The 141563-nt window shown below is 33.6% G+C and overlaps 12 protein-coding genes and 2 non-coding genes across 17 annotated transcripts; 8 read left to right on the forward strand and 6 right to left on the reverse strand.

The window, feature by feature from the left end:
* Window positions 1–5482: 5482 nt before the first annotated feature.
* Window positions 5483–6803, forward strand: LOC132030874 (ethylene-responsive transcription factor ERF017). The gene has a single exon (XM_059420640.1). The coding sequence runs from the start codon at window positions 5875–5877 to the stop codon at window positions 6520–6522; it is 648 nt and encodes a 215-aa protein (XP_059276623.1). The 5' UTR covers window positions 5483–5874; the 3' UTR covers window positions 6523–6803.
* A 16596-nt stretch (window positions 6804–23399) lies between these two features.
* On the forward strand, window positions 23400–33482 carry LOC132030875 (oligouridylate-binding protein 1). Its single transcript, XM_059420641.1, has 12 exons — window positions 23400–23730; window positions 26994–27055; window positions 27296–27398; window positions 29300–29376; window positions 29455–29516; window positions 29607–29694; window positions 29803–29878; window positions 30026–30056; window positions 31072–31191; window positions 31544–31629; window positions 32132–32305; window positions 33017–33482. The coding sequence occupies exons 1-12, from the start codon at window positions 23641–23643 to the stop codon at window positions 33266–33268; spliced, it is 1221 nt and encodes a 406-aa protein (XP_059276624.1). The 5' UTR covers window positions 23400–23640; the 3' UTR covers window positions 33269–33482.
* A 4184-nt stretch (window positions 33483–37666) lies between these two features.
* Window positions 37667–39645, reverse strand: LOC132030876 (protein TIFY 10A). Its single transcript, XM_059420642.1, has 2 exons — window positions 39378–39645; window positions 37667–38428 (listed from the first exon to the last, which is right to left on the reverse strand). The coding sequence occupies exons 1-2, from the start codon at window positions 39529–39531 to the stop codon at window positions 37881–37883; spliced, it is 702 nt and encodes a 233-aa protein (XP_059276625.1). The 5' UTR covers window positions 39532–39645; the 3' UTR covers window positions 37667–37880.
* An 8876-nt stretch (window positions 39646–48521) lies between these two features.
* Window positions 48522–61172, reverse strand: LOC132030878 (probable polygalacturonase). Of its 2 annotated transcripts, XM_059420644.1 has the most exons (6): window positions 60838–61172; window positions 60042–60721; window positions 52711–52831; window positions 51220–51468; window positions 50092–50245; window positions 48522–49165 (listed from the first exon to the last, which is right to left on the reverse strand). In XM_059420644.1, exons 2-6 carry the CDS (start codon window positions 60474–60476, stop codon window positions 48640–48642), a joined length of 1485 nt encoding a protein of 494 aa, XP_059276627.1. In that variant the 5' UTR covers window positions 60477–60721; window positions 60838–61172; the 3' UTR covers window positions 48522–48639. The 2 variants fall into 2 exon arrangements, with proteins under 2 accessions (XP_059276627.1, XP_059276626.1); XM_059420643.1 differs by lacking the exon at window positions 60838–61172 and having other exon boundaries at window positions 60042–60813.
* A 2530-nt stretch (window positions 61173–63702) lies between these two features.
* Window positions 63703–66682, forward strand: LOC132030879 (photosystem I chlorophyll a/b-binding protein 6, chloroplastic). The gene is made up of 5 exons (XM_059420645.1): window positions 63703–63896; window positions 64815–64979; window positions 65076–65113; window positions 65869–66383; window positions 66484–66682. The coding sequence occupies exons 1-5, from the start codon at window positions 63850–63852 to the stop codon at window positions 66499–66501; spliced, it is 783 nt and encodes a 260-aa protein (XP_059276628.1). The 5' UTR covers window positions 63703–63849; the 3' UTR covers window positions 66502–66682.
* Window positions 66683–75643: 8961 nt separating this feature from the next.
* On the forward strand, window positions 75644–79030 carry LOC132030880 (pollen receptor-like kinase 3). Its single transcript, XM_059420647.1, has 2 exons — window positions 75644–77251; window positions 77985–79030. The coding sequence occupies exons 1-2, from the start codon at window positions 75907–75909 to the stop codon at window positions 78554–78556; spliced, it is 1917 nt and encodes a 638-aa protein (XP_059276630.1). The 5' UTR covers window positions 75644–75906; the 3' UTR covers window positions 78557–79030.
* LOC132032225 (U6 spliceosomal RNA) lies at window positions 77537–77635 on the forward strand. The gene has a single exon (XR_009408373.1). It is a non-coding gene; the product is annotated as a U6 spliceosomal RNA (small nuclear RNA).
* Window positions 79031–82122: 3092 nt separating the features above from the next.
* LOC132030881 (uncharacterized) lies at window positions 82123–90461 on the forward strand. The gene is made up of 4 exons (XM_059420648.1): window positions 82123–82345; window positions 85738–85768; window positions 88573–88659; window positions 89908–90461. Exons 1-4 carry the CDS (start codon window positions 82200–82202, stop codon window positions 90229–90231), a joined length of 588 nt encoding a protein of 195 aa, XP_059276631.1. The 5' UTR covers window positions 82123–82199; the 3' UTR covers window positions 90232–90461.
* Window positions 90462–91935: 1474 nt separating this feature from the next.
* LOC132030882 (sm-like protein LSM1B) lies at window positions 91936–95439 on the reverse strand. 2 transcript variants are annotated; one of them, XM_059420649.1, is made up of 5 exons: window positions 95101–95435; window positions 94639–94707; window positions 94405–94520; window positions 92966–93028; window positions 91944–92211 (listed from the first exon to the last, which is right to left on the reverse strand). In XM_059420649.1, exons 1-5 carry the CDS (start codon window positions 95162–95164, stop codon window positions 92152–92154), a joined length of 372 nt encoding a protein of 123 aa, XP_059276632.1. In that variant the 5' UTR covers window positions 95165–95435; the 3' UTR covers window positions 91944–92151. The 2 variants fall into 2 exon arrangements, with proteins under 2 accessions (XP_059276633.1, XP_059276632.1); XM_059420650.1 differs by lacking the exon at window positions 92966–93028 and having other exon boundaries at window positions 91936–92211; window positions 95101–95439.
* A 2559-nt stretch (window positions 95440–97998) lies between these two features.
* LOC132069523 (uncharacterized) lies at window positions 97999–105447 on the reverse strand. Its single transcript, XM_059462859.1, has 13 exons — window positions 104796–105447; window positions 103832–103984; window positions 103510–103722; window positions 103337–103426; window positions 103000–103116; window positions 102249–102518; window positions 101291–101447; window positions 100821–100898; window positions 100385–100485; window positions 100013–100183; window positions 99426–99500; window positions 99169–99273; window positions 97999–98516 (listed from the first exon to the last, which is right to left on the reverse strand). Exons 1-13 carry the CDS (start codon window positions 105192–105194, stop codon window positions 98178–98180), a joined length of 2268 nt encoding a protein of 755 aa, XP_059318842.1. The 5' UTR covers window positions 105195–105447; the 3' UTR covers window positions 97999–98177.
* Window positions 105448–106033: 586 nt separating this feature from the next.
* LOC132030883 (protein trichome birefringence-like 16) lies at window positions 106034–112194 on the reverse strand. Of its 2 annotated transcripts, XM_059420653.1 has the most exons (7): window positions 112025–112194; window positions 110808–110887; window positions 109433–109651; window positions 108588–108746; window positions 108124–108273; window positions 107672–107867; window positions 106034–107235 (listed from the first exon to the last, which is right to left on the reverse strand). In XM_059420653.1, exons 3-7 carry the CDS (start codon window positions 109575–109577, stop codon window positions 106407–106409), a joined length of 1479 nt encoding a protein of 492 aa, XP_059276636.1. In that variant the 5' UTR covers window positions 109578–109651; window positions 110808–110887; window positions 112025–112194; the 3' UTR covers window positions 106034–106406. The 2 variants fall into 2 exon arrangements, with proteins under 2 accessions (XP_059276636.1, XP_059276635.1); XM_059420652.1 differs by lacking the exon at window positions 110808–110887.
* A 3329-nt stretch (window positions 112195–115523) lies between these two features.
* LOC132030884 (proteasome subunit alpha type-6) lies at window positions 115524–121073 on the forward strand. The gene is made up of 9 exons (XM_059420654.1): window positions 115524–115707; window positions 116279–116373; window positions 117663–117744; window positions 118201–118297; window positions 118675–118733; window positions 118885–118967; window positions 119731–119826; window positions 120305–120364; window positions 120799–121073. Exons 1-9 carry the CDS (start codon window positions 115632–115634, stop codon window positions 120889–120891), a joined length of 741 nt encoding a protein of 246 aa, XP_059276637.1. The 5' UTR covers window positions 115524–115631; the 3' UTR covers window positions 120892–121073.
* A 7818-nt stretch (window positions 121074–128891) lies between these two features.
* Window positions 128892–131078, reverse strand: LOC132030885 (protein LURP-one-related 6-like). The gene is made up of 3 exons (XM_059420655.1): window positions 130687–131078; window positions 130131–130376; window positions 128892–129260 (listed from the first exon to the last, which is right to left on the reverse strand). Exons 1-3 carry the CDS (start codon window positions 130903–130905, stop codon window positions 129117–129119), a joined length of 609 nt encoding a protein of 202 aa, XP_059276638.1. The 5' UTR covers window positions 130906–131078; the 3' UTR covers window positions 128892–129116.
* A 3324-nt stretch (window positions 131079–134402) lies between these two features.
* Window positions 134403–134484, forward strand: TRNAS-GCU (transfer RNA serine (anticodon GCU)). The gene has a single exon. It is a non-coding gene; the product is annotated as a tRNA-Ser (tRNA).
* The last annotated feature ends 7079 nt before the right edge of the window (window positions 134485–141563 follow it).

Here is a 141563-nt window from a genome sequence, read left to right on the forward strand (position 1 = left end):
TCTTTGAATAATATGGCTGATTGCAACAAAAATATTTATTCACATTCGCACTAAATTATATGCACCAAGTAGTGGCGGAGCTAAAACATTTCACTCAGAGAAGTTAAAATATGAAGATATATACATGTGAAGAAACCAAAAGATTCAACATATAATTTGTGTGTGTATATATAAGTTTCTGATGCCCCTTAGGCACAGATAGCAATTCGCCATCGATAATAACAAAGTAATAAATGCATGAGATTATGCTTAAGATATATCACTTAATTAAACGGATGATATAGGTTAGTATTTTCATTTATCATTTAACCATAATATATTAACATATTAATGAATGCATTAGTTCTAGATAATTAAGTTCTTTTGTGTGAATACAATTTCATAACATGTTATTATCGTATACTTTTGTATCCCGTAATATAATAAAATCCTTCTAATTAAATAACTATTCTATTCGTACTTATGGTCTCAAAGGCGAAGCGAATTAGCACACTATTAAAAATGTGAATTTGCTTGTGTCATTAATGTTGCAATTTGGACTTACGTTAAGTGGTTATAGCCTGAAAATAAATTATAGTAATGTGGTTTAAGTGGTGGATATAAATAAAAAACCTTAGAATATTAATTTATTTTGTATGTGTCTATGATGGGTAGACGCTCTCTACAAATAGAGGTTAACCCCCTTTTTCCTTTCTATAGGAAAACCCGTAGAGTATTCTGTTCTACAATAATGTGGTAACGGTTGACTTCCTATCAATTGAGTTCTCCGAACCGAAAGAGTGTGATAGTAATAGTTGGTCTCAAGCTTATAAATCGTAGATTGTTATTCCTGTATCAATGGAGTTTATAACAGTACGCTTCATTCATTCTAACTCGAGATTATGATTTTATATGACTATAAGCGTGTCTTAGTTTCTGATATGATATTACGTAAATTTCTTAGAGTTGCAAAGACGAGAAGATAAATTAGGGGATATTTGCAAGCTGACGCAAAGTGTGGTCCACTTATAAAATGCTTTTAGTTTTATAATTTTTTAATATGAATTTTTCATTTTTACACATAAGATATCTGAAAAGGTCATTTTTTTCCTATTCAGATTGTAAGAGGACAATAAATCTCATTTCCTCGACGCAAAGTGCAGGAGGTCATGAAGCAATTCACTACAAAAAAAAAGGTAATTTGTGGAGGTTGAAAATTACAATTCGCGGAGGTTTTAAACTATGCTAGCAAATAGTGGAGGTTAAAACCTCCGCGAATTACAACTTTCAACCACCACAAATTATCCTTTTTTGTAGTCCGCAAGAAAAAGTCTCATATAGAGTATATGTTTAGCCGAAAGGAGCATTTTTTTTTTTTTTTTTTTTTTTTGCTCTTTTCAAAGATTGAAATGAATTTCTTTCTGCCTAAAATATTACTTATTTAATTTCTAATCATAACAAGAAAATCAAAGAGGTAATTAGAGTAACACGCGTAAGAAGCAACACAGTCTCACTATGCATGCTTAGCTACTTTTTTCTGCGAATACTAGGAATGTAATCATATACTCCATTAAAGACTTTCGGAAAGTACAAAAAATCATCGCAATATTAATCTAGGACTAATATCCCCTACATTATGTTTGTTGACTCGATTAATTAAGATTTCCTCCCTACTCCAATTTTTTATGTTCAATGTCTGTAGATTATTAGTTCCTTTTGGACTCCCATTTTCGTGTTCACCTATCATCTTTTACTGCTAATTAGTAAAATAATATTACCCCCCCCCCCAACCCCAAGCCCTGCCAAGCAGTAGTGACTTAAGCTAAAAAAATTGCTAATGGTGTTCAAGTTTTAATATATATCAATGAAAACTAAATTTTAACCCATATTGTAGGATGATTTTTTATGTACACGGTATAACTTCTCAACAGAGAGTGTTCACTAACACGGCTATCAAGCTTGTCGTCCTCCAACCAAGAAAAAATATATTATGTGTTTCACAAGACTTCTTTTGTCTCACAGAAAAGTGGACCCCAATCAACATGAACGGTCCATTTACTTAAATTAAAATACATATTTGGATTATACTGAGTATATTTGACAGTTCTTTTCCATAAGAAAGAAGTAATAGTCCTACTCGAACGGTGCATTTGACTCTGTTTGTTCACGTAAAGTTTTGCTTTTGATCTATTACGTACTTATCTCCGATGTCCGAACTATTGCATGGTCTTAATCCCCACAATTATAATTTTCTAGACTTTGATGGAGTTATATATAGAGTACCAAATAGGAAAAATGCATAAGTACTCCTTGAACTTTAATATATATTGTCTCACATAATCAATTACAGACCTATTGTTATTTTATACTTGTTCGAAGTGAATGCATTACCTCCCCGGATGATGACGAGGCGGAGAAAAAGTATAGTTACTTACTTGGAGTCGCATGAAAAACTTAAAAAGATAAAAGAAAAGTTATTTCTCGTCAGAAAATGAAAACTTTCATTATCGATAAATTAATTCACCTTCTATCGTTCTTCACCTGAAAGTTAAAATCACTCTATAATCTTCTCTCACACACACTCTCTCTTTCTCTTTCAACACGAACCAAGACATATAAATTATAATCACATGACAAGATTCACATAATCGGAATCAAATTTCCTTCCAAGTCTGACACATTAAAATTATATGTTATTTTCTTGGAGTCATGTGAGAATCTTAAAAAGAGGGTAAAAGGAAATTTAATTCTCGTAAAAAGAAAACCTTCTTTGTCGCTGAAAAACACCATTACGTATTGATGAATCCCAACGTTTTCCACCTAAAAATCAAAATCAATTTATAATTCTCTCTTGTGCATGCGCTCTCTCTCTCTTTTTCTCAACACGAACCAAGAGATATAATCACATGACAAGATTCAAATAAAAGGAATCAAGTTTCCAAATTTGACACATTAAAATTATTAATGCATCTACATTAAAACAAGTAGTAGTAGAGGATATCGCGTATAATAGTTCAACTGGTTCTAATATATATATAGTGTTAACACGGATTATAGATGTTGATATACATACATATTTATATATATATAAGAATTATTAATAATATAAATATATAATTTCGAAAAGGTGATGAATCTAATAAACCTAAAATGGAGCTCGTTAAATTTAATTGTTGAATCAACCTCTTTATTATATAAGAAATACTTAGAATTGTGAATATGCGACCATGGAGAAGAAACAAACGTTTGATAAGTTCGACCAATTATTGGTACTTATCAAAAAAAGACATACCGGAAGCAACAGAAATAGACAAAAGTCAAAGTAGGTCCCACAAAAAGAGTAAAAAATGCTGACATGTCAATTTCAGTATTAAACTACAAGGTACCCCAAAAGCACATGTCTAATGGACTTATAGTCTCCCAGCTTCCACGACACAACAAAGGTCAAAATGGGTCCCCACAAAAGATTAACAAAAATGCTGACATCAGGGGCGGATTCACATCATTAGCTGTGAGTTCGTGAGAACCCATAATTTTTATCTGAATTTTGTATTTATAATGTGAAACCCTTCAAATATATAAGAAATTTGAGCTGAGAATCCGGTAACAACAGCCACTGCTAGCTGACAACCCACAAGCTTCAAATCCTGAATCTGCCTCTATTGACATGTCAATTTCATTACAAACTACGTGGCACTCCAAAAGTACATATCTAATGAACATTAAGGGTGTGTTTGGTATGGAGGAATTTTTTTCGTAAAATATTTTTCAATTTTTCATGTTTGGTTGGTCAAAATATTTTGTATAAAATATTTTTGTCAAGAGAACAAATTCCTTGATGATGAAAAATTAGCTTCCCTAATTGAAGTAAGGAAACAAGTTCCATATATGATATTCTAAGTTCATTGTCTCCTTTTCACCCACCCAACTCCCCCAACCCCCACCCTCGAACCCACACCCTCGAACTCATATGCGAATCCATGATTTAAACTCTATGGATTTAATCGTAAGATTTCTGACATTGAACTCATTATATTTTTAAAGTAATGAGTTCATGTCTACTATTATTTATTATCATTTTAGTAATTCTTTACACATAAATTTATACTACACGTTGAAAGTTAAGAGTTCGATTGAACCTCTACCTATAAGGCTAGATGCGCCACTGCCCAAACACCCACTCCCCACCCCATAGTGTTTTACTAGATTAATAGCATGTTTGACCAAGCTTCTAAAATCATATTATTTTGAAAAGTACTTTTCTCAAAAGTGTTTTTAAAAAAAGTACTTTTGGCAAAAAACAGTTTGTGTTTGGCCAATTAAAATCACTTTTAAGCAGCAATTAGTGTTTGGCCAAAGTGTTTTTGGGCAAAAGCTATTTTTTTAGTTTTGCTACTCCCAGAAGCACTTATTGAAAAAAAATAAGCACTTTTAGGGAAAAATAAGCTTTGATCAAACAAGCTATAAACTGAAATGCTTCTGTAATATTTTCTTCTTACTTACTTACCAAACACTAGAAAATAGGGATAAGACACTATTGCCCCTTGAACTTTGGCCGTAGTTACTACGACACTCCTTACCTTTTCAGGGATCCTATTACCCCCTGAAATTTTTTAAAATGGAATAGTTACCACCCTAAAACTGGATATCTACTCCCTAATGGAAGGGTGACATACACTCTACTTGCCACATGTATATTTATTTGTTTTCTATTTTTTTAATTCTTTCGCTTACGTGGCAATTTTTTAAAAAAATTGAAAAACTGAATTTTCTTTAAAAAGGAAATGAAAAAAGGATATTTAAAAAAAAAAACTAAAAATTTTGATTTTTTTAAAATCCGTTTTTCTTTAAAAAAAATAATAATCTAAAACATGGATATTTTCTTAAATATGGAAACTGTTTTTTTTTTTAAATGTATTAAAAAATCTAGATTTTCCTGATTTCATTTTTTTAGGACACTTTTATTTTTCAAATAAAATCTGGATTATTTAAAACAAATGGAATTTTTTTTCTTGTCAAAATGTAAAAAATTGAATTTTTATAATAATTTAGAAAACTAATTATTTTTTAAAATGTGGAAAACTCGTTTTTAAAACTAAATCTGGAAAGCTAGATTTTTTTTCATATATAGAAAAAAATAATCAGTTTTCCACATTAAAAAAAAATCAGTTTAGCAAAAAAACTTTAAGCTTCAATGATAATTAATTAGGTAAAATTAAATGTGAACTACCCAATTAAAAAATGATACATATAAGATTTTATGCTTCTCACTCTTTCTAAAATACACTCTCCTTATCATCTTCCTTAAATACTTTGCCATCTTCCACGACACAACCAAGTATTATTATCCACACGAGTAATTTAAATCACACGTGGTCCTCCATTCTTCTTTCTTCTTTCTCTTGTTCTAAAATACCTCCACCGCGTAGTCTACAACACGGCCCGTTGACCCACAGTCTCACTCTCCACTCTACCATACATATATATAGAGCCGCCAATTCCATTTTTTAACAACAACCCACATTCCAATTCATCACTCACAACACAATTGCACAAAAATCTTGAATCTCTTCACAAAAACAAAAATCACTAAAATCTTGAATTTATTCATCCCAAAAAAAAAAAACACTATAGAGCTTCCAATTCCAAATTCTAGCAACTACCCAGATTCCAATTCATCAACCCCAATACAATTTCACAAGAATCTTGAATTTTTTCGCCAAAAAAAAATTTCACTAAAATCTTGAATTTTTTCACCCAAAAAAAAAAAAGACACGATAGAGCTGCCAACTCCAATTTCTAAGAACAACCCAGATTCTAATTCTTCAATCACAATTCAATTCCACAAAAATCTTGAATTTTTCACCCAAAAATAAAATATATTTTTAATAAACAATGGTGAAACCCAATAAAAAAGATATGTCTGAATGTTCACCTTCGTCGTCGTCGTCGTCATCGTATAGAGGAGTAAGAAAGAGGAAATGGGGAAAATGGGTTTCAGAAGTTAGATTACCAAACAGTAGAGAAAGAATTTGGTTGGGTTCTTATGATACACCAGAAAAAGCTGCAAGGGCATTTGATGCAGCACTTTTTTGTTTAAGGGGTAAAAGTGCAAATTTTAATTTTCCAGAAAATCCGCCAGAAATAGTCAACGGACAGTCAATGACACGTTCGGAGATACAAGCTGCGGCGGCCCGGTTCGCGAATATGGATTCGGATCCACGTGTCAACCCGAGAGAGCATTCGGATCATTCATCGTCGTCCTCTGAAATGTTTCGAGCAGAGTCGCCATCTGTTTCTGTTTCTGACAGGATGGAAAGTGAAAAGACTGAAATGACCCTGGATAATGGATTTATGGACATGTTTAATTCGATGGGGACAGCTAATGACATGTCCAATTTTGGAATTTTTCCGGGTTTTGATGATTTATCTAGTGAATTTTGTGTACCACCACCAATGCCTAATTTGGAATCAGAAGAAGAGAACTATCTCAACTATGATGGTTTTCAATCACAAGGGTCTTCATTTCTTTGGAATTTTTGAAGATAGAAGTGTTGACTATATTCACAGGGATTAATATAAAATTAGGAAAGGTTCAGATACAATAATAACATACTCAGTATAATCTCACAAGGAAAGGTTGAGATGGTAACAATAATTATTGAGTAGCATTTAAGGGAGCTTAAATTTGAATTGTAAACTTTAGTTGTTGATTTGTAGACAATTCTAGACATTTTTTTGGTTGCTAGAATTGCTACCACATGTGATTCTATACTTAGGAGGATATACTCTTCTTCTGCCACTGAAAATTTTGTTCCCTATAAGACCCATGTGTTGTTTTTGGTTCAATTTACTCTACTGCAAATTAAGCAACGTGTTCAAGATTTTCCTTTCCGCCCTTCCCTATATAAGGTTAACTATAATAAACTTATAATCTGTTTAGCCAAGCTTTCAAAATTTATTTAAATGTGATCCGATCCTTATTCATATACAGTACGGCTATCTATAATAACTTTAACGTCATTCGATCCTTATTCAGACTCGATAGCAAGAACTTAATACACCAGACTATCTGTTTTTTTTTTTTTGTTTTGTTTTGTTTTAGTAATACTTGTCAAGGATGATTTCTTTTCTCTCTTTCGAGGATGTTGAAAATCATGCAGTTACTTCTTATGTCATTTCCACTGTCCTTGACATCACTGAAGTGTTAGAAGATAAAATTATGTTTAATTAAAACCTCACAAATTGTTGCATCTAATAAATTGTAAAGTTTTACAAAGTCAAAGTATATTTGTGGTCGTTTTCTTAGAAATTAGTCACTTTTTAACTTTTATTTTTTAAATCTGAATCAAATACTTAGATCTTGTTCTCAATTACAGGACAAATAATTAGGGATGTAAGAGATTTTTTTGAAAACCAATCTATGAAATATTGTGTGGTCTGAATCCACAATTATAATTCTGTAGACTTTTATCGAGTTATATACAGAGAACAACAGGGGTTAACTCGCTATTTACAAGGAAAAATGCATGCATAAGAACTCCTGGAACTTAATATTGTTTCACATTATCAATTACACATCAAAAATTTGGGTCCACTTTTTTTGTGAGACAAAAGAATCTTGTGAAAAACATAATAATTTTTTTTTTCTTTGGTTGGAGACCGACAAGCTTGATAGCCGCGTCGTAGTGAACACTCTCAGTTGAGAAGTTATACCGTGTATATAAAAAATCATCCTACAATATGGGTTAAATTCATTTTTCATTGATATTACTATTATATATAAGAGGGAATGTGAGGACTTTTGTAGTCCTCACAATAATTTCCCAAATTTTTAAAAACTTTTTCATTAATTACTTTTATGTCCTAATTTTATTTATTTAAGTCAATTTTTTTGTTTTTTGTTTTTAAAGTCTACTTTTCAAAAGCTATCGAGCTCCGGGGACTTTTGTAGTCCTCACAATAATTTTCAAATTTTTTTAAAACTTTTTAATTAATTACTTTTAGGTCCTAATTTTATTTATTTATGTCAATTTTTTTGTTTTTGTTTTTAAAGTCTACTTTTCAAAAGCTATCGAACCTCCTACCTCATTTTTCACGTTCTTTGATTTTCTGATTAGTGCTCGATATCCGCATTTGAGCCCAATTAATCCAGATAATTCGCACTGCATCGCGCCTATTCGGGGGGAGCGCTTCCTCCAAAGATTTTTTTCCATATCCATGTTCGAACCCCTAATCCCTAATTAAGAGAGGGAGCCTATCCGTCGCACAAGTTCAATTATGTATTTGTCTTAAAAGTTCATTAACTATGTATAGATTATTTATTTAGAACTAAATAACTTCAACCTCACAATAATTTCCCAAATTTTTAAAAACTTTTTCATTAATTACTTTTATGTCCTAATTTTATTTATTTAAGTCAATTTTTTTGTTTTTTGTTTTTAAAGTCTACTTTTCAAAAGCTATCGAGCTTGGGGACTTTTGTAGTCCTTACAATAATTTTCAAATTTTTTTAAAACTTTTTAATTAATTACTTTTAGGTCCTAATCTTATTTATTTATGTCATTTTTTTTTGTTTTTGTTTTTAAAGTCTACTTTTCAAAAGCTATCGAACCTCCTACCTCATTTTTCACGTTCTTTGATTTTCTGATTGGTGCTCGATATCCGCATTTGAGCCCAATTAATCCAGATAATTCGCACTGCATCGCGCCTATTCGGGGGGAGCGCTTCCTCCAAAGATTTTTTTCCATATCCATGTTCAAACCCCTAATCCCTAATTAAGAGAGGAGCAACTCCATCTGCTGCACAAGTTAAATTATGTATTTATCTTAAAAGTTCATTAACTATGTATAGATTATTTATTTAGAACTAAATAACTTTAAAATTAGGATACATAAGTTATAATGTCAAATTCGGTTCCAAATTTGATTTGAATTAAATAATTTCATTAAAATGGAAGTTAAAATATTAAAGGAGTGGAATGAAAATTTTGCTTTTATATAACTACCCACTTGTGGGACTACAATGGGTATATGGTATTGTTGTTGTTGTTGTTGTACACTTGTACTAACACAAATTATATTTCTTTAGTTAAAATATCCGCTTTATATTCAGTTTGTACCGGACTTAGCACGGACCTCACATAACTAGTATATATATATATATTAAAACTTGAACACCATTAGCGAAATATTGAATTAAGTCACTACTGCTTGGCAGGGGTGGAGGGATAATATTATTTTACTAATTAGCAGTAAAAGATGATAGGTCAACACGAAAATGGGAGTCCAAAAGGAACTAACAATCTACAATTCGTACGTAGTACGTTCTAAAAGCAGACATTGAACATAAAAAATTGGAGTAGGGAAGAAATCTTAATTAATCGAGTCAACAAACATAATGTAGGGATTTTAGTGCTAGAATAAAATATTGTGACTTTTGTACTTTCCGAGAGTCTTCAATACATTCCTAATACTCGCAGAAAAAATGAGCTAAGCATGCATAGTGAGACTGTGTTACATCTCACGCGTGTTACTTTAATTACCACTTTGATTTTCTTGCTATGACTAGAAAATAAAGTTTACTAATCAAAGTGATACTACTTTCAGCTAGACATGACGAGGTTGCTCACACGGTAAGCGTCCTTCACCTCTAACCGAAGGTTGGGTTCAACTTACTAAGGGAGCAAAAAGGGAGAGCTCCCAGGGGAGGGGCAAAAAAATAATAAATAAAAAGAATTACTTTCTGCGCTCCTTTCTACTAACACATATATGATATATCATATATATATTGACGGTAAATTAATTTTTTTTACACTATCATATCACTTATGAGTTAATTGTAAGCAATCCATCAATAATTAATACTAATTGATAATCTAGTAAAATTGACACAACCTGCTATCGCACATTAAAATTCATTGCTTAATCTAGTAAAAATGACACAACCTCAAGGTGCTATCGCATATTAAAATTCATTGCTAATCTAAGAATATAATTTTTATATTATTAGTGTATATAATTTGAATTTAAAATTTTAGTTTGATGTTCCCCGCATTTCCAAAAACCAAAGTGCGAGGATTAGGCATAAGTACACCGTTAATTTGGTCAGCAGTCAGCACCAATCAACCTCTCCATAAACTCGTTTTCTTGTATTACATAGTAGTCAATACTCGAGTTCTTTTATTGTTTAGCCTATCACATTTTGTTATCTCTATCATAACACTCCAGAAATTTTCACTAATTGCGATGAGTCAAATTAAAAGAAACGTGTGTTACCTTAAAAGTGAAGTAAGAACGGGTGTTACCTAAAAAGTGAAGTATTATTTATTTCCAAACGTCTAGACGTATCGGAGCTAGAGTATGTGTAGCTTACGGGTTCGGTTCAATCCAATTCAATAATTTTGGTCCAAATATTATATATATATAAGACCCAATAATTTAAAAGAACTAAAATGCTGAATTCATAATTTCAATTTGTCTCTGTCGTGAACGTCAGTTCAAATGTCATTAAAATGTGAAAGCAATAAATGGTGTCATCGAAGTAGCTCAAGGTGACTAAATTCTTTAAGGAAACGTGATTTTCTGTTGAGCTTGGAACTATTTATTCTAACATTTTTTTCTATTTTCAGTTGCTAACTTTTGTAAACAAGGATCACTTATAGCATATCAAACACTAACACATTATCTTCATCGAGCACATTGTGGAGAAATAAAGTTGATTTTTTGGAGGTACAAAAAATCCTAGATATTTAGTAAGGGATCTACAATAGTCTAGTGTAGGATCTTGGATAATTATCTTAAAGAAAAATCTAAATATTCTAGAGTAATGTTAGAAGATAAGGCTAACTAGATATTTTGTAGATGTATCTAGATAATTCTATCTAGAACCATTCCTGGACAAGTATAAATAGGGGTGGCCTTAAACATTTGTAATCAAGCCAAGTTAAGCCAAGTCAACCCCAATTGTAAGCTAATACTACCAATACAAGCCAATTCAAGTAAACTTTTCCTTTCCATAGCTTCCTTCTTCTTTAGTTGAATCTTCCGATCTTATTAACGATCTTGGACTAGCAGAAGATCTTCCCGATTTACCTTTCTTCTGCTATATTTCTCTACATGGTATCAGAGCCATAGTCATAGTTGGCTTTTGGATTTTATTTCAAGATCGGGTTAGTGGTAGATTCAACTGGTTTCTCTAAATGGATTTGAGTGGCCGTGTTAATGGACCGGGGATGGAGTTGTTGAATCACCCAATTACAAGGTATGGAAGACATGTACGGAGTCATACCTTGTGGCAGAGGATTTGTGGGATGTTGTTAATGGTAGTTACACAAGTCCTCCTATTGACGGACCGGAAAATAGCAGCTCATACAAGAAGTGGAAGCAAATTAATGCGAAGGCGGAGTTCATCCTGAAGAGGTCCATCTCTCACAACTTGTTTGATCATATTATAAGGTGCAAATCACCATGAAATTTGAGGACCTTGATCGTTTGTTCAATAAGATTGACGAAGCGCGGCTACAGATTCGAGAATGAATTGGCTAACACCATTCAAGGTAATCTTTCTATTACCTAGTATTTTTTAAAGATTAAGAACTTATGTTCAGAGATCTCATTATTAAATACGGATGAGGCTATCTCTGAAGCACGAATAAGAAGAATTATCATTCGTGGTTTGAAGAAAGAACATATTCCTTTTGTTACATCAGTTCAAGGATGGGCTCAATAACCATCTTTGGAGGAGTTTGAGAATCTTTTATCATCACAGGAGCTACTAGCCAAACAGATGGCTAGTGTGTCTATCAAAGAAGGGGAAGGAAATGCTTTTGTTGCTAACAAGAGGAATTTTAAAGAAAGACAAGTGGCATGTTGGCTCAAGAGATATGACACATTCTCAATTCCATGAGGTTCAAGCTCATCAATACAAGGAGGATTCTTCTCAATCATTACGGGTAAGAATTCTATTAAATGTTACCGATGTGGTGAAGTAGGACACATAAAAAGATTTTGCCGAGCCAAAGAAAGCAACATGGCTCAAACCGAGAAAGTTGCTGAAGAAGAAGAAGAAGACTGGGGAAAGTGCTTCGTAGCTGAGACTTGAGTAGTAGATGCCTTAGCCTCCCTCAATTTCGAAAAAGACTAGATCGTGGATTCAGGAGATAATACAATCCATCACGTGGAGAAAGAACGCATTGGTGTCATCAACAAAAAGCAAGAAGATTCTGAAGACGTTCAGACTGGTGACGTGGAAGCTGCCATCGAGGAAATCAACGAAGTAGATCCTGAAATTGGTAATAAAAGTCTGAACGTGGAGCATGTTGAAGTAGATCCTGAGCATGAAGTTTCTGAAACTATATATGACAATGGTGACCATTCTGGAGAAAGCATTGAGGGAGTTGTAGTGGAAGTAGAAGTCTCTAGTCAATCATCTGCCATATCAGAATCAATCACTAGCTCAGATCAAATACTTGAAGCAGATGGAGAAACCGACGGTCAAATAAATGAAGAGGTTGACCTTGAAGGCTCAATTTCATATGGAGAGACAAATAATATGGTTCTCGGATGCTCTGAAGCTGACAAACAAGCTCATTGAGGAGCCGAAAAGGGAATCGGTGGTGGATCCTACGGTGGTGCCGAGTCCGCCAGAAATTAATGGTCGCATCATCACCGACTGTGTGCTTCTCCAAATAACACAATTGTCAAGGACCTAAGAGAAAGGGGGAGTCTGGAAACTCAAGAATGTGAAACTCAGCATGAAGATGATTCACGTGGTTCGCAAAGGCCAAAGAGAAATATTGTCAAGTCTGGCCGTAACAAAGATGAAAATTTTATCAAGACGTATTCATGCTTCTTTGCAGGCCCAAAAGCAAGAGAAGATAGGAAAGTATGTCTGAGATCTTCACCAAGGCACACCCAAAAGCTTCGTCTGAGTTCTTCTGCAACAAGCTCGGGGTAGTTTCCAAAAAATCACTTTAAGGGGGAGTGTGGAGAAATAAAGTTGATTTTTTTGAGGTATAAAAAATCCTAGATATTTAGTAAGGGATCTAGAATAGTCTAGTGTAGGATCTTGGATAATTATCTTAAAGAAAAGTCTAAATATTCAAGAGTAGTTTTAGAAGATAAGGCTAACTAGATATTTTGTAGATGTATCTAGATAATTCTATCTAGAACCATTCCTAGACAAGTATAAATAGGGGTGGCCTTAAACATTTGTAATCAAGCCAAGTTAACCCAACACAACCCCAATTGTAAGCTAATACTACCAAAACTTTTCCTTTCCATAGCTTCCTCTTCTTTAGTTGAATCTTCCGATCTTAGTTAACGATCTTGGGCTAGCAGAAGGTCTCCCCGATTTACTTTTCTTCTGCTATATTTCTCTACACACATTTGATTCCGTTTAAGGTTGTCTTAACATTTTCATTTCATATTCAATGTTAATTAGCTAAACATTAAGAGATAACTAAATTTTAGGAACTGATAATATATAAATTAACATATAAAAATATTACCAGTTTAAGTTTGGGTAAAGCCATTCAACCAATTTTGCGTAGTAACAAGTATTTGGACATCTTCATGATGGATAAAACTATATAATAACCATTTGACATTCATGTGATTTTTAGTTCCTTACTGCTCTTAAAATTTTCTTTTTTATTTGACCCATGGACCGACTCGACCCAGTCGATCTCGATCAAGACTCAAGGGCCTGCAAACTAACTTGGATTGAGTTAAAACTCTTCGATCCTAAATGGTTCGAAAAATTTTAACCAAAATCTTATTAAATAAAGGCAAAGTTGGGTCCAGCCAAGTCCATATTGATAGCTCTACTCACAACTAAATAATGTCGAGTATCTAAATAAACTCTGATAACGCCCCTTTATGATATTCTTTTTTTAAAGGAAAAATGATGATTTTAGTCCCTCTATTATTGCTTAATTCCAGTTTTAGTTCCTATATTATTTAACTATGCACGTTTAACTTTTAATTAATTGCAAAGTGTGATTTTGATCCTTGAAGTTAATGGGAGTTAAATGTATAACAGAATGGTATTTCAAAAATATATTAAAGAGAAAAAAAGAAGATGAAGGATTAGTAATTCTAAAGGCTTAAAGTTACGCCAATGACGTATATCGACAGGCGAAGAGATAAAGCATAAATTAGACTATGAAGGGTAATTAAGTCTTTTCCTCTCAAAAGATGTTAACTAACTAATTAGTTATTTAGTTATTTATATTGAGGAAATTAGTTATGAGGTTAGTAGTTAACTAACTCTCTGTATAACAGCATATGTATCAAGTTTACAATTAGATTATTGAATCAAAGATATTCTCTCAATTACGTCTTTCTTCTTCTTCAATGAGTTCTTCATAGATTCAATCATAAATCTTAGAATATTTCATTTGTCAATGGCGTCTCAACCTTTAATTTAGAATCCCCTAAGCTTTACTTTTGAAATTTTGATAACTTTTTAATATTTTAAATAATGATTATGTTAAATATTCAACTTCCGTTAACTTCAAGGATCAAACACACACATTTAAGTTAATTAAAAGTTAAATATGCTTAGTCAAATAATACAAGGACTAAAATCGGAATTAAGTAATAACAGAGAAACTAAAACTGCTATTTTTCCTTTGTTAAATTAGTTTTGAAGGTTCTGTATTTAAAGAGCTTCAATCCTAATATTTTCATTTTATTTTTTGTTGGCACTTTTTCATACCCTCGTGATATAAAAGTTCATTATTAGTATTATATATAAGAGCAGTATTATACATAAGAGCTAATCTCAATCTTTTGTCGTCCTCACATTGTAAAACAAAACTTTTGATTGGTTGCTATTTACACATGGCTGCTGCTGCCTTTTCCATTTTAAGTTTATATATAAGAGCTTTCTTTTCTTTTTTTTGGTAGGGCCTGTCCCACTTTTAAGTTTTAACATTCAATTATTTTTTTGGCCCATTTGACGTGGACCCAGCAATATTTTGTCAATTTGTTTTAGCTCCTTACTCTCTTTAATTCATATTATGATATTCTTAATTCTTAATTTATATATTTAGTTCAAAACACAAAAGATATTAAGGGAGTAATTCATATTATGATATTCTTAATTTATATATTTAGCTCAAAACACAGAAGATATTAATGGAGTAGCTTTTTTTTTCTTCTTTTAAAATTATCCTTATTTAAATTAGATAAATGCATGTTTACATAACTAACAAATTATATTAAATTGGTACTTTATAGTTAAGGATAATTTAGAAAAACACTTTCCATCTTTCTAGGATAAGTAATTACTTAAGGGGTGTGTCCGAACTAAAAATACCATATTATATGAACCGAATGGAGTATTAGATTAACATTTTGAATATATGATATATTAATTGTGCTAAAGATTTTCAATATATTTTCGCTAAGTAAGTCCAATAGATTTAAAAATTATTTTTTTCTAAATCAATTACGAAATATTTTTCTAAAATGCCCAATATCTGCTTTATATTTTCGCTACCTTTACATTATTTGTCATTATACATTTCGGTAAAATTTAGGCAACCGTGGAGCTAAATTTTTGTTTCTAACGGGAATATTATTAGATCTAATATATGAGGGACTTTCCATTTTCCCAGAGTTACTTTGACTAAACTTTAAAACTAAATTAAATTAGATTAATTAAAAATTTTAAATCAAAATCAAGATATTTAAAAACTATACAAAAAGTACTATAAATTATAATTTTAACTGATGACTGATATTTTTAAGCAGAAAATATATATGAAGAATTAAATTCATTCTTGAGGTTCATTTAACAAATTTAGTTTTTTCCTTAATTTATTCTAAAACTAAATTTAAATCACCATATTTAACTAACATAAACTCTGGCAAAGATGAAATATCACGAGTGAAACTAAAACTTAATAAATACGAAAAAAATCTATTTTTATCTATAAATAAGGAAATCATATACTCATAAATTCATAAAAATGTCAAAAAATTTCAATTTATGATTTTCACCAAGTCGTAATTATTTAATAGAATTTAGATCATGTTACTTTACAAAATGTCGAGTCGCTTGCATCTCTTTGATATTTCATAATTCTCCGCCAAACTTTCTTCCTCATAAATAATTTTTTGTTTAAAAATTATCTAATTAAGTGATTGAGAAACTTTAATACTTGAGAAGACTTATCAACAATACATATTTAACATGCCACTGAATTCTATTAATTATGCAAAAGAAAAAAATATGATACAAATTAAACCTTTTTAATTAAAATATTACTACTTTTATATCTTGACTAAGCCCGGGCGTCATATAACTAGTTACTATTATATATAAGAGACTACATGTTATATCCCGTATTTTGTACATTGGAATATTTTTAAAGCTAATCGAGATAAGTTTAAGGATAAGATTATTTTGGGATATGAGATAGAGACTTTTAATCCCCGATTTTAATTAGTACACGAATTGCTAATAAATTTTAATTGGTATAGAAATATTGGTGGAGATTAGGGATTAATTAACCATGATTAGATTATTAAGTGGGGATTAGGGATTATATTAATATTAAATCATGTCATTAGTGTGCCAAGTGGACCCCACTATGGCATGGCCAAATCTGATTGGCCCATGCCATAAGTGGGGCACGTGTAAACTCCTTGGACAGCATATATATAATATAAGATGACTAATTGAATAAGTCATCAACTTCATTTATTCATCTTCAACATTTGTTGAATTAGAGAGCTAGAGAGAGAAGCTTCAGCCATGGCAGCTCACGGCATTGGCTGAGCAAATTTGAGCTCACAATACTTGATCCAAGAATTAATTTTCCAAGGTATTTCAACCATTTGAAGGGTCTATAGCAATGTGAATTAGTCATTGGGGCAGCAAGAATATTTACCATTTCAACCACCTAATTTCAAGCAATTAAGGAGTCAAGCTTGTTAAGGTAAGATTTAATCTTCTTCTACATGTTTTAGAGGTGGTTTGAGCTTGGATAACTTGGTAGATATGAATTGAATCTAAAGAATTATGTATGTTGATGTTGAGGTGTTGTTTGAGCCGTGTAGGGGGGCTGTTCTAATTAGAAATGGCGAATTAATTTTAATTAGCATTGTGGTTGTTGTTGTCATGGATTATATGATGAGAGTGAAGGAATTAAATGGTTAAAGTTGAAGTTGTATTTGTTTTGGGGTTGTAAGGACTTATTGTGATATTAAGGTAGTTTTCTTGTATATGAATGAATGATGTTGTTGTCGTGTGTTTGCTGGTATGATTCATGAATTGAGATGAAAGGAGTGTATGAGATAACGTATAAGAAGTGTATATGGTTTGCTTGGTGTATTCGTAAGATTATCGGACATCTTTTTATGTTGTGATTAGGGGCTGTTTTGGGCATGTTGTTATTCTTGTTGAATTGGAAGATTAAGTATAGTTAAGATTATACATTGTATGGTTATAATGGTTGGGCTGTTATAAGATCGTTTCGATGAAGTGTTATGGCTATAGATTGTTAAGAATAATATGAATATGTCGGAATGTCGTAATCGTATGTAGATTATTATTGAATGTTGTAATGTGTGGGCTGGTTGAAATGTTATGCGGGCTGTTCGGAGTATCCTTGAATCTTGTCTTGGTTAGTCTCAATATAGTACTTGAACGTGTGGTTGTTGATGTTGACTTGGTTGTTATGTAGTTGGTTTGAATATAAGGGAAACGCCGCCTAATTTTCTAGAAATGAGCTACTAACATTGGAATACGTTTTGAACCTTCCCGTAGCTTAACCATAGTTCTTGACGTCTTAATATAGGTTGAGACACTTCGGGCAGCGTATACGTATTGTGTTATGGATAAGCGTTAAAGGTATGTAAAGCTATCCTTTCTTCCTTTTGGCATGATTTATACGAAACGAACAAATGACGAATGTATAAGCTCCTATTCTTAAAGACACTAGGATGGCTAATGTCCTTGACTTCCATAAGCTATTTCATGTTATCTTGATGCGTGTCTATGATTCCTGAGGCTCTATTTGATATAATCCATAGTGACGTTCAGAGGGTACTTAACACGACTATCGTCTTTGATACTCGAGTGTTAGTTCATTTTACATATTCCATTAAGTCTCAGATGATGATTTAGTTGCATATGGTTGCTCACTACTCTGCTCGTGCATGTTGTCATGATATCTTTCACCGAGTCCCGGGCCGGGTATGTATTCGTGCACAGTTTCACTGCATTGTTCACCGAGTCCCTCACTAGAGGGCCGGGTACGGTATATATATATATATATATGATGATATGATGACGTGATGATGGCACCGAGTCCCATGACGGGCCGGGCATGGTATAAATGTATATGACTTATTCACCGAGTCCGTAATAGGCCGGATATGGTATATGATATAGCTATGCATGATTTTATTTCATAAGGCACGGCACAAGTGATTTCTTGATTATCATACTTGTCTCCGGAATCTCTACTTTGCTATGATCTTCCTTATTGTATTTCATGTTTATATACTCGACATATCTCGTACCGACCCCCTTCTTCTGGGGTCCGCGTTTCATGCCCGTAGGTGCGTATACTCGCTTGGTGATCCTCCACTTAGGATTTCTACTCAAATTACCTTGGGAGTGCTCCATTGTTCCGAGCCTAGACTTTTGGTACGCATCTTTTGATGTATATATATGTTTATCCAGGGGTACGGCGGGGCCCTGTCCCGTCATATTTCACTACTGATATTCTTAGAGGTCTGTGGACATATGTGTGGGTTGTGTATAGATGTTGTTCAGCTGTGTTAGCATGACTTATATTTGGGACGCTATAATCAACCCGAAACTAAACACAATGTGGAAGCTTGCAAAGACAATACGTTATCTTAGAACGTCACATATACAAATATCAAGGTAACCTGTCTCCTGAGGAGTCACAACCAATCAAGCATGACATAATACGCAAGCCGACAAGGCTGCCACTACATACGGGAACATCCCAAAATATATACGCAAGCCGACAAGGCTGCCACTACATACAACATCCCAAAATATATATATACGCAAGCCGACAAGGCTGCCACTACGTATGGGAAACATGTACGTATACGAGTGTCCAGCTCGGGCACTAGTCACGGCCTACGGGGTTGGGTCGTGACACTACAAAACTTTCTTTTAGGTCAAACTTTTCCCAAAAATGTCAAACTTTCCCAAAAAATGTCAAACTTTTCAGGTAATTACTTTTAGGTCCTGATCTTATTTGTTAAAGTCAAATTTATTTTTTGTTCTTATGGTTTACTATTTAAAAGTTATCGAACATTATGCCTTATTTATTTGTTTTCTATCCGGTATTCGGTACCCGCATTGGAGCTCGCCTAATCCAGATTTGCGTCTCATAGGGCCCAATCGGGAGCGCTCCCTACCAAGCATTTTTTCATACTCATGCTCGAACCCAAGACCCCTGATTAAGGGAGGAACAAGCCCATCCACTGCATTTTATTTTCCCTGTTGCTTTCTTCATTTGATCTTATCTATTAACCAAAAAAAATAGTCATTTCTTCGCTAGATATTCTTGCTTCTTGTTGCTCTTTGTTTTCTTCTTTTTCATTTATTGCTTATTATATATTTTTATATGTAAGCATTTCTTTTACTTTATATTTGTAATATGAAATTTGAGAATTTCTGAAAATTCTTTTACTCATATGTAGGCATTTCTTTTACTTTATATTTATACTTTAATGAGCTCATATGTATTTACCAAGATTAGTACAAAAATGATTTTCAGCTATTTTTAAAAATAATTAAATGATGCCATATAATGTTGAAAATGAAGACAATATTATCAATCAAGATCGGGTTATCTTTAAAATCTCTTGTTTGGTTACCTAAAATTAATCTTTTAAACACAAAATGAGTTTGAAGTAGCGGGGAATGAAAGTGTCAGCTGCCGATTTTGATCAGATTCAGTAGCACTTTGGTTTAAATTCTGTTTTTGTCTTAAAAATTCATTAAATATGTATACATTATTAATTTAGAACTAAATAAACTTAAAAAATTAGGATTCGAAACTCATATATTTCAAATTATGGCTCCGCATTTAATTTGAAGTAAATAATTTCATCGAAATGAAAGTTAAGATATTAAAGGAGTGAAATGAAAGTTTTGCTTTTATATATTGAAAATATACTTATTTGAAGTTTAATTATTACCAACATAAATTATATTTATTTAATTAAAATATTACTTTTTATAGCTGGAGTTGGGCCCGGGCTTAGCACGGGCCTCGTGAGACTAGTTTTTAATTACAGAGGAGGAAGTGTATAGTGTTTACTATCTCTAATCTAATTGTTAGTTGCGAAATGGTTTTTGAGACTTTACTTATGTTTAGCTTAATTATATATCCACTTCTTTCTTTTGGTTCTTAGTTGAACTTTGCACGTTAGATAATATACAACATGTAATCTATTTTATATGATAATATGTTTTATTTGTTTCCTAAATTTAATGATGGCATTTGTTACCAAAACATATTATTGTTTCTGTCAAATGACTTTTAGTTTGTGTGCTGCATCTTTCTCTATCAAACTCTTCTTCTAAAGAGCATGTATTAGCTCTTATATATAATATTAAACTAAACTATAGATGATATCAACTTTTCCCTATCTTCCTTTTTCTTGATCTCTACTTCCTTTTCTTTGTTGGGAGCCACTCATCTTTTTGCCTATGCTACTTTGAGATTTTTTAACTAGTGACGCAATAACTACTTCTGTTTGGCATTTATTTGCCTGAAGCCTTCATCTCACTAGTGCATGTGAGCTATATTTTACTATATTTTTTTTTTATGTTATTTGTGGTAATAAATATTAGCCTACTTATTGCTTATAAGTTGTGACTTATTTAAAGTGAAACGAAGGGAGTAGGTTTTATGAAGTGCAATTTGAACCATCTAACTCGTTACTCCTAGAGATGACGCTGACATGGTGCTGATGCGGCGTGCGAGTGTAAAGCACCACATACTATGAGTGTGGTGTTATATGTGTTAAGGTGATAATAAAACATTTTTGATATGTGTAGGGGCAACTCGATTAGATGGAGTGTGCATTCGATTTATCAGGACGACTTTAAAGTGCAGTTGGCATCTTTTCCCTTTTGAATATCATATGGTAATAAAAAAAGATAGTAATATTGGTATTGAGGAAAAAGTCAAATATACCCCTCTATTTTTATTTATTAGTTAAGTTTGTCCCTCTTTACATTACAGGGCTAATTATACCCCTATTGTTATCAAACTTAACACATTTGTCTCTAATTGGATGGAATCCCTCAAATCAACTTAAAACGCCTGATTTCACTTAAAATTACATGGTCCCCTCTTTTGATCCAACTCACTAAATTAATTTAACTCGTACAGATTAAATTTCAAAACTCATTTTCCAATTTCATTTTCCTTAAAAATGACTTAATCCGCCATTTCCATTAGAGGTTCAAGCAATCAAGCAAAAATTTCGTGACAAATAATAGAATTTGTGAGTCGACTCCATCGGGTTGTGGTCGGGTTAAAGAGGAGATCGGGTAATTTTAAGTGAAATGATATATTTTAGATGGATTTGGGGCGATTCCATCCAAATAAGGACAAACCTGTTAAATTTGATAACGACATGATACACTAGATGCCAAATTCATCTACATTAATGCTTAGATGCCGAATTCATCTACACTAATGCTTATTACATCTTCCAAGATTTAATTGACAACCCCTCAGCATTTGGATTCAGGAGCCTTTTGGACATGATTTCATCTCATGAGATGAAATCATATTTGGATATGCAATTTAAATTTTTTAAGTTACAGTTTTTTTTATAAATATAAAAACTTCATAAGTCGTGAAAATTATCGAATTTTTTTCAATTCTTATACAACTTACCAAATGAGTAAATCATAATTCAAAATAAAATTAATACGCTACTAAAAGGCCTTTCTAAAAAATACAATATTATTTGATCAAATTTTAGTTCAATAAAAAGGAAAATTTAACATGAATAGTAATATAACTACTCTTTAATATTATCCTCCCACATGGTAAACATAATTGGTAAATATATTTTACCAACTTGCAGATTAATATTCAACGCGAATGATTGGTAAACATGATTGGTGAATATATCTACCAACTTATGGATCTTTTTTTTACAAAATATAAATGTACGGATCAAATTTTACATTTATATTTTTTTAAATCATGATTTCAAATCCCAAATTACGTTAGATGATTTGATTTCATCTCGTGAGTGAGATCGAAATCGTGTCCAAACGCTCGATTTGAGATACGAAAATCGACGTCCAAACGCTTATTTTTTTTTGAAGTGACGAATGTGGGATGTTGTGGAGTAGGAAGGCAAATAACATGTCTTCCACTACAAAATCCATGCCCAAAATAGAAATGAATACCTATTTTGGGATGCATTTCATCCAGGTGAAGCTGCAAATATAATCGTTGGGAGGAGACCATACAAAGCTAAAAGGCCATCTGATGGCTTATCCCTATGATATTCAACGCTTAGCTCAATTCTGAAGATAAGAGATGAGGCTAAATATCAATATGAAATATATACATTCTTGTGGAATTTCTATTATTATTGTCCTATAAATATATATTCTGGGTTGCTAGTTAATTTTATTATTTGAGAAATGTTGTAGCTTAAAAAAAATAAAAAATTAGTCATACACTGTAATGACGACAAACTTAACTACTCCCTTACTCTCAATTTATGTGATATAGTTTAACTAAACACAGAGTTTAAGAAAAAAGAAATACTTTTGACACTTATATGGTCTAAAACAATCCATATATATTTGTGCATGATCGTAAACGCAATTTTGTAAGATTGCTCTTCACGGTGGTCTTTAATTTTTACCCTTAAAATAGTGATCTTTAAATTTTATCCTTCTAACATAATTTATAGCACGAGTAGAATTTCCTTCAGACATTTGCAAAATTTTGTGCGAATTATATTATTATATTCTGCCTTGAAGTAGAATTTTGCAAAGTCTGTCTTGCAAAATCCTACCTTATGATTTTTTTTTAACTAAGCTAGAATTCGAACCCACAATCTCGGAGTGTTAGACGAGGGGTAAAACTTAAAGATCACCAATTTGAAGGGCAAAAATTAAAGCCCACCCCAAATGAAGGCCAATCTGCGCAAAAAAAATTATAAATCATTACATCAAGGATAAAACGAAAAGTTTTAAGTAAAATTATTTTTAAATATAAAAATATATCATTATTTTGGAAACAGACTCAAAATAAAAGTGTAACAACACATATGAAGTACTAAATAAAGGGAAGCAGACTGTTACTTTTAACTTTTTCCCATTATTAGTACTACTATTCTATAAAAAGACCTAACCTCAAAACCAGGTGGGGTTACCTAACACCATATCTCTTTCCATCAATCTTTCAGTTTTGCAGCACTTCTCCCTCTTCTTTGAGGGTTTCTTTTCTTTTCTTTTTTTATTTTCCTTTTTTCTTTTTTTTTTCTTTTCACTTTTCTTGATTTTTTCCTCTTCTTTCAATCAAAACCCTAATTACCCCTTCAAATTTCCTTATCTTTTTTTTTTTTTTTTAAATTTAAATTTCCTATCTTTGCATTTGTTATTATTTAGAAAATGATGCAACAGCAAAGATTGAAACAACAACAACAACAAGCATTGATGCAACAATCACTTTATCATCCTGGTCTTTTAGCACCCCCTCAGGTATAAATTCCATTTTTGCCCTTACAAAAGTTTTAATTTTTAATTTACAATTTCATGTTTTGGTTTTTACCTACTTTTGTTCTTGAATATCAGTTGAGCTATACTAGCAGTTTACTTTCATTCCTTTTTTTTAATTTTTTTTTAGGTTTATGATTCTGTGTCCTATTTATTTGCTTATTATTTTGGGTGATTATTTCTCTTTGTTTATTCTCTCAAAGATTTAATTTTTCCATGTTTTCCCTTTGAAAAGTTTCAATTTTTATTTTGAATTTCATGTTTTGGTGTTACCTTTTTGAGTTCTTGAATATCAATAAGCTACCAGTATTGTATTTTCATTTATGGTTTTTTTTTTTTTTTTTAAATCATAATTTTGGTTTCTGGATTGTTGTTTGTTTCAACATTGATTTTGTGATTCTGGGTCCTATTTTTTAGCACCCCCTAAGGTAATTTTCCATGTTTGCCCTTACAAAAGTTTCAATTTTTATATTTTAATTTAATGTTTTGGTTACCTATTTTGAGTTCTTGATATCAATAAGCTACTAGGTACTAGCATTTGTATGTTTATTTTTGGGTTGTTGTTTGTTTCAACATTGAGTTTGTAATTTCTCTCAAAGATTAAATTTTTCCATATTTGCCCTTTCAAAAGTTTCAATTTTTATTTTTGAATTTCATGTTTTGGTGTTACCTATTTGAGTTCTTGAATATCAATAAGCTACTAGTATTGTATTTTCATTTATGTGTTGTTGTTTGTTTCAACATTTAGTTTGTATTTTCCATGTTTGCCCTTTCAAAAGTTTCAATTTTTATTTTCAATTTCTTGTTTTGGTTACCTATTTGACTTCTTCAATATCATTAAGCTACTAGTATTGTATTTTCATTTATGTGTTGTTGTTTGTTTCAACATTTAGTTTGTATTTTCCATGTTTGACCTTTCAAAAGTTTCAATTTTTATTTTCAATTTCTTGTTTTGGTTACCTATTTGAGTTCTTGAATATTAATAAGCTACTAGTATACTATTTCATTTATGTGTTTTTTTTTTTTTTTCAGTATTGTTTGTGAGTTTGGGTTTTATTTGTTTTTTTGTTGTATTTTGTTGTTTGTTTCAACATTGAGTTTGTAATTTCTCTCAAAGATTGAATTATTCCATGTTTGCCCTTTGAAAAGTTTCAATTTTTATTTTCAATTTCGGGTTTTGGTTTACCTATTTGAGTTCTTAATATCCAGTTAGTTTAATAGTCTGAATAATAATGAAGCTATTAGCGACAATCATTTTATTTTCATTTGTGGGTTGTTGGTTTTTTCAATATTGAGTTTGTGATTCTGGTCCTACTTCTTTGTTTCTATGGTAATTTATCTCAAAGATTGGATTTTTCCTATTATTCAAGGAAGTATTTGTCATCTTTATGTTTTGACCTCTTAACATGTATAAGATTTTACACGTCCAGTGAAGCTACAAGCATTGTGTTTATTTCCTACTATTTTTTTCCCCTTCGAATTTCATGTTTTGGTTTGCGTGCTTGAGTTCTTAATCTGTAATGGGTTTACAAGTCTGAATATTAATGAAGCTATTAGCTACTAGCATTTTACTTTCATTTCTGGGTCGTCGTAAGTTTAAATATTGGGTTTGTGGTTCTGAGTGCTATTTGTTTTTTTATCTTTGTATTTTGGTTTCTGGGTTGCTGTTTGTTTCAACATTGAGTTTGTGATTCTGTGTCTTATTTCTTTGTTCTATAGTAACTTCTCTCAAAGATTGGATTTTTCCTGCAATTCAAGGAAGTATTTGTCATCTTTGGTTTTGACCTCTTAATACGTATCCAGTCGCACGCGTCCAATGGAGCTACAAGCATTGTGTTTGCATTTCTGGGTTATAATTTACTTGAACATTAAGTTTTTTAAACTAAAGGAATTTAACTTTTATGCTGGGTTAACAAGTCTGTAGAAGCTACAAATATTGTGCTTTTCATTTCAGAATTATAGTTTGTTTGAGTATTTAGTTGAATCAAGGCCATATCTGTTAGGATTTCTTTTGTTTCATATTTTCGTTACATATTTGACCTCTCAATATGTACTGGGTTTGTTAATTGGACTATCAAAGGAGCTACTAGCATTGTGTTTCATTTCTGGATTGGGTATGTTTGAATTTTATGTTTTTTGGTGTTGGTCACATTTTTTTTTTATTTTTTTTTGGGTTACTTATTTGACTTCTTAATATGTACAGTTTAGTAGCTACAAGCATTGTACTTTCACTTGGATTGTGCTGTGTTTAGTTTTATATTCCGTGTCATATTTGCTTGCATTTTTATTTAATATTTTGGTTACCCATGGGACTTCTTGATGTCTACTGTGTCTAAAAGTCCAAATATGAAGAAAGCTACTAGCATTGTGTTTCCATTTCTGGGTTGTAGTTTGTTTGGTTTTTTTCCTTTTTCTTACAACCGTGGTGTCCGGGCCAGATTGTGAGCCTTATATTTTTCACTTTATATCATATTTCTGTTACCCATTTCTCTTCTTAGTATGTAGTGGATTTACAAGTCTGAATATCAAAGAAGCTACAAGCATGTGAATATCAAAGAAGCTACAAGCATTCTATTTTCACTTCTGACTTCTTCAGTAGTAGTATGTTTGAATGTTGAAAGTTCTGAGTCTAGGTCCTAAATTTTAATGCTTGGGTAAATATTTGGTTTTGAAGAGAAATATGGCATATAGGAGAAAATTTCTGAGTTTATCTTATTCCTTAAAGTTTGTAAATAATTAGAGCAAGTGAAAAGGGGCTGGCCATATAGTGTTCTGTGAAAGATCAATGCTTTGTAGGACTTCACGCAAATTCTGTTCATTTTAAAGGATTTAATAGCATGCAGGAACATTACTGAGTTCTACGCCTTTTGGTTATATTAGTGTATATTTTGTGTATACGGGTTAGGAAAAGTAAACAGTGAATCAGGCTAATTATTTGTGTAAAGACTCCTTTATGATTTTCCTTAAATAAGTTATAAAAAGCAATTTTTTGAAATCCTTGGGGTGGGGCATAGCAACTAACCGGCTCACTCATCTGTCCCTTTCTCTTCCTTCCCCCTTCTTTTCCCCCTCCAAATTTTTATGTAACTCGTATATGCGAGACTGTTTTGTATTTTCACAATGCATAGTCATTCTTTTATTGTCACCCAAATTACTGTTCTGAGATTCTTAGTCCACGATAACTGGGGACTGAGTGTTAGCGTTGAATTCCTTTTCATTTTCACTGGCGTATTGTTATTTATTTACAGATAGAGCCCATCTTGAGTGGAAATCTGCCTCCTGGATTTGATTCAAGTACTTGCAGGAGTGTGTGAGTAACTTACACACAATTTGTATCTGATAATTTGTTTCATGTTCTCAATCCTGTTTACTTTTCTTTTGCTATTGTTGATTGGTGCAAGCACTCACTTACAAGTTAATAATTGCTCTTTTATCTATTTCTTCTATGAATTTTATTTCCCAAGCAAGCTGTTCTGTATACTTAAAAAAGAGGAATAATATGTTATGGAATTCCCTTAACCTCTTTTGCTTTCGACATGATCGAATACAGGTATGTCGGAAACATCCACTCACAAGTCACAGAACCACTTCTTCAAGAGGTTTTCTCAAGCACCGGTCCCCTTGAGGGATGCAAACTCATAAGAAAAGATAAGGTATGGTCTTATTTTACTTAGACAAGCCATGAGAATCAATTTAAAAATCTCACCTAATTACAATAGTACAAATGATTAAGGTCTTTACTTCATTAAACATGTTAAGGTCTTTTTATTTGGCATGTGTTGTTGTTTTATGTATTTGTGCATTGGAGCAAGTCAAATTGTGATGGGAGTTCAAAATTCATGAATCAGTCTTGAGCTCTTGTAGATAAATATATTTCCAATTTGAATCTATTGTCGTTTTTTCTTTTAGTAAGTTATTCATAATGATGTTGTTGGTCTTATTCCTTGATTTTATGTTTCTGAGGGAAATTGTCTGGCAAGAAAAAAGCGGGTTGGGCAAGGATGGGCTGAACAAATCAAAGCTGACCTAGGTCTACTTAGTAGCAGTCTTGTATTTCTTAGTGTCGAATCTAGTTCAGAAATTGTATATCTGTCTTTCTCCGGAATTTCCTATTAATAAATTAGATTTTTGTAAGATGGCATTACTTTTGAGTACATTTATTTTATTACTCCCTCCGTCCCAATTTATGTGACACTCTCTCCTTTCTAGTCAAAAGAATGACACCTTTCTATATTTGTATATCAATTTGACTCTGAAATGTCCAATTTATCCTTAATGAAATGATTTATAGCCACACAAAGATCTCTGACTTATTTTAGACCACAAGTTTTAAAAGTCTTCTTTGCTTTTATTTTTTTTTTAAAACACTGTGCGAGTTAAACACCATCAAATAAATTGGGACGGAGGGAGTATAAGTTTGCAACACTAAGAAGCTATTTGTTTAGTTGTATAAGCTGTGCTAAAGGTCACTGCAGTCTACAAGTTACTGGAGATTTTGGAGTTACTAATAGTTAAACATTTGGAGTGTTTTTCTGATGTTATATACACACACACACACACACGCACACACACATACATACATACTCCCTCTGTCCCAATTTATGTGGCACCATTTCCTTTTTAGTCTGTCTCAAAAAGAATGTCACCTTTCTATAATTAGAAACAATTTAACTTTAAAATTTCCCTTTTACCCTTAATGAAATGATTTATAGCCACACAATTGTCTATGGTGTGTTTAGACCACACATTTCAAAAGTCAACCTTTCTTTTTTAAACTTTGTGCCAAGTCAAATGGTGCCACATAAATTGGGACCGAGGGAGTACTATTCTTTGCATTAACAGTGATCATATCATATTTCCAACTTGTTAATCTTGACAAGTGAGCTATAGCCTAATGATAAGGACCCTCCGCCGCTAACCATAAAGTTGGAGGTTCGAGTCTCCTCGGGAGCACAATGGGGAAAGACAACTATTTGACTTGGGGTATATCACATTTACTATAAATCCAATTTTTAGTCGTATATTACTAATCCACATGTATTTTATTGCAATTCAGACAACCCCATAATATAGATCAGTAGTTCATGTGAAGTCTGAAAATGGTTTGAGATTCTCCCTTTGGTTGTTGTTAGGAGTGGCAAACGGGCGGGTCGAAAACTGGTTAAATGAAAACGGATAAAATATCCGACCCGCCTATATTTAACACGAATAAAAAATGGGTTAACCTACGGATAATATGGCTATCTATATTATCCACGGTTCAGGAATAGATAGATGAGAACACAAGCTCAAAGCCAAAATAAGCTTGGACTCCCAAAAAACAACTCATGAAAAATGACGAGCAGACAAATGGGTATTGATAATATGGATATCCATGTTATCCATTTTTTTTTAGTGGACAACATCGATGATTCATATTTTGATCCATTTTTAAAAAGTCAGTTATCCATCGGATTGGATGGTTACTTGTTTCTTTTAACCATTTTGCCTGCCCTAGTTGTTATGATGACTAGTTAGTAAAAGAGTGATATATGGTGATCCTCTTTCAATGCAGTCATCCTATGGTTTTGTGGATTACTTTGATCGCCGGTCAGCTGCGCTTGCTATCGTGACACTTAATGGGAGGCACTTGTAAGAGCTTAAACAAAAAAAGTTACTTCATAGTTCAATAGTTTGCTGCATGGTTTTGGCCTAACTTGTAAATCACAGGTTTGGGCAGCCTATAAAAGTTAACTGGGCGTATGCCAGTGCTCAAAGAGAGGACACATCAAGTATATATCTTACACATCTCCTTTTTCGATCCTCTTGTTATTTTTTACATTATCTTTTTAAGAACTAAAACTGTTTCTTCTCACTTACAGATCATTTTAACATATTTGTGGGTGATCTTAGTCCGGAGGTTACAGATGCCACATTGTTTGCATGCTTTTCTGTATACCCTGGCTGCTCGTACGTTCCACTCTTTGTTTATTTTGTACTATACACGTTCTCCTGGCATTCGTATTCAGAAAAAATGGCTGGGTATACTCAATGCTACATTAATGTTTTCTCTTGCAGAGATGCAAGAGTGATGTGGGATCAGAAAACAGGCCGTTCAAGGGGGTTTGGGTTTGTTTCCTTTCGTAACCAGCAGGTATTAACCTGGCTAAATGCAATCTTCTGATGCTTTGCTTCTTATGGTTGTATCTTTAGCCCTGCAGAAAGAAAATCCGTCCATAAAAAGCATTTGTTTTGTATCTTTTTAATAGTGCTGTGTACTTGTTTGGTATGTTTTGTGCAGGAAGCGCAAAGTGCAATAAACGATATGAATGGTAAGTTCAAATATTTGGTATACTACTATACATTCTTGTTTCTCCATTATATTTGTATACCCTTAAAACAATCTCATCAAATTAAGGCCATGGTGTTTGTAGAGAAACTTTTTACCATCCATCTACTATTGGAAAAAATGTGGTTCCTTATGTTGGTTCGATGGTAGCCCTAGATGTGTAACCATGATGATGAGTGAACGTGTTAAAAGGGACAGGGTAGACTTAAAATCATTTGGGTGGAAGTTGTCTTGAAGGAACTAAAAGGATCTATATATATGAGATACCTATTAGTTGAGAATATGTTCTATTCATGTTAGTGCTTTTACTTTATGTGCATTGCTTTTCTAGGAGTATTTAGCCCTTCAGAGATTTTATGTTGTAAACATAAAGAACTTCTAGTACTTATTATTATTATTAATTTTATTTTTATAATATTGACATGTTAGTGAAGATTCATATAGCCGACCCCAACTTATAGGGACCGAGGCATAGTAGTAGTTGTTGCTGGTTTGATAGTAGACACGCTTCTCTTGATTTTTGCTGTGGGCCCTTACTTTATCTGTGCACTTTATTATTACATGTTGGTCTTTAATTTTCAGAAGAAATAAGTCGTCATACCTTTCTGCCAGCGTCCATTCCAATCTAGTCCCAGTTAGATTCTCTTTTGATAATCTGAATTTCTACCGCATTTGTGTTCATGAACTGGAAGGTATGATGGGTGTAGGCATGCAAAAAAAACAAAAAATAAATAAATCAAAGATGATGGACGAAAACAATTCAATCTAATTCGTAACAATTAAGGAATACAAAGATTGGCACTATCTTTCCTTTTAGGAATTACTTTCATATGGCTAATAAGTTAGCTTCTTTGTTTCATCAATTTAGAAGAGTGAATTCTATTGAAGGCACCCTGGTTTTCTTTCTTACCTAATTGGAAATTTAGTGAATTTTGTCTAAGGCGTCCCTGGTTTTCCTTTCTTGCCTAATTTGAAAATTCGCTGATTGAAAACAAAAGGGAAGTGGCTTGGAAGCAGACAAATCCGCTGCAACTGGGCAGCAAAAGGTGCTGGAGCCAATGATGATATGCAGAGTTCAGATGCCAAAAGTGTTGTTGAGTTGACAGCTGCAACATCAGGTTGGTTTTGTTGTATGCTTATTGGCCATTCCTTCTGTTTGTATTCTTGGCATACTATTTCAACTTCTGATGGCTGAGAGTCTAATACTCGTATATATTTTAAACATCTGTATTTTTAAGTGCTTTCTATTTTTCAATTAGCTTCAGTGTTCGTTTATGATCTTTGAATATAGACCAGAGCACGTGCATATACTATGGAATTCCGTGCTATATACATAAACTAAAATAAAGTTGTGAACTATAAATATGACATGAAAGTGCGTAGTAGTGCTTGGCGGTTGCCCTACCCTTGTTTATTATGGGAACTTGTATTACGAAGAATCTTCTTTTCATTTATTTTTTCATTATGTAGATGATGGTCAAGAGAAGGCCAACGAAGACGCTCCGGAAAATAATCCCCAGTATACAACTGTTTATGTTGGCAACCTTGCTCAGGAAGTAAGTATCTTTTGAACCCTTTTAAGCTCCATTTTTATGAATTTATTATAAGTTGTAGGGATTATTCACCACTCTCTTTCCGGCCTTGTTTTCAAAGTTTAGCATCTCTGTAGGATGAGCATCAAGATGCATAAAGGATTACATAGAGCTGATGTGATTAAAATTTTATACTCCCTCCGTCCAGATTTATGAGACGATGTTTGGCTGGGCACATAGTTTAAGAGGAAAAGAAAGACTTGGGAAACTTGTGGTCTAAATCATTTCATTAAGCGTAAAAAATGGGAAGTTCGAAGTTAAATTGTTACGAAATATGGTAAGATGTTTGGGACCATCCGAAAAGGATGATGGGATGGAGGGAGAGTGACTATATCAGAAGTGGAAATAATGTTTGGAAGCTTCATAAATTGGGACGGAGGGAGTATCACTTTTAAGCTTATTTGGTAGGAATTTATTTGCAATTATTTAGAATATCTATTTGTTCCAACTTCCAGTTGTGTTTCAGGTCACTTCAGTTGACCTCCATCGTCATTTTCACACTCTTGGGGCTGGTGTTATTGAAGATGTCCGTATTCAACGAGACAAAGGTTTTGGTTTTGTAAGATACAGCAGTCATGCTGAAGCAGCTCGAGCTATTCAGTTGGGAAATGCCCGAATCCTTTTTGGTAAACCTGTTAAGGTACTGTGTGACGCCACGATATGAAAATTTTGGCAGTATAGGTATCCCTAGCGTTTTCTACTTCCCCCCCCCCCCCCCCCCCCACACACACACACACACACACACACACACACAGAAAAAGTGATTAAAAGTATGATTTGAGTTGGCAGAAAATCTGAGAATATTAGTGAACTTGGCTGTGACGTCTATGACATTTTCATAGTCGAAAGGGAAGCGTAAGTTTCTCTAACCAAAAGAAAACAGTCGAGTATTGCGTCATAATCTATCCCTTGTTTATTGAGGGATTTTCAGAACCCAATATAGATGAAATTTAGTTTGTGTACAGTATGGAGGAATGTTTCGGTTGGTCAAAACTTATGTAAAATATTTTCTGTAAGAAAACAAGTTCTTTAAAATGAGAAAAATGACTTCAAGTTTCACAAGTGGCATTCCTTGTTGATTGTGTCCTCCCCACTCTCCTACACACCTCATCTTCAACCCACCCTCGTAGCCTCCATCGCTCTACCCATACCCCTACCCCTACCCCACCTCCCATAGTATACGTCTAACAAATGTTTTTAGGATAATGTTTTTTGCTTATGTACCAGCAAGAAAATAAGCAGGGAACCCGCTTATTTTCGTGAAAAAACATTTTCTTTCATATCGAACACCCTTAAATCAAAGTAAAACTGATTCTGAATTATAATGGCAATTTTCTGTTTCCGTCTGCAGTGCTCGTGGGGAAGCAAGCCTACTCCACCAGGAAGCAGCTCAAACCCTCTACCACCTCCTGCTATCGGACAAGTCCCCGGTTTTTCAGCAATGGATCTCGCAGCATACGAGAGGCAGATTGCTTTGGCTAAGATGGCTAGTGCACAGGCTCTCATGCATCCTCAGGGCCAGCGAATTGGCGCTCCTAGTCAGGCTATGTATGATGGTGGCTATGGAAGCATTGCTTCAGCGCAACCACCAATGTACTACTAGTTGAGATTCAATAAAAGCAACTTTGTAAACACCACCTGTTGTTGCTACTTCACTGCTATTTTAATTTATAGGATCCGTTTGTTTTCCTATTTATTGTTAGTTTTTCAGCTTCCTTTTATAACCACCTTCAGCATGTATGGATATGTAGTTCGTATTCTGTTTGAGAATGAAGGTTATTTTTAGCTAATACTATGTCAGTTCATTGGATGAGCAATTATTTCCTCTTATCTATTTTTTGATTTATTTATTGTTGTCTGTTCAAAGGGGACCTAGATATAGGACCCTTTTCATCCTTTGTTTCCCAACTATTTTGTAAAATCAGAATCAGTTTATTCAAGACAATAAATGTACAGTAGCAACTATCAAATAGAATGAACATTTCTTTTGGCACATTATTAGCTAGTACTCCCTCTGTCCAATTTATGCGATACATTTTTTTTTTTTAATTTGTTTAAAAAAGAATGATACATTTTTCTTTTTAATTTGTTCCAAAAAGGATAATACATTTTATTTTTTGGCAACAATTTAATTTTAAGTTTATTTTTTTATACTTAATGAGATATCTATAATCACACAAAAGATCTTGGCTTATTTTAGATCACAAAATTCAAAAGTTTTTATTTTTTATTTTTTAAACTCTGTGTTTAATTAAATTATATCACATTAATTGAGATGGATAGCGTAATAAACTTCATAGCTCATAGTACTAGCTAGTAGCTACCAGCAGCGCATTAACAGGGGAGTAGCATCTCTCTTTCTTTAAGCTATAAGCTAAAAACTAATGGCTAGTTTGTCTCTTTCTCTCTTTGTTTTGGGAATTTTAAGGTGCATGAGTCCGGAACCAAAATGCCCCCAAAAAAATTACTTTGAACAAAAATATTCAAAAAAAAAAATGTTACAAAACTATCTTTTTTAAAGCATTCATAAGCCATTAACGCTTTAGCGCAATATTTTTTTTATAGAAGGCGTTAAAAAAATAATAATTCTATGACGCGGTAAAATGTAAACGTTATAAAAAAAAAAAAAAAAAAAAAAAAACAAAAAAAAATTGGCCAACTTTATTTTTTGCAACACTTAGTTTTTTTTCCATACTTTGAAATTAGTCGTGTCTACTTCAAAACGTCAATATTTTATATAGAACTTGATATTTTTTTCTCGCGTACAATAATGTAGGCTCAATACATCAAAGATACGTAAACGTTCGAATCGTTTTTAGGGGTTGAAAAGGTGTCAAGAAGTTTTGTTTGTAAACTTTAGGTTTGTTGTTCTCTATACATAGACGTTCATTTTGTTTGAAGACTTGTTGTCATTAGCTTAAGGTTTTTTATTTTTAGGGTTTAGATTTATTGAAAATAAAGCCGTTGCCAAAAGGTTTTTTAGCGCTTTATATCTTTTTTTGTTTGTTTGATAAGTGTGTTTTTTCATACTTTGACCAACGATAGTAAGACTAGCTATTTTATATAGTATTAATCAAGGATATGTATAGATAGTCATTTTAGGGGTTGAAAAAGGTGCCAAGTAAGTTTTCAAAAAATTGAAAGCAAGTCTCTTTATCCCGGATTTTTACGTTGAAATCTATTACGTATCATCATCTTATAAGTAAATAAAACGAAAATTTTAGGCCAATTTGGGAAAATTAAAAAATGGGATACAAGGTGTTTTTTTAAAAAATCGCTCGACCAAACCGCCTTGTCCCCGCATGATCTCGAAAAAATACGCAAGTTCAAAAAAAAAAAAAAAACACGTAGTTTTGTAACATTTTTTTTGTTGGAATATTTAAGGATTTTTTGGGGGCATTTTGGTTCCGGACTCAAGGTGCATTTGGGTTAAAAAGTGAAATAATCTTTCAGGGAGTCAATAAGCATGTATATAACAAAAGAAAGAACCAAAAATAAAATAAAATGTGCATAGTCAGAATTTATGAATAATTTGTTTCTAAGTAACGACTCAATTTGTACTATTTATTGGTGTATTACACTTATAACAAGGCTATCCAGCAAAGTTCATAGTGATCCACCAGGATATTTTGTACTAATTCCTGGTTATCCGACATGATTGTGACAAGACAAGTCTTCTGATAAACTATCAAGATTGAGCTCCAACTTCTTAGGCGAAGCTATATTCACACAACTTTTTAAAATGGAATCAAAAGTTAAATAGCGCCAAGCGCGAAATAATCCTATATGTAAATCTTCCCATTTTACTACTCCGTTTGTGTTGTTTTGTATTTGAGTTAACACGCAGTAATACATTATTCATGTCACGCTGACTATAAAAACATGTGATTAAACGTGAAACATGAATATAACAATTAAGGAGTTCCCATACATATATATGGTGTCAATTTTTCAGAACTATCCAAAAAAGAAAAAGTGATTAAAACAACAATATAAGCTAAAAACTAGAAAAAAACAGTTTCGTTCTCATGACTTGCAAAAAGGAGATGGTATCAACGGTTCAATTTAATTCTTTACATTTCTTTTATTCATAGACTACTGTATAGTATTTATTAGTAGTAAAAGACTTTTAATAAGGTGGGAACAAAACGTGACTATTGTAAAGTCTTTTCTGCTAAGAAATACTAGTTTATTCCATATTTAAATATTACTTTTAAGAAAAGATGCAAGTCCAACCCGACCTAACATTTTTCCTACCCACTTGGCTATCTCTTTCTTGTGACCACGTTTATATTATTGTTAGTTTTATTATTCGTTATCCGGTGTTTATTGATCTGATTAATTTAGATTCGCGCTGAGGGTCCTATTAAACGAGAAGTATTTGTTCAAAGATCTTTTTATTCTTAAAGCTCGAATTCGGAATTGTTAGTTTAGGAGAAGGATCTCATCTGTTCCACCGTTTTTGATTTATTCATTTTTTTCCTTTTAATTTATCTCTCATTTTCACCATTTTTTCAAACCTTTGTCCGTGTTTTATTTTTCAAAACCGCGTGGTGGATAATGACGGTGGATTTTAATCTTGTTTTATCCTTTTTGGCTTTCTATTCTTTTCTTTGGGAGGGGGGCAATAATAATGGACCTTCCAATTATAAAAAAGAAATTTTCAGGTTGGAGATCTTTTTATTTTTCTTATTTTTTAGTGTTTTTTGGGAGGGCGTGGGGTGGGGGAATTGTTGGTTTGTGAATAAGTGATGTTAAGAAGATGTAGGGAAGGATTTGGTCAAATTTGAATCAAATTTGAGGGGAGATATGTCTTAGGTGTATAAATTACAAATGTTCTTTAGTTATATAGTCTTTTTAATAAAAAAACAATAATGTTGGAAATCGATAAATAAAATATGTGATCATTTTCTTTTATTCAAATAGTAATATGAAATCATTTCCTTCCTAAGTTATGCAGAGTGGAATATTCAAGAGCATAGTTAGGTTTGGATGAGGTTCAATTGAATCCTTCGCCGAAAATTGTTTTGAATATAGACATAATGAATTTTTTTGGACATACCAACGAAGGCGACTCGAATTGCTTTAAGTCGTAGCCCCTAAGTTTGAATCCCAAGTATGATATTCACACATTTTCCATATATATGTAAATTGTTGAATTCACTTGCATAAAGTTCTTTTTCCAAATCAAATCAGTACTCCTAATTTGGTCTAAAAAATGCATTAAATGAATGAAGAAAGCCAGACCAAATTCTGAATATAATTAGGTAGTGTAAACATTATGAGAGTTTGGCCAAGAAGAACAAAGCAAAACGTGCGAAATTTTCTTAAATAGTGTTTGGTCAATTATTAGAGGCCAACAAGATACCAAACCAATTATACAATATAACCATATCATGTGAAACACTTACTAAAGTTAAAAAAATATTTCAAGCAGGCATCTTTGACCTTACCCCACTTTAAGCCGTGCCTTGTTGATCGTTTCCATTACCATTTTTAGTTTTTTTGTTTTTTGTTTTGTTTTGTATATGCATTAGTTTATTTATATTTTATAATTATTTCGCGACTTAACTGTTTCATCAAATACCTCTTAGACTTTACGTTTCAGGCAACTTTACAAAATTCGATAACTGGAAAAAAATAACTAACGGTTTTTCATTTCTACTAAAATTTAAATCTCGATCTCCTATAATTTTCACTCTTTTCCTTCATCATTTTCATATCAATGATAGAAACTACATCACTTTGAGCCTATGTTGCTCAAATTCTTCAAAAATGTTATTGCGCCCGTGTCAGATCCTTCAAATATGCACTACTTTTGGAGAATCCGACATGTATGCGAACGACATTTTTGAAGAGTCCAAGCAATACCATTTGAGCCTTCCCTTTGAAGGAATGACTCGTTTCCCAGAGATACCTTCAAATCTTGGAAAAACAATCAATTTATTGCTTTATTTCAAGAAAACCATGGAGCCATACAAGAAAATTACAACACAAATACAATAAAAGCAAAATCAATGAAAGTTGATTAATCAAATAGTAATACATATGAGGTACTGAACAAACATCCCTAGTCTTAGTTACAAAAAATGGTACTTGCAAATATTCATAGTTAGATCAAAATGGCTTCAATCAAGCTTGAAGCCACAAAAAAGAAACTCGGTCATTTAATAGTATTATATCAAAGCAATAGTCCTATATTCATCAAAATATAACTAAAAGTACTGCTCAGTTTTAACAAATTGAGCACCTAATCCCAACCATGCCTTGTTCTCCTCATTCTTAGAATTAGCAATTTTTTTGTTGCTGATTTGGTATGGTGCAGTTGCTGTTATTCTATCTTTTCTTTTCTCCAAGAATCTTGTGAGTGAATTTCTTCTTGCAATTGGTAAATCAGCAACAGATGGCTTTGGAATTGGGACTTGACACTTTGGGAGTTCTTGATTATTCACCATGGTATAAGAAAAATTATTTATGGAGTTCTTGGTGTTTTTCTTGCTGGCTAATTTCATGATTTCATTTGCTTTATCAGCTGGAAAATCATCAAATACAATGACTTGTCCACCATAGAATATGGTCATTTGTGCCTTTTCTGGTTCAGTGTTTTTTGAGATTTGTTCTTTGGCAAAATCAACTTCTTGTGGGAAAAGATTCATTGGTTTTTGAGGAATTTTTTCTGATGATGATGATGATGAAGAATCACCTGATTTTTCAATCATTGGTAACAAATTCATTGTAGTGGTGGTAGTTGTTTGTTGAGATCCTGTTTCAAGAAACATAAAAAATTTTAATCAGTTTTAGTAACCAAAAAAAGGTACAATCTTTGCAACCAGAAAAATGAACAAAATATTTCAAAAACCAAAAAAAGCTTCAATCTTTGCAACCACAAACATGAAAATATACTTTCAAGAACCAAAAAAAAAGCTACAATCTTCACTTTCAAAAAGCAAAAGAAAAGTAGTCAGTACAATTTTTGCAACCAGAAACATGAAAAGAAATACTTTTAGAAACCCAAAATAGCTACAATCATTGAAGAAACATGAAAGAATACTTGCAAAAACCAAAAACAGCTTAAATCTTTGCAACCAGAAACAATATTCTAAGATACCCTTAAACTAGAAACCAAAAAAGCTACATTCTTTCTAACTAGAAACATGAAAAAAAAATACTTTCAAAAACCAAAAAAAGCTTAAATCTTTGCAACCAGAAACATTATTCTGAGATACCCTTAAACTATAAACCAAAAAAGCTACAATCTTTCTAACTAGAAACATGAAAAAAATATTTTCAAAAACCAAAAAAAGCTTAAATCTTTGCAACCAGAAACAATATTCTAAGATGCCCTTAAACTAGAAACCAAAAAAGCTTAAATCTTTGCAACCAGAAACATGAACAAATACTTTCAAAAAACCAAAAAAAGCTTAAATCTTAGCAACCAAAAACATAAATACTTTCAGAAAAGACAAAAAACCACAACCTTTGCAACCAGAAACATGAACAAATTCTTTCAAAAACCCAAAAAAGCTAAGATCTTTGCAACCAGAAACATGAAACTACACTTACAAAATCGAAAAAAGCTCAAATCTTTGCAACCAGAAACATTATACTAAAAACACCCTTAAACTAGAAAATGATTCAAAAAACAGCAATGGAGTCATTAAAAGCCAGTTTTTTTTTTTTTTTTTTTTTTTTGCCAGTTTTAAAGAACATACCAGTTGGTTCAAAGCTTCTGTAGATACCAATATTATTAAGATCTCCAACAGAACCATTTTTCTTCAAGAATTGACTCAAAAGATTACAGGTTTGAGAAAACTGTGATTTCTGACCAGTAACCTTGCTTGAATCTACAATTTCTGATGACCCCATCTTGTTAACAATAATATAACAAGAATCTAATTTAGCTTGTGAGAGATATTTGAATGGTTGAAAAAAAAGAAACAAGAAGTGCTTGTGGAACTGTTTGTTTGATGAAGAATCTTGTTAGAGCATAATGTGTATATATAAGGGGGTAGGCGTGGTGAGGTGGGTTGGTTGGGTAAGGTGGTGGGGTAGGTTGGGTATGTGTTAAGTTTAATATATGAATGTGGAACACATGGGGTTTTTATTTGTGGAAATATTCACTGTTCTTTTGTTTGTTTCAAATACTTTTGTGTTTGATTTGAAAAGGAAATTAAATTATTAGGGTCCTTTAGTTGCTGGTTTGGACATGAGTTATGCTGGTATTAAAGAGTAATATTACGTTTGGTAACTGGTTAGATGATAAGTTACTCATGTATAAAATTGATAAGGTGTTTGGTTTGCAATTTAAAAACACGCATAACTAATACTCCATCTGTTTCAATTTATGCGAACCTTCTCGGAGTACGAGGGTCAAACTTTATAACTTTGATCTTAAATTTTGACGTAGATTGTAGATTTTTCAAGTTTGTAAAAATAAAATTTATATATTTAGAAACTACATAAAAAATACTATAAGTCATGATAATTTATGATTCAAATAATTTAAAAGTGTAAGGAAAACGTGATGAAAGAACCACCTCGAGCACTCCCGAAATAGTAATAGATTCACATAAATTGAAATAAAGGGAGTACATATATGTATAAGTTATGAGAGAATCTTTGCATTATTTTATGTAGAATATAAGGTGAAATAACTAATACTCCTCCGGATCAAAAAGAGTCCACTTACCAAATGAAGAAACAATTAACCTTATTCTTCCAAAATTGCCCTTAATAAATATTAAGTAATCAAATCACAATACCTAATTAGAAGTAGTTTAGTCAAATTACCTATTTTTGCCTAGAAGTTAATATTTTCTCAAGGGAGTGTGATGGCCAAGTGAATACTCTTCTGATCCGGAGGGACTATATGACTAACTAATAAAGTACGTTAAAAAGTAAATTCTATATAACTAATCCCTGCTTAAAATAATATATAAATTCTCTCATAACTAATTCATATATTACTAATACCCGTGTAACTCTAAACAGCTACCAAATGACTCCTTAATTCATGAACAAGGAACACATGGGGTTTTTATTTGTGGAAAAAAACTGAAGTGTCGTGTTGTGTTTGTTTGAAATACTTTTGTGTTTGATTTGGAAAGGAAATGAAATTATTAAAGTATGGACAAATTAAAGGGAAAAAACAAAAGTAGAGCCACCATTCAAACACGTTTTCTTTTATGTCCAAGAAAAAGTCCACACTGTACATTCCGTGTTGCGCGGTGTTAGTTATATCATCTACAATTGCCATCATTTTTCTTTATATTTACGATTTTTACCCTACTACTCTTTTCGTTAACTTTTCCTTTTTTCATGAACTTCTAATAATAATCATAATAACAATAATAATAATAGGAGGTTATGAAGGATGCGCATAAGAGCAGAAGATTAGTAGGTAGTGAAGTGTTGTCTCGCTTATCCTTCCATAGTAGTAGTCGTAGTATTTCCTCTGTAGATTTTGTCCTTCGATTTTTATTACTATTTTGTTGTTTCTTGTATTTCGATTATCATACTAGTTTGTTGTAGTTATTGTCCCTTTTTTTCCGGAATACTCTGTCATGCTTTTTATACTCCCTCCGTCCCAAAATAAGTGTCGCCTTAGCAAAAATCACTCCTATTAAGAAATCAATAAATACAATGCTGAGTTTACTGAACTATCCTATTTATTAGATATTGTTTGAGAATTGAACAATATTAAAGAAGACTACTTCTTTAATGCTAAGGGCATTGTTGGAAACATTTACCAATTTTTATCTTGAATTCCTAAGATGACACTTATTTTGGGTGGGAGGGAGTAGTATTTTATCATGGTTTCTTCATTTTCGTTATTTCTTTGTCCGACCTGCTTTAATATACTTTTTCTTCAAATTTAGTCTATCGTAAACAACCTTTTTATTTTTTAAGATACGGATAAGGTCTGAGTACACTCTACCCTCACTGGACCACACTTATGGGACTACGCTAAATATGTTGTTGTTGTTGATTTAGTTGTTTCTAAATTTAAGCAATAATTTTGTTTAGTTTAAATTAAAATAATATACATCAGTACGTACTTAAACACTATAGGTGTTTGATTCATTTTTAATCTAAGCATTCAAATGTTTTTCTTTTTGAAGTAGCGGCTAAATAAACATCATCAGTATCGGAACCACAATGAGTTACCATCAAAGAATATGATCATGAAATGGTTGAGATTGCTCTATCTTATAATTAGAAACTCGGAATCTTTTTTTTTTTTTTTTTTTTTTTTTAAAGAATGACAAACTTCTTTATAGAAAGTATTTTACACTTAGTGAGCCTATTCGCATAAATTTGAATTAATCAGAACAACAAATTTTGAAAACAAAATGGCTAAGCTAAACCAACAAAGAAAAACACAATGAGTTTGTGATACTATAATTCAGATAGCGATGCCTTAATCCTTTTTTCTTTTGAATCATAGTCATTTAAAAAAAAAAACGATGCCTTAATCCTTTTTTCTTTTGAATCATAGTCATTTTAAAAAAAAAAAAAAGGAGAAGGCATGAAAACAAATTCACGTGCCTCAATAAATTTAAAGTCAACATCCATTAAAGTTGCACCCTTTTACTCGTGACATGTTATTAGAGGACAAGCACTAAATGGGCATTGGATTCTGTCCTTAATTTCACGAAAGAATTTTGTGGTCCAAGTATATATCCAAACGCGTCCTATTTATTTTATTTTTCTTGCTATTTTTTTGTGGGTGAATAATACAGCAAATAATAAAAAAGAGACTACATAAGAATGATAATGTTTGATGAGATTGAAATCTTAAACCTAAATTATCAGTAATGTTATGTCGGAAAAATAAGTGATTATTTTACTTGAACAATTCTTCTTCTTCTTCTTATTTTTTTTTCTTATGAGAAACTTTCCTTCTTCGTATTTACCCGATGAGCATAATTTTTACTCGGAAATTATGAGTGTCTTGATTTGGTTACCAAAATTCATGTCGACCTTAATGTTATTTATTCAATATATTTATTTTAATTTATTTGACTGGAGATGAATTTTAAGAAACAGATAAAAAACTTTTTGGCATTGAAGCGAAATACTATAAAATACCAAAAATACGACATGATATATCAAATTATTTCCTCATCTCCACTTTATATGACATTATTCATATCTGACAAATCAGATATTAGCTTTTATTGTGATCTATATTCTACAGAATATGACCATATTGAACAAGTGACACGAGTATGATAAAAGGTCTAATGGATGAGACAGACCATCTTAACATATTGAAAACTTTGTACATACATATAAATGTATATGACAAAATTATGCTCGAATACATATGCAAGAAACTAAAATTTAAGCAATGTAAACAAACTAGCAATCAAAACGAAAATGATTACCATCAAGAAAACGACGTAAAAGTGTTTTAGAAAATTAAGAGATGATTTGGATCGTTTACTTATTCAACAAAACTGTAAAATTAGAAGATTCAAGTTTTCTAGAATTTTATTAAATCCACTCACGTGTTTGACAATTAACTGGAACTATCAATTAGCTTTGAGTAATTACATTATCTTAATTAATTTGAAATTCCGTCGAATATGACTTATATGAGTTCATGTTCTAAATTAGTTGACTCGAAAACATTTTAAAAATAAAAATTGTTGACTCCATTTCTTTCTTTGCGTGCTTGGATAATAATAATAACGTGTTGTAGATTTGGTCTAATATATTCTCGAACTTTCCTTACATTTTCTACATATGACTTAAATATAAGCCCTTCACCTAATAGCTATAGCCTATTATTGCTTATTAAATGTTTTAAGCATTAAATAGTATTATTGTTTAAATTTTTTCCACGAATTTGTGCTCCTTATGTTATCTTTACTTTACTCTAGCAGTCTATTGTGAATAATAATTATAATATTGTTATTCTTGTTGATTTTATTATTATTAGAAGGACAGATCCCTTTAGGTGCTAGATATGATCAATCGTGAAAAGTCATTAATAAAGGATCTGATTTTATTTAAGGGAATGAGAAAAAACAAGTTAAAGTCTACTATGATTTCATCTAGTCATTTATTTACGCATGATGAAAATCTCAATGACTATATCTGTTTGTATTTTAGGCCGGAATCATTTTAATTATCAAGTGTATTCTTTTATAACAATTTAATGGGTTTGAATAAATTTTGTTAGCATATACTTTTTGATATTTTTTAAGAATCGTGTCTTATGTCAAGTGGACAGATTATACATATTCAGTAGCAAATGTAATATTAGAGAGCATCCCCATGAACAATTAATTGAAAAGGTCCGAATATGAATATATGCAGATCAATTTTTCAACATTGGGAAGCTGTTAGCGGGAGAAGTATATGTAAAACGAAAGATAATGATAAGAACTTTTAACTAATCTATGAAAGATATATAAAAGACAAGTCACAAATGTTTGGCATAAATTAGGACATTTCATATAAAAGACAAGTAACAAATGTTCGGCATAAATTAGGACATTTTTCCTATGAACACTAATGTTATAATTATAAGAAGAATATTGATTGTAGTTAAACTAGAATAAGTATAGCTTGTACGTATTGTCGAATCATAAATATGGTGCCTAACTATAAATAGGATCCCTATAAATAGCTTGGTGTGAGCACATGTTGCACGAGGCATTGGTTACAAACTAATATCGGAGACTCATTCAATATTTGAAATCGTCAAAGAATTATGGCTGGGTAAATATTTATTACTCGATAATTTTTCACTTTATCTGAAGATCAGTGTTTGAGTATGAAAATTGTAAATCCAACTTGAAGTTGTATTTCAAATATGAAGAACAACTTGTAACCTGTTTTCTAGCTCAATTTTCATTGTTGAACTTGTATTTAAGTACATTTAAACACGAATATTATGCCAAATATTCTTTACAAAAAGTATAACCAAATATAACTCAATCTCCATAAAGTCCAAATAAAGTGAAAAATATTTGGAATATATGGCCAAACGCTTATTAAGAGTTCTTCGCTCTTGACCAGACATATCTAGTTTGAGCCATAAGTATGAAAAAGTATCCCAATAATGAATGCTTCCCCATTCCCTATCTAACAAGCTTTATACAACGCAAATTCAAATTAGTCGGGACCTAATATAGACACGGAGTGAAAATAAAATATAAGAATACAACATTTGAATTCTTCTTTGAATTGAATAAATGTAAGTGGTGGAATCTTGATAGTGCTGTACAATTTGTGATGTTTCTAGGAAACTTCTTCAAATAGCGACACCTCAAATAGAAATAGCTCTTTAAACTTCAGCTTATTCCTTTCTACTTCCTATCCACAAATAGAACAAGAATGTGTTAGGAGATTTTCGTTCTATAGTAATTAACAACTGTTATTTTGATTATATAATACTTTTTGTATAGAAGATCAGTCAAAAATAACATAGAAAATTTGTAAAGTAATACATAAAATATTTCCTTATATTCAAATTCTAATTAGGCATATAACATATCGTTTTCTCAGTAGGTAAACAAATTTTTTAATTCACTGACTATACAGTATTATATTTCATTGACTACTGATTGTGTCAATTGATGTAGATCGATTTAATATAAGTAAATATATCGCTAACGAATATTGTAGGATGAATGTGATTCGACCTTCATCTTTAATCAAAGATTTTGAGTTCGAGTCAATAGAATAGATAAATTTCTGATATAATTGTTTTCATCTTTAATAAGTAGGTTTTATTCAATGTGAATTCGAACTAGTTGGAACAGTGAATTTCAATATCTGATTGAAAGAAAATTACATTGTTACAAATAAATGAAAAGTAAATAAGTGTTGCCACGGTAAGGCTTAAACAATCTAGATTGTAGGATAAGAGGTGTTTTTTAATATTTAAATAAACTTTTTTTAATTTTTAATTTTATTTTTAGGGAAGAAGACAATTTTTTAACAAGCCATACTTAATAATTTTTTTATACAATTTCGCTGCACCTTCCTACATCTGAAAATCGTGCATAAGTATAGATAGCTTCCAGGAAAAAGGAAAGGGAAAAAAAATATTGTTTAGAAACTTCTTTTGTACTTGCAATAATAATTACTTTATTAAACTTTGAACGATGTTGTATAAAATTAAAATTTCATATTTATTGACAAGGATCCAACTCATATATGGCCAGATTGTGTTATGGTAGTTATAAAGAGAGAAAATAAGAAAAATGGTTTTTGTTTGGGGTTGATTCAAAGTAGTCCTTTAAATATATTTTCGAATAATTTTATATCTTTAAATTTGTAAAAAATGAACACCTTTTATCTCCGTCAAGTATTTAACAAAATATCTGTTAGATTCGACGAGAGCTTTGATGAGAGTTGTGAAGAAAAGCATTTAGTTATTTGGAAATGTAGCTTTTACAATTGGGATAATAGTCAAAATACCTCCCAACGTTTGACCAAAATCCCAACTACACACGTAACCTTTGTGGGGGTCCTATTACCCCCCTGAACAAATTTTTTCAGTATCAAAATGACCCTTTTTTGCCGATTGTAATTAATACGACAACTCCCAATTCGTTACAAAAAAAAGCGCTTGTATACACGCGCCCGCCCACGTGCCACGTCATCATCGTCTTCATTAGGAGTTGAAAAAAAATCACACCAAATCAACTCAAAAAAAAATCTCTCAATTTTCCATACTCTATTTTTAAGTAAGGATCCAAAACCCATAACCAATTCTCCTTCATCTTCATCAACATTATCATCATCATCATCATCATCTTCATTAGAAGTTGAAAAAAAAAAATCACACCAACTTCCTCAAATCTAATCCAAACAAATCCAAATATGAAAGGAAGCTTCCTAACACCTAATAGAACAAAGTTCATCCATTAATTTGATCAAACAATGAAATTTAAATAAACCCATTTGGTGTTCTTCATAGCTTTCTCCAAATTCCTAGCAATGGAGTTTAATTTTCTCCCAATATCAACTCAAAGAATTAGTGCTTAAACAACTCCAACCAAGCAACAAGTAGCAACTCCAAACAAGCAACTTCCAATCAGATTTTCTTTAACAACATTAGATTTTTCAACTTTTTTTTTTTTTCCAGATTTTTCCTTTTTTTTTTCTTCAGATTTTTCGTTTTTTTTCCTTCAGATTTTCGTTTATGGTGGAAAGTTGTTCTTTAACAAGTTGTTGGGAATCATATGTGGATTTTCTTCAGTTCAGATTTTTGTTTATAATGGATATTATTTTGACAAAAAAAATGGAGATGGATACCAAAACATCCAAATCTTCACTTGGCAACTTACACTTCAAACTCATAGACGATCTTTAATTTCCCTATGCAATCAGTAAGAAACCACAGGATTATTGTGGTACTGTTCTGGTGGTGGTATGAAAGGAAAATGGGTTTTGTGTTTAGGGCTTGTTTGGCTGTGATTGAGAAAAAAATGAGAAGTTGGGCTAAAAAATGAGAGGGAAAAATATATCTATGTGGCATCATATGTGACGATACTAGTTGAGTCAAAACACGTCGGATGCAGATTTTGAAGGCCATCACGCGCCACGGCGGTGTATTCACGTTCTCTCACATCGGCAAAAAGGGCATTTTAATGCGAAAAAATTTGTCCGGGGGTAATAGGACCAAAAAAAGGTTAGGTGTGTAGTTGGCATTTTGGTCAAACATTGGGGGTATTTTGACTATTATCCCTTTACTACAATTTTTGCTACTTTGGTCTATTATACTAAAGGCAGGTGCAACTTTTTGAAAGTGCAAGTTCTGCGATCAATATTCAATGTCAAGTGCAATCTTTTTTGTCATGGTTTCTAGAATTTGATAGATAGTGTTTCTTGTTAAAAAAATTAAAAAAAAATTCACAGTTTCCCTCACATCTAATCGATATAGTTTGTTAAAAAATTTGACGAAAACCAATAGTGCTATAAAGTTAAAAGACCAAATAACTCAAGAATATATTTATCGGCTTAATACATAGTTAGCCCTTTGAACTTGTCAGGATATTTCATTTAAACACTCGAACTAAGCGTTGTTCTAATTGAACACCTCAACTCTTAATAAATGTTCCTATTAGACACTTTCGGTTCAAATTTCAGAAATTTTTTGCGCGTGTTTTCATTCGTTTATTAGGTAAATAAGTTAACCACATAAAATATATCATCTCCTTTAATTATACACATCAACCTCAAGTAGAAAATGCCTGAGTTTTACAGCTTATTGAGGCGAACACGTATAATTAAAGGAGATGATATTACATGTGATTAGCTTAATTACCTAATAGACAAATGAGAACATACGCAAAAAAGAAATTCAAAATTTAAACTGAAAGTGTCTGATTGGAACACTTTATAGGAGTTGAGGTGTTCAATTGAAATAACGTTTAGTTCGAGCGAATGAAATATACGGGCAAGTTTAAGCGGCTGGTTATGTATTAAGCCATATTTAAAACAGTACTTTAGACCAAACCACAACTTTAAGGGATCATTTTTCTCATTTTCTCGTTATAAATGCAAGATAGTGGAGAAACCAATTTAGGCTTAAACTTTTTAAAGATAATGGTGAGAATACCAGAAAAAAAAAAAAAAAAAAATCTAATTTCAACTTTGCCTACATTCAATGATGAGTAGCAAACAAGTGTACCACAAAGAAGTTAAAGACATTAAATTCATGGAACTAACATTCTGTACAAGGAACCAAAGAGTTGATCTTTACATTGGATTTGTGGATTAACACATTAAAGAACTTCCTTCTGTATGCATTAAAAATCTAATTTAATGCAGATGATCAAACAAAGTGTGTTTAAATTCATGGAAAACATTCTGTACAAGGAACCAAAGAGTTGATCTTTACATTGGATTTGTGGATTAACACATTAAAGAACTTCCTTCTGTATGCATTAATGCAGAGATCAACAAAGTGTGTTTATAAAAAGAAAAGATGGCCCTGGAAAATGAATTTCAAATGTCATAATCTATATCTGTCGCGTTTTGTGCATCCGATCGTCTGATCAGATGTCCTTGCTCGTCATATAAATCGAGATTCTTACAAGGGGCGGGGAAGATAGTCCCTATAACACGACCTTGAACGAAAGCACACTGGAATATATGCTTCTTCTTGTACGTTAACCCAACCGACATATCTCTGAAAGTAACGTTCTTCACGGGAATTTCTTTACTACCATGAATTTGAACAGGCACGCGGACTCCCTCACCGTGGATTGTTGTGTAGCTTATGTTCTCCAGTACAGGGACGGCTTTGGGGTCAAATTTCTCATCCGCATGTTCATTGTAATCTGTTTTGATGACGATGCCAACCCTAACATTTTCGAACGTCAAGTTCCTGTATGTTATATCTCGAACGTATCCTCCTCTTCCAGGCGCTGTTTTGATGCGTACAGCACGTCTTGAGTTCCAGATAAAGAGGTTTTCCACAGTAACATTTGATACTCCGCCGGACATCTCACTTCCTATCGATACACCAGCGCTGCAATTTAGCTCGGTCAGAGTTAGTTCCTAGTAAAATATTGAAGGAATAATATGTTACATAACGGGAGTTAAACTAAGTGAGTTTCTACGAGGAAATGACAAAAATGGTCCCTTATGTTTGGGAGTAGGTTCAAAATAGGCCATAAAGTATGCTCTGAACAGTATTGGTCCTCTAAGTTTGTCAAAAGCTGACACTTTGGTCTCCCTCAAAATATTTAATGAATTGTGTGTTTGATTTGAAGGGGAACTGTAAAAAGAAGATTTAATCAAAAACACTAGGAAAGTCCCATCAAATCCTAGAAGAAACTGCAACAAAATAAACTATACTAGACACCAAATAATAGACCAAAAATAGTGGAATTTGCACCAAAAAAACTGCAATAAACTCTAGAAAGAGACGAAATGTTACATTGTACCTCCAAATGTGACTTCCTGCTAATCCTTTTTTTTTTTCCACAGTTCCCGTCAAATCTATCGGACAGAATTCATTAAATGTCTAATGGAGATCAAAAGTGTTAACTTTTGAAAAAACTTAAAAGGACCAAAACTGTTCGGAGCATACTTTAGGAACTATTTTGAACCTACTTCCAAACATAAGGAACCATTTTGTCATTTTCTACCGTGAATTGCTGCCATTTTTTCATTAAAATGGTATCTATCAGTCATTCAATCAGTCAAATAAACTTCCGTCCAAAAATAATTGTGGAACTTTAGTAAAACAATCATTAACCAAAAATAGGTTATGCCTCTTCACCAACAAGCGGCTGAACTGTCAATGCTCAACTAACATTTGCTAAAATGTAAGAAAAAGAAAAAAAGGATTTGATTTCTGGAACATCTATAACACCCCCAGATGCAATTGTTGTCAGAAACATCCAGTCGTGAAAAGAAATGTAAATGCACGTGCCTATATGGAGACCTCACCTGACATTGGAACGAATGACAAGGTTCCGAATGAGTATATTCTTCGAAGGTCGTCCATAAGCAATTCCATACTGATCCCATCCACTCTTTATTGCGATGCCATCATCACCAACGCTGATGTAACAGTTCTCTATCAACACATCTTCACAGGAATCTGTTCACTCCATTAAAACACAATAGAAGCTGATACTGAGTGACTCTGGCAACAGTAAAGAAATAAAAAAGTACAGAGTGGATATCAGAGCCTTTTACAGTGATGCAACATCAGAATCATCCCATTTCAGAAAACCCTGTCCAGAACTTAAATTTTGTTGCTAAAAAGGATCATATATGAACAAAGAAATACAGCAAATTAATATGTCAAAACTTGAGCTGCTTAACCAAAGTTCAAAAACCAGCAGCTCAGCTATCAAGTGACTAGTAATTTTCTGGTATATTTCCTAGCTCATTATTGATTTACTGAATACATCGATAACCTCTTAAACTGTCAGTATATTTCATTAGACACTCGAACTATAGCTTTTCCGATTGAACACCTGAATATTGATAACGTGTTCCTATTAGACACTTCTGATTCAAAATTTTGAAAAAGCTTCTGTGCATGTTCTCAAGCGTCCATTACGTAGATAAGTTAGCCACCTAAAGTATGTCACCTCCTTTAGTTATACGCATTAGCCTCAATAAGATGTAAAATGTCAAGTCTTCCATTGATGTTGATGTGTATAATCAGAGGAGGAGGCATATTTTATGTAATTAACTTATCTTTGTAATGGACACTTGAGAACATGTGCAGAAATTTTTCCAAAATATGAGCCGGAAGTGTCTAATAGGAACACTTTACCATGTGTTTAGGAGCTCAATTGGAACAGGCCGCAGTTCGAGTGTCTAAATGAAATTTAGAGGAAAGTTTAATGAACTGTCAATGTTCAGCCTTATTGGTTTGATTAAAGAACCAGAAATCTTTAAAGCCAAAAGTTTACAAAACTTGAGTCTAAAATGTAATTGTGTTCACAGATGACCCAACCATGTCAGGAAAAGAACAACACTGGTAAACTCAGAAAATTTAGAACGTAAGGCTAGTAGCTCAAGATTCATTTATCAAAAAAACTGAACCTATCAAAGACTTACCTGGATCAATGCCATCAGTATTTGGAGCCCCAGCAATGGGTGCCAGGATTGTAACATTCCTGATTGTTACATTCTTGCAGTCGTACGGATGGAGTGTCCAAAAGGGAGAGTCTTGTAAAGTTATATTTGAGATTAGTATGTCAGTAGACCACATGATCTGCACGAGCGGTCCTCTCGTATGGTTAAGAAGCTTCGACCGGAATTTCTTCCACCATGCTTGACCCTGCCCATTAATGGTACCATTATGCCCTGTTAACGGTATAACAACATGTGCATAATTAGATCCAGCAGTTGTTCCTGTATACTTTCACAAACATTCAGAATACTTCAATCTAGAAAAGGAGCAATTCTCTCAATTATTGATGAATTCTGATTTTGGTCCTTATAATATTTGGTTGAGCACATTTAGCCTTTGATTAACTAGAATGTGTACTTTTGGTCCCTTTATATATGAAATATGTGATATTTAGAGTATTTTTAGACTATAGCACCCTTAAATATGGAGTAACAATATAAATTCAACATAATGTATGTCAATTATATGGTCTAGCACGTAACAATTCGCTATTTATGAACATTCACTGTTTAGGGCTCAAAAGTGCACGTCAATTAATTGAAGGTTAAATGTGCTTAATCAAAAATCACAAGGATCGAAATTAGAATTTCTCAATATTTGAGGGACTAAAAGTACTAATATCCCATCTTGAAAATCTGTTTTATTTTGAGCATGTAGTAGGTTCAAGTTGCCTTTATCATTACTGGACCTTTAAGAAACATGCAGTACATCTTATAAAGAATATTGATGAATGTGTGAAGGAAGAATCAACTAAGCAACCATGAATAAAGTGGTTAAGTTTTGTTTGCCAAATATCTCTGAAATTTTATGAAGATAATATTAATAAGAAAATAACACTTTATATTTTATGGCACCAAGAAAATTTTGGATCATCTCTTTCTCCACTAGGTTCCCTTTATTTAATAGACAATAATTCCCAATCCCACTGCTTATGGAGCATTTATTGACTAAGCACCGTCAAACTATGACAATTGAATCATACATGGATTGACAAATGAACAATCTCAATGATTTGCATTACTTAACTAACTCAAAAACAGATAAATTCAATTTTCAGCAAAAACAACAGTGATAGTAAGAAATCATCAAAGGATACAAATAAACGACATACTCCCTCCGTCCCATTTTGACACTCTTTCCTTTCTAGTCAATCCCACAAAGAACGACATCTTTCTATATTTAATAACAATTTAACTTTAAACTTAATGAGATGATTATTTTAGACCACAAGTTTAAAAATCTTCATTTCATTCTTAAACTTCGTGTCCAGTCAAATACCTAGTCAAATACCTTCACATATACTGGACGGAGGAAGTATAAACCAAGGACTTCAAAATTTTAAAACATTGTGCTGTTTTTGTGAAGCTCATGGTGAGTAGAAGAATTTCAAACTGAGGTCAGAGTCAAAAAAACACCTGTAATTATCACATCTTTGAGTTTTTGGCCATGGATTAAACTTCCATAGCGGGGTCCACGATGCTCTCTTCCATATCCATATGAAGGTAAGGGAGGCATGAGAGGCCAGTACTTCTCATCCTGTTGAATGCCAAAAATACAAATATAAATACAAATACAGAAATAAAATAGCTTCTGTTAGTTCCCTACTAAAAAGAGGAAGAAAAAAAAGGCTTCAATTAAGGGAGGTATACTCATGTTTCAGATGAGACATTATCAAGTTATTTTGATCGTCAAGAAAACAATTGTGAGAGAGCAATATTTCCATGAGGTGGCAGAAAAATGCAAATGTAATGAAAGAATTGTAGTCCACTTTCCTTTTGCAAATTATAACTACCTGTCCAAACTGAACTTTGCAGGCAAAACTGTTTCCGCACAAAAATGTTCCCTACACAACACTGTTCGGAACTGACAAGTGCATGGATAATTCTTAAGTTAAACTAGTGGGCCTAACCAATTTTTTTTTTTTGTAAAGAATTCCTATTGTGTACTTAGGAGAGTCTTCTCAAGGCTCTCACTCCTAGCAGAATGCATGCTACACGAGATGCTCGAGGAATACAAACCAACGTGTTGTGCAATCTAACTTATAAGAAAGAGAGCATAATATAACACCCAGGAATTTAGATATCTAATGTATAACAACCTCCAAGGACAAGGCTATGAGTCTAGAAGGCTTCAAAATTTTAGATCGTAAAGCCATTTTGCTGATAAAAATTGAGAAAGGAAGATAGCTAGGCTCTATGTTCGAGCCTTTTAGGATAACCGTATGATAGAGCAAGACGTAACAAATAATTAAAATAGAATTGTTGAAATGGACGCGTGCTATAGAAGTAGCACGCGATAGGATGATGCCAACAAAAGTGAAAAGCAAGTTCCATAAAACGGCTGTAAAACCGAGACTGTATATTGAATCTCTAAAAAGGGCAGCCCGGTGCACGAAGTATCCCGCGTTCATGCAAGGTCCGGGGAAGGACTGCACCACCCCAAGCCCAAAGGGGGGTGTCAGGGGCTGAATCCATGGCTCGAACACGTGACCTATAAGTCACACGGAGACAAGCTCCCCTTCAGTGTTGAGTCTCTAAGGTGAAAAACATCCACAAAATGAGGGTTGCAAAATTGGATGTGCGGTGTTACAAAGATTAGACAACATAAAAAATGGTTTGATCATGTCCCACATAAGTGTGATGCCATAATGATTTGAGGTGTTAATAAGGGACGAGATAGACCTAAAAATTAATAAACTATAAGGAAGTTAACGCAAGGTGCCTATAAGCTATCTGAATACATACAGATACGGCACAATGAAAGCAAAAGATCCATATGAGTGTATGTACTAGTTTGGCTTAAGGCTTAGTCATGATGCTACTCCTACATTAGGTATAGTATTGCTAGGAAAACCTTTAGTAATGTTCAGAAAATTGTGTGTCAGTAGAAAATGTAGAAACCCTTTTAAGTGTTAGCTGAAAATGTTAAAAGAAAAACTGAAGTACTGGAGTAAAAATAACCGGGGCAACTGGAAACAGAGGAAGGAGGATATTCTAAATCAATTGGCTAATTGGGAGGCTATACAAGAACAAAGAATTCTTACAGATGATGAGGCAGTACAGAAATCAAATTTAGCTTTGGAGTATGAGGAAGTAGCAAGAAACGAAGAAATAGCTTGGAAGCAAAGATCCAGGATACAATGGCTGAAACAGGGAGACAAAAATACAAAATACTTTCACAGGATAGCAACAGCTCACAAAAGGGTTAATTCCATTGATAACCTGACTGTGGGGGGAAATGAGGTGACAAACCCGGAGGACATCAAAGAAGCAATCCAAAACTTCTACAAGACTCTTTACAAAGAAACAGAGGAATGGAGGCCAGATCTGGTGGTACATGAAGTCAGAGGGATTGCTATGGAAGAGCAAGAGTGGCTTCAAAGACAATTTGATGAAGCAGAAGTTCTGGAATGCATAAAAATGTGTGCTATGGAGAAGGCACCTGGGCCTGATGGATTTCCTATGTCATTCTATTTAACTTTCTGGGAGATAATGAAAGATGACATACTGAAAACCATTCAATATTTTCATGAGAATCAGAAGTTTGAGAAAAGCTTTAATGCTACGTTTATAGTATTGATCCCCAAAAAAGCAGGAGCATCAGATTTGAAGGACTTCAGACCTATAAGTCTCATAGGTGGGGTTTATAAAGATAGTAGCAAAGCTACTAGCTGAAAGGCTCAAGAAGGTAGTTGATAAACTGGTGAACAAGCATCAAATGGCTTTTATAAAAGGGAGACAAATCATGGATGCTGCACTTATTGCCAGTGAATGTGTGGACTCCAGAATCAAAGAGGCAGAAGCAGGTGTCATGTGTAAATTGGACATAGAAAAAGCTTATGACCATGTTAATTGGAAATTTTTGTTGAGCATCCTTAGACAAATGGGCTTTGGTGAGAAGTGGCTGAAATGGATAGACTTTTGCATTAAAACTGTCAGGTTCTCTGTTCTTGTGAATGGAGAACCTGTAGGTTTTTTCCCTTCTGAAAGAGGACTTAGGCAGGGTGACCCATTGTCCCCTTTCCTGTTCATAATTGCAATGGAGGGTTTTGATAGCTTGATGAGGATAGCTTTGCAGAATAGGTGGATTAAAGGTTTTGAGATAGGGGATATCGGGGGGCAGAGAAAGAGATATGTCATCTACAGTATGCAGATGACACAGTGATATTTTGCGAGGCCAAGGTCGAACAGATTGGTTACATAAGAATGATCTTGACACTATTTGAAGCATCTTCAGGCCTAAAGGTAAATTGGCGAAAAACCAGTTTGTTTTCAATAAAAGAGGTACCAAACATACAGACTCTTGCTCTCATTTTAGGATGTAGAGTGGATATTCTGCCTACAACTTATCTAGGCATGCCTCTTGGCAGCAAACACAAAGCAGGGGAAATTTGGGATGGAATAGATGAGAAAACAGAAAAAAAATTGGCAAAGTGGAATGCACGATACTTATCTTTAGGAGGAAGACTTATTCTTATCAATTCTGTTCTAGATTCTCTTCCCACATATGTAATGTCATTATTTCCTTTACCCTCCAATGTTCAGAAGAAATTGGATAGACTTAGAAGGGAGTTCTTATGGCATGGCTGCAGAGAGGGCAAAGGTTATAATCTGGTTAAATGGCAGACAACAATGAGAGATAAACAAAGGGGTGGATTGGGCATTAGAAACTTGAAAGCACAGAATAATTGTCTGTTGATGAAGTGGCTATGGAGGTACAACAGTGAGGAGAATGCATTATGGAAAGAGGTGATCAAGTGCAAGTTTGGTGAACTCAATCCTTGGTGTACTAGAGTGAGCACTGGCACATATGGTGTTGGAGCATGGAAAACAATCAGAGCTTTATGGCCCAAGATGGAAAGTAATATGCAGATGACTGTAGGAGATGGAAAAAGAGTGAAATTCTGGAAAGATTCTTGGAAGGAGCAAGTTCCATTGAGGGAAATATTTCCAAACTTGTTTATTCTATGCAATAATCCAGAGAGCACAATAGATGAGATGTGGAGTGCACAGGGCTGGAACTTAAATTTCAGAAGACTGTTGAATGATTGGGAGGTGGAAAGGGTGGCCGACCTGTTAAGCAAAATTGGTGATTTCAGTGGCACCAACAATGAACCAGACACTCTGAGATGGAAGCATAATAGTGATGGGAAATTCTCAGTAAAAAGGGCTTACAAAAGGGAGTGTAATCTACAGAATAGAGAGCAACCAAAGCTTTGGAGAAACTTATGGAAGTGCCCAGCTCCAAACAAGGTGAAATGCTTCACATGGGTGGTGGCAAGGAGGACTTGTTTAACACATGAAGTTCTAAAGAGAAAAGGTTCCATCATAGTTTCCATATGTTTCTTGTGCAAGGAAACATATGAAACCAACAAGCATCTATTTCTACACTGCAAATTCACTGCACAACTGTGGTCCTTATTTCTCAACATAACAGACACACAATGGACTATGCCTGAACACACGACAGATTTACTTGGCTGTTGGATGAAGAGGGGAGGCAGTAAGAGTCAAAAGAAATGGTGGAGGATAATCCCACACTCCATATGGTGGACAGTTTGGAGGGAGAGGAATGATAGGTGTTTTGAAAATAGATCCAGTTCCCTTCAGAAAGTCAAATGGAATTGTATAGTATCTTTCTACTTTTGGTGTAAAGAAATAGGATTAGAAGATATAAATCAGTTTGTCGATTTATTAAAATCTCTGTAAGTATTTCTATTCCCTTTTTATGTTCCTGCTGTAACACTTTTGAAGGTCTCCAGCATGTCCTAAATGCTGATGAATACACAATTACCAGTTTCAAAAAAAAAAAAAAAAAAGAACCTATGGAATATTAGAATGAAACAGGTCTAAATAGAGCAACATAGATAGCGAGGATTCATATGCCATCCAAACTAACTTGGGATTGAGGAGTAGTATTTGACTTATTTGTAGTTTTACATTCACATTGCTAGTTGAATAAAGTGCAACATAATTGCATAATGATACGCAAATGCATATAGAAGCTAGATCACAAACCCTTCATAGCACCGGCATTGCTTGAAAGAGGAGAAACAGCTTGTAATTCAGTTTTCTTTCTTCTTTGAAATGGTAAAGTTTTATTTATAGAAAGTACCAAGATGGTACAGTGAATTAAATAACTATTACAAGAGATGAATATGACTAATAAGCAAATAAAGAGACCCAAAGGGCCATTTCGACAACAACCATAGAGAACGTAAATGAAATGGCAGGGAATAAGGTTGAAACGTGGTTAGAAAAACAGTTAACTTTCACAAGTGAGGCACTATTAAAAGGAAAATTTTCATGCTACTGATCTCTAGTCCGAAGCTGACTTCCTGTATACACTATGCTCCCTAAGCAGTGTCGTCAAAGGCGCGCTTAAAGCGCGCTTAAGCCCTGAAGCGAGGCTCAAAACTCGTTCAGCGCTTCGCCTCGCTTTATGTATGCTTCAGTGTCGTCATAAGGCTCTAAGACATACTTTTCCTTGCCATTGAGCCTCTCTTGAAGAGGTGACACTTGATAATTGATATTTCAATTTATCGTAATGTTTTTACAGTTTCTTTGTCCATATATTTGTTATTCATGCTTAATATTATTAGTCTTGGACTAAACATACATATATTTGTAATTTTGCACCATTGCGCTTTTTTTCACTAAAGCCCACGCCTTATTTGCACTTTGCGCTTAAAGCCCCAGCTAACCTTAGAGCTTTTTTGCGCTTTTCGCTTTTGATAACACTGTCCCTAAGGGATTTAGGAAAATTGATCTAATCTGAATCCTAGTGCCTCTGCTGGTGGGATGTAGTAGGTAACCCATGGAATCAGTCCAGGCGGGCAAGCTGGCCCAGACACCAAGGTTATAACAAAAAAGTAACACTAAGCAATTAGCACTATGTGAAGCTCAAAGGTCTAAGCAAAGTAAACTAAACAATCAAAAAAGCAACCACATACAATTAGCATAAATGGGAACAATGAGGTGAACAGTTAAATCATCAAGAAGTAACTTTCGGAGTTCATTGAGCAAGATCAAAACTTTTAATGCTGACAAATCAAGAAACTTGTTAGTAAAACTTACATCAACACCCAATATAACAGCAACCTCAGCAAGGAAAAGAGTCATATGACTAGTGAGATTAAACGGCGCCGTTAGAAAATAACCTGGTGGCACATTAAGCTGCCCTCCACCTTTTTTCCCAAGTTTAGAGGTTTCCAATATAGCCCTCTCAAATGCCTTTGTATTCACAGTAACACCATCCCCAAACCCACCAAAGTCTGTCAAGTTAAACGCCACCGGCCAGAGCTTCGGCAGCTCCCTCGCCGGAAAATCAAGATTCCAGTAGTATTATTCATGTATTAAAAGTTCAAAACCATAACTAGTACCATGTTTGGTTACATTTAAGTTGCTATGTATAAAATTCAGCATACCAAGTATAGTGTTCGGTCACCAGTTTACAAACTCGCATAACTAAAACATGTAGTAATACATGAATAATTAAACCCTGCATAACTAATACCTGCATAATTCTAACCAGCAACCAAACGACCCCTTAAGTAAGTAACTTTCTGAGTTCATTGAGTAAGATCAAAACTTTTAATTGCTGACACATCAAGAAAACTATTAAAATTTACATCAACACCCAATATAGCAGCTCCCTCAGCAAGGAAAAGAGTCATATGACTAGTAAGATTAAACGGAGCCGTTAGCCAATAACCAGGTGACATATTAAGCTGCCCTCCACCTTTTTTCCCAAGTTTAGAAATTTCCAATACAGCCCTCTCAAATGCCACAGTATTCACAGTAACACCATCCCCAACCCCACCAAAGTCCGTCAAGTTAATAGGTTAAAACCAGCATAACTAGTACCATTTGGTAAACTTTTAGTTGCTATGTACATAAAATTCAGCACCCCAAGTACGGTATTCGGTTACCAGTTTACCACCAATACATGAATAACTAAACCCTACTTAACTGATCTCTGTATTACTAATACCTACATAACTCTAACCAACAACCAAACGACCCCTAAGAAAATAACTTTCTGAGTTCATTGAGCAAGATTAAAACTTTTAATGCTAACATATCAAGAAAACTGTTAATAAAACTTACATCAACGCCCAATATAACAGCTCCCTCAGCAAGGAAAAGAGTCATATGACTAGTAAGATTAAACGGCGCCGTTAACCAATAACCTGGAGACACATTAAGTTGCCCTCCACCTTTTTTCCCAAGTTTAGAAATTTCCAATATAGCACTCTCAAAATGCTGCTGTATTCACCGTAACACCATCACCAACACCAACACCACCAAAGTCTGTCAAGTTAAATGCCACTGGCCGGAGCTTAGGCACCTGCCTCGCCGGAAAATCAAGATTGCACTAGTAGCATCCATTTGCCACCAGAAAAGGGTTACCAAGAAGGCGATCCACAGGGAGGGGATTACAGCCTTGTGGGTGGTGAATACAACAAACCAAACAGTCTATAACTAATCCCAACATAACTAATCTCAGCATTACTAATACACCTATTCAGTACTACTCTTATACATGTTACCAAATGACCCCTAAACAATTAGCACTATGTGAAACTCACAGGTCTAGGCAAAGCCAACCAAACAATCAAAGAAGAAACCACATACAAGTAGCATAAATGGGAACAATGAGGTACACAATTAGTAAAATATCAAGAAAGCAACTTTCACAGTTCATTGAGCAAGATCAAAACTTCTAATGCTTAAGTAAGACTTACATCAACACCCAATATAACAGCACCCTCAGCAAGGAAAAGAGTCATATGACTAGTAAGATTAAACGGCGCCGTTAACCAATAACCAGGTGGCACATTAAGCTGCCCTCCACCTTTCTTCCCAAGTTTGCTAATTTCCAATATAGCCCTCTCAAATGCCTTTGTATTAACAGTAACACCGTCACCAACACCACCAAAGTCTGTCAAGTTAAATGCCACTGGCCTGAACTTAGGCAACTCCCTAACCGGAAAAACTCGCCGAAAAATCAAGATTCCAGTAGTAGCATCCATTTGCCACCAAAAAATGGTTATTAATAAAGTGATCCATAGTGAAGTGATTATAGCTTTGTGGGTTGTAAAAATTGCTGGAATACATCTATGGGGGTGGTGGGGTTGAGCCCAACGCCACCAAAATGATGATGTTACAGTCTCCACCATATGATATATTCTATTTTTTGGATCTTAATAACAACCCCAATTTCTAGAACCAATCAAGATTGGATTTTTTTTCTAATAATACTAAGTGAAATATCAAGAAATGATATTGGTATAGAGAAATACTAATAACAACCCAATTTCTAGAACCAATCAAGATTGGGTTTTTTTGCTAATAATGCTAAGTGTAATATCAAGAAACTAAAAGGGTTAGAAGATAGATAATATAGAGAAATATTAAGAACAATCTAATTTCTAAAACCAATCAAGATTGGATTTTTTTGTGCTAATAATGCTAAGTGGAATATCAAGAAATTAAAAGGGTTTAGAGATGGATATATTTTAGAGAAATACTAATAACAACCCAATTTCTAGAACAAATCAAGATTGGATTTTTTTTTGCTAATAATGCTAAGTGGAATATCAAGAAACTAAAAGGGTTAAGAGATAGATAATATAGAGAAATATTAAGAGATAGATAATCAAGATTCTATTTTTGTCAAATGATGCTGAATGAAATATTAATGGGGTTGAAGAATTGGAAGGTGAAGTGTAATAGTCAGAACCAGTGGGATTGTTGAGGGATTTGGTGATAGGTTTAAGTGGAATGAGTACATTCAAAGGAAAAGAGATGAAGAAGCCAAAGATTTGATTAACACAAAGATTTTGTGTTAATCTAGGTGACACTAGTCTGATCCATTTAGGACTTTGCTTATCATAATATATATAAATAAATAAATAAAGTTAATTAAGATTGGAGGCGAATTTAGAATTTCTAGTTACTAGTTCCTATATGAACCTTAAGTCGTACTCCCTCCGTATCAAAATAAGTGTCATCTTATCAAGCCATTAATAAAATTAATAAATATAATGTGAGTTTTACTAAATTACTTTTATTTATTACTCCTTCCGTTCCAATTTATGTTATACATTTTGCTTTTCGAGAGTCAATTTGACTAAACTTTAAAGCTAAATTAGATTAGATTAACTCAATATTTTAAGATTAAAATTTATATATTTAGAATTATATGAAAAGTATTATAAGTTGCAACTTTTCTCATATCAATTTGGTAAAAAAAATACATCTTAAAATATTAGTCAAAGTTCATGCAGTTTGAATCACTAGAAGAGAAAAATATCACTTAAATTGGGACAGAAGGAGTATATGTTTTTTGACAATTGAGCAATATCAAAGAGAAATACTTCTTTAATGCTAAGGGCATAATTGAAAATAATTGTCAATTTTTATTTTGAATTCCTAAGCTTACATTTATTTTCGGAAAATATTTTTTGCTAAGATAACACTTATTTTAATACAAAAGGAGTACAATAATATTTGTGTCTATAGTTAAATTTATCGACATTTACTAGATTTCATAATACATATAATGAGTTTGCACAAATTTCACGTGACTTGTTAGTTCTCATGTAGATTCGTCCCTGATTAAGATTATTTAAGATATGAGTAAATTAGTGTAATTTCCATAAACATCACTAAACTATAATATCATATTTTATGACTTATCATATATTTTATAATAACTCTATGTTGTACCTTACTTTTTTTTGTAGGTTTGTCCTTCAAATTGTAATGTTTATCATTATGTAACGATGTGAAATGATTCAATCTATCCAAATAATATGTTCATCAAAATAATACAATACAACATAATATGATATATTATAAAACAATACGTAAAAACCATCCAAACAAAGTGTAAGGAAAAAGCCGAATACATAAACGATGGCCCTTCAAAGTTGGCTTTAAATTTTATTTGATACCTCAACTAAAGACAATAACTATTAAACACTTTAACTAAAAGTGTTTATTGAATATAACGAATTTTTATAGGGTCGGGTCTTTATTTTCCAAGTAAGATAAACTTTTCATTACATTAAAGATTCTGCATCCGAAGATTATATTTTTTAGCCTTCGATAATCGAGAGCTTTCGTTTCTATGATAAATTTGTGATTTTTATGTGGCAAAATAAAGTTGTGTGACTTTGATTAAACAATTATAATCTAATTATAATTTATGAAATTTACCCTGAAAAATTAATCATTGTTATTAACGAAATTGAATTACATGTCGAGATCCTAATTAATGGATTGCAATGATAGTTTCATTAAAAAAAATTAAAAAAAAAATAAAGGAGTAAAGTATTTGATCTATTTTAAGATAGAAAATTAAGAAGAGGAATAACTAGACTTGCTAATAACTACTCTAGTATTAAGATAATTTAGGAGTGTATCTATTTGACTGAGTTTACGTCGTTGCCCAAATTCTGGTCAAATTTTTGCTTTACATAAATGATAGAATTAAATTAAATATGTAAATAATCAATTTAACTACCAAATAACGTTGACTTTAAGGCTCAGATAACTACCAATTTACTCTAGGCACATCACTTCAAGCTTCAAAGACTTTAAGGCTCAATTACGTCAGTCAACTTGGGAACCTGATGGCTTTAAGTTTTTTGTTTAATTTTTGGAAAGAAATTTAATTTGTTTCCTCCTTTTAATCCAAGTTATTTTTCTAGTAATGGTAATTTTCGTTAAAAGACCTATTAATGTGATACACAAGTGTGAAATAGAAATATAACCTATCTAATTTATTTCATGTGTAAATGTAAGGCTCAATTACGTCAGTCAACTTGATTTTTAAGTTTTTTGTTTAATTTTGGAAAGAAATTTAATTTGTTTCCTCCTTTTAATCAAGTTATTTTTCTAAAAAGTGTGATACCACCCTATCTAATTTATTTCATGCGTAAATGTAGGGTGTGCATTCGATTTTTCAGTTTTCGGTTTTTAAAAAGTGTCACCCCATCCGAACCAAAATAAGTTAGGTTCGGTTCGAATTTTCTCCCTTCAGTTCAATTTTTTCGTTTTGGTTTTTCGGTTATTTAGTTATGTCATATAACCAAATAACCCAACTTTTTTTTCCTTTAAAACATAGCCAGTGGAACACTCTGTCACCAATTTATAGGAAGAAATAGCGCGCATCGATCACTTTTCAAACCTATAATTGAAAAATAGCCATCACGATGGAGTTCAAACTTCACAAGTGAAATTCAATAATGATATATGAAATCTCACCCGTGCAATTTGAAACTTCATGACAAAAATTATTTTTTAATTATCGGGGCTGAAAAGTGGCCACTTGTAAATTTGTGTAAGCTCAAGCTACATATCCAAACAAAGACAAAAGCGAAGAACTTCTAACTCTGATTGGCCCATTTTGTGTTGCTGTAGTAAGCTTCATCATCCATTTCACATTCTATGTAGATAAGCTTTTTGTCCTAAACAGACTGCCAAAAACATTACCACATTTCTCTTTTAAGAATTACACACTGCCTCTGTTAAGTCCATTTTCCCATGGCTTTAGCCATTCATTCCACTGCATTTTCTAGCATCCCAATAAGGTCAGTAACCGTTTCTTCTTCTTCTTCTTGTTTTTTTTTTGTTTTGTTTTGTTTTGGTTAACTTGGTTGCATGATTTGAACATTAGAGACATACAAATTTTGATCCTGAGTTTATGGTATTCTGTAGTATTATTTCTCCAGAAATTTCGCCAATTTGTTAAATTGCGTAACCAACAACAGCATAGCCAGTGTAGTCAAACAAGGGGATCTAGGGAAGTAGAGTGTAAGCAAACCTTATCTCTACCTGAGGCTATTTCTCAACATGATAAAAGTTTACATTGTTAGAGAGAACACATTAACATGATATGTCTCAACGCAGCGTCTCACTTGTGTCTTATTATTTCTCATAAATCAAATACGTGGAAATGTTTTTTGTTTTTTTGGGTTGCAGTTATATATACCATGTTGAATTGTTGACTGTCTTATCTGAAAGCATACACTATTTGAGAGAGCATGGGTTGCAGTCATATATACCATGTTGAATTGCGCGACTGTCTTATCTGAAAGCATACACTTAGAGAGAGCACACTTTTAGTTATTCAATTAAATCAAGTCTCAACATCCCGCCTCACCTCTGGGTCTGACAAGACTTTTGTGCTATTCGGGTGGCAGTTATATCTAGCATGTTGAGTTTTGTGACCATCTCGTCGAATACTTACACTATCACAAAGAGCACACTTTTAGTTATTCAATTATGCCAAGTCTGAATGCATCGCCTCACCTGTGGGTCCGATTTCTTTTCATGGATCAAACATATGGAAATGCTTTTTGCTTTCTGCGTTGCGCGTTGTAGTTATATATACCATGTTGAATTATGTGATCGTCTCATCCTGATACTTAAACTATTAGACAGAGAATGCACTTTTAATTATTTAATTATATTATGTCTCAGAAGATTCTGGTTTTATCTTGATTCAGGAAGCTATCTACAAAAACATTTTCAGGGAAAGTTACCACATGTGTGTTATCTAGAAAAACTAGATTGAATGCTGGTAAAGAAGTTTCAAGTGTTTGTGAACCACTTCCTCCAGATAGGCCACTATGGTTTCCTGGAAGTTCACCTCCTGAATGGCTTGATGGCAGGTCACATTAAGCTTGTGTGTTTTTAGTACATTTTCCTTTTTCTAAATGGTTCATTTTACAGATTTATGATTTTTTTTTCTTGTTCTTCAATTGCAGTCTTCCTGGAGATTTTGGCTTTGATCCACTTGGATTAGGTACATGACATAAATGTCACAAGGTTTTAATAACACTATAGTTTGTGAATTATGAGAAACGATGAATTTCGATGCAATTGTTGGAGAAAATGTGCGAGGTCACCGTTTCTGATCGAAGTCTTAGTCGGGTCGGAAATTATCCAACAAGGACTTTCACTAACTTAGGACCATTATAGTAATAGTTGGCAATCGATGGCTTTCCTATTATCAGGTCACTAACTTCCTTGATCTTCAGGCACTTTAGGCTGATATTAGGGTCCATACAGTCTTACGAATTTGTTAGACCAGTTGTTTTTGGTAAATAGCAAACCCGGCCAGGTCACTCCTACTTGGTGAGGAGGCACCCCTTCTCGCAAAATTATAGGGCTATGTTGCCGGAGTTTGGAATTGAATGTTAGATCTAGATGGATCGTATGATCGTATCTTGTACTTCCTCCATCTCAATTTATGCGAAGGTGTTTGACTGGGTCGGAGTTTAAATGGAAAAGGAAAACTTTTGAATCTTGTGGTCTAAAATAAGCCTTAGAAATTTAGTAGCTATATATCATTTCATTAAAGGTTAAACGAGAAGTTTGAAGTTAAATTGTTACTAACTATGAAAAGATTTCGTTCTTTTTGAGATTGTCTAAAAAAGAAAGTGTCACATAAATTGGGAGGAGGGAGAAAATTAAAGATTCTTTCTTTTTATCCTTTCCTTCGTATTCTTTAATGACCTACAATTGGATAATTTAACTGAATAATGGTCTCTCTTACAGGGTCTGATCCAGAATCACTGAAATGGTTTGCTCAAGCTGAGCTAATACATAGCAGATGGGCAATGCTGGCAGTAGCTGGAATTCTAATTCCAGAATGGCTAGAAAGTCTCGGATTCATCGACAACTTTTCATGGTTCGATGCTGGTGAAAGAGAGTATTTTGCAGACTCCACAACTTTATTTGTTGTACAACTTGTCTTGATGGGCTGGGCCGAGGGTCGAAGATGGGCTGATATAATCAATCCAGGATGTGTTGACATTGAACTAAAAGTACCTCACAAGAAAAATCCCAAACCAGATGTTGGATATCCTGGTGGAGTATGGTTTGATCCATTTATGTGGGGAAGAGGATCACCCGAACCGGTTATGGTGTTGAGAACTAAGGAGATCAAGAATGGTCGACTCGCTATGTTAGCCTTTGTTGGTTTTTGTTTTCAAGCTGTTTATACTGGACAAGGACCTATTGAGAATTTAATGTCACATCTTGCTGATCCTGGACATAACAACATATTCTCGGTATGAGATTACCATCATCTTGACAATTTTCCAGAAAGTTAAGAACAAATTATATGTGATTAGTTCATCTTTGTAACATTCGTCTTGTTCCTGTTTGCAGGCTTTTGCATCCCGGTGATGGTTTTATATTCAAGATAGAAAAGATTCAGACATGATGATACTTACAACCAAAAATGAAAATGACTACAATGTACCAAGAAATTCTTGTTTATGTTGATGCATTCATGTAAATGGACAGATCTTTGTAATTCATTCTTGACAAATATTACAGTTCTTTATATTATCAGATCTTACACTTATATCTATTATAACATTGAATCCAGAATTCAATGGACAATGAATTGTCGTCCAAGACTCACAGATCCTTTAATTTAGGATGTGAAACTAAACATTACATTTCAAATGAAATGGAGGAATCTTAACAAAGGCAAGAACGCTAGATGATTTTTTCTCATCTACTCAAGCCTCGGTGGGAGGTAACAAATATCTGATGAAATAATTGAGTTGCGCGTAAACTCACCTAGACATTGTACGTTATATAGCCAGGGTCCAATTCTAAAAGATGGGAAAAAAATGTTAGATTGATTTTCCCCATCTGTTCAAGCCTTGATGAATATAGTAACCTAATACTTGTGCACGTGGAAGGTAACAAGAAGTTGGTAAAATAGTCGAGGTGTGCCAAACTAACTTAGACAATGTCCATCATAAAAAGAAAGTCATTCCAAGACATTTGGGGTATACAGTCAGAGTTCAAGTCCCAATGTAGCAATGATTTTTTCTCATTTGCCTAAGCCTCTGGAAGGCACAGTTACCTGATACGTGGAAAGTAGTATCAATGTTTTAAAAGGCAGTTTCAGGACTCGTTCCGAGGTGAGGCACTGGCAAAAAGCCTTGGGGCTCACGTGCGGGGCTTAGTTCCTGTGAGGCTTACGCCTTAAGCGCCTGACTGTACGCCCTAAACACGCCCAATACTCGGGGCTCGCCTAATAGTTCTTACATAAATTATATGTTAAATTCCTTAATTATAATCATTGACCCTCACAATTCCTTAACAAATGAATGATGCTTAATAGTTTTTCATCAATATAAATAAGAAAATTGGGTGTAACTCAAATAACAAGTCGTAGTATTGCATATTTATTATTTGAGAACATCGTGAGGGTGAATATCACTTAATATTTCTTTAAAAATACATAGCCGATTTGTGCATTTTCACTTGTCATTGGTCTTTTGTCCTATGCATCAAAATTATCATATTTTAATCTTTCGCTATTTGAAAGTAATTTCAATTTTATTCATGAAGGAGTTACGTTTTAAATTATAATACTGATAAAGTTTATTGATATAAAATGAATAATATGATAGTAATATTGTTTTAAGAAATTGTGATTTTTTTATTGTTTGAAAGTTAAGATGTTAGAGTTGATTTGTATTCCATAATAACTTTTATTTAATTGTATTGTTTATACTTGTAAAATTATGTTATATATAAGTACAAGTTGTAAGCTGGGGTGGCCAGAGGGTGAGGCTAGTAAGCTTTTGCTTCAGGCTCGCAAAGTTTTGAGGCTCCAAAAACTTTTATCGATGAATTTTACGGTTTAAGTTTCTCTTAGATAATATTGAAGATTGTAAAAAGAAGTACAAAATATATATAACAAAAGAAAGAAAAAACATTATCTATGTTTTAAGAGTAATGTTTTAAAACTTTGAACTAAACTACTCAAAATCTTCATATTATTAAATAAAGTTTTTACAATAACATCCTGGTAGGGGTGTTCAAATGAGACCGAAAAACCGATCCGAACCGGTAAACCGAGTCAAACTGACTTAATAAATCGAAAACTGGCTTGGTTTGACTTGATTTGGTTTTAAATTTTAAAAAACCGATAACATTTGGTTTGGTTTGGTGTTAAACCAAAGAAAACCCGAATCAAAACCAATAGATACATACATATTTAAAATATTATACACACACACACATCTTCAAAAATTAGGGCTCATTCCAAGTCCAATACAAATTCAAATAATTAGAAAGAAAAGTGTAGCCTATTTAAGTTTAAGGTTAAAAAAAATAAATATGCAAAGAGAATTTTCCTCTTATTCAGTTTTGTGGTTCCCTCATTTACATGCCAATTACTACTAATAAGTTAGCATTTTATCCATAACAAATAAGTTAGCATTTTATCCATAACAAATAAGTTAGCATTTTATCCGTAACAAATTAAAGGGAAGAAAATGACAATTGGAATTTAGAAAGATTTGGTAGATGATTTTGTCTTTCTGTTTATCATTTTTACTTTTTAACTTCTGTGCTTTCTTCCCAATGCTTCATAAACACAATGAATCTAGATAACAAAAATTCCAGAAGGGCTGTATAATATCAAAAGACTATATGTAGGGAGGTTACTAGAATCATGAAAAGTAGATGTTATGTTTCTGTAATTCCTATACCCATAGCCATAATCCTATATGTCACGCCCCGAACCATGGCCTGGGCGTAACACGGCACTCGGGCCTTGCTTGCATGTGCCCGAGCGAACCTCATGGCTTGCTTGTCAACATGGGCATCAAAACAATATATCTATATGATGCTATTTAAATAAATCATGCAAATATAATTTGCGGAATAAAGTCTTGAAATTATCTCATAGCATGAAAATTCATGAAACATAATAGTACCGCAAACATGAAAGCATAACCCATTCTGTGAACTAATATCCGTCTATGAAACCTCTAAAACATGTCGACTACCGACTACCAGACATGGCCCGGACTACCATAATCCGCATACTAAATATAGACTCCATGTTGAACCCCGAGAGGAGTGGGGCTCACCAATGTTCGATAACCGAAGAGATCCTACCGCGTATGTATGCTCGAAAATCGGTATCTGCACCGTGAAGTGCAGCCCCGGCAAAAGGGACGTTAGTACATGGTGAATAGTACTAGTATGTAAACCCGCCGAAATGAAGAACATGGCACAACATAGGTATAGAACATGAACTCGAAACCGAATGTAACTTGAACATGAGCATGAAACGTAACATACGAGTACGAAACGTGAGTAAAGCTTTGAAAACATAATTCAATGAAAATACATGTATATAAAACTTCTTGTAACGTGGGGAATGCTATAGTGTAACCGACAACATGATCGGTACTTGCGCCCTACCAGAGAACACTCACCTTGCCGGGGATATGAGATTTAAGTAATAATAGCATGTAAGGATCCAACCGCATAATGAAGGTGTTGCCTACTACGACAACCCTTATCCTACGTAGCAACGTAGTTTTCAGGGCTATCCGAGCCTTCTCGGTTAACTAAGCAATCCCAAAACATGAACATGATATAGTTGGCTAAGAAGCCCATGATTTTCGTGAAATAACTTATAAATAACTTGTAATCATGATTTCACGAAATAACTTGTAACATGGTTTCATAAGATAACTTGTTGTAGTCTTGCAAACATGTTCTTGATTCATGAGTAATAACAATAGTTCATAATTATATAAGTAGTTGTCTTGAAAACATGCATGTGACTTGCTACATAAAATCATAAACTTTCATATGAACATAATGAGAATGCATGAGGAAGAATTCATGATTCATGAATTAAGCTAGGGTTCCTAATAATCATAATGGAAGATTAGGAATACAATGACGAATATAGATACAAAAATTCATACGCATAGATACGTAACTATGGGCTACCAATATGTTGGGTTTAATGCCCTAGGGTTTGATCTTCATGGATATCAAGAAACGGAGCATGGGGAAGAACGTAGAGGTTCCCACTGTTATACCCTATTTTAACCTAAGTCAAAATAGTTTACAACATCCCGATAATTCCGGGGTTATTTAAAGTTAAGAAGTCGCCACCTAATTATTTCGGTGAATTAGGACACCTAAAGTTTATTAAAGTAGTTATCTAAAGTTAACTGTTTGGTTAAAGGTCGAAACTTAAGATTCTAGGTAAGGGTTCAATTAGTCTAAAGGGAAGGTATTAGGCACCCTTTAAGACCCATTAACAATGGTTAACCGACCGGACTTATAATTAATTAGGCTTAAGTGTAAATATAATATTTTAAATATTTAAGAAAATATCTTTAAAGTATTGCTAAAGTTATAAATAAAAATAGAATATTGTTTAAAGTAAAACTTATAAAAAGTAGTGATTGCATAAAAGAGTTTAGTTATAAATAAACTAAAAGAAACGGAATGTGTAATGCCCTATGTATTTAGAATATGAATTACGCCAACTAGCAAATTAAACGTATTTGCAAAGTTATTGTGAATTAATGTTTTAACAAAAGATGTATTTCAAGTGTCGAAAAGGAACTAAAGTGAAAAGTTATCCGTTGAAAACTAATTTGCTTTTATTTCTTAGAATAAGCTAGCGTTAGTGTAAGATTTGTGACGTTTTAAACTTCTAAGGTAGTAAACATAAATTATGATTCTCTTAGCTAAAAGATGTAGTCATGCTATTTTGAAAATCAATTACTTAAATAAATGTTGTAGATACTATAAATAGTTTTAAAAAATAGAAGTGAATGTAATTTGTGGAATTAACTACCCATTACTAAACTAAAACCCTTAATGTTACTAAAGTTTATCTTAATTAATAAGCACAAATGTTAGTCATACAATACATGTTAAATGCACACAGAAATAAAAAAAATAGAGTGGTAGATATAATGTAAATGGGCTTGGCCCATTAAAGATTGCTGCTGTCCGCTACTGTTGCCGTTCACATTTGTGGGCTTTGGCCCAAATTTTATTTCCTTGTTTGGTTGCGGTTTGGCCACTACTATATGGAGGCTGACTTGAGAGGAGTTGTGTTGGGCTCTTGGCCCAACTTCACAATGCGGGAGAAGATGACGAATCACTTGGACTCGTATGCGATGTTCATGCATAGAAACGAAAAGAAAAGGATTAGTACATGATCAGATACCTAGTGATGCAAAATTTCATAACTCAAAGAAGGAAACTTCAAATACCATCACATAAAGGAAATGACATGTTAAACCAGCCAATATGCAAACGCAAGGTCATGGTAATGGTTCAAGATTGAGTAGACCGTATGTATGTGTATGTATTTCTAACTTAATTACATGAGTACTAGGGTGTGCATTTAAAACTAACATGTCCATGAGCACAGTATACAATGATGAAACATAGCAATTGACACCACTAGCAACAGAACAAACCACGATATTTTCTAGTATTGCCCATGAATTCGAAAATAAACAATGGTGTTGAAGTAAAGCTAAATCCAAGAAAGAACTCAGTTACCCAACTCAAACAAACATTAAGATTGAAAGAATCTTGCTGAACTTATTAGAATATCAGAACATGAAGATGACACAGATGAAATGAACAAAGCATTACGAACAAATAATGTGCAAAAAAATCCATACGAGAAATATTCATATCAACGATTCCCTTAAGAGTAAACATCAATTATTTCGAAACCGAATCTCAATCCGAGATATCTCAGAGAATAAAGAAAACCAATTTATCCAAATTCGAATTTAGAAAAATTGAACTGTTTCGAGTTTTGAGAAAAAGATTTAGTGTTTGGGACGAGAAAACAAAAATGGTGAATCTTGGACAAGCATATAGTGTTCAATATCACTTTAACAAATCCAGGAATCTATGCAAGCAGGATCAGATGTCATGTTTTAATAGTTACATACAATGTACCTAAGACAAACAGGCAATTAATCATGCTATACTCAGTCGACAAAGGAAAGAAATTGAACCTAACAAAAATAGCCATGGAGAAACCCCAGGGCCAGGAACAGCATGTCTGAAGGGTATTAAAACAGGTAGGAAATATATGCTTAACTAATCTAACTATCAGTAATCCTTGTTAAAATATTAAGACAAAAACCCAGTAACTCAAACCAAACAAGGCTCACCTTTACTGTTTCAAAGATTACCAAACCAAAAAAAAAGAATGAACTAAACCTAACAATGATCATAGGCAGGGAGATGACAGAAAAGACGAAAGTAGCAATGCATTATTATTACCTAAAAGGGTTCAGGGAACTGCATATGCACAGTAGATCTGTGATTTGGATTCAGTGAAAACAGGGAGGAAACTTGAACAGACTCGCAGACTAGCTAAATTAGGCATGAATAGGTTTAGACTGAACTAAACAATACCAACAAAACGAACTGATTTACACACACAACAACAATTATGAATTGAGAACTCAGATTAAACTGGGAAATACCACAAGACTAATCTAATAATCAAACTAAGACAATAAGCTAAACATGTTAGGTGGCAGATTGAGATTAACCATTCTTGCGACTGAGCTAATAGTGAGACAATGCATGATCTGTTCAGTCTTATACACAATATACCTAAAATATACACACCACGGTGTATATATCAGATGTATGCTGAATGTATACCCGTTGTATATCCTATATATATTTGATTCTAAATTGGTTCTGAGTCCTGAAATTCAGTCTAAGTATCCAAACTGTAGTGTACATCTTTCAAGTTCATTTTAGCAATTAACACTCTATCCTAACAGCTCCCAAACATCAAACAAGTAACATGGCGATAACGAAACTACATAACTACAAAATATAGAACCATAAGCTGAAAAGTTTAACCAAACAGAAACTGAAGACTATAAATAGCAAACGTATCGAGGTTTACCTTTTTTGTGTGCAGTGAACTGGGCGTCGATGTCTCGGATCCACACTCAAACTCGAAGGAATCCGAACCCGATTAAAGTAGTTAAAGTTTTAAACAGAAACAGAAATTAAAATAGAGTAATTGTTGGTTGTTTTTGGTGATCAAAACTTGTGTTTTTGTAGGTGATTCGTGGAGACTTCAGATCGTGTTTAATCTGTTTTGAGGGGGGGTTTTTCGGTTTGTTTTTTTATCCTTGTTGATTCGGGTGTCTTACTCCTCCAAATCCCTCCCAAAAACTGAATCATTCCTCTTCATTTATAGAGTGAGGATGAAGAGGAGCGTATGAAAGAGAAGCGGCATGGGGAACAAGGGGAAGTGGAGATGGCAGAGAACGTGGGGGACAGGGGAGAGTGGGAGAGAGCGTGAAGAGGTAGGTGGGGCGGTGGAGAAGAGAGAGAGAAGAAGGGAGAGAGAGAGAGAGAGAGGAGAGAGGAGGTGATGACGATGAAGAAAGAGAGAGAGAGAGAGAGAGAGAGAGAGAGAGAGGGAGGGCGGGTGGAAAAAGAAAAAGGGATAGGGTTTAGGGTAAAAGGAAAAATAAAGGGATGGGGTGGACCGGGTCGGGTCGGTGAAAACGGGATTGGGAAATATGGATTGAAAATGTGGGTTGGGTAATAAATGTGGTTGTTTATTTGGGTAGGAAAATAATACTTGTATTTGTATTTTGGGCTATTAATTTGGTTGGAAATTGTGGATTCTTCCTCCGCTATTTAATTATTCTTGGGCTTCTAATTTGATGAATAGTACAATATATGATATGTGAAGACAATTAACAATTAATATATAGAAAATAAGGATTTAGCAAAGTGTTGTCTTGTAATTAATTTGACGGTCCGAACCCAAATGAAACGATGACAAACATTTAAAATTTGTGATAAAGTAATGTTCATAATGTTGAAAATAACAGTAGGGATATTAATAGTAGTAGCAATGAAAATAGTGAAAAATAAAGTATTTAACTCATCAGTAAATTTAGAAAAAACCCGAGTAAATTAAATAAAGGAGGGACAAAATTGGGTGTCAACACCCACATGTGGATGGAAGTTCTACATACCTTAATCGCTCCAAAACTTGAATCAAAGATTTTAACTTTGAAGAAGATTTCCAAAATCTTGAATTCTTGAACCTTGAGGTGGGTTTTCTTGAAAACCCTAGGTTAGGAATTATGACTTATTGTTTAGATTACAAGGATATATATTAGAATTGACTTGGAATGATTAGAGTATGCTTACCTTGGTGTTCTTGATGATGGGAGAGAATATAAGGTCGTTCTAGGCTGGGGGTGTGAAGAATGAAGTGAAAAAGCCTTAAAACGAAGTTTTATAATTACTTTCGAACCCATTTTACGCTCCATTTCACGTCCCGTATAATTTGTACGGACCGTATATCACACCGTAAAACCATTCCAGTGATTTGGACATTACGGACCAATTATACGGCTGAAATATACGGCCCGTATATTTGTACGGACCGTATGTTCCACCGTATAATTTTTACGGTTCGTATGTTTCCACCGTAGATTGACGAACACTTTTTAGTAAAACGGGCATAACTTTTTGTACGGATGTCCGTTTGACCTCCATAATATACCGTTGGAAAGGTATTTCAAAGATCTACAACTTTCAAGGAGGAAGTTTTCCCAAATTCCAAATTAATAAAGGGTTATGGTCGTTGGAAGTAAGACCTTCTACAAACTCACTTGCAAACATGCCCCGTATAAGTGGCTTTCAACTTGCTTTGCCCAAAGGCTCTTCTCATGTCTTTATTGGGTTTCAAACACCATTTATACACTACTCAAATTGGGTTCATTATACCCCCGTCTTATGAGACAAATCTTAGCCCGAATGCACGAGGTGTTACACTATACCTCAATAAAATTAATGAATTAATTAAAAAGATTCTTAGATTTGAATAGATCACGGTCAAAGCCGTATTTAGTTACCATTTGATTCAAAGGGTCTTATATTAATACATTGTTAAAATCCGAAAAAACCGAACCAAACCAATAAAACCGAAACCGATAGAATTTATACTATAATGGTTTGGTTTGGTTTGAATATTAGAAAAAACCAACTTAATTAGTTCGGTTTGTTTGTAACCACAAACCAAATCCAACCAGACCATGAACACCCCTACGCCCTGGGTAACGTCTTTAAAACACATGGCTAATATCTTATTGACTTGAATTAATCATCACTAATATAAATACTAATGTTACTATATGAAGTAAAAGACAAGAAGTATGAATAATAAAAAAGACAATACTAAATTTTCCTTTTATTTTTTATGTAATTTTACTTAGTTAAAAATATTTATTATAATCATATTATTTTATGGAATACTAAAACTTAAATACTCATGGGGCTTACACGCCCTCCTTTTAAAACCAGTAGTATATAGACAGCTAATGAAATAGTCTAAGAGTACAACAAAGTTATTAAAAAGTATGTAGAAATCTTCCTAATTACTATAATTAGTTTAGCGGAAAAGCCTCTACTACCATAGACAAGGTCAATTCAAGATTCACCTTCTTTCTACCCAACCAAAATTCTAAAAAATCTGTTCTCTCAAACAACATTGTGTGTCCTCTAGCACCCACCCTAACACTAATCTTTGACAAAATTACAATACCCCCCTCAAACCCACCCACCCACCCCCAAATCTTAACCATGACACATCATCATTCCATGGTCCAAAACAACCAAATCCAATCAAGAAACTCATCAAACACCTTCCATCAAAAGAAACAAAGAAACAACAACTGCAGTTTGTTTCTTTAGGGGAAGGTGACATGTCTAGTAACAAACATGGCCGCCGTTCCCCTCATCCTCCTTCTCCTTCTTCAAACAAACTCTCCCAAAAAACACCATCATTTTCTTTTTCATATCTCCATTTTCTTCCTCACTTTTCTATCTAATCCACATCTTTCTTTCTCCATTTCAGAGGATGAGGCATTGATCAAATTCAAACAATCTCTAAAGAACACAACAGCTTTAGATTCATCTTGGCATAAAGGTACAAGTCCATGTGACAAAAAAAAGAAATGGACGCGTGTTCAATGCCATGGGAACGCGGTCGAAGGCCTCCTTTTAGGTGAAGCTGGCCTATCAGGAGAACTTGATGTTGGTCCATTGATTGCACTTCCAGGCCTGAGAGTTCTTGAACTTGCTAATAACTCATTTTCAGGAACAATCCCTGAATTTTTCTTGCTTGGTGCACTTAAGTCCCTTTATATAGATGGAAACCTATTTTCAGGAGAGATTCCTAAAGATTTCTTCTCCAAAATGGGATCTCTTAAAAAAGTTTGGTTTGCAAGAAACAAATTTTCAGGACCAATTCCTGAATCTTTGGCGAACTTGAAATACTTAATAGAACTTCATCTTGAAAATAATGAATTTTCAGGTCATATTCCATCTTTCTCACAAGCGAGTTTAACATCTCTTGATATGTCAAACAATAAATTACAAGGTGAAATTCCTCAAAGTATGTCGAAATTCGGTGGTGATCCCTTTAAAGGAAATACAGAATTATGTGGGCAACAACTAGGGAAAGAATGCAACAAGGGAGATACCCCTCAACCTCAAGGAACACCATGGTCTAATTTGAAATGGATAATTCTTGGTATAGTAGTTAGCCTTCTATTGGTGACGATTCTCTTTCGGGCCAAGCGCAAGGAAGATCATTTCGACAAGCTTGGGAAAGAGAATCTTGATGAGGGGTTGCACGTGGCAAGCTCGAATAATAGGAAGAGCATGAGCATTCGTAGCAAGGGAGGTGACTCGGTTCGTGGTTCATCACGAAGGGCTGGGTCCCAGGCTGGTGGGAAGGCTATGGGGGACCTCGTGTTGGTGAATGACGAAAAGGGTACGTTCGGGTTGCCTGATTTGATGAAGGCAGCTGCCGAGGTACTCGGGAACGGAGTATTAGGATCAGCTTACAAGGCAAAAATGGTAAATGGGATGTCTGTTGTGGTAAAAAGATTGAGAGAGATGAATAAAATGAATAGGGATGTTTTTGATGCAGAAATCAGGAAACTTGGCAAGTTAAGGCACAGAAATATATTGCAACTATTGGCATATCATTACAGAAAAGAAGAGAAATTATTGGTATCTGAATATGTTCCCAAAGGCAGCCTATTATATCTATTACATGGTATGAAAATTTCTTTGAGCTCCAATATCAATTCATCTACAGTCAAATTTCTATATAACAACGTCGTTTGTCTAGATATCTTGTGGTAGATATAGCGAAATGTTGTTACATAGAATATATAATATACATAACATGAAATTGATCCCAAAGAAAACTTGGCCATTATAGTGAAATGTTGTTATAAAAAGGTCCTACTGTATATCATATTTTCTAATGTGTTCAACTTCTTTTTGACATTTGCATGTATGGATATTATCCACTACTGGATCCGATCTATTCTTACTATTCCCTTCGATGACATTCAATAAAACTAGAACGATACAAAGAAGATTAGCAAAGCCCGCGAGGATGTGACATGCACAAATGGAGAAGATCTATACTTACCAAATTCTTTCTCTATTTGTTTCATTAATCCCTTGAAATGGCAAATTTTAGGATTCATAGTTTTCAAAAGAATTGCTTTGTGTTGTGGCACCAAACAATTTGCAATAAATTCAATTGATCACAAAGTTCACTGAGATAATACTTTCAATTCAAAGAATGCATACTTTTACTCTTAAAAAATAACATATCAAAATCCAAATTCTAGATGAGTTGAACTTTCACCAGTAAGCTTGCTGTGATTGTCAGTATATTTATATCCTTAAGTGCCTGGTTTGGAACTTTCTCCTAATATACACTTTGTTCTTTTATGTTAACTATCCTAATTTTGAAATTTTACGTGTACTTTCAGGTGATCGAGGGGTATCACACGCTGAGCTAAATTGGCCTACTCGCCTAAAAATCATCCAGGGAGTTGCTAGTGGAATGTGTTATCTTCATTCGGAGTTTGCATCGTATGCAGTGCCTCATGGAAATCTCAAGTCTAGCAACGTTCTACTAACCGAAAAATATGAACCACTTCTATCAGATTATGCCTTCTATCCACTAATCAACAACACGCAAATTGTTCAATCCCTTTTCGCTTATAAAGCGCCAGAAGCCATACAAAATCAACAACTCTCTCCAAAATGCGATGTCTATTGTCTTGGAATCATAATACTCGAGATCCTTACGGGGAAATTCCCTTCTCAGTATCTCAACAATCAAAAGGGTGGAACCGACGTTGTTCAATGTGTACAGTCAGCAATAACTGACCAAAGAGAATCCGAATTGATTGATCCAGAGATAGTGTCTGCAACAGATTCCATTGAACAAGTGGTGAAACTCCTTCATGTGGGAGCTGCTTGCACTGTAAGTGATCCGGATAAGAGGATTGACATGAAGGAAACATTAAGGAGGATAGAAGAGATAAGTTTAATTTGATGGACATCAAATTTCCAAAAGGTGATAGGTTAGATCCGTGTGAAGCTTTAGTTTCGTTACTGGCCAGAGCTCCTAAGCCCTTTGATTCCGTTTTATCTCAGTCAAACTCTACACGTCTCTCGAGTCATATATATATATATATATAATTTGTATATAGAAAGGTATAGAATGGAGGCTCGTGAAGGACACATTCAAACAACTGTCAAATTCTTCTTTCAACTTGTTGAGAAAAAAGAAGACAAGACAAATGACTGGAGCTGAGGTTCATTTGCCAAACCAAAAATGACACTTCTAAATAACCAAAACTTGATGTTGATGTATGAAAGTTACTTTTCTAATTGTACATCTTCTTTTTTATTGTATAGTATGCGTTTTCTTTGTGTTAAGAAGGGACATGGATCCTCAGGCACTGGTCAATTTAGACATAGATTTTGAATATAACCTTTTGTTGATGTTAGCTCACGTTGCCACACAATCTAACGTGCTCCAACCTGGAGAGTATTATATGAGTTATTTCTAGCGTTCATTGTTCCAAAAACCTATACTGCTCGGACTTTCCAAAAATGTTGTTGTACCTGTGGCAGATCCTTCAAAATACACTACCTTGGGAGGATTCAACATGCGGCCCTTCAAAATTTTTGAAGAGTCCGAACAACATAACAAAAGTGAAGCATCCGAAAAAAGAAATGGAAGTCTCTACATGGAAACTATTTATCATAAATCATTTAGTCAAATTTTTTGGTTAACCTAGTTTTCTTAACTCCTAAATACAAATAGAAAATTAGGATCATAAAACTGCAAATAATCCTCAAATTAGAATGATTTGAAATAATAGTTTGTGTAGTAATACTTTATTTAGATGAAAATACACATGCATTGAACTAGAATGAGAGACCGATCCAGGATTTGAAGTTTATGAATTTATATAATAATTTCAAGTTATGTAGTAATAATAATTGGGTTCACAATCAACTAATTACAAATATTTAATGAATTTCTTAATATATACAGAGTTTGAGCAAAAATTTGAGTTTCTGTGAATCCACATGTTATACTCTAGCTCAGTTCTGGCTCCGGAATGAAAGGTGTAGTCATAAGATACTTGCTCTGTTTCAATTTATGTGAACTCATTTTCTTATTAGTCCGTGCCAAAAAGAATGACTTCTTTCTAAATTTGGAAACAATTTACCTTTATCTGAAATTTATAAGCACACAAAATATATGTAGACTCATTTAATACCACAAATTTCAAAGTCTTCTCTCTAACTTAAGCGTATTATTAAATGGCCTACATAAATCAAATTGAAAGCAGAAAGATATTTTATGACATAAATGATACAGACTTAATAATCAAGGATATTTCATTAATAATCAAGGATATTTCCGAAACTCACAAAAGAAAAAGGAAGTGAGTTAGACAAAAAGAAAAACAACTTGGATAAAAAAAGAAATGAAGTGGCTTAAACAAATTCTTTTTGTCAAGAACTTCAGAGTTCAGACCAATCAATAGAATATTGATTAACACGTAATTAATTGAATACTACTTGAAAATAGTTCTTATACTCTGAATCTGAGTGTTCCCAAATGTTCTTGGAAATTCTTGCTCCCATTGAACCATTTGTATCTATATGCATCACAATGTAGATTCTTGGATCTATCGATTCAAGAACCCATAATTTTTATTTTAGTTTTTTAACTAGAAGATCAATTCAAAAACTTTCAATTTTACGTATTTCTCAATCTTGGTCAATAGAATTGTTGGGAAACAATGTGAAAAATACAACGGTTAATCTATTATTTATTGATACTATAATAAAATACAAGTAATACTTGAGTTATTTTAAAACTATTTCAAGAAACTATTTCAAAGTTCAATAAAATGAAATGTTTATATATGTTTAAAGTTCATTAAAATGATGAAGTCAGAATGAGGTATATATAGGCGTCAGAAAAGGGTGGAGGAATATGGGTACAACACGTGTCAAATGATGAAGTAGAGGTATATGTAAGTCAGAAAATTGGTGAAGGAATATGGGCGCGACAGCTGGGGGTTCAGATTGAACTCCATCAATGATTTAAATGTGTCACTAAGCCAAGAGATTGACACATGTTGTTTATATAACTCATTGAACCTCCTTCCGCATTTGTTTCACAAAACCAAGAAAGTATCATGTCTTTTTAATTATTGATACATTCTCATAAATAATTTTACGCAAAAGAAAATTATGGGTATCCTAAAAGCGTTAACTTTTGAGAGAGTTAGTGATATGAACCAGAAGCCCAAACTTAAAACCTCAATCATTTTAGCCGTGAGTCTCACATAATGGCGACATGTTGTCAAACTAGCCATATGAATTGTAAAGAGAATATTACATGTTAATTAAAAGAAGGCATTTATAACTCATTCAAGAGACTTAGATCAAACACTCCTTAAAGAACCAGAACAAAAAACAAAAAAAAATGTCCTAAATAACTGTTGTTTCACAAAACCAAGAAAGTATTTAATTCTCTTTTTTAAGTTTGCCCTTAACATATTCTCATATCCCATAATAATTATGTCAACTTAAAAAGAAAAGAAAATCATAATTAGGGTATCTTGGTCAAACAGCCATATTTTTTACTTTTGTTTGAGAATCCCGCAGAGCCGCTGATGAAATTCTAATTCATAAGCCCATAACTTAAAAACTCAATTATTTTGAACCCGTGGGAGTATTGAACTTGACCATTTCAATGACACTATATGTTGGAAAAGTCCTTTCTTATTTGAACTATTGGTCAAACTAGCCATATGAGTTGCAACAGATGGAATGCTAAATTTAATTAAAAGAAGGCATTTATAATTTCCTACAACTATCAAGAGGATGTACATAAGTAAACACTAGTAAGGATAAAGAACACAGAACAAAAAACAAAAAAAAAAATGGCGTCAAATTCTACTGAGCCTACTGCTTCCAAATTGACAAACTAAACTTGAAGCCACATCCAGAAGGTGGCTTTTACTCTGAAACATTTAGAGATAACGCAGTTATTATCTCCAAATCTCACCTCTCACGTACATGTAAGTCTTTCTGTATAAATTTATTTACTTTTTGATTTATGGGTCTTGAATATTGTTGACTATAATCTGTATTGATCCTTAAAGAGAACATGCAAATGCTCTTAAATGATATTTTTTAATTTGCATACCAAAACAAGAAAATGAATAGAAAAATCACTTATTTCTCGAGAGACTATTTTCTTGAAAAATATTTTCCATCATACCAAACACACCCTATTTTTTTGTTTTGTAAAGCTAGGAACCCTGACAGCTGCTACGATATTAAACATATATTCAATAAACAATGTATTATTAAATAACTAAATTTAAAATTTATAAAGGATGAAATATTATTCCAAATCTTTACATAAAAAATCACTCGTCGAACCAACTTACGAAAACCAAACGGCCTTGCCACACCCGATATGTTACAAAAGTCTTCTTTTTTAAAAGTGCCGGTCAAACTAGCCACATATATTAAAATTGATGGAGTATTAAATTTAATTAAAATAGGGCAATTATAATTTCCAACAACTACCCAAGTGCCAAGAGGAGGTACTATAAGTAAACACAAGAAAGGATAAAGAACATAGACAAAAAACAAAAATGGCATCAGATTCTAGTGAGCCTACAGCTTCCAAAATTGTTGCAAAGCTAAACTTGAAGCCACATCCAGAAGGTGGCTTTTTCTCTGAAACATTCAGAGATAACTCAGTTATTCTCTCCAAATCTCATCTTCCACCTACATGTAAGTCTTTTTGTATAAACTTCTTTACTTTTTTATTTATGGTTCTTGAATCTTTATGTCTGTTATCTGTTTTGATTCTTATAATTGAGTTGCTCATGGTTTTTTTTGGATCTTGGTCTATTTTTTCTTCTATGTGGCTGCAGTGAGAAAATAACAAAAATGGTCCTTTATGTTTGAGGGTAGGTTCAAAATAGTCCTTTAAGTATGAACTTAACAGTTTTGGTCTTTTAAGTTTGCTAAAAGTTAACACTTTTATCTCCATCTAATATTTATCGAACTCTATCTATATTTGTCGGAAATAGTGGAGAAAAAGGTTTAAATATAGGCGCCAAGAAAGTCCCATCAAATCGTAAAATGTGCAACACAAAAAACTACGCTTAGACACTACAAAATAGTAGATATTACACCTCATCAGACCCTCGAAATAAATTAAAAATAGTAGAAACTATAAAAAAATTACCTCTAAATATGAGTTCCGCTAATTTCCTTTTTTCTTTATAGTTTCCGTCAAATCTAGACAGAATTCTTAATATTTGACGGTGACTAAAAATATTAACTTTTGACAAATGCATACTTAAGAGACTATTTGAACCTGCCTCAAATATAATATTATCATTTTTGTTATTTTCTACAGTCTGCATTATCTACTAGTATTTAATTAGGTGCTAGATTAGTAGTCAATCTAGCCATATTAATTTTCAACAACTACCTATAGGATGTATAAGTAAACACTAGAGAGGAAAACAACTGAGACAAAAAAATGGCTTCAAATTTCACTGAGCCAACAGCTTCCAAAATTGTTGACAAGTTAAACTTGAAGCCAAATCCAGAAGGTGGTTTGTATTCTGAAACATTTAGAGATAACTCAGTTATTCTTTCCAAATCTCATCTTCCATCTACATGTAAGTCTTTCTGTTATAAAGTTCTTTACTTTTTTATTTATGGTTCTTGAATCTTTATGTCTGTTATCTGTATTGATTCTTATATTTGAGTTGTTCATGGGATTTTTGGATCTTGGTCTGTTTTTCTTTGAGAAAATGACTTAAATGGTCCCTTATGTTTGAGGGTAGTTCACAATAGTCCCTTAAGTATACACTTAACAGTTCTGGTCCGTTAAGTTTGTCAAAAGTTAACACTTTTAATTCCTATGAAATATTTAGCAATTGATGTTCGTTAGATTTGACGGAAACGGTGTAAACATCAAGAAAGTCCCATCAAGTGTTAACTTTTGGCAAACTTAAAGGACCTTAACCGTTTAGTGCATACTCGAGAGACTATTTTGAACCTACCCTCAAACATGAGGGACCATTGTTATCATTTTCTCTGCTTTATACCTTTTGTTCTTTCTGTTCTGAAAGTTGGTTATTTTATCTTCTATTTTGTCATCTTCCATCTACATGTAAGTCTTTTTGTATAAAGTTGTTTACTTTTTGATTTATGGGTTTTGAATATTTGTGATTGTTATCTGTTTTGATCCTTACAATTGAGTTGTTCATAGGGTTTTTGGTTCTTGGTCTGTTTTTCTTCTATGTGTCTGCAGTGAGAAAACGACAAAAATGATCCCTTATCTTTGATTTTGAGTTCAAAATAGTCCTTTAAGTATCTTTTGGTCTTTAAGTTTGTCAAAAATGAGCAGATTTAGTCACTGTCAGATATTTACCAAAGTCGATTGTTGAATTTAATCGGAACTGTGTCAATAGAAAATATCTCACATTTGGAAGTACAGATTTTGTAATTTTTTTTTTTTTTTTTGTGTCTAATATGAATTTTTATGTTGCGGTTTCTGGAATTCTGACGTATATTTTTGGTGTTTCTAGTTACAAATTTTTTTTCACAATTTCGGTTAAATTTTAACAATTAAAGTTTGGTGGATATTTAACAAAGACGAAAAGTGACTTAAAGGACCAAAACTGTTCAGTTGATACTTAAGGTACTATTTTGAACCTATTACTAAAGATAAGGGATATGTGTTTGCAGTATCTGTTCAATTTTGTGGCTTTTCGGGATAGGTAGGTTCCGGGGTTTTATTGTGCTGTTTAATACTCCCTTCGTCCCAATTTATGTGGTATCTTTCACTTCTCGGGAGTCAATTTGATGAATCTTTGAAGCTAACTTGGATTAGATCAACTCAATATTCGAAAATTAAGATTTAGGTATTCAAAAACTATAGGATAAATACTATAAGATGCAATTTATCTCATATCAAAGTTTATATAGTTTGAATCTCGAAAAGCGAAAAGTGTCACATAAATTGGGACAAAGGGAACATCGAATTTCCAGTGAAAGAGAAGATAATTTTTCTATTTGTGTTTCCTAATGAGGACTGTAAGATGTATTCAGGTGTTAATCTCAAGAATTTTGTCAAGTTTGTCCAGCATATCTCTTTTGAAAAAGCTAGTTTGTTGGCTACTTTATACCTTTTGTTTTATCACTTCTGAAAGCTGGTTATTGTGCCTTCTATTTTGTCTCACCTCAAGTTTGATGGTGGCTTTTCCTATTTGAAAAATTAGTACCTAGGATTTGTGCTAGATTGGACGGTTAATAGGAAATGAAGGGAATATTAGAAGTGTATGTTCTAGGATTTGTGCCTTCTCTGCTTATGCTGTTAGAACAAATCAGGAAGAGACTAATAGGACACTGCATAAAATATCTAGTTAAGATTTCACATTCTCACAACTCACAAGAACATCACACCGTTAACTAGAGTTCAGTAGCTGAAAAACATGCAAAGATTATATATATGTATCTTCAAGTTATTAAAGACGTAGTAATCCGTCTTTAGCAACAAATTTTGTGTGTAAGAAAATCAAAGCATGAAGAATACAACAAATTGTTGTATTTCAGTTTTGTGATGCAATCTTTAGCTTTCTGTTTGGACAAAGTATCATCTTATTCTTCTTTTCAATTGTTGGCTCAAGGACTTGATTGCTTGTTCTCAAGTTTGACAGATTTAAATATTAAATTCAAGGGTTTGATCTAGGTGTAAATTAGGGTCCTTTATGTAAGTGTGAGTTAGGATGTGGGATGGAGTAACCTCCAAGTAATGCTAATGGAGCTTTGGGCTTGAAACACATGGATGACTCATTTTGTAGAAGCCCAACTAAATGAAATAGCGCATTAAATTAGGCTTTTATAAATTCCTTTTTGATGGGATTTAAATATTAGCCTATGATTCGATTTGTGTTGAGAACGTGCAGCATAAGAGAACTCCTTAAATGGCAGAATCTTTTGGTTCTACAATGAATGTCCGTGTGAATTTTTTATTATCTTGTGCATCATATTCGAACTGGATGGCCCAATCTGTTAAGCCAAATTAGAAAATCGTCTGGATTAGTAAACTTCTTGTTTACTATTGTAAAATGTTACTAATATAGATGTTCATGCAAAGTCCAATAGGCTAGTAACTATTATATCAACTAGTATTTTGGTGGTTTATGGACAAGTGTTGAAATAAATGACATTCATGCACTAAGTGTATGTAAAAATGGCAAAATTATATAACAATTGTCTTGCATCTAGGAAGTATAACCATTGACCATCCTAGAACAAATTACACATGGCACATTAGGTGCCTCTCCAACCCATATAAATAGGTCTTAAAATGACCCCATTATGAAGTTGTAGAATGTTAGTAAAGATATCATAATATTTCTCTTGTGATACTGTCTAGTTCTGTTATTTCATACCGCATTATCAACATGATTTTCTAAGAAAATAAGACACCATGTAGGGGTGAACATAGACAATCATGCTGATAACGTGCTATGAAATAGCAAAAGTAGATGGTGTAATGAGAAAATACTTATTATTTTGTTGATATCATTCTACATCTTCATCAGGATGCGAACCTAATGATGTGTAATTTGACTAGATAGGTGCATGATTATTCTGCTTAGATCCAGAGCACTTGTTAATGAACTTTTTCATCCGCTTAGTGCATGAATGTCGCTTATCTAATAATCCTCTGGATTAAAAAGAGTGTCCACTTAGCCATTTGCACATCCCTTAAGAAAATACTAACTCTTAAAAAAAAATAGGTAATTTGACTAAACTGCCCCTAATTAAATAAATATTGAAATTTGATCACATAGCACTTAATAGGGGCAAATCTGGAAAAATAAGAAAAATTCTTTCTTGATTTGATAAGTGGACACTCTTTTTGATCCGGAGGGAGTACTTATCTAGAAACCATTACTTTGTTAGACACTTGTTGATATAATAGTCCTTGCGATTTTTGCATGGACATTCACATTAGTAATATTTTATATACTAATGTGCTGTTGTAATGACTATAGAAAAAGACATGTAACTCACCTTTAGAATAATGCAACTGTCAACATAGGGGATATAAATTAAATGTGGCAGTAAAATAAGTTGTCTTATGTGGACTTTCTTGTTCAAAGAATATTACTTTGGTCAGAGTTCTTCAATTCCGTAATAAGAATGTTGTATCCAAATGAGAAAGGAAAAGAAATACTTCCAAGATTTGATCATACCAGTGCTGATTAACATGTGGGGCCGCTTTAAAATTATAGTTTCCTGGGGTTATTTCAAATCTCCAATGGACTAAAAAGCTATTCGAAGTTGTGGAGGTAATCCACCACTTTCTCATAGTTCGCCCACGTCTACTGTCCTTATATTTAGTAAACCAATATTGAATAAATGGAAGAGGTATTGACTGTTTCAACTCAAGGTTTAAAAAAATCAGGTGGATGAGAGAGAGAAAATTCTCAAGAAAATAGCATGAAGTTGTCTATACAGTACTGCTTCCAGCCTAGTCATAAAATATCACAAATATACACTCCGACAAGTCTTGAAGTAAGGGCGTCTGTTGACAATTAAATTTTATTGGGTTTGAATCCTATAAGAAGTTTGGATTATATCCTAAAATCAAGATATATTGATAAAAAAAAGAAGCTCGGTGTACGAAATGTCCTCCGTTCACGCAAGGTTCGAAGAAAGGCCGCACTCCAAGGGAGTGTGATGTAGGCAGTCTATTCTAATACAAGTATCAGTGGTTGATTACGTGGTTTGAACCGAAGACAATTTAGAGGTTGCTCGACCCTAAATGTCTTACCTAAAATTCAAGATATATTAATCCAAATAAATATTTGAAACCCTCGACAATTGACTTGAGCCTTTCAAGTGCTCCCTTTCAAGGTCTCAAGTTCGAACCCCGCCGGGTGCAAACAATTTCGAGGGCCATTGCTCGACCCTTGCGGGAAATCCTTGTCTTGCACCCCGGATTAGTCGGGGCTCAAAGAGACTCACAGATATATTAATCCAAAAAATAAAAAATATTTGAACTAATATGAATGGATAAATTATTTAGATTCAATTAAATCAGTTTAAATAAAAGCTTATATTATGGGGCTAGTCCATTTAGTTAAGCTTCTAGCAAATGAGCTCATCCATGTCCTTCAAGTCCCAAGTTCCATTAAATCAAAGCGTTTGTGACGAATAGATCAAATATTAAACATCAAGTCCTTGAATTTTGAAACACAGGTCAATCAAACTCAAGAATAAGAGATCAAGCCCTTGAGCCAACGATTGAAGAGGAGTATGAGGATATTTTTTCCCGACTTAGAGAAATTCTAGAGATTGTACTATACAATGTATTTGGAAATTAAAATACTTCAATTTGTTACATTTTTCTCGTCTTTGATTTTCTTGGACACAAAATTAGTAGTCACAAAGGAAGCAAAGATTCTATATGATATATCTTTTAGTTATCGAAGACATGTAGTAACTTGTCATTTGCTAATAACATAGTTTTTGTGAATGATTTTAGCCCTTTTGCATGTTTGATATGTAACTATATGCAAGCCCATTCAGAAGTTTAATCAATAAAATCGTTTATTTTAATATTTTATTTGGAGCACTTTTTTGTTTGTGAACACAAACCATCTTTTGTTTTCACCAACGACGATTTGATCAAAGTGTTCTATGTCCACATAGAGAATAAAGCATATCTGCTACAAATATCAGTTGGTTGTTATGCCGCTAATTGGTGAATTCCATTGTCTTTGAGCACTTAAAATGTCTCCTCAGGATGATGGAATTCTGTTTCTTGTTCTTAAGTTCTGACTGCCTTTAACTGTCTCATGCGTATCACGAGCAGCATTTGCCTCATAAGAGAGAATACAGCTTGACACTTTCATTATCAAATTAGTTTGTTTTTCCTGATCTTTCTGATTACACCTTTGCAGATAAGGTTGATCGACCTATCAGTACATGCAACCTTCTGGAACTGCGTCTCATCTTCACAGGATACCATGCGCAGAAACATGGCATTTTTATATGGGAGAGCCAATCACGGTGAGTACTATTCCTTCCGTTCCAATTTATGTGACACTATTTCCTTTTTAGTCAGTACCAAAAAGAATGACATCTCTTCTAAATTTAGTAACAATTTAACTTTAAAGTTCTCATTTTACCCTTAATGAAATTGTTTATAGCCACACAAATATCTGACTCATTTTAGATCACAAGTTTCAAAAAGTCTTCCTTTCATTCTTAAACTACGTGCCCAGTCAAACACCTTAAATTGGGACGGAGGGATTAATACACTATAGTGGATGATGCTCTTTCCTGTAGTCTACATGGTTCTTTATGCACCGGATTAGGATTATCTCTCATTATCAATGCTGTCTTTCTGCATCGTTCTGTATATTTGGTGTCTTGCTTTGTGTAAAGGTATGAACTGCAAGGGATTTGGTTGGCATGACTCAATCACAAGTGTTAAAGCTAACTTTTAAGGACCTTAAGGTTCCTCAAAGTTCCTTTCGACAAAGTTTCTACCATTTGGCTGCTCTGAATACTAAATGACACACTCGGCTATGACTGCCTAGCATGGGGCATATGACATGAAACAGTATCTACATGCAGTTAGTTCAATGCAATTCAAGCATTGGCTCTTTATTCCCATGCCTTTTCATCTTACCTAAGATTGAACACTACCTGGCCACATCTCAGCAGTGGCTGATGTAGCCTTTGAAAGGCTATAGGTTTATATGAACCCATATCTCTGACACGGGTACAGTTGTATAGATGTATGTGTGAAAAAAACACAAAATCTCAAGGAAAATCTGAACTCACAATTCCGAAAGTACAATAAGGTTAATGTTTAAGAATCTTAGAGGCTGAACCTGTCAAGTCTAAATGCGGGATTCGCCTCCGAATCTCAGTTGTCATATCTAGTGTGGAACTCCGGACGTAAACAGACACTTTCCTTCTGGGACAATTTTCTTGTTTTGGAAAGTCATAATTGCAAAGAGTTCTTTAAGATTATAGAACATTAGTTATTCCCGTTCAGACAATTTTTTTTATTATGTCTCTCACACAACTGACACTAGTTGTGTGAGGCACCTTTTCGACTCACAAACAAGTGGACCCAAAAGTGTTGAGATTTGGTCCAGTTGTTTGTGAGATAAAACGGTATCTCACATATTTAATATCAGTTGTGTGTAAGGCACATATAAAGTTTTTCCCATTAAGACTTATGCATTGCTTATTCGCCATTGTTTTCCTGAAAATGACAATGCTAACACTTTTCTGTGCTTTCAGGTGATGGAACTAAATGAGACTGATGGAAAGGTGAAGTTAACTTGCATCGGACCCAATCCCCTTGTTGATGATCAACTAGTTCAGTACACAGTACCTCCAAATGTATGGTTTGGCGCATTTCCCACGAAGGACTACAACATTTCTGCTGATTTGCAAGTAACAAAATTGCCTGCAAGGGATGGTGAGAAGCATTTCTCTCTTGTTGGATGCACCTGTGCTCCAGCATTCCAGTTTGAAGACTTTGAACTGGCCAAACGTTCTGATCTTGTTTCGCGTTTTCCTGCTCATGAATCCCTTGTCTCGTTGCTCACCTTCCCTGAGTGAACATGCTTATCGGGTCTTTGTTCTTTCACCACTTCCTTTGAGAGATCTGTAATGGTTCACGGAACCTAGTAGCTTTTGCACGGACCTTATATATATATATATATATATAGTAAGAAATCTACTAAACATCTACAAATAAATGACGGGAAATACTTGCTTGTTTCCTGTTTCGTCTTAGTACTGGTGTGTAATATGTTCAGAGTGGCAATAAAAGGCAATCAGTTAAGTTATTTTCAGTTGGTTCATTTTTCCATCATAATGTTTTAGTTCCTTGCCATAATCATCCACAAACTTTTATAAAATTATGTAATTTTTTCTATTTATTTTGATAGAAATATATTTTGCTTCAAATTATATTTTGATAGATGTCATCAAAATTGTTTATGTTATTACTGTATATACTTTAAATCCTTTTTGTATTTATTGCAAAGAAAAGAAGCTAAAAGGAAACAATACTAGAATTAATTCGACATACATCTTACCAATGGGTTATCTTAATAAAAGGCCATTTTTATGACGGTCGCAATCTTAAGCTAAGTCTACTCGTTTATAGTGTTAATCGGTGGTGTTTCATGTTTGATTGGATGGTTTTGTGTCTATTACCTGTTCTTTCTCTTGAGTTGAGACTGATCATTTAGATAGATGAGGGTAAACTAATGCGCGCTGATAACAATTAACCCTATAGAAGAGTTATTGGAACAATATTCTTACCGATCTATTAACAACGGCTATAGTTACGCCAACATAATATAATTACGGAACAACCAATGAGGAACGGTCACAATAAGGTTTACAAGTCATTTTCTGATGTAATTGAAGGCAAAGAGGGAAGATTTTGTGAGACTCTACTTGGCAAACGAGTCGATTATTCAGGACGTTCTGTTATTATCGTGGATCTTTCACTTTCATTACATCGATGTGGATTGCCTCGTGAAATAGCAAATAGAATGTGTCTCTCACTCCAACACTACACCCACCCACCTCCACACCCATCCCCAACAGTCCACCCAGCTCCACACTCATCCTCAACAGTCCACCCACCCTGCACCCATCCCCCATTCCAACACTCAAAGGCGGATTCAGGATTTGAATTTTATGGGTTCAATCATAAAAATTTTAGTGTTGAATCAGTTATATTTTAAAAGTCATGGGTTCATATCTATTATATATTATAGTTTTAATAATTTTTTATACATAAATTTATGTTTCGTATAGCAAGTTTGGGGTTCAGTTGAACCCCAACTTAATAGGCTAGATACGCCCCTGCCAACACTCTACCCACTCCTAACCCCAACGCCAACCAGCCTCATGCACCCTCGACCCTTCCAACTCACCCTCATCCCCCTGCACCCCCACCCACTCCACCTCCACTTTTATATTGTTTGTTTAAATTATACTATTCGTCTTTATATGAGCCGAGGGTCTCCCGAAACAATCTCTCTGACTTTTGAAGGTAGAGGTAAGGTTTGTGTGCATACTATCCTCCCCAAATTCCACTTGTGCGATTACACTGGTATGTTGTTGTTGTTGTTTAACTATATTATATAAATGCTCTTGGTACAATATTTTCTGTTTACTTACCAAATATTAAAAAAAAAAAAAGTGAGAAAAACAACTTATTTTCTAGGAAAACATTATCCATCCTACTAAACACACCTTAGGAAAACATTATCCTAAATACTGTGGCAGGTTACTCCTTAAGAAAAATATTTTTCTATTTTGTGGAAACCATTTGATCGAAATAATCTTTTGAAGAATAATGCATTACAAAAGATGTTTCCTCTTTGGACATTTAAGGATGTAGTCCAAGTTAGTACTGATGAATATTCATTGATGTTCATAAATATAGTTTGAGTATTATTGTGAAGAAGGCTTGCAACATTATGGGAAAGGGAAATAATTAACAATTAATAATAAATGCTAGTCAAAGTCAAGAAACTCCATTTTCCTTCTCATGGCACCCTTGTCTGCCTTTTGAGCCTGCATATGACAAAAGTGTTAGTAATAACATTATACAAGAAGGTAAATATCCATAAAAATGCTATGCAACTTAGTTCATAAGGAACCAGCTGCACCTAGTTGTTTCATTTATTGGACACCCTTTTACTATTATTATGAAATAAATAATACTGTAACGTCTTATAAATAATTTAATTTTAAGCTCTTCATTTTATCTTTTTTTTTTTTAATCACATATTGTTTTATAGACACATAAATGTATAATGACACATATTTAAAACCATATATTCAAAAAAAAAAAAAAAAAACCTACTTTCTTAAACAGTCAAATACCATCACATAATATGAAACAGGAATAACTAATATGTAGAAAACGCACCTGATCAAGCGGTTTGGCAAGAAAAATATGCATGATGCTAGTTAAATATTAGCTTATAAATACTCCCTTCGCCCCAATTTATGTGGTCTATCTGATTGACACGAAATTAAAGAAAGAAAAAAAAAAATTAATTGGTGGTCTAAAATAAGTCATAGTTGTATAACTATAAATCATCTCATTAAGAATAAAATAAGAAATTTGAAATTAATTTGTTTCCAATTAATAAAGAAGTGCGACAGTACTGAGACAGACTATGTGTGTATTAATATATATGACATACTTAACCAGCAAGTTTAAGGTTGGGGTTTCGGGTTCCAGGTTCGAACACTACGTGATACACAGTCGTCTTTGTTAGAAAACACCGGGTCAGAAACAAAAAATATATGTCATACTTACCCTTTTGATTTCTGCTGCTGACACGCTAGTCATGTATGGTGGAAGCTCCTCCTCGTTAGACTCCTACATAATAACTATTGATCATGAACAAGCACAAAAACTAAAATAAAACACATGCGACGACATTGTTGTCGTTCAAACTTCAACCTGCAGAAGGGGATTCAAATTATTGAATTTATGGGTCGAGAAACGTCTGTTAATACTGTAATAAGGCCTTCATTTTGATATAGGCATAAGCCTATTAGCAATGAACTTGGGCACCAAGTTTTAATATGTGTGGTGGATACATTGTTCATGACATTACCCATAGCATCACAAACTTGGAGACCAAGTACTTCTTGCTATAAATAGAAGAGCTTCCCATAGTTGAAGACACACCAAAAACAATTTGAAGAGCTTCTCTTTCTTTTTGTTTTCTTCTCTTCTTTTAGAGTATTATTGTAAGAGAGTTGTGTGTTGAGAAACACTTGTGTGAACCCTTTATTGAAGTGATCTTATGAGGTTATTCTCTTGGGGGTTTTGGGATATTAGAGTATTTAATTACTCTAATTTTGTACTCTCTTTTGTTGTTTTGTATACTCTTTTGTATATGTTGTTGTTAGTAAATTTGTCCTCTTTTGGCTGTGGATGTAGGTCAAGTTGACCGAATCACGTTAAATCTTTGTCTCCTATTATCCTTGTTATTGTCTTTAATTGATTACTTTGTCTAATTCCGCACTATCCCGGACTCTCGATCCTAAAAAATACCTATATGTTCAAGGAGCAAAAAGAGGAATCCACCGAGAGCTTACATTTATTTATGAATACTGCTCTATCACGCTTTATAGTTTGTTGCCATGGTATATTTGTTTCCACTATTCATTTTTTCATACTGTTTTGAATTGCTTGTCCTTATGCCGAGAGTCTATCGCAAAAAGTCTCTCTACCTTTTAAGGCAGTGGTAAGGTCTGCGTGCACTCTACCCTTCCCAGACACCTCTTTGTGAGATTTCACTAGCTAGGTATGTTGTTATTGTTGTATAATTAGGCGAATTTATTCGATACAAATATAGAGTTTGGCCAAAACTATTAAATTCTCCCAAAGCCATAACTAGAACTCTAGATTCGGAGCCCCGGTTCAAAAGCAAATTTAGGGTTTTAAGCAAATGGATACGAGTTGATCTCACCCACTGTTTTTTTTTAAACAATGAGTGCAAATTTAATGTAAAATGTATGTTTTTTTATCTTTTAAAAAAAAAAAAAAACAGAATCAATATCAAGTCTCACGTACGATGCAAGGACTGTATAGCCATGTCACTAACAGCAAAAAGAACATACAAAGGTAATTTATTACTTATATATATATTAGTAAATCATACTTGTTGCAAAATAGGTTTTCAAGTGATAGCAAAAATATTTGATATTATATCGGCGTGTAGAAGTTAAACTTTAGTGTATTACCTGTTCTCCAATCAACATAACATTCTCCCCACGAACAATGTAGAGACCCAAAGGTATGTCACAATAGAGATTTCCCACCATTACTCGTTCTGAGGTACCTTCCAATACTATATTTGCTATATAAACAATGAAAAAACAAAAAAACTGTAAGAAATAAAAGCTTCACAAGGCATAAAAATACAACTAAATAGGAATAAATTGCAAGAAATACTTAAGTTCAATAACATAAGTTACCATATTGATCGAAAGAACGGAATGTTCCCAAGAATTCTCTACCATCTCGTAGTAATATTAGAATTTTTCCTATAAAAAAAACAGAAGTGATTCACTCGTATGAATAAAGACCACATAAAGCCAGTATGCATGAGTAGCCAAGATGAAATTAATATGCCTCAGTAATTTCATGTTAGAGTTCACCAACAATTACAATAGTATTACAATAAAGGATCGGAAGTACTGATAATGTAAAGATTTTTATAAGTTGATCTACATACAACATGTAGTTCTTCATATTAAACTTAATACGGTAACGTAAAAATAGATTAAAACCTACTATAATCAATTATATTATATATTAATAATACAAAATATATTTACACTGTCAGTATGTATAACTTAAAATCTTTGACGAACGCATACTGAATTACAGATAGGAGAAAAGAATAGAGGGAATTAAAAGAGAATTAGGGTTCATACTATCAAGATAGCTTGCAAGGCTTGATGAGAATAAGTTGTTATCGGACTGTGGCCAATTAGACATATGTGGAATCTCAGGTTAATTGTCTAACCAGTCTTCACTTAGAACATCTGTTGCGCCTTAGCACATCTGTTTTCTTGCTTGTTAACGCTATATTTTAATTACACAGCAAAGTAAAGAAATTGATTCTATGCCGCAACAACTTATATGAAATGACAGTTTTATTGATGCGTTCCTCTTGAAAATGGAGAAGAAGAGAGATTTATATGAAATATAAATATAGTATCAAGAAAGTAAGATGAGGACTCTAGCTTAAGTACTTGGCAATGACATTACTGTGAACTATTATAGGACAAAGCCATTTACTTTTAGATGAGTTGGTTTTGTAAAGTAGTGTTAAGTGTTTGGTAAGCCTTTTTGGACGGTGGCTTTTGCAGAAAAAAAGATACCATCTTTTTCTTCCAATTCCCATTTTCCCATGATTCTATCCATGACATTTTCCTAGCACTAAATCCTTATAGGATGCTATACACTACATAGAGCACTATAGTGTGTTACTTGTGAATTTAAGTTATGTAAATTAATAGTGTTAATAAATCTTATATTACTAGCTAGTCCATTTATATAATTGATGAAGAGGAGTCTTGAAGTAACAGTAAATTAAGTTTTTTTTCGATCCGTATGACTTATAGGTGATGATTTTGAGTCGTTAAATTAGTCATTGATGCTTGTGTCTTCAATGTAGGTTGCCTAATCACATCCCTTTGTGGTGCGATCCTTCGTCAAACCCTGCGCAAACGTGGGATACTTCGTGCATCGGATTACGCTTCAGTATATTTAACTAATTATATTTTAGTCAATCATACAATGTTTACTTTATATCATACAATGTTTTATAGGAGGTTTTTGGTTGACATTAACTTATTTGGAAGTGAGAAGCAATTATTGTTTTACAAAACAAAAAATTATACTTATAGACAAAGTAAAATCAAGGCACGGATTTTTCTCAGTTTAGTTGAGTTGGCGCTTTCTCATTCCAATAATTGCGAGCACTCTAATATTGAAGATATATGATTTATTTTAGTGTAGAAATATTTTGGTTGTTGGTTCAATTGAAATGGGAAAATTTCCTTCAATAATCTACAAACAATACATTTGTTATCCTTAAATACACATTTTTCGTTAATTAATTTATTAGCCCTTGATATTGAAGCATCTACTTCCTCTGTTCACTTTTACTTGTCCACTATACTAAAAATAAATTTTCACTTTTACTTGTCTACTTTAGCATATCAAGGAAAGACAAAAAAATTTTTTGTGTTTTACCCTTAACATTAATTACTCATTTCCAAATCATTTTCCAAGTTCAATAAGATTATCTACCAATTAATATGAGTATTATAGTAAAATATATACTTCATTTATTACTCCCTCCGTTCACTTTTACTTGTCCACTTTGGACTTTTTACGTTGTTTAAGAAATAATAAATGAAGTACATAATTTACCAATGTACCCATATTAATTGGTGCATATTTTTATTGGATTTGAAAAATGATTTGAAGTGAGTATTTAATACTATGGATAAAACAAGAAAAAATAAATTGTCTTTTCTTGATATGCTAAAAGTGACAAGTAAAAGTGAATACTGGACAAGTAAAAGTGAACAGAGAGAGTAATTCTTAAGGGGCATGCAAGGTTAAAAGTGGATAAGTAAAAGTGAACGGAGGGAGTAATTAATATTTAGTGCTAGTCGTTTAATGATGCATCCAATGGCATGGACAGAACATTCTTTCTTCGTTAATGCAATTATCGCTTACTGTATAAAGATCTAGTTTATGTTCTATATATATTGACGGTCTTAAAATGTTTACAATATTTAAAGTCGTTTATTTTTAAATCTCTGTAAATCGAAAATTCTGACAAAATAGCAACTTTACATGTCTTACTTGCACTATAGCTTATTTTTGTATTCAATCATGAAAATGATTCGAAAAAAGTCGTATCAATCTTTAATTTGCTTAACCCATGCAATTTTTAATTAATATGTCCTTGAAGCCATGCAATATGATGTATTATAAATATATATTGTGAATGATTTGATTGAGGAAAGATTTAGTTGCTTCCATCTCTTCTAACATGACATCTGTTTTGCTTTAATCCCATAAGCTTTTGAGATTATTTGCCTGTTTATGCTTTTTAAATCTTAGTTATCTTGATTTAATCGCTGCTCATTGCTTTAATGATTAGTCGATAAAAAGGGACATCACAATAACAACGCCCAACAGACATTATGCCCCTTACTTTGTCCCACAATTCTTTTGTTGGTCGATAATTTGAAATAATTACTATACATGGGATCTATATATATTACTTGCAACTTAAGCTAGCAAACTGATTTTTAGATTGAGTTAGAACAAATCAAAGTTCCAAATAATCTACTTTAACATACAGCTTATTTACGCGTTTTGTGAACACGCGCGCGCACACACACACATACAAAAAAAAAAAAAAAAAAAAAAAAAAAAGATGACCACCAAAAATTATGGTGGGTGGTAAATATAGGTAAAAATTCCTCCATCAGTGGTCTCTGGTTTGAACCAGGAATGAAATTGTCTTTGGTAGGTAGAGCTTTACCCCCAAAGTGGAACTTCCCAGCATGAATCTAGACTAGTCAAACCCCAAAATAGATACAAAAAAAGAAGCACACTTTATACACATTTAGCAAGCACAAAGTTCTTATAAGCTAGGTGCTTATAAACCATCAGTCAAAAGCTATTTACTATTTACAGTAAGTTGGATAATCTGTCTTGACTGGGTATTTTCTTCTCCCCATTTACAAACATTCAAAACCAATTCAATAGTAATTTACAAATTGACAGCATTCTTGATCAACTGCTTAGTGGAATACATATGTATACCTATTGACAAATATTGTATTACAATGATACTAAAAGATGGGGAGAAAAAAAACTCATGAATATGTTCACTATCAACTAATTGTATAATCTGTCATTAGTTGACACAACATACAACAAAATCTTGGGGGAAAGTCAACTTGCAGTAGTGATTTTCATCTCATTTATGATCTCCACAACAGCAGTATTGACAACAAGTGAAGCAACCTAAACATCCCAAGGCACCTAGAAACTGTGTGAGTGCAATTGCACACTGGTGATTCATCTTTGAACATGTCCTAATGCAGCAACTGCAACAGCAGCATAGACCACACAACTTCCCGCAACAATTGGACGTTGCTTTCGCGATAATCTCTGCTGCTTCGTCCTCTATCTCGATGGCACCAGGAGGAACATTCTCAATTGTGGCAGTGAGGTTACCAAAACCAAAGCCAAGGTTGTGTAGCATTATCGTCTTCTGTACTAGACGCTCCTCTATCTTCTCATCTTCGCAATAAACCTGCTTTATTAAGCTTCGGTTACAGAAAGAAGGCAAGTATGATAGTGAAATGAATCATTTTTCTACTATATGTTAGTTTATTATGAGTCTTGTATCTATTATGCCATTATGGGAACACATTTCTGAAAGAAAAAAAACTTCTTAGTCTGGTGTGAGGTTTCCCATTGCTCGATTTCAATGCCACGAATGTTAAAAAGGGATTCTTTCGTTTATGTCCCTTCGGCCAAACTTAATTACCGGTAGCAGCCCAAATATCCAAAACCTATACACTGATATGTATATTATACATATAGTATATGTATATTATACATATGTATAATATATATATATATTTAAGTATAAATATACAAAACCTGTACATTTTCTGGCTATTTTGTAAACTAGACCACCCAAAGGTATTGGGCTATAATTATCCCAAATAAATATACCCTTAGAATGAAGTTAATACTAGGACATAGTTGTTTGACTTGTTATTCAGATTGTCAGTGTCTCGAAAGTAAACTTCTATAGATTGCCATTACTCATTTAGCATGTAGACGAATGAGCTATACTATAAAATGCGTTAAATGAGCAAGTTTAGCCATTTGTGAATCCTATAGTTAGCCATTTGGAGAAGATATTAAAGTTGAAGTTTAACAAATTCGATCCTTACCTTCCTCTTTGTGGTTGGCTTAATAACTCTCACTCTTTCCGTCTCTACCAATGCCATCCGTGTATACTCGGAGACTACTGCATCTTGTATACTCATTTTCGCTATCTGCCAACAAAGTAGAAGGGCTCAGTATTAGTGGAGGGCAAGGACTAAGATGTGAAAACTAGTTGAGAACTAAGTCAAGAATATAAAGGGTGGGATAAAGGATCAGGATAAACCATTCATATGTTTAAACATAAAAAGTAGGAGGTAGTAACCTTTTGCTTAAGATCCTTGTTTTCTGTAAACCATGCCTGAGCTGTGAGTATTTCAATCTGCTGCTTCACCCTTACCTGCTTGTTCAATATAGATGAAATTAAATCAATATAGAAGAGGATCCTCTTAAACCAAATGCACTAATTTGGAAATTGGAAAGAAATAGAGTAATATGGCGTTCAGCGGAAAGCCATAAAATGTTCTCAGTAGTTCGATCAAGAAAACAAACAGATAAACTGCTCACTTAAAACTAAGAACAAAAGTTTAAATTTTCTCAATATGGTATGCACCAATAGATGTGGAGAACTCCTTATTTAGTACAATTACAATGAAATGGCTTGAAGAAAGCAACCCTTTGTTGACCATTTCTAACACTCGGGAAATCTTAAGTCACAACATAGGAGCCGTTTAAAGGAAAGCAATCTTTCCAGTTTCGATCTAAATGTATAATATAACAATGATACATGGAAAGATATTTATCATTATCATCAAAATTAGATATATAGGCCAGATTGATATGCAATTCCAAAAGCCACGAAACATGTATCTTCTACTGATAATGCATCTATTACTAAGTCTGCTGCTTTACCTTGTCAAGAGGTATGGCTTTGGACTTGAACCCTTTTAGCTCCACAGAGAAAATACTCATGTCTGCTAAGATTCCTTTAGCTTTGAGCATCTCAGGGAACACTCCTTGGTATCTGCCTGATACGATTATTGGTCCTTCAGATGAAAGGTCAGGAATTTGAGAGGGATACACCTACCACAAAATTTAACAGTTCTTCTTACGAGACATGTATGTACATAGGTAAAGCTGCATCATGTAATTATAGCTGTCTTTTGAAATGACACTGAGAGCTCATAATAAATCATTAAAGTTGATATTCATTAGATTATAGTACTATCATTAGCTTAAACCATCCAAAAATTATCAGTAAGAGATGTATATTCACAAGCACACCTCGAGTTCTTCAAGACCATCAAGGTTCTCAAAGGCAATATTTGCAAGGACGATAGATGATGCCCTGGAGAACAGTTTCTCCAAACGAACTTCAAGTGATTCTGAAAAAAGCAAACAATATGAGAAATAGTTTCAGGTCACAACAGCTAAGAATTTGCACGACAGAAAGCAGGTAACCTAAATCTAAGCGTCTTTAGAGAAATACAACCAAAAGCTGCTACAAAACACCAGCCTTTGAAACAATGTATTTGTCCTCATGGTAAATGAAGAAATGGTCGAGAAGGCGACCAAGGGAGTGCGATTATTTATGCAGAAACCAAAAGGTAATAACCATGAATAAACCGGTTTAATTATAGTTCCACCATTCAATCATGTGACGCCTAGCATTTTGGCAACAGTTCTCAGAAGAAATACTTTATACAAGCACAAAACTCACCAACATCGAAAGCAGCATCATAATGGCCACGACTCATCGTTGCTAATGTGCGCAGAAAATAATGGTTGCAGAATAATCCTGAAAAATTCTCAAATTAGAATCAGATGTTCAAAAAGAATAAACCTACTGTACTAAGGACAAATTATTCATTGCAGAGAGAAAGAAAATCCAGGTGCTGAGATTCAAAGCCACATGCAACCATTGGGACTTAAGTGGCTATGAAGAGCACCAATTATATGGTAATAAGCTAGTAATAGCCACGAAGGATAACAGCCGGAAGACCTAAGTTTGCAAATACATAGAACAATGACAAATCCAAACTATTGCTACATGGATATGGTACAGTTCTGAGATAATGTCAGGTTTCAAAACAAAAACAAAAACAGAAAAGATCATGCATCTCCTACATACAAGACTCCATTTGTTTCGAGGGTGGGGATGGGGGTGATGATGATGCATATGATGTATACCTATGCCAAATGTGTAAAGTCGGGGGCGTATTGTTCTGTTTTGTGTAAGATGACTCTTCATGAATTCACAGATCTGTCTTTCATCTTCAACAGCTCCATCTGTGACCAGAAAAATGATAGGCATGGATTCTCCAGCATTAGACAACATCCCTATGGCCTGAAAAAGGAAAAAAGCGCAGCTGTCAGATTTGTGGTAAAAATGAGTAGAAATCTAAAGATGTACTTTCTTGATTTAAGTAAAACTTGGATATCTCAATCAATCAACTACACCTCAATCCCAAACTGGTTGGCTTAGCCATACAAACCATCTTATCCATTCAGCTCTTTTCAAATCCATTTGAATCCAATACTAAGTGTACTATCTTTTATGGCAAACTAGGATTCTCTAACACTACAAGTTCTCTTAACTGTCGCACGTCACTCAACTACACCTCAATTCCAAACTGATCAGGTTAGCCATACAAACCATCATATGCATTCAACTCTAGTCAAGTCCGTTTCAATCTCATACTAAATACTGGCTTTTAAGGCAAATTAGGATTTCTAAAGCTTCAGTTCTCCAACCGTCGCACTTGCTTGAGAGATCAAGGATTGAACAAGTAAATTAGAGCAATTAATATGGAAGTAATAAATGCATATCTCATAGATAATACTGGAATTGATATTATGTCATGACCCACCACCATCTTAGTTCATACAAAAATTAAAAAGCAAAGAATTACATTAAGTAATAAATGCATTTCTTCAGCACTAATATTCATAAACATACACTAACTCAGGATTTACGAATTCAGCAGCTTCATAAGCACAAGTCAGGACAATACAGTATTATTGTTTTTCCTTTAAAATAGAAGGTTGATAATATCCCAGGTTTCATCTGCTCCAACTTGAAAGAAAGAATAGTAACAGTGATAAATCGTAGCAAACAACTGAAAAGTAGATGAGAAGATAAGATGACCTGTTTCAATGGATTCAAAATATTTGTACTGCCACCAGCAATAAAGTTCATGTCAATCCACTGAATCGCATTGTCAATAGCCTCCTTGGTTGCAACCTCCAGTGATGATGAAAATAGGTACTCCTCATTGTTGAAAGCTATTATATTGAACAAATCTTGGGAATCGAGTTTTGATAATGCTACAGAGAGTGCTTGTTTGGTATCGTCGATTGGTTTCCCCTTCATGCTACCACTTATATCAACAATAAATATCACTTCCTTTCTGAAGACCTATCACAAAGTTCAAAGCAAATCAAAATATATAAAGCTTTCCCACATAAAGTTCTCATTGCTAACCAATTAAAGAAAAGAAAAAGAGGAACTTTAAGAACCAATAAAGGAAAGCAAGTCACCATATTCATCAAAATGTAGAATCCTTCTAGTTCCAATAGTACATTTTATCCCTCATACTCACAAAAGATAAAATTGAACAAACAAGAACAAACAGAGGAAAATAAATGTTTTACTTTTTAGAACTTATCCTTCCACCTTTTAAAGGTGAAGGTAAATGTGTATTAAGTTGTATTCGTGATATATCAGTGAGTTTTGTAAATTGCTGTTCAAACATATTTTAGCTAGTTTACCACATCTTTTGACCTTAAATCAATTTCTGGATTCAATATAAGTTTACAAGAATAACTATATCAACTTTGCAAATAATTAAACTTTTAAAGAAGTTTAAGAAGAAGGTAATGAAAAAAGAGTTACCAACCTTTCTACACTCCTGGGCATCTGGAAAAAGGTAGCAGCAAAACATCTTTCTCTGGTCAGCGTCATGTTGTTGGGGAGATTGCAGAAGTACACTGCCATGGTAGTTAGGACTCGAGATCTGAAAACACAGTGATGATAGATGAGAGAGTTCCTCAGAATCCAAATTTTGGAAAAAAAAAAAATATATATATTATATATATATATATATATCACTTTAATGTTGCTAAAATGAAATTGCAATACCTAGTTGACTCATAATTTAAGCTTTCTATTCTAGGAAGTTAAAACCAACCATGTTTTTATATGATGAACTCGAAACAGATTCATGAAGGGCGTACCTTGTAAGTAATTACAACGTCATTACTTGACCAGCTAAGGACATCAGCTTCATAGGCTAAGCCCAACTTTCCATCTTCGTCTTCTAGTTCCTAAAATAACAATATCAACTCCACTGTCACATTTATTTCATCAACCACGAATTACAAATCAGTAAATGCATGACCTGTTTTACCTTAAGAGGGTGACTGATAGTCTTACACGAAACCTCAGCTCCTGGACCACAGTTAACATTAAACTGTATCTTTTCTTTCTTAGACATCTTCTTTCCAGCTGGTGTCACGTACTCCGGGAAACTATAGGGTATGCTCAAGGTAAATTGGCCATCGCGATACAATAACTTCTGAGACCATCTAATAGTGACTGAGATATAGGTTCCCCCATCAATCTGAAAAAGGTAATCCCATTAGACACCATCAATCTGAAAAGGTAATTCTGATAGTAAAATGAACAATCATGGACGAATTAAGAAAGTAGATTGTATAGGGGAAAGTTACCTCTGGTATTGTAAGGGTAAAGATATGGGGCTTCAGAAAGCATCCATCTTCAATTTTGGCTAACTTTTTAGTTTCCCTTTCATCATCCTCGGCTACTAGTTTAGTGCTGTATGATTTCCTGGGTAACTCAACGTCGACACCTAGAATTGAACCCTGTTAGCCAAATAATGCATCACTTGAGAACAAACAATCAGCAATGTTTCACTTCTGTGAAACAAGAGACTAGCAAGGATTAAGAAAAATAAGAAAGCATTCAACAATACAACACTTCCCAAAATCTTAAATGAAGGTGGAAACTGCCTTTTCCAAATGGCAAATTCCATATCATTAAAACACTAAACCAACCAAACATTTCTGCTCCTCTATGCATATAAAGGGAAACAAAAGGGAAGAACAAAGAAAAGAACACTATCCAGAGAACTTTTATTGAGCCTTAGAACCAGAAAAGAAACTCGATTGCTCATTGCTTTCAAGATATGCTACTTTGCCTTTAAAATTCAGAAGTTTTTGACTTGTGAGGCAAAATATTGTAAATAGTTAAACCCAAATCATTCAAAGCTATAACCCCTTTGACACCCTTAATCATGATCACCAACATCTTTGATATTAAAGTTTATATCTTTTTGTAAAGAAACAAACTACAGATGCCATTCTCCCCAGGGAGAACACCTGATTGGTATTTTGAAGCTTCCACTAGTTCATAAACAGTAATTAGACAATATATTGTTTTCTTCTAAAATCAGTTATACCATAATTACCCATAGACAAAATGTTAAACCTTTAGTGAGGTGAAAATGCATGTTAATTAATCATGCAAACCAGAGATATCACCAAAGGAAACAACTCCCATTGCACCAAATTCACCCTCAAAAAGTATTCAAAATAAAGGAAATAATTCTTGGAAAACATTTTCCATCATACCAAACACGCCTTAAATGAGAAAATTTTAAATTTCTGCAATTACCTGCTCGCCCATGGGAACAGCAACACGACAATCACAGCTCTGGCTACTCATAACACAATGCAAACGCCACGATCCCGTTACAGTAATAAACGCCGTATCATAATAACAATCTGCCGCAACCTCAACCCCGTTCATCTGTAACGGGATCAAGGCAGGTGGATCACACCTGCCATGCACATGAGGTTGATAACTCGGTATATCCGGGTTATCAACAAATGCAGGATTCTCAATCACTGCATACATCATAGGTGATGTTGGAAAGTATGATTGCGCCGCCTTTTCCATTGACGTCATTGGCTTAGGTGGCGCAATCGCACGGTCTTTTCCGAAATATATCCGTTTTGATAGACGTAAACCGTCTTCAACGGATTTAACAAACTCTTCTTCATGATCCGCCATGCAAAAACAACGTAAAAGTTGTACGTCAAAGTTGTACGTAAAAGCGTACGTACGTGTGTTTTTTGTTTTCTTGATAAAGATGAAAATGAGAATAGAAAAAATATATATGTATGTGTTTATAATATTATGGAGAAGAAGAGGATTTGTGAAATGTGATTTCTTAAGTCCTCTTCTTCTCTCTGTAATGGGAGCAAACCTTCCAATCGACGATTATGGTGTGATGTTATTTTATATAAACGATGTGAACACGTTATTGCCACGGTACTTGACTAATGATATACAATGGCTGCCATACAATTCTCAGTTTAGGATTTTTTTTATTTTTTTTTAAAAATCTGTGGGAAATTAATCAACCATTGTTTGTCAGTTGCATTCGATTTAATTTGAGATGAGATTCTGACTCAAATTAGAGGTAGCTGTAATTATCACTAATTGCTCGTTCTAGAAAAAAAAAATTGTCATATAAAGTTTATTAAATTTTCACTTTAATAATATTTTGGCTCTATCTTTGATGATTATTAAACTATGCTATCTCTTCTTCTTCTTTTTTCTTCTTTTTTTTCCTTTTTTTTTTTTTGTAAAAACAAATTAATTTGAATACCTTGGCTTCTTTCTTTTTAAAAAAAATAAAGAAAGAAAGAAACATCTTTGCAATTAATTTTTCATGTCAGCATATATTACTCCTAATTACTTTTGGCTTGATGCTATTTTTATCTTGTAATTTCAATGTCATACCTGGAAAATTTACTTTAATCACATAGAATACTGGAAAATTTTAGAAAAAAATCATCTTTGGAACACACTTCTTTTATAAGAAAATGGAAACACATAAGAATCAGTTGATCACCAGATAAATAACCCTGGATAGTTTTCTCATACTTTTGTAAGAGTACAAAAACTCATGTTAAATTCAGTGTACAAATCAAGGGTAGAGCTCTTGTCCACCCTCAAATCCAAAAAAACTATGGTAGAGCAGCAGCTGTAGTTCTCTCATCTCTGTAGTATGTGTCCAATCAGAAAAAATGCCGAAGCATCCTAATTGTCTAAGAATAATGCATATGTCATCTGGGAGTATCTCCATGGATCAAAGAACTCGCCTCACCGGACATTATTCATGTAGTATTTGCATCATTTGGCAACTCGCAATTCTCTGAAGGCAGATGGAGAATAAGTTCGAGTTTCAACATACAGTCGTTTGCGAGTTTAGGTATATCATATTTGAGCAAAAAGAATTTCATTCCATGTATCTGGGACACCAGGTAAGCACCAATGCAAACAATCCTGGACTCCAGGTGTTGCTTTGATGCTGTATCGAGATATATGCCCCTCATCTCTCAGCTGGGATAAAGCAGTGATGTCCAAAAGCTTAACGGCTGTTCCTCTTACAGCCCGTGCTGCATCATAGTCACTTGATTCATCTTGTATCACTTCTTTCCCCTCGGAAAGTGGAGTAGTGTTGTCACAGGTCCCTCCAGTGTTCCAATCTCCATTAAAGAAGTGTCTGGGCGATATAGACCGATAGAATGCTTTTACATGAGGATATTTTGGCAGCTGTGAGTTCACCCAATTGACTATACTGTGAATTGTGAAATTCTTGGCACCACCGATAGTAGCAATCTTTCTGTTTCTATTAGGAACACCGCCCACGTACATGACCCACCGGTTGGCCTTAAGCTTTCCTCTATTCCAGTGGTGTCCTGTGTTTAGAACAACAACATTGAACCTTGGAAGGAAATGACTCAAAAAATATGGAGGACGGTCCAGGTGCATGGCGTAATCAGTAGCAGGGTCTGATGGATTTATGGGTGTCAAGTCACACAGACTAGCAGACCAATAGTAAAGAATAGTTGTGTTGGTTTCTGGAAGTCGATAAGCCCATCCATCAGGTCGTGCAGAACCACGAGATTGCACAAGACCATATTCATGCCCCACATCAAGAACATTGGGTCTATCTTCCCCACCAGTAATCATACACATAAGTGATTGAAATTGTTGTCTACCAAGAGAATCCCCAATGAAAGCCAGAGTTTTGTTTTGCATCCTGAATGCACCATCAATTTAGTTTCGCTTACATGTATAATAACTAAATCCAAATAATTTCACCTCAAGGAAGAGAGATGGCAATGCTAAGCAACAAGAATTAACCTTCTAAAAGCTGGTGAGGACATATTTTTCATATTTTGCATGTTTATATGAGCAAGGGAGGGGAGGGTGACAAGCCACAAGATACAAAGAGAAAATACGTATTATACATTTCAGGTTTGACATACGTATTAATATATTAGTTCAGTCAAATGCCTATCTTATTAGCCTTGAAAAAATAACCAAGTAAAGATAGGCACTACTTAAAATGTGCTAGAAACAGAATGGAAAAAGGGTTTTCATCCAATTAAGAAAGAATTTTTTGTTTCTTTTGTAGACTGCATCTCAAACTTGAATTCAAGGATCAGAAATAAAGACTGAGAAAATTGTGTTACCTTTTCAGAAATTTAACACCTGTAAACTCTTCCATCTCACAATTTTTGGGTCGCCAACGTAACTTTTCATATTCAAAATCTGTACGTTGTGTCAAGCGGCAAGCCCACATAGATGACAACCACTGCTTGCAACCAAATCCAGAATATAGAGGTCGGCTATCATCTATGACCCATCTGCCTTTATAAAAGTTACAATCTGAAAATTAAGATAACGGTATAAGTATCAGATTACCTTTTCTACCTATAAAATCAAATCCACTAACCAATTTAAGGGCAGCTAAAAGAAGGCTTGTCATATTATAAAGACCCAAAGAAAGGGATATCTCAAAAACTGGTAGACAAATTCTCTCAGTTAAACAACATGAATTATCATGTGGACGGAGAAAACGAAAAAAAAATTAAAAAAATCAATGTTTAGATAAATAAGAATAAAAAAAAGAAAGATAGGTCACCTTGTCTTTCCTGAGTGATTGTCAAATTTTCACTATGTTCATCTCCAGAACTCACAGAAGTGGAAACATCAGTTTGCTGCTCTATTAAACCACTTTTTTGGTCAGGAACATCTTTTAGATCTCCTTTTTCAGTAAAGTTGGGAGCAATACCTGCACTGCCAAAAAAAACAAAATTAAAATATCAAATTGTAGAGAGTAGAGATCAGTTAAACTTTACAATGCAATATGCCATTTTTGTAAACACAAATCAAGTTTATGAGGGATACAGGTTCAGTCTAAAATAAGCTAGAGTCCAAGTTAGTTTTACTGTTACTATTCAGGGAAAGGGGTTCTTTTTAAAATTTGAAAGGACAAAAGGCAGCCACATTTTCAAATACCATAGAGAAGTTAAAGGATGTCTCTAATTCGTCAAGATTTAGGTATTTTGAGGTGAGGAAATTATGATGTACTGAAGCAACACCCACCTCCTATTTCTTCATGAGTAATCAATTCTTCAGTCCCCTTAATCACTGATGAAGAGTTTGCATAAGTAGAATATTTTTCAGATTCAAAGTTGACAGTTTCTTCTGATTGCCCCGATCCGCCTCCTTCTCCCAAAGCTTCTTCATCTTTAACCCTAAGATCTGCCAGAGAAGAAAGTATAAATAAGTAATCCAATAGGATCCTGCAACATTTTCACCAAGGAATTGAGTCCTAAACTCCTAATTCAGAATAGTGCTGTTATTACTTCGAAAGTAGTGGAGGAAATACAAGAACTTGGCCGTTCTCAGATAAAAATTTGAGAACAAAAAAATATGGTCTAGCAAAATGCAGCTAGATAGATCATTGCTGTAAAGATCCAGCCAAACCCTTCAACAAAAGGTGTATGCTAGAGACTCCATGTCCAAGTAAACATGTACCCTAAACTCCCATACAAAAAATGAGATGTGTTCACTTCAAGGAGGGTTTGTTTCCCATTGCCATTAGACAAGCTTTCTTCGTAAGATATACTCCAATTAAAAAGCTGGCTGCTTTAACTATACTGGTGATTTATGCAAACTTAGACCCATGAATGCATCTCAACTAAAGAAAGACTGCACTCAAAAGATATATAAAATGTTTGAATCATTAATGAGGGACTAAATTATTTTGTGTGAATATGTTCTTGGCCCAAACATCAAACAGCTCCAACGTAAAATACTACCATAATATTTCAACTTGATGAAGATATTTTTTTGAACAGAAACTTGATGAAGATATTAGCTAACCCATAAGCCATAACGCAAAATGAAAAAGGATAGCAATGGTACTTCAGGGGTTTTATGCAAACCTGGAGAAAGCTGCAAGACATGATTCTGAGGTAGTACTGGAGAAGAAAGAAATAGACTTTTCACATATGCCAAAAGAAGAACAGTAGCACATACGATTCCGATAAGAATGAGAGAGATTTGTGACACCTTCAAACCTCCCTTCATCCTTGAAGCTTATGGATGTTTTGTCTCAAACTCATTCCACCACAATGGACATTGTGCTTGCTTCAGATTAACATCTGCAAATAAGTGAAAGGAAAATGTTTGAGGCAAAAATAGGAGTGTTGTTTCTGGTGTAAATTAAAAGGTGCAGTTAGAGATTCACAAGCATAATTTTGAAGACTCTTCATATGGACCACAAAACCAAACACTTATAGATCGTAGAAAGCCGCCTTTGACATATTATTATGGGCAATAATACTCTATAAATTACTATAAGCTCTCAAATCAGGAAGTAGATATTTGTAAGAAACGGCAATCAAATAGTACTTCTATCCTATCAAAAAGAGCTGTCTTCCCTAAGCTTCCTTCTCTAGATTTGAGCGTATAAAATGCCGCTCCACTAAATAGAGACAAATTTTACAATTTTCATTAATCAAGTCCAAGCACAACAAATAATCATCCAATACTTAAAGCCATCACTGTTTACAGACCCTTTCTAGTTCCTTCACTTCATCTCATGAAAAACCAGCACCCTGCTCAAACAGTATCCAAATCAATATTTTTCTATACTCAGTCCAACCCCACCTCTAAAGACTTCAAAGGTTCAGTAACACCCTGTAAGAATTGACAGTTTCCAAGTCAAAAGGTTCAGTAACTTCATGCAATCATAGGTAGTTTCCAGCAAAACCATGGACTGATAACAATAATATTACTGCTTCTTCCTAGTGGCCACATTCAACTAAGTATCCCTTCATCCTTAATCCTAAGATAAAGGAGTTGCCTTTGACCCTGGGACTTCCAGGTGTGAATACGGATTAGTCGGGAGCCAAAGCGGGAACCGGACAACGGATGTGATACCAAAAATTAGAAGAAAAACAATGTTCGGGTCAAATATTATCTTCAAAGCAGATCCATCCAGCTCGTTATTGTTTTCTACCTGGTAAACTAATCCTACTCATTAAACTAACAACCAGTGCCAACAATACTACTCCCTCCTCAAATTTATGTGGCACCATTTGACTAGGCACGGAGTTTAAGAAAGAAAGGAAGACTTTTGAAATTTGTGGTCCAAAACAAGTCTTAGATATTTATGTGGCTGTAGATCATCTCGTAAAGTTAAATTGTTTCTAAATATAGAAACGTGACATTCTTTTTGGGATAGAACTAAAAAGTAAATGGTGCCACATAAATTGGGACAGAGGGATTACTATAAAACAAAGATGGTAGCTTTACCAACATGAAGGAACTATAGCAACAATTTTATTCAGAGCAGATCGGGACTGATAAGGTGCTTAAATTGAAAATCCTATACCCTGAATATGTAAATTACAACAATATCAAGGAGCATAAACAAAATTCATAGCACAAATGCATGATATTCAGTACCAATAATTCTAGTAAAAACAAAGATTGCAGCTTTACTAACATGAAGGAACGATAGCAACAATTTTATTCAGTGCACAGACAAATTGAGGTGGAGACTTGAAAACCCCAGCACCTGGAATAGGCTAACGGTGTGTTTGGTATGACGGAAGATGTTTTCCTACTTTCCATTGCTTGGTTGCACTAAATATCTTGAAAAATGTTTCCTCAAAATAGGAGAAATGAGGGAAAACATTTTCCGGATCAATAAAAACACACCAAAGCATCCCTAACTCACCCCCGCACTATCCGCCCACCCCCTTATCTGCCCACTCCACCCACCCCCCACCCCTACCCCACCCTACGCCCCTCCCAAGCCTACCCCCTGCCTATCCCCCACTACCAGAAGTTGCACTCCGAATTTAAAAAAAAAAAAAAAAAAAACTCATATTGTTTTGCTTTGAATATAAGCAAATGCTCTTAAAATGACATTTTCCAACTTGTGTACCAAACACAAGAAAATAAGTAGGAAAATCACTTATTTTCATTAAAAACATTTTCCGTCGTAACAAACACACCCTAAGTCCTACAGATCAAGGAACATAAACAAATAACTCAAATCACAAAATTACATAAACAAGAAAAATCAGTAATAAAAATTCAGTAATGCAATCTGTTCAAGCTGCAAAAAGTTTAAATCTTTAACAATCTTTTTAAAGCATCAAAAACCAATCTGAATTATAACAGTAAAAAGTATATATATTCTAGCAAAAATAAACAATCTTGAACACCACATACATATACAGCAATTTCACAATTCACAAAACAGTAGAGTGTTATAGTAGATTTGCACTAAAAAGATACTAATACTATATTACAAATAATCTCATTAACAGTACACTAAGAAATTTTAAAGTTAAATTGTTATTAACTATAGAAAGGTGTCATTTTTTTTTTGAACTGATTAAAAAGAAAAAAGTGTCACGTAAATTGAGACGAAGGGGTTAATAGATTTGCACTAGAAAGTACTAATATATTGAATCTGACAAAAATAAATATATAGAAGATTTATATATAGGAATGCATACCTAAAATTGGATGAAATTGAACCTGGAAAAAAGGTAGGATTTATGTTGGAGAATTAAATCATGTAATAATGATGAATTTGGGTTTAAGCAAAAAAAAAATAAAATGTATCACTGTTAAGGAAGGTGATGAAGAACTGTGACAGTGATGGTAATGGAGAAAATCACGGCTAAAAAATGAAATTGTAGTAGTTGAGAGTACGTTTTATTATTTTCTATTTATATATATTTATTTATTTGTCATTAAGTGTGGTGCATTTGATGACCACCACTAATTATTCCTCCGTCCCATATTATTTGATCACATTATTAAAAATATATATCTCAAATTATTTATTACAAAATCAAGATAACATTAATTAAATCTTTTTCATTTTGTCCTTAATATTAAATGTTTTTGAAAATAGTCAATATTGATTAGAATGTAAATTATTGGAGAGAGATAAGGGTAATATTTTTTAAGGATCGTGCAAAAGAGAAAGTGGTCAAGTAATATGAGATGAAGGAGTATAATATTCTTTGAAGCAAGATAATAATCCTGGAATTTTAAGTAGGCGTTTGGCCATAGAAACCAAAAACAATTTCACTTTTTTTGAAATTTTTGAAGTTAGAGTTGAAATTGTGTTTGGCCATAGTTTTTGCAAATAATATTTGGTTGTTGAAATGTATTTTTTTTTAAAAAAAAAAACATGAAATATATATACCCCCAGTTTCTAAAAACTTGCAAAACCACCCAAAGCAATTAATAAATATAACTAGTGCGAGAAATATAGTAATTATACTTGAGTTATGGAGTGCTCAAAACTGATGGTTTTTTTCTATCAAAAGGTTGTAACTGGGAGGCTTACTGGTGTACCCAAAAAATATAGCATCTCTAAATATGGTTTTATTGCAAAATTTCCACCTGCTTCTTTTCTTGTAGAGGTTTTTTAGCACATGATGTTCAACTCGGCAACATCCGGTGAAAAAAGTTATATGAACTTTTAGGGTAAAAATTGAAAACAAAAAAACAAAAGTAAAAGATCCAAAATAGAAAATGAAAAAGTGAAAAACACGTTTTGGTTGTTTTTTAAATTCTAAATAGAACTAAGTTGCATTTGGAATTTTTATGATCAAATACCGTAAAGTGAAAAAAGTGAAAAAAAATTCTGAGAAAAAATAAATAACTCCCATGGCCAAAAAGGTCCAACTTATTATTTCATTGCTTGAGGTACTTAACCATTTATAAGTGTCTACTTCCGCAAAATCGAATTTATAAAAGTGAAAAAATATATAATCAAACATTTTTGTACCAAAGCATCCGCAAAATCGAATTTATAAAAGTTTGCAATTGTCATATCTTATGAACAACAATATGAAAGTATATTCAATAGAAAGGTACATATCAAATTGAATGACACAAGATTGACATGTTTTTACACCTGCTAATGAGGCATCTAAAAGTCCAGCATATTCTCGAAAATGCAGACACAAAATTGTTAAAAAAATCGATACAATAATACTAAGTTTTAAAAGTAGAAATAATACTTATGATGAAAGATTAAGGAGCACACATAAAGAATAAAATGACAGAAAGTCATTTTAGATTATTTAGTTACTATATAATAAATGATTAAATGTACACACAAATGCAATGATTTGTAGATATATAAGCATCATGATATAACATACTAATAGTGGACGATGTAAATCTAAAATACATAGAAAAAATTGTCTTAAAATGTCAAAATGGGTTAATTTGTCTTTACATGGAGAAATGGTCCAATTTGTCTTTGAATTATGCGAATGATTCAGATTTGTCCATGAGCTTTGAAAAACAACGTCATTGTTTCAGCATTGGCATCATTATTTTCTTTAACACTCACAAAGCTTCAAGAGTGGGGCTTATATTCAACACTCAATTGCACCGCTAAGTTGAATTTTCTTTTTTGGCAGATCATATTAATACAACTCCACCACTAATTCTTCTTAGATCACCAATAGTGATACCAAACTCTACATCGACCTTCTATTGCTAAAATAAATTGAAGTACATAATATTCAATTTTTAAATCATTTGTGACAATTATGGTGGTCAATGCATGTTATATTGGGTTGAAGGCCCTTGGTCTTGTAGTGGAGGTAAAATAGTGACTTTGAGAAAGTTGTAAAATGAAGGTGTAAGAGAGATTATTTGAAAACAGAAATTATATGTGATTTTTTCCGGAATATCGTGGGAGTGAAAAGTGATTGTAGAGTAATGGTGGTCCTCAAAATGACATCTTTAAGAGTAAATAAAAGAATTAATTATTATGGTAGTAACGATTCAACGAGATGAAGAACGATGACTGAGAAAAATCGTGATCAAATCTAGACTATTAAACTAAGTTCAGGGTAGATATAAATTATTTAGCAAAATTATATTCAAGAGCAAATTTGACCATCTAAACAAGTTTCTGCCATTGGTCAAAAAAAGCAATAGTCAAATACCATTCGGTCATCTAATATATAAAAATGTGTACATTATGTATACGTAGTGTATAGTTTATAGTATTAAATATGCATATACTACATATATCTTTACCTATACATACAATATACACTACTTATACAACCTAGTATAGTGTACACTTCGGCCTTATCTAGGCTCGTTTGGTACGATGGATAAGAGATAAATAATCCAGAAATTAAATTTGAGATGAGTTTATCCCACGTTTGGTTGGAATAAAATCGCTGTATAACTAATTCCGCAATTGTAGAATTATTTTATTCCTGTGGGGGGGTGGAGAGCTAATCCCGCGATAACTAATCCAATGATAAGTAATCTTGGGATAACTTGTTTCTGAACATTCGAGAGATTGTCCTCGGGCTGAGGAGTGTCCACATGAGTTCGTTGAGGTGTTTACACAGGCCTGTGGTCTTCTTTTATATTCAGTCGAGAGTTCGAATTACTCCACCTAAGCAGAACAAAAAGAAGGAATTGGAACGGCCCCTTAGTAAATGAGATGGTCGAAGTATATATTTATGAAAGTATCATTATAGCCCGTTTGGATTAACTTATAAGTTGGTCAAACCAGATTATAAGCCGTTTTTAACTTATTTGGGTGTTTGACAAAAATAAAAAACAGCTTAAATTAAGTTAAAAAGTGCTTAAAATAAGCCAAAACCAAAAAGTTACTCTATCCCAACTTATTTTTTTTTGGCTTAAAAGCCATTTTGATTTAACCAACAACTTTACCCCTTTATCGCTTATATTTTCCGTTAATTTCAATACTACCATTACTTCTAAAAACCCTTCCAAATACGTAATTGCTTATTTATAAAATAACTTTCAGTACTTAAAAACCACTTTTTTTTTTAAAAAAGAAAACCCTAACCAGCTAATCAAACTCAAACGGAGTAGAGAAGTCTTAACTACTTTTAAAATCTAATTTTAAAAAAATAAATCATATTATTGGATCAGACAAACAAAGCCTAAAAAGGAGGGTATTATTGGAACTTCAGTAAACAAACAAAGGTTCTCTCTTCTTCTCCACGAAATCTAACCATCTCTTATACACTGAAAAAAAGAAAACCCTAACGAGTTCAAAAAAAGCAATATCAGATCAAACTCAAAAGAGAAAATTGAAAAATGAGTAGAGGAAGTGGAGGTGGATACGATCGTCACATTACGATTTTCTCTCCTGAAGGTCGTCTCTTCCAAGTCGGTAAGAAAATTTCACTTTTTTTTTTTTTTTTTTTGTTGATGTAAGAAATTTCATTTTGTTTTAACTTATTTTTGTTTATTCGTTTAAATCGTAATTTTTTTCATTTTTTTGTCATTTAGGTGAAATTCTGAATGTCTTTACGCTGAATAAATAATCTAATATCACTCCGACTACGAATGTTTTTCACTTTTTAATTTGGATCTTCAGTGAAAATTATTATTAGTTGTTTTAACTTATTTGTAACTCGATTCAAATTTCATAGCTAATATGTGATTTTCCTTCTGTTCAATCTCTCTCTTTTTTATTTTTTTTTGATTTTCTGTCATTTGTGGAAAGTTTTAGGGTTTTTTGTTTTCTTATGTGAACAGAATATGCGTTTAAGGCTGTGAAGGCCGTTCAATCGTAATTTTTTTTTCGATTTTGTGTTATTTGTGACAAATATTAGTGTTTTTTGTTTTTTTTGTGTGAACAGAATATGTGTTTAAGGCTGTGAAGGCAGTTCAATCATAATTTTCTCCGATTTTGTGTTAATGATTTATTTTATTTTTTATTGTTTTTTTTATGTGAACAGAATATGCGTTTAAGGCTGTGAAAGCAGCTGGAATCACATCTATTGGCGTCCGTGGAAAGGACTCCGTTTGTGTTGTTACTCAGAAGAAAGTCCCTGTAAGTTCAAATTTTGTTGCATTTGTTAAATCATTAGTGCTTTTGTTTTGTTTAGAGACTTGTGCGTGTGTGTAAGGAGAAGTGTGAGATTTACAGAACCTCTAGTTTCGAGAGCTCATAATTTGCAATCAAAGGCTAGTTGTGAAATGTGCTTGAAAAAAACAGAATAGATGTAGAGGATTCATAAAACCGACCCCAGTTAGTTTGGAATTGAAGCTTAGTTGTTTGAATCTGCTGGTGTTGTTATTCAGAAGACCTGTTTGTTCAAATTTTTTGGGCATTTGTAAATTATTAGTGTTTTTATTCTGTGGAGAGACTCGTAGGTCCGTGTAAGGAAAAGTTAGAGGTTTAGAGAACTTCTAGTTTTCTAGAGCTTCTAATTTGCAATCAAAGACTAGTTTTTAGTATTCCAGTGAAATGTGCTTGAAAAAAGCAGTATAGATGTAGAGGATTCAGAAAGCAACACCAATTAGTTTGGAATTGAAGCTTAGTTTTTTGAATCTGCTGGTTTTGTTACTCCGAAGACCGATTTGTTCCTTTTTTTTTTTTTTTTTTTAATTTGTAAATCATTAGTGTTTTTTATTCTGTGGAGAGTCCATGTAAGGAAAAGTTAGAGGTTTAGAGAACCTCTAGTTTTCTAGAGCTTCTAATTTGCAATCAAAGACTAGTTTTTAGTATTCCAGTGAAATGTGCTTGAAAAAAGCAGTATAGATATAGAGGATTCATAAAACCAATCCCAATTAGTTTGGAATTGAAGCTTAGTTGTTTGAATCTGCTTGTGTTGTTACTCTGAAGATCGGTTTGTTCAATTTTTTTTTTCCGCATTTGTAAATCATTAGTGTTTTTTATTCTGTAGAGAGACTTGTAGGTCCGTGTAAGGAAAAGTTAGAGGTTTAGAGAACTTCTAGTTTTCTAGAGCTTCTAATTTGCAATCAAAGACTAGTTTTTGGTATTCCAGTGAAATGTGCATGAAAAAAGCAGTATAGATGTAGAGGATTCATAAAACCAACATCAACTAGTTTGGAATTGAAGCTTAGCTGATTGATAATATAGTTGATTAAATGATATTGAATATATTTTCCACCCGATGTAGGATTACCGATATAGCAAAGGCTGGGGTAATTGTGAGAAAAGGAAGCCACTGTTTCAAATATATTAATCAGACAGTGTTGTAGTTTGTTCTCGTATAGCCTATTTATATTTACTTGAGGTTTTGAAAAAGTAGACTTCTAATTTGGAAATTTGGACCTGCTATGGAGTTTGAAGTTGTGTTTATTTTGGCTGAGCAGGACAAGCTATTGGATCAGACCAGTGTATCCCATTTGTTCCCAATTACCAAGTATCTTGGACTATTGGCTACTGGCATGACAGGTTTGCACTCTGCGATGGGGTTAAAGGAGTTTATGTGGCAATTATAATTTTAATCTTTGGTTGATAAACTATCAGTTAATAACGACTCTTTATAGTCTATCTACTTTTTCTCTGAAAGCAAAAGGAAACATATTGATATATATCTTCCTTTTTGTGATAGTGTATATTGTTGACAAAAATGTGAAAACATGCACCCTTTTAACTTTCAAGTATGGATGCCCATCATCTCTTTTAGCATTGTTGCTTAGTCCCAAAAGAAAACACTTTGTAACCGAGACTGTTGGTTTAATGTTTATGAACTGATTAGAGGCAATTTTGATTTAAAAAATTATTGACTTATACTTTTAGGTTTATTTAGCTATGGATCATATTGCTTTCAATTTGTGACTGAGAAGAGGAACGCTCCTTCCAGAGCTCATGATTCCATTATTTGGTTTGACATGTTTTCAATTTCAGCTGATGCAAGAACCTTGGTTCAACAAGCTCGAAATGAAGCTGCTGAGTTTCGCTTTAAATATGGATATGAAATGCCAGCGGATGTACTGTCTAAATGGTATTCCTTTTGCTTCATTATATTCTTCTCTTTGTACTTGCCTAGTTAATAGTGTAGAATGCCATCCTCAATGGTCCTTTTCTAGGTCAAAAGGAAAGGCAAATTGCTGATAGGGTTGGAGCAGCTTATGTCATGTCACTTATGTTTTACATATTTCTCCATTAACTTTTATTTTCTGAAGCTATTAATTGTTTATTTGATTCATTAGAGGAAGCAAGTTAAATAGCTTGAGAATTTTATGAATGCTATTTAGTTGACACTCTATGTAAATGCATAAGCTAGAATGCATAACAGATATAACTACATACACGAGAAGACTGCCCAGCTTTAATTTCCAGTGATAAATGTATACTGAGCTACTGAGCATGTATCTTCAGGATTGCAGACAAGTCTCAAGTTTACACACAGCATGCCTATATGAGACCCCTTGGAGTAGGTTCGTTGCTAGCCCCATTTGATCTTTGTGAAGTGTCTATCCCTCCACTTTTCTTTTTGCTGGTGTCTGTGATGACAATGGAGGGGAATCCGTTTCTGCTTCTACATTTTTATTGATTCATGTTTTCTGTTTCTCTTTTTTTGATGCATAGTTGCTATGGTTTTGGGCATTGATGAGGAGAAAGGGCCCCAGCTCTTCAAATGTGACCCTGCTGGTCATTTTTTTGGTCATAAGGTATTTGAGGAATTTGACGTTCATTTCTGAATAAAAGCTGATTAAATATTTTATCTCTCAAAATATTTTCATACCACTGTAGCATAGTCTCAAGCTAGACACCAAATTTTTTCCAACCCTATTGTCCCACTGTCTTCAATCATATCCTAGCACCGCTTTGTGCCTTTGTTGTATACAGTGCATAAGCCAACCAGTGGTTCATCCTGTGATTTGAACCAATTGACGATTTCTAGTGGCACATGAAAATTCTAATCTTAAAAATCCTTTAATTCATTCTATTTAAGAATAAAAAGTTCAAAGGAGGATTCTACTTTGGATCTGAAAACCTGATTTAGATGCTGCAAGGAAATTACTGATATTTTAATATTATCACCCACCTTTTCCAATATGAAATGAATGTGTTTCTCTATCAATTGCTGAACGTACAAGAAATTTTATAAGTTGAAGCACGCATATGAAAGGATTTCTGGATGAGTTGAAAGACGGATGCTAGACTTCACGATTCCCTGCTTTGCTTTTTTAATGTTAAGTTGTAGCTTCCACTCACCTTATAAGACCGAAAAGTAGGCACACCCTGTCTTATATTACTAGCAAATGGCGACCGCTTCCTTTAGATCTGCTCCCATAGTGTCCTGTATTTATAGTTTACGAGAGAATGTTAAGGACTTTTAAGTCCCGTCTATAGATTCCTCTTGAAGTATTTATACTTTGCTGGCTTGTGTTCTTGTTTATGATGGTATTACATTTATCGATCTTGGTGCAGGCTACAAGTGCTGGATCTAAAGAGCAAGAGGCAATTAACTTTTTGGAGAAGAAAATGAAAAATAACCCTGCTTTCTCCTATGAGGAAACTGTTCAGGTAAAAGGAAAGGGGAGTACTCAGATGTGGTTTAAGGCTTTTGTTCTCCTTGTGTTCCCTTCCTCACTGTATATACTAGCAAAGGTCTACACAATTCCCATCTTATTGTGTAATCGACTATAGAAATTTTAATAGAAAATTGAACTTGAGACTTTGTTAAGGTTAATTTAAGATATTAGAGTTGATATAGGCTCTTAATAAAATCTGTAAGTGGCTTTCTCTATCATATACTGGCACAGGTAAATGGATTCTTCTGTTGAAGGCAACTCTTATTTTGTCCTTGTGCTTACAGTTTCGCAGATGTTTGTACTAAATTGTAGACAAGCTCTATATTTGATTGAGATCTAGCACAATTTATTTGTGAAGTTTCACTATATCGTGTTCGTATAATTTTTAGAATTCTGTGTGTATGAGGTGTGATGTTAAAGTTAGGAGGATGCACTTTAGTGTTGCTGATACGTTATTTTTTGTTCTTCAGACAACAATTTCTGCTCTTCAGTCTGTTCTGCAAGAGGACTTCAAGGCCAGTGAAATTGAGGTAATTTGTTTCTTTCCACATATTATCCACCATTTGGTTATTGCAGTTATTATTACCTATGTTGATCACCACTTGAGCAGTAAGAGAAAAGTGGGGAGGGGAGGGAGCGCAGTGCTTTTTGCTATTCGTTGGGCTTTCTTCAAAGGAGTTGTTTCTTTTTCTTGTTTGGGATTGATTTCTTTATAACACACTTGAGTTGCACCTGGGAACGTTACCATTCCACTACCATGAGATACGTATTCCATTAGATGGTGTAGTTGCTTAATCTTCGTATAACTAGCGACTAGGACGAGTAATTTCAGGACAATAGTGTTGAGACCTTTATCGCACAATTCGTTCCACTTTTGTCGTCTTAGTGGATTGCAGTGTTTCTTTGGATATACAACTGCATCATTTCACTGCTTAGTATCATGATGTCTTCTGGTCTTTGGCAGGTTGGTGTTGTGAAGAAAGAAGATCCCGTCTTTAGAGTGTTGACTACTGAGGAAATCGACGAGCACTTAACAGCCATCAGTGAGCGTGACTGATTAGCCAGGGGATACAGTCTGTTTCAGTTAGAAATGTGTGTTCGCTATCAGGACTTGTAAGATCCCATTTGATCGTTTGTTGGTGGGAATAGACAGATTCCTTCTGCATATGCTGATAATGAGTTTCTAATTGTCGAATGTAACATTTCTTGGGATCTTAGTTTCAACAAAACGTTACTGCCCGGGATTATATTTACATTTTATGCTGAGCGTTTCACATGTTTTATATCTGTTTTATGAGGCACTAAAAAAATGAAGAAAGAATTGCTGTGTGAAGGGCGGATACTAGGGGTGTCAATGGAATGGTTCGATCGGTTATTTTAAAAAAATTATACCATTTCAATTTTTTGGTTATTTTATTTTGTATAACCAAAATTAGACTTTTTGAGATCTGGTATAGTTCGGTTAATTTTCAGTTATTTTAGTTTTAAAGTGTCACCTCACCGCCATGAAAATGTAACAACACAGACCTCTATAAATCTATTTGTGGTACACAATCAAATAAATTTTTTATTTATTTCTTATGAAATATTTAATTTTAAAGCTATTAAAAAAACTACGCAAATTTAAATGTGTTATATCAAGTAGCAAGACAACAACGATGGTATCATTGAGACGTGAATCTCATTGATTGATTAGGGAGAAGAATAACTTGCCAAAGATAATAATGTTGAATTGAGCCAAAACAAACATTAGCTTGTAGGCCATAGAAATCACAACTTTAATTTGATACATATACATCAAGCAACATAGTAGAGGAGATTAAGATGGAGGTAAACTTCTGTTAGTGCTAACAATAACAAAAAATGCCTACTTAAATCATCTATATCTATGACCCTATGATTATGTATATGAGGTATCCTTTTGAAACTAAATCCAATCAACTAAAGGCTCAAAATTTAGTGGCCAAAATTCTTTTTTATATTTAAAACAGAACTTATAAAATATATTTTATATATACAATTTAACATATTTGTAATATATAAAATATATTTCATACATGTAAGGTTATTCGGTTCGGTTCGGTTCGGGAATCTTTCGATTTTTTGTATATATTAAAAAGACCACCTTAATTATTCGGGACGGTTATAAGCTTAAATAAAAATTCACGATTTTATTGAAAAAACACTATAAATTAATTCGATATGGTTAGGTTCAGTTGGTTCGGTAGCTTTTTCATATTTTGTTGACACCCATACTGAAGGCCCCATTCCCACACTGTGAACTTAAACATCTTCCATTTAACACTCTGGTACTTCTATTAGGCGTCTTTCGAACCACAGTTTGTTCTTGAATTACTCATGAAACCTGCGATTTTGTTGCCACCAGGCACCAGCAGCTGCTTTGCCATTTTAGTGACCCAACTTAGACTGGTTCAAAGTGCCACCACAACTTTTTGTTCGAAGAACTCTATTTCAACAGAAATTTAGTTAGAAAGTGCGATAAATCTAGTCACTTTTTTATTATCTTATTCTGCAAAAGCATAGCTCCTCCTTACACAAGCCAAATTATCTTGAATTTGGTATCCTGAAACTACAAACTCGCCCGAAAAAAGAATCTGTTTTGAACTTAAATTTTTGTGTTGAATGACTGCTTAAGTTTTATCTTCCCACTTATATGTATCCAAAACAAAAAATAACGATAATAAATCGAGAATAATTGTTTGATACCTCCATGAACTTTATTTTTGTTGCTTTATGCTTTATATGATGCTCTTTTCAGCCAAGTAGTGGCTGACATGATTTAACGAAGCTTCTCTTGATTTTATGTAAACCGTGTCAAATTGTTCACTCAGGAGCATCTTACAAAGCATAAAAGCAAGTAAGTTAGGGACTAGGGAGGAGGGAGAAATAAGAAAAAACAAGAGAGTTAAAAGTCTTACTTTATTTCTTAAAATTTTAGGTAGAGCACCACATAAAGTTGAGATGAAGGGAGTAATTAATATGAAATAAAAACAAGAGAATCGTTCGTCCTCTTGAAGGTTCATTTTAATTTTCTCTCAAAGGTTTATTTTAATTTTCTCTCAAAGTTTTTATATTGTTTTTTCTTTTTCTAAGTGAGTTCTGTATACTAAATTTAAATTAAATCCTGCTGATTATTCATTTTCTCTAACATCCAAAATAATATTACACTGTCTCTGTCTTATAATACTGATGGATCTAAGAAAAATTGGGATGCATGTAACTAATTAGGAATAAACGAGCTCAATATTTGACGTATCAAAAATGAAGGCTAGGTTTGGACTTCGGAGAAGAAAACAAATTTAGAAAAACTATTTAGTAACAGAAATTGTGAGGGGGATTTGACTAAAATAAACTTTATTTCTTTCTCAAGTTAACAATTTACGACTGTATGCCTTCTATAGTTGTAAAATAAAGGTGCAATTGAAGATTAACATTTTAACGTGTTCTTGTTTTTCTAAAGTGACATATAAAATAGAGTAAATTTGCTTGACAAACGAAAAGGACGGAATTAGGGACTTGGGAGTACCGTTTATGATCTAGACAAGCCAAATAATCTGGCATGAAAATCAAATGCATGCTTGTCATGTGGGAGGATACTACGGTGATTACAACAACAACAACAACAACAGCCCGGTGAAATCCCAGTCGTGAAGGGTATGCAAGAGGGTAAGTGTACGCGAACGCTTCTTGAAGGTAGGACGGTACATTTCCAAAGACCCTCGGCTCCATAAAAAGAAGTAAGATAAAGTTAAGAGATTCGGAAAAGAGATTCAAAAGCGATATGGAAGAAATAATGCAAAGCGACACGGATAACACGGGATAATCACAACACGGAAATAACGAGATAATAGCGAAATCGGAGCGGAGAACACGGGATAATCAAAACGCATGAGCTTTAACGAGATAATAACGAAATCGGAGCATAAAAAAAATTATATTACAATAATGCGACTACTAATAAGAACGGATAACGAGACTATCTACTAGCCTTCTACCTTAATTTGGGTCCTCGAACCCTCCACTCTAAGGTCGTATCCTCGATGGTGGTTGCGCCATGTCGTGTCTAATTATCTCCCCATCATACTTCTTCGGCCTACCTACCTGAAATTCAAACCATCCATGGCCAACCTCTCGCACCTCCATGTTGCTGGGGCATAATCTCTCATGCCCCAAAGCATCCGATCTCGCTTCTCGCATCTTGTCTTCCATTTCCACCCCCGCAGTATCCCGAATATCCTCATTCCTAATCCTGTCCTCCACGGGTGTGGCCACACATCCGTCTCGACATTCTCGTCTTTTCATCTTTTGAACGTGAGAGATCTTAAGCGACGACACTCCAGCCCCGTGACGGCTGATAGTCGGCTAACCACTACTTTGTAGAACTTGCCCTTAAGTTTTGGTGGCACCTTCTTGTACATAGCACTCACGGAAGCAAGCCTCCATTTCATCCACCACCCCGATACGATGTGTGACATCATCGTCAATCTCCTTGCACTTGCACAATAGACCCAAGGTACTTGAAACTACTTTTCTTACGGATGGCAGTTTACCAAAACTTACTTCCAAGTCATATAAAAAAAAAAAAATAATTCTGTGCATGAAAGATTTCACATTCATATAAAATTTGAGAAGGCCATCATTAAAGAGGATATGATGCAAACAGGTTGGAACACTTTACACATTCCACACAAGATCGCAAGTAAATAATTACTTAATTAGACAGAGATATAAATCTAGAAGAATAGAAGGACATTCACCTTTGATCCATTGTAAGAATCAATTGAAGGAAGTCATGATCTTCGATCACAAAATTAGACTTTATGATACTTTTCTTAATGGGCGAGAGAGGAAAAAGAATTGGTAACAATATATAATAGTGAGGCACCTCTCCCAAAGAGATATAGCCATGAAAATGTAACCTTTCAGAAGATGTGTAACTTTTCAGTTATGAACTCATCAATTATAACTGCAAAGTTAATTAGGTTTCTACACATATAAATCCATACCTTATAAACTAAGATTATATATATTCCAAAATGAGCGTCTTTAATTTATAGCTTATCTATATACAATTATATTAAATATGTGAATCCATTGACCACAACGAGAAAAATTTACTATTGCTCTAAGAATTTGCCCTGAAAGGTACTATGAAAATGTGAGAATATTTCCAGCAACTAAAGTCCAAAAAAGAAAAAAGAAAAGAGTGTATATATATTGGTCAAACTCTTCTTCCTAAGAGTATTATATTGATCACAAACATGAGTATAAATAAAAAATTTATTTTTACTATCTTATCTCTGTCTTTCTTCAATAAATTACACTCTAATCAAAGACAAGATGAAAAAGATTTTATCTTGATTTTGTAAATTGACAAGTAATTTCGGACAAATATGTTTTAATAATGTGGACAAGTAATATAAGACGGAAGTAGTATATCTTTTCTTTTCTATGGACAGAGATGCGTAGCTAATCATTTTATTTGAAAGTTACCTTTATAAAATTCGTGAAAAACTAGAATTCGTTGATGGTCATCACGGGTGTTAATGTTTCTGTCTGTGTCACGAAAGAATAGGATTCTTTTGTTCCCTATAGTAATACTAAATAAAAAGGGAAAAAGGGTAAAAAATATCCCTTTACTTTGGAAAAAGAAAAAAATAACATCCGAACTTATTTTGGGTCAAAAATACTCTCATCCTTAAAGTTTTCAAATGTACACTGCTTGTGGAAATTATCTTGACCCAAAATTATTTTTTAAACACTCGTTTTCCTAAGGCCCACATTAAATAATAACCAAAGATCCCCTTATTCCCCAATTCCCTCAAACTTCAAATCTACATATTGGGGGAATAAGGGGATTTTACTTTTTTGGGGGATAATTTTCGTCAAGGCAGGGTATTTTATCTATATTTGTCTAAGTTCTATTTTTAGCAATAAATTGCAGCTTAAAAACAATACGTATACTGCATGCCCATTCAATATGTCTTATTCTTTATTTTTACAACCATCTTAGTACGGAATTCCACAAATGATAATTCACTTTAGCAGCAGAAAAATTAAAAAGCATGCAGTTGATTTTCCTTTTGAAACTCAAGTTCTTATTTAGTATTATAACTCTGTTCGTTCCTTTCCATTTATCCAGTATATATTATAAAGGTATATTAAAAGTTAGGTTTTCGTTTAACTTGGTCATTTTAGTAAATTAAGGGAGAATCTTCTTCTTCTTCTTCTTCCTCCTCCTCCTCTTGTTCTTCTTCTTCTTTTATTTTTTTTATAAATTTCAATTTTAAGTTTATCATTAAGTAATCATTTTCCAAATCATTGGAGTATTAGTAGTCAAATTTGGATTTTCAAAGTACCATCTATAAGGAGAGTAAAATACACACTTAATATATTTTCTTAAAGATATAGGTGAATCCAAAATTTTAAGTTTATGAATTTTGAGCCACACTTAATTATTTATACATATTAGGTGAATTTCTTACTATAAATACACATTTCAACTATAGTTCTTAAATTGTCTTTAACTTCTAGTGGCTCTTTTAGAGAGATGCGTAGTATTAGATATGTGTCACACCCCGATTATTAGGGTGTGATGGGCACCCGTTCTGTAAATCGACCCATTTACTAAAAAAATTGTTTTCAAAAACTTTTTAAAAACTTTTCAACATAGAGATCAACTTTGATTATGAAAACCTTCGTTAAATTTTTGCCAATCTTTTAACATCTATAACCGATTCGCGTTCCTCGAATGTTTCTGTCTACGACATGTACAAATACTATGTCACGAAAGACTTTTTTAAAAAGCCTTCTCTTTTGTTCCCACCCCGAAGAAGGAGGTCGGTACATATGTGCGAGTATGTAAAATAACAAATAATAAAAGAATATCAAGCTCGTTACTGCCGTACCTTTGCGAAAAAAAATATACACATGGGGTCTTAGAACAATCCTTAAATAAATGCATGCACGTTCTTCGAAGCATACACGATATATATACGGAATACACCGATATAGTATCCTCTTAATAATAATAATAATAATAATAGTAATAATAATAACAACAACATCTTATAATGATAATAATGATAATAATCCCCTTCGGGTACAAATGATAATTCACGGGTTAAAATAGCCCGGGCATGCCAGCATATCATACGTCTATCCTGGACATGCGCTTGCCCATAATTAAACAACGGCATGCAGTTGATTTCCTAGCCCCTTCGGGCATAATAATAATAATAATAATAATACTAGTAATAGCGTTGTGGAATGTAGACATAAGTCGTAGGTGGAATGAAATAATAAAATCTCGCACCCCCGCCGGATATTTGAAGGAGTAATAAGATATCCGCCCGGAGTGGTTTTGAAAGTTTAAATAATAAAATCTTGCACCCCCTTCGGAGTGGTTTGAAAGGTCAACTTTATATTTTCTTTAATGCGAACAAACTTCCTTAAAATCATTTGTAAACGCAAACACGTTTCAAAAATACGAGTTATATAAAAAGGTTAACAACGGTATGCACGTACGAGTGGTGAGAAATTAAATGCTTTTCAAGTATCGTTATGGACATCATTCATTATAAAACATCTACGACCATTTCCAAGCAATTCGAGACCGTTTATGGAAGTTAGGGACATTGTGGGCCCACCTTGGGCCAGAGAAAATTACGAACATTAGGCCTTGTGAAGTTCTTTCTTTTCCAATTGAGAAGTTCTGTTTAGGCCGTTTTCAACTTCATATATAATTCAAAAAAATGAAAAAGGGGCAACTTTTAAAGAGTAGAGTCATCCTCGGGGTTCGTATTCAAACCTATCACACCTAAGACATGCCAAAAGAAAGAAGGGTAAGGCTTTACATACCTCGTCTATTCTCGAAGCTAATCCAATCTTACGTCGCGAACTTCCCAAGCTCTACAATATGCCATTAAGAATCAAATATTAGCTAAGAGCATTTAGGGACCCGATTCCAAACGAATACCAAATTCTGTACATTTCCCCAGCATACACCAACCCCGAGAATTCATACTCGGCCAATATTATCAACAACAATACCAACAACCATTCTAACAACATCAATCATTAATTCATATTTAACAACCTTTCACATAATGCAGACATTCACTTATATTCAATTCAACCGCATATAACCAAACTAACACCAACGCTTACACATTCAATTACTAATCCCCATTCAAACAATATTCAAGAACACTTTAAACAATCCGCAAAATATTCCAAACAACCCAACCACTATACTATTCCACAGAAACTTCCAAATGCCATAAGAACAACAACAATACATGTTTTTCTTCCAAATTCATAAACCATCATTTTCATTATGGAATCCATATCAACAACAACCAAAATATTAAATAAAAATTAGTTCATCGCTCCAACATAACCAACACCTACACGGCTTCACTTCAACATACCATATTTCATGAATTTCCACACACCATATTAAAACATATAAACCATCCATAACATGTGAAAAGAGGATTAAAACTACCTTCTTCAACATTTTCTTGTTCCCATGCTCCTCTAATTCCAAATGAAATTATATTCGTGACTATGTGATTGGTACTTAATTACTTGAAATTTCACTCAAAATCCTCATTTTGTGAGGTATATTTGCTCCCTTTTTTGTTGCTGAATTTTTCTGGAAAGTTTTGGAACTTTTGGCTGAAAAAATGAGATTTTTGTCCCTTAAAACGGACTAAGTCGGTTTTTTGCCTAAATTTGTAGCGATGCTGGCAGTTGTAGCGGTACCGCCGGAAAGCCGTTTCTGCGTCGACGTTCGGTTTGTAACGTCTATAATTCTCTACTCCGATGTCCTATCAATGAACGGTTTGTTGCATTACAAACTAGACTCGACGAACTTCATTTTAGGATTTTGAAACACCTTAAAACTCCACATATACTATGATGAGGTACATGTCAAACTCATGCTCTGAAAACGCGGGGTATAACATCGTTCCAACTGAAGGGGAAAGAAAAAAAGAGTCTCAGAGAGATTATTCGACCGTAGCCAATAACTTCAAATATAATTGATACACATTCATTGAATACAAGGTACGTAATTGAATTCATCAAGTAGCTAGCTAGCTAGTTTTACATAATTAAGGAAAACAAGTAATTTAAAGATTGTAATGAACACATTCTCATCAATTCAAGAAGATGATGACAAGAATCTTGCATTCAACTTTAGGAATAATAATTAATATGTGGTGAGCATTTTCTTCTTTGCCGCTAGATATAGGACTAGCATCTTGTAGATCCATCATATATGTAATCAAGAATAGCAATAACTCCAACAACAAAAGCTTGATCAATTCCAGCCTTAATAGTCAATGTATACACATCTTTGCTTGGCATCACTTGTTGTACCTCCTTCCTAGCTCCAACCTGCAACATACCATGACTTATTTAACTATTTATAAATGATTTTAAGTTATATACAATTCCCGGCTGTTCAAATACTTTTTTACACAGTCAATAAATTTTAACATGTGATACCAGATTGGTTACCATAGCTTTTAAAATTACTAATCCAACTTTTTACCGAATCTCTTCCCCTAGAGAAAAGAGGTATTCAAGGTGAAGAAGTTAGTTGGCTGGCATGAGAGCTCAAAATGGAAGGAAAGAAAATGGAGAGAGGTTTTGCTTTAGTTTTGAGAATGGGTTCAATCTATTGAATGAGATCGATGGATGGAGGGAGAGCTAGCGCTCCGATTCAATTCAAATACAAAATCAATGTTGAGTCAACAATCATCGAGAGGGTTATCACCAAGCAAGATCAAGATTGACCAACCCCTCATGCAGTCGTGTCAGGTGGGCAACAACCGCTTCGTCGTGATACTTATTTATGGGCTAGCAAGTCATACTTTGGCCAAATAGGACTTTCATTTTTCATGATATACCATTCTGAATGAAGGGTCCTGCTTATATACATAAGGACAATAGGCTCAACAGGCTTAAAGAGCTAGCTTGGAGCAAATATAATAGCTTGAAGGACTGAATTGAGAGAGACAATTGTAAAATTAAAGTTGACTCACCAAAGTTTGGCTCTGGTATCATGTTCGTTTGATCATGTGATTAAGGAAGGAGGAAAAACATTGTTGGAAAGTTTCATTTTTCATGTTTTTTCAAGTTCTTAAGAGAACCAAAAGGAAGCCCGGTGAATAAATCATCCCGCATTAGCAAGGTCTGGAAAGTTCTTAAAGAGAGCCAAGAAAGAAAAGAAAATATATGAAAGAGATATCACCAATAAATCACCTTTGCAACCACATTGCCAGAGGAGTCAATAATGCTACAAGCTCTATCAGGGAAATATCCAGCGATCTGAAAAATCTTGTGATCTTTGTAATCATTTGATTCAATAGAAATCTTGATTGGCATTTTCTTGAAGAAACAAGAGTTATTGGGCTCTTTCAAGCAAAAAACCAACTTTTCAGAACCTTCAAAGTCTTTACTATAACCCCTCCATTTCCTTTGCATGCTTAATGCTTCAATTACTCCTCCCTGAAAATTGAAGGTATGAATCACAAATAAATTCCTTCACAATTGTTATAACCAAAGATATCAACAACGGCGAATTCAAGATCATGACTCGATCAGCTAATTTACAACGGACCTCACGTTGAAATTGGTCTATGGGAAACTACCTCTCTACCTTTACCGGGTAGGAGTAAGGTTTATGTACACTCTACCCTCTCCAGACCTCACCTGGTGGGATATATATAAAATTCGTGCAGAAAAACAAGCCTCTAAATACCACATGAGTAAAACATGCATGATAGTTGAAAGTAGAAAAATAACTAACAAACGTTACCTTTTTCCTAATAAGAAGCAAATCATGACCATCACTATCTCTGAGAATAAGTTCATCTTTTTTTCCAAGAATCCCACATCCATCAACTTTGAAAACAACATTTTGGGTACAATTATTTGTGACTATAAAACCACCACCATTAACAACATGTGGACGCCTTCGTACTACAAGAACTATCTCAGAATTTGAACAAAACACCTTACTTACTACAGCAGCCATATTTTAGTTGATTGTAGAAATTGTTGTTGAAGCAATAATTGATATAGTGTGTATTTATAGGTTATAAGTGTAAAAACCGACTATTCAAAAAGTCAAAGTTTGGTATAGTCTTGATTGACTTATTGTATCAACCTCAAGAATCTTCTTGACTACAACAGGTGGAGTTTGAAAGTTTGTATGGCTTGTACCTCACGACCCTTAATAAGGAATACTATGTGTTTTTGGATTTTAACTTATATATACTGACAACGAATGTAATCATTATTGTGTGAGTTATATTTTAACGTGTTGCATAACAGGTTAACCTGACTTCTAGTTAAGTCGTATACCTTAGATACACCTGACTTATTCTTCAACTAAATTATTAATCCGCTTAATTTCTATCTAGCATGTTTATAGCAGGTAAACCTAACTTATTCTTCAAGTTTCTAATCTGCAGAATTTTCTATATGTGGATGGTTATTTATAGTTATTATTTATGTGATAGATAGAGTAGAAATTCTTGATAGTGGGGTCATATGGTTCACTGTATGGAATAATTACTATACCACCTAAAAGCCTGCATCTAATTATTGCAACTTTGGTTGGTCGCATAAGAACAGATAATCGGAGCATTATTTAATGCAACAATTGGTAATTGACGGTGGCAAATAATACCCACATTAAGTTACACACACAAAAAAAATATTATTGTATATGAGATAAATATGAAATAAGTATATCTGCATTAGCAATACAAGGATCAAACTACTTAAAGATGAGGACATACACTTAGACTAAGAGCCTGTTTGGATGAGCTTATCCCTTTTGACTTATAAGTTATTTTTACTATTTTAACTTAAAAACAAATGCTTAAAAGCACTTTCATCAATAATCACAACATTCCAATGTCTTTATTATTAATTACAATATAAATATTGTTAATATTATGAGCCCGCATAATTAATATATGAACCTAACAAGTCACCAAGTAAATTAGCTTCATTGAATACAAACAATTCAAAAAGGGGTTATGTTCTTTCTTTTCTATTGTAACTTTCTCTCAGTGTTAGTTATATTAAATGTCTTTTTTACAAGCAATATATTCAAAAAGGGTTAGGTTTTCTTTTTCATTATAACCTTATAATTTTAGTTAAAATATAATGAATGTTTTTTACAAGCAATTCAAAAAAGGGTACTCGAGCCTTTTGAAGTTTGGCTGCCTACTTACTGTATAGGGGAATATCTCGTTGAAAATCAACCCTCTTCATGTTCTCTTTACTTGTTTGCATGATATTTCTTCAATAGGGGTAGACTTTCTTTGTAGGAGAATCTTATTGACTTTGAGTTAGAATTATTTGCTACTCTATAATTATTCTCTTTTTTCTTTTTAATAAATAAAACATGTAAATTTAGAAGCTTCCGTTTGGATTGGCTTATAAGTTGGTCAAACCAGCTTATAAGTCATTTTTAACTTATTTGGGTGTTTGGCAAAAATAAAACAACTTAAATTGAGTTAAAAGTGCTTAAAATAAGCCAAAACCAAGAAGTTGCTCAACCCCAACCTATTTTTTTTGGCTTAAAAGCTATTTTGGTTTGACAAACAACTTTATCCTTTTATCTCTTATATTTTACTATTAATTCAATACTACTACTTACTTCCAAAAACCCTTTTAAGCACTTTTATCTAATCACGAATCGCTTTATTTATAAAATAACTTTCAAAGACTTAAAAGTACTTTAAGCACTTATGCTAAAAATCACTTTTTTGACTAATCCAAACGGGCTCTTAGTCTTATCCTACCCTTTCTCCTAGGAGACCGACTTTATGATTTATTACAAAGGTTCTTTTAGCTATATTATCTTTTTCATTGAAGAGCTGTAAAATAGGAAATCAATAAATAAAATGCAAAAGTTTTTTTACACCATTAGATTGCTTTTATAATGTTATAGTGTAATTTCTTTTTATATTGACGGTATATATAATTGACTTAAGCTCATCATAAAACAAAAAGGTATTGACTGAAGAATCTTTTAGTTAGGTCACTTTAATTTTTTTTCGTTATAGTTGGTATTTTTGTAACATGTCTTATTTTCAATTAAAATTTCACATTTCAAGAAAGCTTAATCTTCTTTGAGTAACCTTGATAGTATAAAAAAATATTTTCGCTAACTGTATATATTACTTAATGGCACAAAATTCAGCATGTGACTGGAATCTTTGAACAAGCTCTTTTTTACAATTTTCTGGAAAATGTATATTTAGGACCTTGGAGATTTCTTTCAAGTTACGTCAAATCAAAGAGTAGTTCTACTTTCAAATGCTGAAGTTAATTTTGGTCTATTAACGTGAAGTACGTAAGAATAAAATAAGAAAAAGGGAAGGTAATTTTTTTTTGTTTGACTAAATTTTTACCGCTTTTTCTAATGTATATTAAAGGATATCTTGAAAGGTTCCTCCAAGTTACGTAAAATCCAAGAGAAAAGGGTTTACAAAATATTATTACTTCTCTGCCAGTGTGTGTTATTCCTAATTTTAGGCAGCGTATACAATAAGAATATTGAAAATTAGTAAATTAAAATTAGCCTATAAGAAATATTGCTTTGTTTTCTTTCATTTCTTCTTTTTCATGAAAAAGAAAAAGCAAGAACACTAAAATGTTTTCTCATTAAAGGAGACTTGTAGTAAACGTATAAATTAGAGGTTTCAATCGTGGGAAAGGATAAACATGTTTGATTTGCTTGTCATGAACAAAACTATGAATATTGTAATAATTCAAACCTTAATTTTTAGCAATTAAGTGCATTTCCAATTAAGTTTCGAGCGTATATATAAGTTCATAATATACTATTTATGACTTAATTTTGCCAGCCTGTGACTGAATTTTACACTACATAGTTGATAGTCCGTTTCGAAAACAATAGTACCAGAAAGAATTCAGTGTAGATATCTAGCACCTTATTTTCAGCAAAACAGTGCATGGAGTTGAGTGAAGGGTGCAATAATGGATCTAAGCGGGCTCTATTATTTAATTGAGGCTTGGTTTTACCTCGAACCATATAAACGTATAACGATCAGTGGATCTAAAATTTTTAATTTAAAGGGTTAAACAAGAAATAAATATAAAAATATTGTTGATAGAATCGAGCACTTAGAGACGTTAGAGGCAATTTTTGAGCAAAATCGATCAACGAGCTAACCTTTTGCATTTTGTTTAAGGTATTCAAAATTTAATATATGTACGTAAAAACGCGAAAAATGTATAATTTTCTTTGAGGTGTTACAGCGTGGCACCCTCTAAATTAGCCCACATAACAGCAAAAACAGACACCATGCCATTATAGACTCATAAGTGGGGTCTGAAGAGGATAGAGTGTATAGACCTTACCCCTACCTAGTAGGTAGAGAAGTGTTTTCGATAGATCCTCGGCTTAAAGAAAGCATATCAAAATAGTTCGGAATGCATGACAAATAAAAGAAAAGCATACCAAATAATAAGGATAGCATAGCAACGAGCGTCGCTTTGGCCGAGTGGTTAAGGCGTGTGCCTGCTAAGTACATGGGGTTTCCCCGCGAGAGTTCGAATCTCTCAGGCGACGTTTAACTTTTTTGTTTTTGGTTCAACCTCTTTTAGTTCCAAGTCCCAACTTGTACTTATGTCAACTAATATACTGTATAACACACCGATATTTTAAATTAATTCACTGTCAACATAAAAAAAAATTATTCAAAGAATATCTATAGGTAAGTATTCTTAGAATTTTGAATTTTTATTCTTAAAAATAAAACACGTTACATTAACGGCGTATATACCTTAAGCTCTATTTTTATTTGATCGAGGAAATTGGTCCTTCCCTCTATGGCTTTTCGACAGTTCCACTCTAGCGTCATGTGGACCCACCACTTCATGGTTTCAAGGACTATTGGATGGTTATCTTCTATGTTACCTTGGTCTCAAAATGAAAAAAAATAAAGCTATCATCTAAAAGGCAGCCTGTAGCAAATCCCTACAACACACGTGTGTGTGTATTTATATATTGCATGCATGAACACACGAAGACTTATCAACTTAGTTGTTAAAAAAAAAAAAAAAAATTAGAGCCTTGATCCATCAATATCTAGCCAATGCTTTCTCGAAGGAGAGACACGTCATTCTCGTACACAGAAAAAGAAATTATTAAAGTACCATGCTATACATAAGGTATGTTGATGCTTCTACTAATTCTGGATGTATTCATCCTCCTAATCTGTTCGTATTTGATTGGAATGTCTTGAAAACGCACTGAGATATTAGATAACTTCAATTTGCAGAAGCTCCCTTTATCATGACATAATGTATTAAATTGTTTCGATGTATTTATTATTCAAAGCTGTTTCCTTTCGATTTTAAGTAATTAATAAGTTGACAGTCTCCAAAGCACTCGTGAACATCTTTTTTTGCCTTTTGATTTATATAACAACTAGTTATATGTCCGCACTTCGCACGGTCATAAAAAATAAAAAAAATCAAAGCATGACTGAGTATATATGAAAACAGGAGGGATGCTTTTTTCCTCCATAAATATGAATTTGAAAAGTTGCAACGGTCCATAAATAATAAACCTAGAATATGAAAGGTTATAAGACAACAAACATCTTTGAGACTGTTCTGTCACTAAAGTGTGAACATTATTTTTTTTGTTGGTACCAAGGGTCAAAATTTACAGCAGAAAGAAAAGAACTTTCAAAACCTTTTGGCCAACATGGCCCTATACGGCTACTCTACTTAGCCTGGTTGCACAGCTCCATTTGCAAACTAACTACTACATTACTTAAGAGTAGACGTTCATATTTTGTAGTGCTTTTTTGATAACTTAGTCTACATATTTGCTCCACAAAATATCTCTTGTATTACCAACTATGTGTAAGTTGTGATCGTGGCGGTCCTGAAAGATTCTATAATTCTTTTCTTGCCATATGTTAAGCCACAACCCATTTCTCTACAAAATTTCAGCATTTGCATACTTCTATTTTTGTTAAGCCACAACACATACCAGTTCTTCGTCCCATTTTATATGAAGGTGTTTGAACTGGCACAGAGTTTAAGTAAAAAAAGAAGACTTTTGAAATTTTTGGTCTAAAATAAGGCGTTGAGAAATGTGTGGCTACAAATCATTTTACTAAGGGTAAAATGAGATATTTAAAGTTACATTGTTACTAAATATAAAAAAGTGTCATTCTTTTTGGGGCTAACTAAAAAGAAAAGAGTGTCATATAAATTGGGACGGAGGAAGTATATATACATATATAGTGATATTACTTCAATAGACGGTGGTAATCATAGCTAAACCACCAATCAAAGAATGCACAATCTGCAAACATAAAGATGTCAGTAATATTAAAGCAAGAATATCAAATATAAGAAAAATTGGGCTTCATACTATAAGCATAGGGACATAAGCTCATAGAAAGCCTTAAGGAGAGTCGGGGAAAAATTTCCTGAAATTTTTTGTGCTATCATGTTAGATCAAAGGCATATAAAAAAAACAAACAAAATAAAATAAAGAGAGATGTTCCATTCATAAGAAACTAAATCTATTACTCTGCGTAACAGTTGGAAAATGTTTACCTGGACCAAATTTGATTCAAATATGGTGAATATGATGGCTTTGTCTCAACTGCTCGAGAGGCACATCAAAAGAAGACGGAGAAAAGATAATTGCAAAGCCGGTAAGGAAAAGAAAATTGTAGAGAGCAAAAGTGGGAGAAAAGCATTGATTTAGAGGCTAAGGAAATTAAGGATAAACAGAAAGTTCTGTATACTTTCCAAGATAACCTTAAACGGAGATATTCGTTACATTTGAGAGTAATATATGATCAGAGTAATCGCCATGGATATGAATCCTGAAAGGAGGGGAACAAAAGTGAATCTTGGCTAGTCGAAAGAAGGGGAAGAGACTGAGGGCAATAACAACAATGAACACATGACTTTTCATTTTTCTGTAGTTAAAGACGCGACTCTGTTTTTTTCGGTTTCTTGAATAAAGGACGGGTTTTTTTAAAAAAAAATAATAAGGAATAGGCCAAAAAATTGAGGGAAAAAATTAAGAATAATGATAAAGAAATCTGATACACAAAGAATGACTGATGCACAAGTCTAATGAAGAAATACAGACCTTTTTGAAGTTTGAAAATCATCCATGGAGTCTATTTCAAGTTCATCCATCTTCTCTACAAGAAAGAGATCTCCTACAAGGAAGTGATATTTATTGGAATCACTTGCACCATCTGCTACTCGTAAATAACAATCCCTTAGGTAACTTTGTCTTAATTGCAATGTAAATTCTCCTTGCATGGCCCTGGTTGGAATCCCCCGTCATGAATGTATATATACTTAAGAAGGGAATGCAGAGAAATTATAGAACTGCAAAGGGAATATAGGTATTTGCCGTTACAAGTGATTAAGGTGGGCAAAAGGTGTCCTTTGGAACAGGTGTAATTAAAAGGACAACAAATTGGGAAAAAAGCACAAAAACTGATAAGTGATTAAGAGGGGGGTAATAAAGTGCCTTTTGGAATAGCTGCAATTAAGGCATTCGCTGAAGTGTCTTTTTGATATATAAAACTAAATAATTGCAAAGAAGAAAAGCTTTAGAGAAAAGGAGGAAACTTTGTATTTCACTTCTTGTTTTGATGTCCTTAATATAAGAAAACACACTCCTATTTATAGGAGGAAATAAGTGAACATGGTGGCCATAAGGGACAACTTGGTGGTCACCAAGTTATTACTTAGTGGGTGGAAATGAGTTAACAACTTGGTGGCCACACATATTCTTGGTGCCCAAGTTCATGTGATGGGCATCCAACTTACAAGGTGCCCAAGTTCATGTGATGGGCATCCAACTTACAAAGTGCCCAAGTTCATGTGATGGGCATCCAACTTACAACACCCCCTTAGATGTCCTTTAATTAGATGATGTGCCTTGTTAAAACCTTATTAGGAAAAACCTTGTGGGAAAAAAGTCCTAATGAAGGAAAAAGAGGACACATATCTAGTAATACGCTTTGAGAGCTGCCTCATTAAAAACCTTACCAAGAAAACCCAATGGGACAAAACTTGGTTAAGGAAAAAAAGAGTACAACACGTATTTCACTCCCCACGACAAAGACCAAGATTCGGATGTCGGAGTCTTCGCATTCCAATCTTGAATATCATCTTCTCAAAGAGTTGAAGTTGGCAAAGATTTGGTGAACAAATCAAATGCGGGATTGTCACTTGAACGGATTTGTTGTACATCAATATCACCGTTCTTCCGGGAGATCATGTGTGAAGAATAACTTTGGTGACATGTGCTTCGTTCTATCTCCTTTTATGAAACCTCCTTTTAATTGAGCTATGCATGCAGCATTATCTTCATGTATTCCTGTGGGTATTTTTGTAACACTTCAAGCCACATCTTTCTCTGATGAAATGTATCACTGATCTCAACCACACACATTCTCTTTTGCTTCATAAATGGCGATTATCTCGGCATGATTTGAAGAAGTAGCAACAATGGGCCGCTGTAGATCGCCATGATAGAGCGATACCTCCGCATGTAAACGGATAGCCCGTGTTTGAGATCCGACTTTATGTGGATCGATAAATAACTTGCGTCTGCATAACCAACAAGATCTATATTACCTTTGTTAGAATAAAACGGACCCGTATCGTTAGTTCCCAGATATCGCAATATATGCTTAACTCCGTTACAATGTCTTCGTGTAGGAGAAGAGCTATATTTTGCTAGCAAATTAACGAGAGAACGCTATGTCGGGTCTTGTAGCGTTAGCAAGATACATAAGTGCACCAATTGCACTAAGATATGGTACTTCGGGACCAGAAGCTCTTCATTTTCTTCTGAGGTCGAAACGGATCTTTACTCACTTGTGAGCGAACAACCGTTAAGAGTACTTAAGGATGCGCATTGTCCATGTAAAATCGTTTTAAAACTTTTTCGGTATAAGCGAGCATTGGTGGATAAAGATCCCGTCTGCTAAATGTTCAACACGCAAACCAAGACAAAGTTTTGTTTTTTCCGAGGTCTTTCATCTCAAATTCTTTCTTTAAATATTCAATCGCCTTTTGGAGCTCTTCTGGAGTTCCAATTAGGGTTTATGTCATCAACATAAACAACAATTATAACAAACTCTGATTTTGTTTTCTTAATAAAAACACATGGACAAATGGCATCATTTACATAACCTTCATTTACCAAGTACTAGCCGAGGCGATTGTACCGCGCCCGATTGTTTTAGGCCATACAATGATCTTTGTAATCTGATTGAATACATCTCCCGAGACTTTGAACTAATTGTTTCAGGCATTTTAAATCCTTCAGGAATTTTCATATAGATTTCATTATCAAGTGAGCCATAAAGGTAAGCTATAACCACATCCATCAGATGTATTTCAAGGTTTTCATGTACAGCTAAACTTACGAGATATCGAAATGTTATGCCATCCATAACGGGTGAATATATTTCTTCATAGTCCATACCGGGTCTTTGAGAGAAACCTTGTGCAACAAGGCGTGCCTTGTATCTCACAATCTCATTTCTCTCATTCCTTTTTTGCAAAGACCTATTTGTGGCCAACCAGTTTTACACCCTTTAGGCGTTTGACTGCGATCCAAAAACCTCACGTTTGGCAAGTGAATTCAATTCTAATCGAACGCACTCTTGCCATTTTGGCCAATAATATCTTCGTCGACATTCTTCGACAGATTGAGGTTCCTGATCCTCAATGTCTTTCATAATATTCAGTGCAACATTATATGCAAAAACATTATCCACCATAATCTTCAATCGATTCAAATCTATCCCATCACTAGAAGAACTCAATGATAGTCCTTTACTCACTTGAGTCTCGGGTTCCCTAATATCTTCAGGAGTATCAAGATTAATCAGATTTTGAATATCTTTATGATATTCTTTCACGGTGTCATTCGATCATTTTTCGTGTTATTTTTTTCTAGGATTTTTATCCTTGGAACCCCAACGCCTACCACGCTTGGCATGTATGAGATTCAGAGGCTATGACACTAGTAGATTGTCCCTTTAGGACATCAATTCGGATAGGCACATTCTCTGCAGGGATATGTGACTTAGTTATCCTTTTCAAATCAATAAATGCATCTGGCATTTGATTTGCTATTTTTTGCAAGTGAATGATCTTCTGGATCTCCTGTTCACATATGGGGGCACGTGGATCAAAATGAGATAGTGATGAAACTTTTCATGCAACCTCTCTTTTGATTTCTTTTCTCTCTCCCCCTAATTGTGGAAAATTTGTTTCATCAAATCGACAATCCGCAAATCGAGCGGTGAATAAATCTCCTATCAATGGCTCAAGATAGCGAATAATGAGGTGATTCAAACCCAACATATATTCCTAACCTTCTTTGGAGTGCCCATCTTATACGGTTGCAGTGGTGCTACCGACACATATACAACACACCAAAGATTCGGAGATGAGTAATATTTGGTTCATGACCAAATACTAATTGTACAGGGAGTATTTATTATAATGAGTCGGTACGAGACGAATAAGAAGAGTTCCCTGCATGTAAGATAGCTAACCCCGGACGGTAGTGGGCAATAGTGTTTGCATAAGTAAAGTGGTCTTGCTATCAATTGTAGTCGTTTAATAAATGACTCGGCAAGGCCATTTTGTGCATGAACATGAGCTACGGATGTTCAACTTTTATCCAACTTCCAAAAACAATAATCATCAAAAGATTGAGACGTAAATTCTCCGGCATTATCGAGGAGTATAGCCTTAATGGGATAATCCGAAAACTATGCCCTTAAGCGTATTATTTGTGCCAATAATTTCGCAAATGCCAGGTTGCGAGACGATAGGAGACAATATACGAGACCATCTTAAAGAATAGTTTGTCAGGACCATAAAATATCTGAATGACCCACAAATGCTGACGTGGATAGGTCCACACGTATCCCCATGTATACGCTTTAGAAAGCGTTAGGATTGCTGATACGGTTGCGATACCCTATTTTTAAATTTCCAAGTCAAAATAGTTTACAACATCCGGTAATTCCGGGGTTATTTAAAATTAAGGGAGTCGCCACCTAATTATTTATGGTGAATTAGGGCACCTAAGGTTATTAAAGTCATTTATTTAAAGTTGATTTGTTTTAAAGTCTACGAAAACCAAAAAGATTCTAGGTAAGGGTTCAATTAGTCTAAAGGAAGGTATTAGGCACCCTTTAAGACCCATTAACAATGGTTAACCGACCGGACTTATGATTATTAGTTAGGCTAAGTGTAAATATAGTATTTTTAAATATCTAAGAAAATATCTGTATTCTTAAAGTTATTTAAAGTAAAACTTTGTAGAAAATAATAAGAAGATAAACAGTTTAGTTATAAAAAATAAACTAAAAGAAATAGGACATGTGATGTTTATAATGTATTCGATAGTGCTTAGTTATGCCGACTCACAAATTAAAAGAGTTATTGTAAGATTAATGTTAAAGAAAATTTTTAAAGGTTTCATATAAAGACTAGTAGTTTAATATATATATCGTGCTAAAGTTGTTTTTAAACAAATATGTATTTCAAGTGTTGGAAAGGAACTGTACGAGAAGTTATCCGTCGAAAACTAATCTCGCCTTTATTTCTTAGAATAAGCTAACA

The sequence above is a fragment of the Lycium ferocissimum genome, chromosome 9 (assembly GCF_029784015.1).
Source record: "Lycium ferocissimum isolate CSIRO_LF1 chromosome 9, AGI_CSIRO_Lferr_CH_V1, whole genome shotgun sequence".
NCBI lineage: Eukaryota > Viridiplantae > Streptophyta > Magnoliopsida > Solanales > Solanaceae > Lycium > Lycium ferocissimum.

What these genes read in the sequence shown, in the direction of transcription:
- LOC132030884 (XM_059420654.1), top strand. Translation starts at nt 115,632, where the DNA reads ATGAGTAGAGGAAGTGGAGGTGGATACGATCGTCACATTACGATTTTC. An exon ending in TTACTCAGAAGAAAGTCCCT is followed by an intron (nt 116,374 to 117,662) that starts GTAAGTTCAAAT and finishes TTGGCTGAGCAG; the next exon opens with GACAAGCTATTGGATCAGAC. An exon ending in ATTGGCTACTGGCATGACAG is followed by an intron (nt 117,745 to 118,200) that starts GTTTGCACTCTG and finishes TTTCAATTTCAG; the next exon opens with CTGATGCAAGAACCTTGGTT.
- LOC132030881 (XM_059420648.1), top strand. Translation starts at nt 82,200, where the DNA reads ATGGCATCAGATTCTAGTGAGCCTACAGCTTCCAAAATTGTTGCAAAG. An exon ending in TTATATCAACTAGTATTTTG is followed by an intron (nt 85,769 to 88,572) that starts GTGGTTTATGGA and finishes TCGACCTATCAG; the next exon opens with TACATGCAACCTTCTGGAAC. An exon ending in ATATGGGAGAGCCAATCACG is followed by an intron (nt 88,660 to 89,907) that starts GTGAGTACTATT and finishes CTGTGCTTTCAG; the next exon opens with GTGATGGAACTAAATGAGAC.
- LOC132030880 (XM_059420647.1), top strand. Translation starts at nt 75,907, where the DNA reads ATGGCCGCCGTTCCCCTCATCCTCCTTCTCCTTCTTCAAACAAACTCT. An exon ending in CCTATTATATCTATTACATG is followed by an intron (nt 77,252 to 77,984) that starts GTATGAAAATTT and finishes GTGTACTTTCAG; the next exon opens with GTGATCGAGGGGTATCACAC.
- LOC132030874 (XM_059420640.1), top strand. Translation starts at nt 5,875, where the DNA reads ATGGTGAAACCCAATAAAAAAGATATGTCTGAATGTTCACCTTCGTCG.
- LOC132030882 (XM_059420649.1), bottom strand. Translation starts at nt 95,164, where the DNA reads ATGTCTAATTGGCCACAGTCCGATAACAACTTATTCTCATCAAGCCTT. An exon ending in TTATGTTGATTGGAGAACAG is followed by an intron (nt 93,029 to 94,404) that starts GTAATACACTAA and finishes GTTATTATGTAG; the next exon opens with GAGTCTAACGAGGAGGAGCT. An exon ending in CAGCAGCAGAAATCAAAAGG is followed by an intron (nt 92,212 to 92,965) that starts GTAAGTATGACA and finishes TGTCATATGCAG; the next exon opens with GCTCAAAAGGCAGACAAGGG.
- LOC132069523 (XM_059462859.1), bottom strand. Translation starts at nt 105,194, where the DNA reads ATGGCGGATCATGAAGAAGAGTTTGTTAAATCCGTTGAAGACGGTTTA. An exon ending in ACGTTGTAATTACTTACAAG is followed by an intron (nt 103,117 to 103,336) that starts GTACGCCCTTCA and finishes CTGTGTTTTCAG; the next exon opens with ATCTCGAGTCCTAACTACCA. An exon ending in ATGCCCAGGAGTGTAGAAAG is followed by an intron (nt 102,519 to 102,999) that starts GTTGGTAACTCT and finishes ACTTTGTGATAG; the next exon opens with GTCTTCAGAAAGGAAGTGAT.
- LOC132030885 (XM_059420655.1), bottom strand. Translation starts at nt 130,905, where the DNA reads ATGGCTGCTGTAGTAAGTAAGGTGTTTTGTTCAAATTCTGAGATAGTT. An exon ending in TGCTTCTTATTAGGAAAAAG is followed by an intron (nt 130,377 to 130,686) that starts GTAACGTTTGTT and finishes TTCAATTTTCAG; the next exon opens with GGAGGAGTAATTGAAGCATT. An exon ending in CTGGCAATGTGGTTGCAAAG is followed by an intron (nt 129,261 to 130,130) that starts GTGATTTATTGG and finishes GGTATGTTGCAG; the next exon opens with GTTGGAGCTAGGAAGGAGGT.
- LOC132030878 (XM_059420644.1), bottom strand. Translation starts at nt 60,476, where the DNA reads ATGGTGGAGACTGTAACATCATCATTTTGGTGGCGTTGGGCTCAACCC. An exon ending in CAAAGATGTGATAATTACAG is followed by an intron (nt 51,469 to 52,710) that starts GTGTTTTTTTGA and finishes TACCGTTAACAG; the next exon opens with GGCATAATGGTACCATTAAT. An exon ending in TACTGATGGCATTGATCCAG is followed by an intron (nt 50,246 to 51,219) that starts GTAAGTCTTTGA and finishes TGGAGTGAACAG; the next exon opens with ATTCCTGTGAAGATGTGTTG.
- LOC132030876 (XM_059420642.1), bottom strand. Translation starts at nt 39,531, where the DNA reads ATGGGGTCATCAGAAATTGTAGATTCAAGCAAGGTTACTGGTCAGAAA. An exon ending in CAGAAGCTTTGAACCAACTG is followed by an intron (nt 38,429 to 39,377) that starts GTATGTTCTTTA and finishes TTCTTGAAACAG; the next exon opens with GATCTCAACAAACAACTACC.
- LOC132030883 (XM_059420652.1), bottom strand. Translation starts at nt 109,577, where the DNA reads ATGAAGGGAGGTTTGAAGGTGTCACAAATCTCTCTCATTCTTATCGGA. An exon ending in TGTCTTGCAGCTTTCTCCAG is followed by an intron (nt 108,747 to 109,432) that starts GTTTGCATAAAA and finishes CTTCTCTGGCAG; the next exon opens with ATCTTAGGGTTAAAGATGAA. An exon ending in GGTGTTAAATTTCTGAAAAG is followed by an intron (nt 107,236 to 107,671) that starts GTAACACAATTT and finishes TGGTGCATTCAG; the next exon opens with GATGCAAAACAAAACTCTGG.
- LOC132030875 (XM_059420641.1), top strand. Translation starts at nt 23,641, where the DNA reads ATGATGCAACAGCAAAGATTGAAACAACAACAACAACAAGCATTGATG. An exon ending in AACTCATAAGAAAAGATAAG is followed by an intron (nt 27,399 to 29,299) that starts GTATGGTCTTAT and finishes CTTTCAATGCAG; the next exon opens with TCATCCTATGGTTTTGTGGA. An exon ending in TTTTTGGTAAACCTGTTAAG is followed by an intron (nt 32,306 to 33,016) that starts GTACTGTGTGAC and finishes TTCCGTCTGCAG; the next exon opens with TGCTCGTGGGGAAGCAAGCC.
- LOC132030879 (XM_059420645.1), top strand. Translation starts at nt 63,850, where the DNA reads ATGGCTTTAGCCATTCATTCCACTGCATTTTCTAGCATCCCAATAAG. An exon ending in CCTGAATGGCTTGATGGCAG is followed by an intron (nt 64,980 to 65,075) that starts GTCACATTAAGC and finishes CTTCAATTGCAG; the next exon opens with TCTTCCTGGAGATTTTGGCT. An exon ending in CTTTGATCCACTTGGATTAG is followed by an intron (nt 65,114 to 65,868) that starts GTACATGACATA and finishes TCTCTCTTACAG; the next exon opens with GGTCTGATCCAGAATCACTG.